The sequence below is a fragment of the Clarias gariepinus genome, chromosome 13 (genome assembly GCF_024256425.1).
Source record: "Clarias gariepinus isolate MV-2021 ecotype Netherlands chromosome 13, CGAR_prim_01v2, whole genome shotgun sequence".
Taxonomy (NCBI): Eukaryota; Metazoa; Chordata; class Actinopteri; order Siluriformes; family Clariidae; genus Clarias; species Clarias gariepinus.
This window is the reverse complement of record NC_071112.1, coordinates 3,844,857-3,989,035: the sequence shown is the minus strand read 5'-3', so window position 1 is coordinate 3,989,035 and position 144,179 is coordinate 3,844,857. Positions and strand designations below refer to the sequence as shown.

Genomic DNA, 144,179 nt, shown 5'->3' with positions numbered 1-144,179 from the left:
CAGGAACGTTTTGTCAAATGCGAGCCAACTAGGACTTTGACAGCGAAAATAAATGTTGTTACATTTCGCAAGGGTTTCTAGACCTGCTACATATGCCAGTTCAAAGATTAGGGAAAAACAAACATATTTATCCTGTATATAAGCGCTTCATCTTAGTCAGGGTCTTGATGGAGCTGGAGTCTATCCCAAAAAAACTTGGCACAAGGTAGGAATACACCCTGAACACCGGTCAAGTTCAAGTTCGTGATGCTTTATTGTTAAAACAGAGATGTTGCCAGCGCTTGTGTGAGTGAGCTAATGAAAATATAGCTGATGGGAAACCGTTATGTTTCTATTAATAATAAGCAAAATCAAGATTAAGGGGTGCAAGAATATTTTGAGAAGAAGAAACAGATTGCCATATTGGTTTGTTGATGGTGTGTACGAGTGAATGGTCACTCTGATGCAGGCAGATAAGGACACGAACACTCTGCCGTCAGTCCCTAGCGATTTTTGTTTAGTTGCAGGCGTTAGACAAACTCCAAGTTTAATTAACCTTTTTTTTTTCCTCCTCGAAACGGAGAAAAACCTTTTTCTAATAAATGAAGAGGCATTCTGAGAATCAGCAAGTGTGAAATATATTAAATCATCCACTGTTTCGAGCTGATAACTTCCTGCATATATGAAGTGTTGTCTAATGAAGGCATTTAAAACATCCACAATTTAATATCGTTGACTAGCTTCGTAGCCAGCCTCTCTCTATATCTCTTTCTCTCTCTTTGTCTGAAGTCATTTAAAACCTTTCTCTTGGGCTGCAAACTCCTCCCATCCCGGTCATTCCTGCTTTAAAAGTCGTAAGCGCTCCGTCCAGTTCAGTCCATTACCGTTACGCCTCACTTTACTAACCTGTAGCGTCTCGCTTAAAAGCTGTGGATGGAGCTTAATAGAAAATCAATGACGGTGTCGAGTCTCTAAGCCCTTGCTTTAGTTCCTAATCACGTTTTGATTAGGAGACACTAATTCAAAGGAAGTAAGTAAACAGCCCTGAATGCGGTTTTTGTGGATAACCTTCAGCCTGGTTTTAGACAGATAAAGTCATTTCCTCCAGGGCTGCACTCATGGGAACCAGAGATTTGTTTATTTTTTTTTTCCTGGTCGTGTGCGTCTCACAGTATCTAAACATAGCGTTATGCAAATGTAAAGAGAAAAAAAGTCCTGACTGTGTCGCTTAGATGTGCCCTCAGGAGGTGATCTCCGTGAATCTCTTAAACTTTTATAACAATGACAAGATTTGACATTCTACCCAGGAATAGTTTAATAAAAAAAAAAAAAAAAAAAGATTATATAGGCGTAGGTTCTTTTGGTTTCTTGTTACTGTAAACAATTTTGAAGCACAGATTTGTTACGGCTTATCAGATATGTGTAGTTCCCCAGTTTTGAATATGCAGGATTCCTGTTTTCTACATCACTATCTTTTACATCTTTGCTCATGATTCAACCCCTGCTACAAGAAGTAGTCTGGGTTGTATGCAGAATTATTATTATTATTATTATTATTATTATTATGAATTAATTTTTTTTTTGTACAAGTAGTCCTCGACTTACTAATGTGCTCCCGGAAGGAAAATCGTTTGTAAGTTTGATTTGTTCTTAAGTCTGACTAAGTGAGTCTCACGAATATACATTGTGTAAAGCATACCAGTCCACTTAACTATATCTCTGTCCCCTTTTCCCACACTGCCTTTATGTGGCCAAAAACCGTAACTGCGCGTGAGAAAATGAATCTCACGCGTGTCAAATGTAACAGTGTTATCTCTGTGCCTTTAAATCATGAGAGGAATCCTGGTCGCTATTTGTCTTAGAGCTGTTTTCCACAGTATTGGACTGTGAACGTTGAGAATTTTCCAAGGTTAGTTAGGGGAATTCACCTATCTGGCAATACTTTGGCTTTAGCCTGAATAAAAGAGGACAGCTACGGGATACTTCTGAAATGGTGTGTAGGATTTGCAGTAAAGTTGTCCGCGCAAAAAATGCGCAGATGACAAATTTACATGTCCATTTGCGTGTCCACCATCCCGCGGAATACAGCTCATTGCCAGTGTCATCACGCACAACTGAACCTCGCAGGAACCAACCAACAGTATCTAAGGTTTTCGCTAAAATTACTAAGTGCACGCGTGAAAGCGAAAGGTGTTTTTGATATTTAGATCTGTAAAAGTCAAGAATAAAAGTATGTATGCATCAGGTGTAACATTTTAGGAGGTTTTTGTATATTAGAGACTGGAATCACCAGGTACAATGTCATCAGTGCTGATTTGATTCACATTGCGATTCTATAAATATTACTATTTTTTATAAAGATCCCAATTCCATATAATAATTTATTTTCTCAGATTTCAGTGCAATTCTATTTAAACTTCACAAATGATTCTCTCCTACCACACAGGATGCTGTGCTGCCTGACAATGCGTGAATAGTTTAGCGCACACCACCTGTAGGATTATACAGGAACTACAACGCAATGAGAATAATGTTGAGTAAGAAAAGTTATCAGCTATGAAAAGGCATCAGAAAAATCTTGTAAGTCGACCCACACTCACTCACCTACCTACAGCAGAAGCGCTCAAAAAAGCTTGAATATGGTGCATATTTCACCTTCCAGTAAGTAAGAGTTCATTAATAATATCATTATTTCTAAAATGTTCTCGATAAATAAAATTAGATTAAAATACTTAAAGGTTCCTCTAAATAAAACTAGGCTAAAATGCCCAGAATTTTTTTTTTATTCGACTAAACTTGACTAAACAAAAATAGGATAAGATTGACTAAATATGATTAAAAACTGACAGGGACATTTATCCCGGGACTAAGACTAAAATTTTAAATGGCTGACAAAATTAACACCACAATAAATAGGTTTGAAATTATTGATACCTTCTTAGATTATGCTTATTTTTATTTTTATTACCTGTATAAATTGTAAATAAACAATACTATGCAATAAACAGAACACTTTTTATTTATTTATTTATTTATTTTTATCAACCCGGTTCTGATTTCAGTCATCACCCTGATCATCGTATGCTTATCCATAATTATGAATCTCTACAGTATATTTAGGAAAGGCTGTTAACTATTCAAAGAAGAGTTCAAGGATAAGCACCACTGACCTTTCATCTATATACGTATAATAAAACTGTCTGGACAGATATTTGTGGAAAAATAATTTGGGGGAAGTAAGATTTTTTGTTTGTTTGTTTGTTTTTTGGGGGGGAAATTTTTGTCTGTCTGTCTGTCTGTGCATGCATCACGTACAAAACTACAGAAAAATGTTTTAATGGGGTTTTGCGCAGGTGTTTTTGGTCAAGCTTTAGGTAAGATATAGGCAGTCAATAACACGGGAAGACAAAATGTGCTACTACTTAGAAATTTTATATCTATTAATTTAAATCTATAAAAAATTTAATTTTTAATTTTAGTAAAGTGCTCGCCCTATCATCCGGAGATCGTTAGTTCGATTCCCGGACGAAGCTCCAACCTCTCTCAGCGGGGAGGGATGGGAGGGACTCGCGGCTAACGCGAGCAGAAGGAGCGGATAGCGTCGTACGAGTGTGTTACGCCGCCCACAGCGGTGCAGTCGGCTGGCGTCATGTGGTTCGGAGGAAACACGTGATCGTCTTCGGCCCTCCCTTCCTCCCTCCCTGACTGGTAGTAGTAGTCTTGATGTAGGAGCCTCTTAGTAACGGGTAAGAATTAGATACGGGTAGTTCTTCTTAAAACTCAACAGATGGCGCTGTATTATTATAATTTTTTTAATACTAGTAGTATCCTGCAGAATAAACTTATCTGACAATAACTAAATGTCCTGGTGCTCTCGTAATCCTGAGATGTTTACATAGATGATGTAATTATATATCTTTGCGTTTGTGGAGAGTTTTTAATGCGACACTAATACTGACAGGTTAGTGACACCAAGACCAGGCATACAGTATAACGTGTGTGTGTATATAGTGCATTAGCTGGCAGGTACGTGATGCTGCTCAAGCTGAACAGTACAGGGCTGCCCTGAGGGGAAATATGTAAATGTGTGTTTGTGTATGTGTGTAGGTGCGGAACCTGACGTACATGGTGACCCGTCGGGAGAAGATCAAACGATCTGTGTGTCGAGTGCAGGAGCAGATATTTCATCACCACGTGCGGCTGCTGGAGCAGGGACGACTCTCTGGTGAGCCCCCTACTGCACCGGAGATCATATCACAGCTAGTGTTGTAGCTGTCCATCCCGTTTTTAAAATATAATAATAATAATAATTTTAAAGAAAAGACATGCTAGCGAGATTTCATCTAACCAAATTTGCAGAAGGCTGATGGGATTTTGGCGCAGGGTCGCCTGTCGCTCAGCTTAACTTTATTCAATTAATAATTCAGTCGAGAACAGATGGTTTAAAATCACTCTGCTGTAACCTGTAACCCAGAGACTGGTCTGTCATACTGTCTAAATTAAAAAAAAAAAATTATAAAATTTGCGAACTCTCACCTCTTTTTTTTTTTCTTTTCTTTTTTTTTTTTCTTCCTTCACATATGTGCATTTAAGGCGCATCTTCCACCAGGCAATTAGAGGAAGCCATGTTCTACTTCCGGGTCGTGCCCTCGGCATCCACGTTCCCCCAGCCCCTGAGAGGTCACATGGCTCAGAACAGCGCCACCGAGCTCTCGCAGAGGAAGAGCGGCCCGCGTCACGGCGCCTCCAGACGAGGCCAGAACGAAGCGGACGAGTCCTCCAAGATGGACGCCTCCCTACTGAGCAAACTGTCCGGCACAAATCCCGTCTGCGGCGGGAACGATTCATCAGCGAACGAGACCGAGCAGCCCGTAGGGGGGGAGCGCAGGAAAAGGAGGAGGAGCAGGCTTTGGGAGCAGCTACCGGAGAGGAACACCCCAGGGTCGAAGGTCATGGGCGGGACCGTGCAGAACAGTATAGTAACGGATCAGAACATGATAGCGATGCCCGAGAGCAAAGCGGCGGAAATGAAAACCTCCGTCGCGGTGCAGAACGTGTACAACGGTTCTCTCAGGAGGATGAATACGAGTCAGCATCAGGGAAAGACGATGTCGGAGAAGGTGTCCCACGTCAAGAACTGGGGCAGTTTCCGCATCCCGAAGCGGAGCGATAGCAAAGGAGCGGAAGGAGAGCAGGAAGTGGAGGGGAGGGACTTTACCCATTCTCATCCCATCCAATCTTTAGACGCGAGCCACACCCCCACCTCCCCTCCAATCAGAACTCGCCTAAGGACGGGCACGGAGATCCGCGACCTCGCGTCCGAGGCTGATCACAGCCAATCGGAGCAGAAGAAGAGATGCCACACCCAGCGGCTCCGGAGTCATGACCCGGTGGCACAGCGGTACGGCTCGGAGGTTTTGCGGCGCGGAGTGCTCGCGTCATGAAAACGACACCGTGAAAACTTTGTGAAGTTATGTGTCAAAAACTTTTTTTTTTTGTTTGTTTTTTGTGTAATCCAAATACAAAGCAGCACTTAGAGGAGCCGCATGTAAGATTTTTTTCTTCGCGTCCGGATTTTCACGCATCGGTTGCAGACTTCAAACGTAGTGTTATTTACATACAAACGGTGAAGTTTTTTTTTTTTTGTTGTTGTTCTTTAAACATCATTCCAGTTCTGAAATATAACAGAAATCAGACCGGCTTTTAACACAGACACATTTACACTTTAGATCGCTTGTTACTAGGTTAATCTATTGCGGATAGGAAGACCTTATTTCACAGTAGTAATCTTACATGTAGCTCCTTTTAAGCTTCTGTTACCGGACAGGTATTTATTTTTCTATTTCATATCCTTCTCGATGCTGCTTCTTTTTTCTTTTCTTTTTTTCCCTTTTGTACTTCAATTTAGCTGGCTTTTCTTTTATTTTCCTCTCGTCCGCCTGCTACAATGCGTAGTGCATATGACAAGGTCTCAGAGGCTGAATGCTAAGCTTTGTAATCAAAGACAATGAAATTAGTTTAGCTAATTAGCTCGTTTTCTGTTGGCTACCTGTCAGAAACGAAAAACCAACATGATTTCCAAATCATGTCTTTTTTTTTTTCTTTTTTTTTTCTTCCTTGATATAAATTGCTTACAGCAGTAGTGTTGAACACTGGTCTGAATCAAGTGATGAAACTCGCTGATGTGTACAATCGTGAATAGCACTTAGTTCAGTAGGTTCCAGTTTAAGCCCTAGGGACTTTCCGCACTGCACAGATTTGTGTTTTTCTCACTCCGACATGCCTGTTTAAGCTCTTTAGCTGGTCGAGTCATGTGCGTAAAAGTAGGAAAATATGATGTGCTGAGGCTCCTGGGATTGTGAGAACCACTGACTTGGTAACGTATATATGCATACACTTCGTAGTGGTATTATGTCAAATGATAAGGGGAAAAAAAGTAATTTGTCCTGCATTCCACTTGTTTTCAACATGCCCTTGTTGACTTCCTTCCTGACTCGGGGAAAAGACGCGCGTGTGTGTATGTATGTGTTTATGTATGTGTGTATGTATGTATGTATGTATGTATGTGTATATATACACATAGATATCTCTCTAAATATACTTATCTTAGCAAGCACAATGTACTTAAAGTGAGTCCCTTAGCAATTCTACTGTCTATTTGCTGTAAGCTATGCACATATTAGCCTTCTATCGGCATTCCGACCAGCTAACAGATTAAAAACCCAATTTGATCGAAACAAATCAAATTATATATATTTTGAGATATAAAGAATTTTATTGCACCTCTCTGTTTTTAAACTTCCTCACCCATCATGTAATTATAATTTTTTTTCAATATTAAATCAGATTGCGGTACCTTCTGTACCCTCCCATCACTCGATTATCCTATTCATCATGTGTTACATCATAAAGTATTAGAACAAACATATTTCATAAAGGGGAAAAAAAAGCCAAGGTGAAGTCGACCAGGGCGTGTGGGGAAAAACATTGGAATGTAGCGTCGGCCTTCCAGATTAGGCTCAAATGAATTATAAACCAATGTAAGATTTTTTTAAAAACCAAGAATATTCTCTGCATTTTTGTTGTTGTTTTTTGGTTCCCCAGGGTAGTTAGATTAATTCCAGGATCTACCCAGAAAACTGTATTTATGAATTTATTTATTTTGTTTAAATGTTTTTTTTTTCTTTTTGTTTTTCTTTCTTTTTTCTTTTCATATGTAAAGAAACTGTGGCGCTTTATTTTGTCGTCATGGCATCTTTCTCTCCTCAGGTAATTCTTTATTTTGTGCACTTCCGTTACCCCCATCCCCCACCCAACGCCCCCCCCCCCCCCCCCCCCCCAAAAAAAAACAAAAAACGAGCGAACCTGTTTCTTGATTACTGAAAAACCAACCGGCCAACTTTTTCCAAGGAAACTGGCACAAAAGTGTTTTCTTCGGGGGGGGAAAAGCCAAAATACTTTCATAACAGCCAAATATTTGTTCAATATTTGTGTACACTCCTAATAATAATAATAACAATAATAATTAGGGTTGGGACCACCTGGTGTGACGATATCACGATACCCAGATGCCGATTCGATATGTATTGCATATGTATTTCATAATCAACCTGATTCTATATTAATCTTTTTTCTCTCAACCCCCCCCCAGATTTTGTTATAATTCTTATCAAATATTTCGCTCCTATCGCGCAGGATGCTGTCCTGCCTGCCAATGTGTGAATAGTGTGAAACGCCACTTGTCAGATTAATGAGGAACGGGAATGTTTCACAATATACACACAAAAAAAATTCTTTTTGGGAAAAAAAAAATCATGAATTGCCACACAAAAGAATTGCGATACATAACTGGATTGATTTTCCCATCGCTAATAATAATAGTAATAATAATTAATAATGTAATTGATCCCAGCATCACTAAGTATCATTATGGGGGGCATTTAAAAAGAAAAAAAATATATAAAAATTTGTAAAAAGCACTGAAACTTTAAAAAATTATGTTTAAAAACATGCTCTTCTCTTTAAAAACCTTTCCCCTGATCTCGTGCGATCGATTCTTCAATCATCAATCGTGTCTCTGTTGTCCTTATAATAAACCTAGCAAATAGTATTTAATCCAATCTTTCATTTAATCCGCCCTCAGACATACAGTGACTTCATAAAATCAGGCTCAAACTGTATTTTGATAAAAACAAAAAGTGTCCTCCACTTAACATGGCTCCATTTTGCACTAGAGTTGTGTAAAGAGTGATTTGAGAGAAACTTCAAATTTGTGCCACAAATGACTAAAAATCATGACAATGAATTTTCTAAATCTTAAGCTTCACTACTCGTCAGCGTTGCCTTTGGTCAGTACAAAATTAGATTTGCACTTGGATGTTTTCCTTATGGTTTGTTTGTTTGTTTGTTTGTTTGTTTGTTGTTTATGCTAATTGCGAGCAGACTTCTGAGAGGTCTGTGTTGATCTCGTGCCTGTGTGGCTTTGGTTAACATGTTGCACTAGAATAGAGCAATGCAGCGCAGCTTGACTATGTTCTCTAAAAAGTTATTTTTCACATACAAAGAGACCTTTTATATGAACATGTGCTGCTGTATTTTTTTGTTATGCATCTATTTTGTGAATAAACCCCTTTGAAATTAAACTGGCAAATATTTTCTTGATAAGTGTTTTATTATAATTGTTGTTGGTGTTTTGCTATCCACTAGGGGGTGCTGTTGCTCTAAGCCAGTATTTTAAATAAGCGTCAGAATGGTACACCAGCTTGGGCATCCTACGGTAAGTGTCTGGTAAGGTGGGATACAGTCCTTGTCACAGTTCTTTGATGTGTCCCTGTAAAGAAAACCTTAAAGGTTCTATGTAGAACTTTAAAATAGTACAAATAGGTTTACAAGTAGAACTCCTTTTAGGACGCCAATTTTCTTGATCATGTTCCTGATAATCTGAAGTGTGCAACTCCTCTTTATTGAAAACTTCCACATTAAGGAAAACTAACTACAGGGAACTGCTTTATCTCTGACTCGCACAAATGCTGCTGACATCAAAGCTTATCTTTACATTCCTGATAAACTATTAGAATAACCACATTAATAATAATAAATCTTTCATTTGTACTTCAGCAGGAACATCTGTCGGATCTGATGATGTAGAAAAATGAATCCACACATTTTGACCAGTCGAGAATTCCACAAGTTGACCTTTCGACTCTCGTTGAGCGTGAGGACAGAGAATTCAACAAATCGGTTTTGTTGTTTTTCAGTTTTCCAGCAACATGAAAATCTTTATTCGCAAAAGCTCATGCATGTGTGAATGTGCAAAATTCTATAGGAAACCAAAATTTACATTTTTTTATTATTATTCCACTATGCAATGGATCCATAATGTGCACCATACACAATTTTGCCATTTCTTAGTATTGAGAAAAGAACAAGACATTACCATGTGAAAGACAAGTACAAATGCTGTGAACGGGGCATCAGTAAATGTGTAGAGCGCTTTAGTGGATTCTTCAGTCAAATCTGTCTAATTTTAATGAGCTGTTGCTTCCGTTCCTTCATGCTTGCACAAATTACTATTTTCTAGGAAAATGTATGTAAGTTTCTTTTTCTTTTTTTAAACGGTGTTTCTATGGTGTCAGACAATTAGACAAAACTTTATAAGAACAGCTTTGGTGAGACCTTTTCTATTAATAATAGTTTCAACATGTTGTAAGTTTGAAATAATGATAAACGTGGGGAACGAAAGCACGGAACACAACGGCTCATGACTGTGGTGAAACAGAGGGATGTTTCCTGTGTTGTTTTTGTAATTAATTTCCTAAAAGGCACATCTGCAATCTTGTTACAGCAAATATTTCACATTTTCCTTCATTAATGAACATTTTAAACTTTTTAAATATTTACAATTACATTTCATTTGTGGAACATCCAGAAAACAGGTTCGATTTACCTCCTAAGTGGAAAGTCGGTGAAATATATATATTTTTTATAAGTTACAAAGTTGGACAAACATACAGTAGATGCCTCAATGTTCATCTTTTTAGCGATAATATATCTGGATAATTTCAGTAGTCTTTGGACTGCTGGAGAAAACCCACCAAGCAGGGGGAGAACATGCAAACTCCCTGTACACAGACCTGAGGCAGGATTCGAACCCAGAACCTGGAGGTGCACGGCAATTACGAGTTCCTGTTGAACACAACATATTTACCCGTAATCACATCATAACGGTAAACGGGTCGTTCTCTCGCTGTCTATCGAAGTTAATAAGATGAAAAAATGTCCCGTTACCCAAAGCACAAAGTCCTTCATCCTGAAAACTGGCAGAACTTTTAAATGTAAAAGTGCTTTCACTGATGACTTGTTTTAAATGTTAAATAAATTATACATTTAAATAACAACACACGTTTAATACGTGATTGGGCTGCTGCTATAGAAATAATAACACCTGTTTTAAGACTAAAAGAGTTTTCTGCTGTTCTTTATTTTAAACAACATCATTACTGTTGGTGCTAATTGGCACTAGTTACAATTACGTTCCACTTAGACTTAAAGGAAACTGATTATGTGATATCACACGTTATTATTTACTCAGTCATGACATTTTGCGACGTCCCCGTGATAAAAAGTGGATTTTGAAGTTTCATTTTTCCAGGGATCACAAAGTGGGGTTTTAAGGTGAAATGACCACTGGTCCTTCAAACATGTTAACAGAACACTGAAATGGTTTTCTCAGAGCCGTAATGAACCCTAAACGTCCCCGGTGGTCCATACTGTATGTCCATGCTCGGCTCTGAGAGTTCCCTCTGGTCCATTTAACCACCGTCTGACGTCTTTTTTTTTTTTCTTTGTACAAAATGTCCACTGACAACTTCTGGCTGGTGGAGGTGCTCATGTTTGTCTTAATAGTTCAGTGTTGGGTCTTCCTTTTTTCCATATCCTGTGGTCAGTTTGTTCATTCCAAGGGGTGGGGGGTGTTCTCATCAAACATCACAATGGAGCCCATGTAAGACACTTTTGAAATTTATTATTGTTTATATATATATATTTTTTACGTGTTCTCCATTGATGGTGTGCTGTGTATCGTGGCCACAGTGGAGCCACTGTTGGTGCTGGCCTGCTCGGCGATGCTGGACACCTCGGCTCGTGGCAAACGGAACCCGTTTTGAAAGTTGCTGTTGAAGTGTGCCAAGCCTCCCGAGTGAGAACTGCCTCGAATGTTCTGCATCTGCAATGTCGTCGTTGAGGTGGTGGTTTTCCTCGTGTTGCTGGCAGTCCCATTGAGTAATCTACTTGTATGCATCTTCCTGTAGCACAAACACACAATGTTCTTAAGTTAGTTACTTACCATATACTACTACTACTACTACTCAGGAGGTCTCTGGTTCAATCCCTGACCCTGTCCCTGTAGGTAACTGCCATTAAACCGATCTGTAGGTCTGTTGGCCGATATGTCGTAGACAGACCCACCTTTCATCTTTCTACTAGTCATAATAATAATATTAATAATGATTTTGTTTGATACATACACTATATTGCCAAAAGTATTCGCTCGCCTGCCTTCATATGTATTTGAACTTAGGTAACATCCAATTCTTAATCCATAGGGTCTAATATGATGTTGGCCCCACCCCCTTTGCAGCCATAACAGCTTCAAATCTTCTGGGAAAAATTTCCACAAGGTTTAGGAGTGTGTTTATGGGAATTTTTAATTATTCTTCCAGAAGAGCATTTGTGAGTTCAGACACTGATGTTGGATGAAAGGCCTGGCTCGCGGTCTCCGCTCTAATTCATCCCAAAGGTGTTGAGGTCAGGATACTGTGCAGGCCCACACCAAACTCGCTCATCCATGTCTTGAAGGACCTCGCTTTGTGCACTGGTGTGTAGTCATGTTGAAACTGGTGTGTAGTTGTTTTTTAGAAGTTGGGCTCGGCCCCTTACTTCCAGTGAAAGGAACTCTTAATAGTCTCAGCATACCAAGACATTTTGTAAAATTCCACGCTTCCAACTTTGTGGGAACAGTTCGGGGACGTCCGCTTCCTGTTCCAACTTCCAACATGACTGCACACCAGTGCACAAAGCGAGGTCCATAAAGACATGGATGAGCGAGTTTGGTGTGGAAGAACTTGACTGGCCTGCACAGAGTCCTGACCTCAACCCAAGAAAACACCTTTGGGATGAATTAGAGCGGAGACTGCGAGCCAGGCCTTCTTGTCCATCATCATTGCGCTTCTAAAAGAATGGTCAAAATTCCCATAAACACACTCCTAAAGCTTGTGGAATGCCTTTTGATTACCCCCTTAATTTACACTGAGAGTTCCCATGAACAGCTACCAGCTTGACTGTTTATCATTCTTTTATAATTGTATAATTGTATTTTTTACCATGGAAACCCACTGGCCTATAATAAAACATTTAGCCCACAATATTCAACCCTGTCACCGTGTGTTATATGGAATGTGGATTTACTTGTTATATGTCTTCAGTATGATGAGTAGTAGGCTGAGGATGATTATGATGCCGATGACGATAACCGCAATCATGGCGCCCGAACCTGGAGAGGGAAAAAAGTAGGTTACGGATTATTGTTTACTACTTAGTTTAGAATTTTATAAATACTGGTTATTGTGTGTTTAAATAGATTTTCATTTAGGTGCATAAACCAAAGGAGAAAATCATTAAAATGTCATAGTACTATAAAAAAAAAAACAATTACATAGAGACCAACAAAATAATGAATTCCTCATCTAATATCATAAACTACACAGTGAGATATTGCAAGACCAAACTATCATATAACACAATTACAGCTCCAACAACAAAAGCAACTACATGTAATTCGTGTTAAGGTGAATGCATTTCTTTTTAAACCATGATCAAACAATACTGCATATTGTGCATCTAATTGTCACACTAATGCACTGCTTTTACCCCACGTGAACATGAGCCAGAACATAGAATGCAATGCAGACAAACTGCATTACTGAGGTTTTGGTTCTTTTTGTTTAGTTTTGTTATGTTTTGTTTTTTTTAGTGGTGTGCAATTGTGTAAAGTGCTTTGGTTCTAAAAATAGGCCCTTCATTTACATTCTACAAATGCAAAATTATTATGTCAAGGCAAAGACCTGCTTATCTAGACTAATCCCACAGAAAATAATAATAATAAATAATTTGAATTTTAATTAATCCCAGAGGGAAATTGCTTCTTCGCATATCCCAGAGTAACTGGGGTCAGAGTGCAAGGTCAGCCATGATACAGTGCCCCTGGAGCAGTTAGGGTTAAGAACCTTGCTCAAGGGCCCAACAGTGGCAACCTGGTGGAGCTGGGGATCGAACCGCTGATCTTCTGAGCAGTAACTCAGTGCCTTAACCCTTTGAGCTACCGCTGCCCGTTATTTTCGCATATCCCAATTAGGAAACTGGGGTCAGAGCGCAGGATCAGCCAGCTTACAGCGCCCCTGGAGCAGATAGGGTTAAGGGCCTTGCTCAAGGGCTCAACAGTGGCAGCTTGGTTATGCTGGGGCTCGAACCCCCGACCTTCTGATCAGTAACCCAGTAACCCACAGCCTTAACCGACTGAGCCACTGCCCTCCAGTGCAACACATCTCACTGAAAAAAAAGGCAATGCTGGCCACAAAAGAAAGGCACCAGAACATCCAGTGCCCCACAGCCCACCATGCCCAGGGCCCAAAGAGCCCAAGACCCACCGACCCAGCTTCCAAACTCCTCAGATCTCAGTCTGATAAAACAACAATGGGATTCACGGGACAAAGAAGTCAGATCTATGGAGGCAACCAAACAACACCAAAAGGATCCACTGCCAACGTCCCAGACACTACAGGTATCCCTCCGGATGTGTTATGGCACCTGCCCGGCATTGTAAGGGGAGCCAACACCATACTGCATACCGCATAATGTTTTGCAGTTTAATATTACTGCTTGTTCTTGCTCAGAAAGCTTGTTTATCTACACATACTGCATGTAGGATACACTGGTCACAATTGTGTAAGGCACACACCTGTCTGTATAAGGTCTCACATTAGATGATGGATGTCAGAGTGAAAACAAAGCCATGGGGTCAAGAGAATTATCTGTAGACCTGCCAGACAGGATTGTCTCACAACACACATCTGGGAAAGCAAAGAAGAACATTTCTTCAGCATTGAAAATGCCCAAGAGCATGGTAGCCTACATCATTCTCAAATGGAAGAGGTTTGGACTTATCCGGGATAAACAGCCTTGGTCAGATAGGTAACCAAGAACCCAAGAGTCACTATAAATGAGATCCTGAGTTTCTTTGTGGAGATCAACGAGCCTTGCTGAAGGACAACCATCACTGTAGTCTTCTATGAATGAACAGCCAGACAGAAGGCATTCCCCACTAAAAGGCATTCCCCACTGAAGGAATCTCAGACCATGAGAAAAGGAACACCTTGATCTGATGACACAAATTGTCTGATGACATTTGTAATCGAGAAATCAGGCACTGTACTTCACCTTATTCAAACCATCCCCACACGAGTGGTGGCAGCATCATGCTGTGGGGATGTTTTTTTGCAACTGGGAGACAAATCAGATTAGAAAAAGAAATTGATGCAGAAAAATAAGGAGCTATTCCTTGTCTGAAGTGCTCAGGATCTCAGGTTGGCCCAGCCAGAACCTAGCCCTGAACCCAGTAGATAATCTCTGGAGAGACCTGGAAATGGCCGTGCACTGGTGTTGCCCTTCCGAACCGATTGAGCAGGAATGATTCTGCCAAGAAGAATGGAGTAAACGTCCAAAAGTAAGGTGTACCAAGCTTGTAACATCATTCACAAGCTGATGCTGTCATTGCTACCAAAGTTGCTTTAACAAAGTGAAGCGTAAATAAATTGGATTTTTTAGTCTTTGTGTTTAAATTTTTTTTTCATAAATGATCAAAACAAAAATTTTGAATACAAGTTTAATTTCTCATTGTAATATAACTTAAGAAAACAGCACATGCATTATACATATCCAGTGCATTAAGTATTCATACCCCTTTTGACCTGTTACAACCACAAACATAAATGTATTTTATTAGGATTTTATGTGATAGACCAACGCAAAGTGGCACAAAGTTGTGAAGTGGAAGGAACATTATAAATGTTTTATGCATTTGTATTCAGCCCTCCTAAGTCAATACTTTGTAGAATTACCTTTCGCTGCAATTACAGCTACAAGTGTTTTGGGGTGTGTCTCTACCAAAGCTTTGCACATCTAGAGAGTGAATTTTTTGCTTGTTCTTCTTTGCAAAATAGCTCAAGCTCAGTCCGATTGGATGGCGAGCGTCTGTGAACAGCAATTGTCTAGTCCTGCCACAGATTCTCAATTGGATTTAGGTCTGGACTTTGACTCTGCCATTCTAACACATGAGTATGCTTTGATCTAAACCATTCCATTGTAGCTCTGGCTGTATGTTTAGGGTCGTTCTCCTGCTGGAAGATAAACCACCGCCCCAGTCTCAAGTCTTTTGCAGACTCTAACAGGTTTTCTAAGATTGCCCTGTGTTTGGCTCCATCCATGTCCCCATTAACTCTGACCAACTTTCCTGTCACTGCTGAAGAAAAGCAACACGATGCTGCCACCACCATACACAGTGTTAGCTTTCAACCACGCATTGCGTTTTGCATTTAGGCCAAAAAGTAAAATTTTGTTCTCATCTGACTAGAGCTCCTTTTCCCACATGTTTGCTGTGTCCCTCCTCATGGCTTGTGGGACTTCTTATGGCTTTCTTTCAACAATGACTGTTTTTCTTGACATTCTTACAGATAGATTCTCCCACCTGAGCTCTGCAGCTCCTCCAGAGTTACCATCGGCCTCTCGGCTGTTCCTCTGATTAATGCTGTCCTTGCCTGGCCTGTCAGTTTAGATGGACGGCCATGTCTCTTTCCATTTTCAGGTGATACAGTAGATTGAGCGGTGCTCAGTGAGATATTCGAAACTTGGGATATTTTTTTATAACCTGCTTTAAACCTTCTATACTGTAGCACTGTATGAGGTCAAATTTTAAATGAATTGAATGCGTGTATGATGGACAGCTTTAGGTACAGAACAGTGTGTAACAAAAGCAAACATTTTATTCAAATATTTAACGTCCAAAGTGCTGGCACTTGAGAAAGTTTTTAGCGAGCTAATGGCACTCAGATCTGAGTGACCGCAAACTGGTCTGAAGTGAGGGTGTGGTGTGATGAGCAATCCAAATTAAACAAACATGGTTATATTCAAGTGCGACCACAGTTAAAATAAATACTGCACAAAGCCTTTATTTGGTCATAAAGCCAAAGCTGCATAGTAACCAGGGCTAAATAACTAAACACAGTGACAACATTAATGACTAGTCTTACTTGCTAACAGAAAACAAATATACTGTATAACTTGTTTTACAGTCGTAACATTATCAATATATTATTTTTATTTTGTATTTTAAGAAATAAATAGAATATATTCTGTGCATATAATAAATGTCTTGATTGAATAAATGTCATCTCATGTATACAATCTTAAAATGGTCTTTGGTATTTTTTTTTATTTATATTTTTTTATATAAATGAAATGCAAATTCAAAATAACCTTGTAAATTACGTACATTACTGCGCAAAAGTCTTATTATAAAAATTCATAATAAATTAAATTAAATGATGTTGATTAAAGTAGAGAAATGGAAAAAAAAATGTTTTACTACAACATTCCGCAAATCCAATTTAAAGCTTGGTTGTTTACATACTGTAACAACCTCAGCAGCGACCTCATTTCCCCTCTCGTCTGGTTCAACCACTCATCATTCAGCATCAGCAGTAAACTAACCATTGACCTGATTATCTGTCATCATTATCATTTTTTTTAAGCTTAAATGATTCATAGGTCACTGTGTAACTTAACTAACAAAAGCATTCCTCTGAAACTACTCAGGTACAGGGATGGGCATGAAAATGAAAGACAAAAGAGAGGCAAAGCCTGGAGAACTATTCCTCAAGACTATGTTAAAAATACAGGACAGTCTGGAGATTTGGGAGCAAAATATGAAAAAAATGAGAGGTGACTTTTGCACAGAACTGTACATACATGTTTTTTTGTTCTATTTAAATGTTTTTTTTTTGCCTGTCCTGACTATTAACCTTCTTTCTTTCAACTTGCTAAGAAGATTAAAGCCTTAGGGTCCAAACACAGACTTACTCTGGATGAGGATTTGCTGTCTTGACTTGGTTACAGCCGTGGTGGAGTTGGTCACAGGAGAATCTGTGGCGGCTTGCATCTTCACCAGTGTGCTAAAAAAAAACAAAAAAAACAGAATGTCTTAAAACATGAATTTCTTACTAAAACCAATTCAAGACCATAAGTGACTCAATATTAATTTCATTTAAAGCTTATAGCTATATAAATAAAAGAAAGGTTTTGTCAGTACATTGAGCAGAACTCGTTTGCTTCAATTATATTTTTATGTTTTATACATTGGAGGACCAGAAACCCTTAGTCTTAGAAAAATGTCTGTCTGTCTGTCTGTGTGCACCGTAGACAAAAAAACTGGCTGGACGGAATTTTATAAAACTTTTGCAGTACTTAGATATCTTCCTGAAGTTTAACCTGCACCATAAATGAAATCACAATGTTGAGTAAAAGCGATTTTATGATCAGTTAAGTGGTGGATTTAATAATCTACTTTAAAATAAGCTACTAATAACCTACATGCTCAATGTAAACAAACACCTGCACCAATAAATATTAATATTTCTACACATGCTAAAGTGGTATAAGTGAATTTTAACGCACTGGAGTCGTTAAAGACAAAACTTCATCTTTCTCCGATCTACTTTTTCGATTTCTTATCTGTGATCCACTCTCCGATTACCGAACAGGGAGTGTATTTTCCCTGAGTGACGACAAAAGAATTACAACTTAGCGTAAACAAGATACTCTACCTTAAAAATGTTTATTTCTTTGTATTAATTTGTTAGAGAGTTCTGCCGTACAGAAAGACAGACAGACATGTACGTGGGCTTCAACCCAAAATAATAATATTAGTGATTACATTAAAGCTTATTAGCTTTTTTTTTTTTTTTGCTTTAAACTTTTAACTATTTCTTCAATCTTTTTTTCCATCAATGACACATAATAACTCTAGTTTATAATATAGTAGCATTTTATTAATCATTGTTTTCTTTGCTTGGCTGTCTAGTTTATCCTGGGATGGTTTTAATGTAATAGGTTAACCATCACAAGAATGCAAAGTAAGTATAGCCAAACCTTGCTTGTTAAGGCGGTGTTACCCACATACAGTAGCTATTGTATTTCTCACAGTTGCATGCATTATAGTATAATAATAATAATAATAATAATAACATTCAATTATTTGTCACATGTACCTTACAGCACAGTAAAATAATTTTTCCGCATATACAGTATCAGTTAGGAAGGATAGCCAGGATACAGCGAGCAGATAGGGTTAAGGGCCGTGCTCAGGGGCTCAACAGTGCAACTTGATAGTGCTGGGGCTTGAACCCCCGACCTTCAGATCAGTAACCCACTACAGTTAACAGTGGCTGATAAATGAACTGATTTCCTGTCTTTTTTTTTTTTTTTTTTTTTGAAGAACTCTTCAAGATATGCTTTTCAGTATTTTACACTTCATGTCTGGTTCACTGATTGAACAAGTCGGTCCATTCTCCCTGAACCTCTCTCATTAACAGTGAGATTTTTTAAAAACGCTTAATCCAGCAATTCTCTCTGGCATTAACAATCAAACTGTGGTCAAAGTCACTGAGATCACATGTCCCCAAATCTCATATATGATCTTAGAATTGATGTATTCTCTTCGCCAACATTAATCTGTTCACTGCTGACTCATGATACCCTGATTAGATATTTGCATAATTGAACCATTTAAACAAACAGACTCATGGTAGAGATATTCCTAATAAACTGGCCAATGTGTTTTAATGTTAGTTTGGTGACTGTGAGCCCTTGCATACAAGCAATCTCAGCTGTCAAGCCTCATAGGAGATTACTTCGGAACATCATACTGATGATAAATAGAAGTTCATGTGTTCTACCCTGGTTCTTTAATAAAATTCGTTTTTTTTTTTTAATTGTGCTGTTTCAACTAAATCGACAGGTACAGATTAATTTGAAATAAATTCCTATAAAATATTGTGGGTTTAAAATGCAGCAATGCAGAGGAAGTAACAAAATGCAAATCCAAGTCTTTAATCTCAAAGAACGGAGTGAACCGAGAGAGGTCTCGCTAACAACAGGAACATCGCTCTGACGCTAATGTCAGCTAAACCAACCTGTCTGGGTGTGTTTTAATGCACTTTATGTTTCGAGTTTGAGGTAGCTGATCCAGTGTCTTTTCATCCCGCATTCTTTACACATTGTAATCCTCCTGTAAAACTCTCTGTAGCTGAAAGCTGCTACGTCACGAGATTAATATAGTATGAGACATGATGTAATTTGATTGAAGCTTTTTCGTTTAAAGAAAACATACAGTACAGAAAACGTGTTCACTTAGAACTTTGCAAAGTTTGCAAAGTACCATCAACTTCTGTGCTGCGGTTGGAATTCGGTTGTTTTGCAACATTCGTGTCTATAACAGTGCGTGTGCATGTTTCCCTGTGTGTAATGCAATTGTTTTTAGGCTAATGTTTACTTTTTTTTTTTTTTTTTTTATGCTTTCACAATTAGAATCTGACAGATTCAATTGTATGTGAACAATAGTTTATAAATACGATTCATAGCACCTGGTAACTAAAGCGATTAAAGCAAACATGCAAACAAACAACGTAAGAGTAAATCTTTTGCATTCGTAGTTTAGTACATGTCAACAACATTGCTGCTTATTTGAAAGGTTTATTTTTCCACTGTTGTAAATTGGAGCTTTTAAAAAAGCCGATAGTGATCGTTTGTTTAGAGTTAACCAAAAATTGTTTTACGATAACTTTCATGCACCAAATATATTCAGGAAATCGTGGAAAGAAAGTCCGTTTCAAATCAGGAGTCATGTAGGACAAGTTACAAAATAACACTGTTATTCTTTTAGCTGCTTCCTTAGAGGGGTCGCCAATGAACAAACAACAACTTGGCACAGGACGTACGACAGATGCCATTCCTGACGCAACCCATTTTGTTTGGATTTGGGACAGGCACTGCATCCAGTGGCTGGGGTTCGGGTATTGGACGGGAATCGAACCAAGAAACGCCTTTTGCATGGAAAGTGAGAAAGCCACCAGTGCTCAAGTTGCAAATCAACGCTGTAGTCCATTTTTGTGCAACTTAAGTATAACACAGACTTGAGTCACAAACATCCCTGCTGTAAAAGCAGGATAATACTTTTTACCCCTCTTACCAATGATGTAGTGATTAAATACAATTTTCTGACACAGCATAAAGATCGAACCAGCATGCTCTTCCCACTTCCTTTAATAACGTGTGTTGACCATGAAGTTATTGTGAAATAATGACTCACTAGAATGGCACAATAGAAATCGATAATTATGCAAACTTTCAAGTGAATACACTCAAAAGCTGTGGAAGAATGTGTCAATCATGTATTGGATGAGTAATTCTGTGAACAAAACAGAAAACATATAGCTGAAATCGCATAGTAACTTAAATCTGCCTTTTTTCTGATGGTCAGGGCCCCATACAGGAGTGCCGTAAAGTGGGTCAATAAAATAAGTTGGCTTCATCAAGGTTTTCATTGGGATTAAAGTCAGAGTCTCTAGTGGCTCTAGAGTGTGTAACACATTTGGTTAGGAATAGAGTGCTTGGGGTCATGTGATCAGAAGTTTGACATTGAAACTATTATAGTAATTAAGTTATGATCCCCATCCTTGCTGTAAATTTAATGTTAATCTGAATGAATATATGTGATTGTTTAATTAATTCAATTTCAAATTAATCAAAAAGTGTTTAGATGTGGAAGAGACACACAAAGGCTGACAAGCTGGCAGATTAATTGTGTCTACTAGACCAAGCCGAGGATTTTCATTTGTTTTCATTTTTCATTTGTGTATTATGATCTGCCACGTCTATTTCGATCAAAGGATGCAGGCTGATTGTTAGTACCTCGTATTATACAACTGCAGCAGGGGGCAGCGCTTTTTTATTACTGTGCCCCAAAGTTATAGAATAGTCTTTCAATTAATGTTCAGGACTCAGACTCTGTCTCAATGTTTAAGTCAAAGCTGAAAACCTATTTATTTCGCCAAGCGTTGTTGTAAATATATTTGTCTTAGGTAACGGAGCAGATCTGGGGGACTCATGGACGTAGAGTATTATGATTACTTGGTATATTTGGATGCTGTATCCCTCACTCTCATTGATCACTCAGGTTTGTTGACGGTGAAGTGCCTGGTTGCCTTCCTTCACAAAGAGCCTGGTAATGTCTGTGTTTCCTTCTGGCTCTCACGTTTGATTACACTATTACTGCAGAAAAGACCCTGCTGCCTAATATCACCCAGACGAAGATGGGTTCCTTGCTAAGTCTGGTTCCTCTTAAGAAACTTACTATTGCCATCTCTGGGAGTTTTTCCATGCCACAATCACCCTCAGCTTGCTCATCAGTCACAATATGATCATATACATATTTACTCACACTTTTTAAACTTATATATATACATTACCGTTCAAAAGTTTTAGAACACATGATGGTTCCTGATTTTTATTTCTTTCTACATTGTAAAGGAATGCGGAAGGCGTCCAAAAATGCATTAATCTCCTTTGAACAGTTGATATTGAGATGTTTCTGCGACTTCTGCTCTGTAAAGACTTCATAACGCCTCTAATCTGAGGGGCTGTTAATTGGTCATTGTTCAGGCTGATAACTCTAAATGAACTTCTCGTCTGCGGCAGAGGTAGGTTTTGGTCTCGTCCTTCTGGGACGGCCTTCATGAGAGACAGTTTCATTATGGTGCTGGACGGATTTTGCAAATGCACTTGACAATACTGTTCTTGCAAGAACTATTACAGAAAGGCTGACCTCTGTGTCTCAAAATAACAACTAACTGTTGTTTTTGTTGTTGTTACATAATTACCTCATCCCATATGTGTTATTTTAGAGTTTTGAAATCCCCAGTATTGTTGTAGAATGTAGAAAATAAATGACTAAAATAAAACAAAGAAATTTGCAAGTGACCCCGAACTTTAGAACGGTAGTGTTTAAATATATATATATATATATATATATATATGTGTGTGTGTGTGTGTGTGTATGTAAATATAAAAATATAATATATTTATGTGTACATGTATATTGTTTGGATGCATTTATATATATATATATATATATATATTCTGCAAAGCTGCTTTGCGACCGTCGTTAAAAGCACTATACAAATAATAAAACTGAATTGAATTGAACATTGTTAAATGAAGCACTTCTCCAACATTTATGGTTTTGTCGACAGCAAGCTACTGATAAGGTTGAATTAATAGATTGACAACAACCTAGAAAACAGAATCAAGGCCAAGTGGTGATGTCAACCGCAGTCACTTTATAAGCAATTAATTAATTACTTTAACATGTTTTTTTTGAAATGGTCATTACTTGGTACTTTTTTTTTTTTTTTTTAAAGCAACACATTTTGTTTCTTTGTTAAATCAATATTTTTGTATAATCTATTTTACTGTATTTTAACAAAAACAGAATGAGCATCCTAATTTCTCAGGCACCATGCTATATTTTCTGCATATACCCAGGTTGGTTTACAAATTAGAATCATTAAATAAAGTATTATGGTTTTGTATGATATAATACATAAAAAATGAGGATACACCTATTTCTTTAAGAGACGACACAGTGTTGGGGATTTTACTCATCCCTGATTCATTAAGGTCTTGTTAGTTCACATGGAAGGAAGAGCTCGGTTCGACTACGCCCACACATACACTAAACACTCATGCGCATGTCTTTTGTTCACCTCCTATACATAGGAATAATACAGTGGTCAGAGCAACAGATTAAATTTAAATATTTATAAAACAAACTACAGTATATAAAATGTCCTGATAACACTTTAATAGATTTAAATTGTCCTGTAATAAATAACAGATAAGGGCGAGATAGGATCACTGGCATCCTCGGGGCACCTGAGATGACTTTGTGGTCAAAAAGTGAAAAATGTGCTCTCGACAATGCCACTATGGTAGATACTAAATATAATAAAGTGCCCCCCGGGGTGCTCTTCCAGTATGAAAAATGGCCATGTATACACACTCACACACACACACAACCCTACCACATATGCAGATGCCTTTATCTTTTTATGAGCAGATGAGCATTAAGGGCACAGCAGTGGCAACTTTGTGTGGCTGGGATTTGAACCTTAAACCACTGAGCTACCCCTGGCGCATCACTTTTATTTTTTTGTACCTGCCTTATACTGTTTGGTACTAAATGATGAAAATAAAAATGAAGTTTAACAAAAACATTTGACTGGCTTCTCTCTTTTTATCACAAAATAGTGTGAAAAAAGTTATGATAAATAAAATCAGTGACATATCTGATGGTGAAAAACACAGATTGCCATCAGCACAGATTGTAATCTATAAAACTATGTACTGTACGTATGCACAGAATGTGCAATAAATATCAGATGCAGCGTGGGCTGTAGGAGGAGGAGCCACAGAGAGTGAACATATCACACACACCCGATCATCAGATCACCTGTGAATTACGCACACAAACATCATAAATTACACACCTAAACATCACATATAGTTCCAGTGAGAAGTTTGCATACACTCCTTCTGAACATGAACGTCATGTCAATATTGGACTTTTGGGTTTTTGGTTATTTGTTTTTTTTCCAATAACACAAGATCAAAATAAAGATCATATACGCTCACTTATTATTAAATCAGCAACACTTGATGAAGGACTATAGCTCGTATCTTCTCTGTGCCGACATAAAAATGATTTGACATCACTTATTGGATTGACCAGCACACAATACAATAGCAACGTCCAAGGAGCTCAGTCCAGATCTGAGAAAGAGGATAGTAGATTTCCACCTGTCTCCTTAAGCTATTACTAAACACCTGCAAATTCAAAGATTTAAGTTTAAACAGTTTGACATAAGTACAAGTTATAGCCGGTGGAGCCACTTTGCCAAGTCTGGAGAGAGACCCAAGCTGTCACCTTCAGCTGAGAGGACATTGGTTCAGTTGGTCAGGAACAACAGGAGGCATAGGCCTCACATGGATAGAACTAGGGAATTCTGTACATGGTCCTCAATCCAGGCATGAACCGATCGAGTGATGACTGAGTACTGCAGACATCTTTTTTTGACTCTATGCACAGTCAGATCCAGCAGGTTTTAAAGAATAGAGGACTTCATCCTAAATATTGATTGTTTTATATAAATTTTATTGCAAAAAATAACAAATAATTATGAATATTATGGCAAGCAACGATGATTGTGCCCAAGCACCTGCGGCATCATATCCCGGGAGGACCAGACAGATTGTTGCACGCAGTGGGCACATGAATTTAAAGGGGAAATGCAAAAAGGACAAAAGTGACAAGTTGGGTAATGGGTCAGACCATAACAATGTCCGCTAATTCAGTTCAAAAGGAACTCTGCCGCCAAACTCTAATCTCTATGATGTATACTGTATATTCGCCTTAAGGCATCACCATGGCAAAAAAATTGAGCATGTCGTTAAAACATCACAAAAATTTCACTTTTGTCTTAATACTTCTGACCACCACCGTATGTCCAGTACACACATGGTGATCACACACCTTATCACCTCTTCATATATCCAAAACATATCTGATTATCTGTCCACTACACACTTGATCATTTTATTACTACACGGCTGAACGCCAAATCTTAGACTCTTATATTCTGACTGCTGCATTAGTGAGTTGAAAAAAAAGAAATGATATATTCCAAGAATTTCACATATACACAACATGTTTGTAATTTAATTATAAGCATTGTCTGGGATTTCCAGAAAAACTGTAGTGAGAAAATGCAATTTTTTCTAAAATTCTGTATACTTATTATTTTTAAATAATTAAATGATTAAATGATTAAATAATACAAAATATATTTTCAAGGTTAAATGTTAGTAAATTCATTTTGATGATATTTGAACAGTGCTGTGTCTGTGTGGATTATATCAATTATATAAAAAAAATAAGCATTGATACTAATGAAATAAAAAAAATCCAGTCTTAGAGATCACATATACAATGTAATCACTAAATTTGAAAACAAAGCGCAAAGAATAATCATCAAAGAGTACTATCTTAGTATTAGCCTAATAAGGTAATTCCCCCCTCTTACTGTGTGCTTGGTTTCAAGGTCTACATTCATCTTTACAGCGCTCCTAATCTGTTCTGTTTGTTTTGGGATTAGCAACAAGCAGCGGAACAGAGGCAGAACATCAAACAGTCATAAAAGACAACTTGGATGTCCTGTGAAAGTAAGTCATACTGTACTGTAGATCCAGCCTTCACTCTCTCTCTCTCTCTCCGAGTCTGATGAGGCCATAAACCTTTATGGCTTTAGTTATCAGCAGAGCTGACAGACAGCATCACAAACACACCTTATGCCTGAATATTTAATCCTGTACTGTTGCTGTAGCGTTGGTGAAAATAACAATGCTTTAGGGTTAAGGTTAGTTCTCTCTCTGTTCTCTCCATTTGATTGGATAACTGCATAAAGGTTACTAATGAGCCATTCATGCGAAGGCATTCCGGACTCTAACTTTGACCGTGGCGAATGCCTAATAATGTAAATGTAAATAAGATACCTGCACAATACTGTACATCGAATATAATGCATTTATTCACTTGCGTAAAATGAATACAATTTTTTGCATTCATTCATTTTAGATGACTAACATTTTGTGACAATGTTTTTTTCATCGTTATTATTACATAAGAAAAATAATCCTAACAGCTGTATTATGGTCATATTGACACGTTTCTTCTATCACATCATAATCACAGTGATGTTAATACTAGCTTTTAGAATGATAATCAAACAAATAATGATATATGCATATACACAAAAAAAATGCATAGTTAAGCCATTACTATAAAACAGATTAGACGAATGTGTGTAATATTTTAAAGCATTATGGATGATATAGTAAATTAATTTAATTTAAGCCCTTTTGGTTGTACATGAACATACAGTACCTACAGAACATGTAATGTAGAGTATTGATACAAAGTACATTATTTAATAGATGCATCATAATTCTAAGGAATCATTTCCACTTGTATGCAGTATTTAGTGTGTAAATGAGTAAGAACAGAATATTTCCACCTTAATTCATTATTAGATAGTTTATTTTAGCAGTCAGGTGATTTCCGTTGTGCTGCCATAGCAACTCATATTGTGTCTTTTTTGTTTTGTGTTACATCCAATATAATTAACATAAGCGCTGTGCGTAAAGGAAACAGACCTGAACAAATGAGTCACCTAAGATAAAGATTAATTATATTTTAATGGGTGCATTTGAACACACCCACTTGGAATTCGGAGGGAGGAAGGCAATACGCAAGCGCTGATCATGAAAAGATCTGGCAACTGCAACTTCAGTATTGTGTCATGCAATAAAGTTAGCCTCTCTCTCTCCCTTTCATACACTCACACACACACTCAAACACACACACACACACATGCATCTTTTCCATCTCTGCACCAGGGTAGAACCTCTGAACGTTTTGACCTCGTGAGTCTGGTTCCTTAATGTTAAGCCACAATTTAGCTAATTACCTCTTAGACAGGGTCACCCTAAAACATAAGCCTCTTGTACATAATATAGTGTATCATGTGGATGTAGTGAACTACATTTCCCATCAGCCACTGCCAGTCAACTGTACATGATCATTTTCACCTATGAATCTGTTTAAGTTCCTGTTTTGAGTGCATGTGTGTTTTGTGCTCTATGCATGTGTTGTTTATTGTTCTTGCATTGTTGCCACAATTTTTTTATTCCTATTCCTTGCTTTTTTCTTTCTTCTTTTTTTTTTTGTTCTATTTTATGCTAGGGGTCACCACATTGTATTATTTGATTTGCACTGGTTTTACATGCACCAGATGCCCTCCCTGTCACTACCCTTATTTGGGCTTGGGACCCAGCTTGGGTTGTCTGGTGCATAGGGTTATGGGTCTTGCCAGAAGACCCGGCAGAGACGACCCGGCAGTGGTGAGGCTCAAACTCCTGACCCTCTGATCAGCGAGCCAGAGTCTCAATCGCCTGAGCCACCCCTGCCCCACCTGTTCCTTGTTTCTCCTGTATTGTTTGTCTGCTCTGTCCCTACTAAAGACATTCTGCATTTGCATCTGCGTCCGCTTTATAGTCATAACAACAGTGACAAAAGGGTAGAACTTTTGAACGTCTTGACCTTATGAGGAATTCGTCTGGTTCCTGAATGTTAAGGCACAAATCAAGCTAAGTACCTCTTCGACAGGGTCACCATTAAGGGTAAGACTCATGAACATAACAATATATATTGTACCTTTAGAAATGTAATGTTCAAAGGTAATCCACATGAACTACTGTTATATATTTGGGGGTACATTTGCGTTATCAGTACCCTGGTAATAGGCAAATATACAATATCCTGTCTATACTTGATAAATAAGGACTTTGAATTTAAGTTAAACTATTCGATTGCACTCATTTTATACCCTAAACACATGCTCACTGGGTTGGGGGTTCATTTCATCTCCAATCTTCCTATCTCTGCTATCTAATCTGATCTTGCTAGTCTGAGGGTTATTCCTTACAGTTCATTTAGACAAAATAATCTCCCTGTAAGCGTATAAATTATTCTGAGATTATTATCATTCTGCGTGTGGGAAACTGCCTGGTAAATATATAGTCTATAAACTTGATGTCAGATTTCACAACCATGTGTGTATTTATCCATCTGACTTTTACTCCTTCTCTTGCGCAAACAGAAGTTGAGTTCCTTTTTGTAATACACACACACACACACACACACACACATACAATGTGAATAAAGTTCCCACCGGTCAATATTTAACTAGTAAGTCTCAAGCTGGGAAATTCATCACAGAACAGGTGCGCTGAGTGTTTTCAGCCACTGCGTTGTCATCACATTGAATTAGGTTTCAGTAGCAACCGTTAATCCGTCTCTCGACCTTCAGTCACCCACCATGAGACAATGGTCCGATTCATTAGACACGTCCAGCATGTGGCATCTCTTTCAGACTCCAGTTCCAAAGAGGCTAAGTTGGCAGAGCTTTTCATCAGGTGGGATTTCATCTGTTAACAAACCATCTCAAAACGCTAAAAGATGATTACTTAAACCCCATGCTAACATTTTGTAGCATGTCTAATAATTTATTATTATTATTATTATTATTATTATTATTACATAATAATTTAATAATAGAAAGCGAATCCTAACGGCTGTATTATGGGCATATTGACACATTTCCCCTATCACATTATAATTACAGTATGAGTGGTGCTAATATTAGCATTAAGAATGATAATCAAGCAATTAATATTTCATGCATATTGTGCCATGCTGCATTAAGGGATTAAACCTTGAATCAAAATACCATGAAACAATAAAGATTAGATGGGTGTTTACAAGAAGCCGAGTCTTCGCTCATGTTATCGCTGCGCTGCCGTGATCACCTCATCTAAAGGATTTGATGAGGCGAAAGACATTTCAACATTTCTTTTAGCCGACTTAAGCCAAACTGTGATTACCGCGAATGCTTTACAAATATCAACTTATTTTTATTATTTCAGACTTTTTGTTATGAAAAATTAAGAATTTTATGAAAAATGCCAAAAATAAATAAATAAATAAATAAATAAATAAATTCTTATTAGAATCATCTCAAGGCACAAACTGTAGATGTGTGTGATGTAAATGTGCTTCCATAAAAAAGTAAAACTGTAAACTATCCTGTAAATTGCTGGCTAGTCTGTCGATAAAAGGGCGCTTGTCGTGATGTGCACTGATTAGCTACAGCAGAAAAATGACAAGAATGTGGCCAATAGTAATCAGTGATGACAGGACGGTTTTTAAGTCACGCCTGTCAGTAGGTAATGGAAAAAAAAAAAAATCACAGAGCGGAGGAAGCAAAAGAAAGCATTCAAAAAATGTGTAAAATCTGTCATATTTAAATGTATATTTGTTGGAAATTACAGCATTATGAAAAATAATTTTTATTTCGTTAAAATAAATTGAATGGAAATGAACTGCAGCAAATGCAGACGTATGCCTTGTAGCTTTACCAGTAATGTATTAATAGGCGTAGGTTCTGTTCTGATCACTAAGCAACAAGTAGAAAGCTTAGCTGTTCATTTCAAAATAGTAGATTCCAAGCATTAACAACCACTTGGATGCTGTTGCTGCGGCAATTCAACGCTTTTTATTCTAAACTAATATAAGCAGAAGTTGAGTTCACAAGTATAGAAATCTTTCGATGTAGAAAAGTTTTAAATCTACTTATAGTATAAACATAAAATCAGAAGAAACAGTCAAAAAGAAAAAGAAGTCCAGCTCAAGTCAAACAACCAGTCAGTTACTGATGGTAATTTAATGCCTCGTTCACATTAACTAAGCACATTTTTCTTCTTCTTAATAATCTCTCAATCTGTTAATTACCATGATAATAACTCTGATGACACCAACTATCCAAATGCAAATAGCTATCTGTCACATCACAAACTGTCTTGGCGAATACAAAGTGTACATAGCAAAAGGTAGATTATAATGATGGATTTCATTCTTGCTGTCACTTTTGGTGAAGATGAGATTCGTTAGGGATCTCGATCAACTCATTAAAGCTGTCTGATGATAAAGCACTTGCACTTGCATAAACGCAGTGTTTGAGCATGAAGGGAAGAAAAAGCAGCCTTTAATCTATGGATCTACAGATTTAGATGAATCCCTAATGATTAAGCTACTGTATAGTGATGGGGAAAAAAGGAAAAAAAAAAATCCTGAGACCAGATTTGGGGAGAAACCTTGAACTCTAGTACAAACAGTTAATCTAGCACAATGATAAAAGCATACTGAGCTACTAATACACCTGAGCGCACCTTTTCTTTTCTTTTTAACTTTAAATTGACATTCAATATGCAGCAACTTCTGTTCAGGAATCCGTTTCTCATGTTACGGATGCAGATCCGATTATCACCCCAGAGCAGAAATACTGTATCTACCAACTTCCGTTCAGAATTTCAGTACATTCTCATGCTTGTTAAAACCAGATTTTCTACATTTGACTGGGCACAGACTTCAGTGATCTCCTTATCGAATTGATGAGGAAGTCAGCTGATCTTTCTCCTCTGTGATAGACTGGCGTCCCATCCAGGGTGTATTCCTGCTTCATACCCAGTGTTAGGATACTGTAGGTCCAGATCCACTGCCAGTCTGTAGGTCCAGATCCACTGCCAGTCTGGTGACCAAGATTATATACGTACTGAAGTTGAGGGTTTGATTTCACTATTTGATTCCAATAAATAGACAATATATGAAAAAGGTGATTTTTTTTACTTAAAATTAAATCCTAGCACATCTAAAGACAATGAAAATAATAATGCATCATTTTTTGAGACCAGTGGTGTCTATAAGGCCGAACATGTATAAAAAAAATAAAAAAAACACGGGAGGGGGACGTAATTACGTAAAGCTGGAAAGTCTCACCTCATGGACAATACAGTGACTGGCTAGTCAAGTTATGGTTCTGTCAAAAGACAAGAATGTCTCGTCAATACACTATGTCTCACCAAATAATTCAAAATAAATAAATAATTTTTTATACAGTGACTGCTAAGTAAATCAGACAGCACAGTTCACAGTCAGAGCCCATACCAATCAGGTTCTTATTCTGACAGAATAGGGCTTTTGATTTATGATATATTTACAGTACTGTAGATTTCCTGTATGGACAGTGAATTGAATGATTGAAACCCTAGATAGAGGGACATACAAATGTTTTTGAGAGAAAACTACCAGGTCAGATGAAAGAACTATAGTTTATAAGTGTATGTATAATATTCATTTATTATAGTTTATTCAATTATAGATTATAATATAGCATAAAAAGTCGAAATAATGTTACTGCCCTGCATTGACCACAACAACCCAACATGCAGACAGAAAAATTTTATGAATTGATATGGAACAATTCCAAGTAAAGCTTTTATTAATCATACATCCTCTATTTGGCTGTTAACTTTTGGCTGAGAGCACAAAGAATGAAAAAGAACAGAAGAGAGAGAAAGAGAGAGGAAGCAAGAGAGATCCTGGCTTAACCACCGTTAGACTTAAATAACAAAAAAAATGTAATTAATAATAATAATAATAATAATAATAATAATGATAACTGTTTATATTATTGTTATTATTATTATTATTAGTTAACAGTATAATTTGTGCAATATTTCTTTATTTCTGACAATCCTGTTTGCACTCCACTCTTTGCACGTCCCGCTGCACATATATTTTATGGTATATACAGTATTGTAATATTTATTTATATTTTAGTGCAATAATCTGTAAATATAAATAAATATTAAAATAATAATTTGTTTATTCTTTTGTTTATCCTTACATTTTCCCTAAAGCTGCTGGTCTCTAAGAGCTACCAAACTAAATCTGTTGCATCACTACAATGAGAATAAACTATTTTTAGGTCCGTCCATTGTACTTTGATATACTCGCAGATATCGGGTTGGATGCAGTCAAGCACACACAAGGAGTGTCAGAAAGTACATCTGTTGCATCAGTGAACAACGTTAACTAACACGTTCCCGAGAGAACAAAGTGAGAGTAAAATGCATGAATATCCATCCAGACACAGGCTACAGGAAGTATTGCCATATAAGGACTGAGGAAGCACTTGAAAGCATTTGTCACCGTCTACAAGACGGAGAAAGAAAAGCCTGGGAAATTTTACAGTCTAGGATGAATGTTAGAAAAACCCTAAAAAACACAGTTGTATTTGTTGTGTTTTTCGTTTTTGCTTTAACGACCATGCACTCAATCTCAAGACTTAGAGGTTTAATATATGTTATATATGTTACATGTTTAATAACATAATCATTTTTACTTATTTTACACACATAGGTCCAGTACTGAGTACCACTAACTGACTCAGTGATGGTCCACAGTACTGGAAAGAGGAGAGAGCATCTGCCTGCCAAAAGTCACATTCAAAACAGTGATGGAAGCACTTTCAGCAAAAAAAATACATCTGATAAACTTACTGTATGTCATCTTAAACACCAAAGTATTCGCTTTTAAGTTGTTCCGAATTGCCTCTGAACCGTCCGTGTTGTGTTTGATCTTTCGTTCCTGCTAGTTAACATAAACTTGAGCCTCCGCCCACCTGCTGACTGGTTCATGATTCACCTAACCACTTTGTTTATACTGTGGCTAATGCGAGCTACAAAGCTAACTAGCTTCTGAATAGGCTGAATCCCGAATCCCTTTCTAACCCCTGATCAAAGGCACTACTTCGTGTATGGAATAAGGGATTGTACATCCTACATAGTGCACTAGCTTTATATTGTACACTATTTGTAATTAAACACTGGAGTAGTTAGTTAGCTGAGACTACAGTATGATAAAAATGAAACAAGTTAGACAGGAGATTTACAGGACGATCCACTACCTCTATGATTCATTCTCCTCACCTTTTTGGCATGAATTACCAATTTGGTATAAAAACTACTTTCACACCTGCTTTCACATAATTGTCAAAAGAAAAAAACAACAGAAAATCTAGATATACAATGAGTCCCAAAAGTCTGAGACCACTTTGAAAAATGTAAAAATGTATTTAAAATTGGAATTAAACAAATGGTTTAGAATTGTGAAAAATATAAGGACTATTTATACGTGCATATTTAAATGTACGTGAGTGTATTGAGCATGTTGTACTTGAGCACGCTTTGTACTAAAGGTCAGATCTTCCTCATATCTAATCTCTTCTATTTCAGCACATGTTTAGATATACTGTATAGCATCCTAAGGTTCTGTACAAACTTGCGCAGAAAGTTCATGCGCGCTTGCATACAGCAAAACGGCATTGACATTCTAGGGGACAATCGAGAGGTCAACCATCAAGGTAGAAAGATTTCTCAGAACGCCGGACCCGTGATCGGACTGCCTGTCTGAATCACGTCAGAAACGCCGGCCTCCCAGGAACTCCTTTAACTCCCCAAACATGTAAAAATAGCTTGGAGCACGGGGTCAGGACTGTACGGGGGGGACGTGCCAATAACTTCCATCAGGGTTCCTGTAATGTGCAAGTGGTGTTGGTATTTACACCACTGGCGTAAATAATCTAGATTTTCCACCTACGTTTGTACCTTTGTTTTGGAAGTGCCAAAATGTCAGAACAGGGCATTGGTATCAGATTGTTTGGAATTGAATCCTTTTATGATACTTTTTTTTTTTTTAATGGTTCAGTGCAGGTTCAGATTCAGTTTCTACACCCAAGACTTAAAAAGTGCGTTGGTGAGTTGAGAATACAGAAGGTCCAGCATCAAACATAATCATGCCTTGAATACGCTAAAGTCATCATATAGGAATTTTAACTATTTACTTCTATCAACAAGTCTGTCTTTACACAAACACACACACACACACGCGCACACACAACACATGCGCATGCACAACACACCCACGTAAACAGCATGAAAAGCCATTCCTCAACATTACTGTTGAACTGAACAAAGAAAGCAAACTATACACTATAGAGACACAACAGAAAAGACGGGTAAGATCGAGATTAAGCATGGATGACGAGTGGGTTATTCGTACCTGTTCGATCACACCTGCTTGTGGATAAATGGTTCCCTGCAGTCCAAGCCCCTCAGTCCACAGAGCGGGGCATAGTCCAGCTGATAAGAGGAGAACTCCAAGGAAAAGAACCAGGTGAAAAACTTTGACACGGAGAAAAGCGTGTGTGTTCTCGTCTGTCGTCTGTACCTGGCTGACAGGTGTGCGTGTGTGTGTGTGTGTGTGTGTGTGTGTGTGTGGGGCGTACTGTGCTGTGGTGAATCAAGAGAAGGAGGCGGCTGGTTTTTCAGGTCTGGCCTGGCCCCCTGGGCGTGCCGCGCTATGAACACAATACTGTACACACTGATCTCATACTGATCTCACCTGCACACATCTTCTTATGGATCTCAAACAGATTTCGTCTACCTACCTGCACACACACACACACACACACACACAGTGATTACAGCGGCACACGTGTGTAAGTGTATACCGTACATACATTTATATTCAGTCTATCTGTACAGTATGTTGGTGTGTAAGGGTGAAAAACAGACAGAGAGAAGTTAGAAAGTCTGTGTGAACAAAATAAAATGAAATAAAATAAGCCCCGAGCCACAAGTATGCAAATCAGATTGTCCCGATAGTGGGTGAGAGATCAAGAGATGATATTTCTCTCTATTTCTCTCTATAACTATAATATTTCATAGTTCAGATTTACAGTGAATAGGCAGTGAGAGAGTGCATGTACATCCCAGACCAATGGCACAGCGCATAGCACAAGCACATGGATACAGATTCCCAATCTGGAGCATTAAAATATTATCTGGGATTATCTTTATTGATGAAGATGAAGACGATAAAAGGCAAATTTCCATGAGATTTTCTGAGATATGAAAAGTAAAACCAATGAATTGTGTAACACACAGCCCAAGAGCAGAGATATTATAAAAGTATCAAATAAACATCTGCATGTTACATGCAAGGATAAAGGTGTTCGGATACGCACATGACAGTTCAACTTTTGTTCAAATTGCAACCTTGGATCAAATCCATCCATCCAACCGTCCATCCATCCATCCATCCATCCATCCGTCCATCCATAAATCCATCCATCCATCCATTCATCCATTTATCTGTCCATCCGTCCATCCATCCGTCCATCCATCCGTCCATCCATCCATCCATCCATTCATCCGTCCATCCGTCCATCCGACCATCCATAAATCCATCCATCCATCCGTCCATCCATCCATCCATCCATCCGTCCATCCATAAATCCATCCATCCATCCATTCATCCATTTATCTGTCCATCCGTCCATCCATCCGTCCATCCATCCGTCCATCCATTCATCCGTCCATCCGTCCATCCGACCATCCATAAATCCATCCATCCATCCGTCCATCCATCCGTCCATCCATCCATCAATCCATCCATCCATCCGTTCATCAATTTATCTGTCCATCCGTCCATCCGTCCATCCGTCCATCCATTCATCCGTCCATCTGTCCATCTGTCCATCCATCCGTCCATCCATTACTTTTAACAACACTTTATCGTGCTCAGGCTGATGGTGAACATGGAGCTTACTGTATTTCTACAAAACTGGACACGATTCAGAAACACAGCCTGGATTAGATCGGTGCATTCATTCATCTTCAGTAATGCTTTCTCCCGGTCAGGGACAAGGTGTAAACAGGTTTTCTGTTGTTTTCTCTGCAAAGTATGTCAATATCACACACACACACACAAACACACACACTACAGACGGACAGTTATCATATTGGGAAAAAGTCTCAAGTATCCCGTTAATCCAAAACAGATTTACAGTATATGAAAGTCACCAGGCTGGACAGCACCATGGGATTGCTTTTCATTTATCATAATCTCTTTGCACTTTTTTTGTTCACAATTCCCAATTCACCGGAGGTTTTGTTTGCTTTTTTTTTTTTTTTTTAATGACGTACGGATACTCTTTCTAATCCCGAGGCTAAAAAGAGGAGGAGAAAAGACAATAGAAAATAGGACATCAAGAGGAAACAGGATAAGAAGACAAACGCAGACAAAAAAAAAGGTTGTGCCAAACAAATACAAACATTGGCGTGTTCAGTAAGGGATACTTTATGATTTGAGAGAAGTGTTTTTTTTTGTCCGAACATAATGAACATACATATCAGGGGTTGATTAAACATGACAAAGATCAGTGAATATTTAAGACGAACAATAAGCGCACCGTATAGTGGAGTATATTCAATTTTAATTCAATTAAATTCTATTCTATTTGTATAGCGCTTTTCAACAATTTTAATTGTCGCAAAGCACCTTTACACAATCAGAAGAATTATCTAAGTTTGTATGCAATGTAAATGTGTATGAATCAAAATGAAAGATGTGTTTAAGTTGAAATTTAAACCAGTTCGTTACTGGAGGCTCAGGTAGACTGTAGGAAACACCAGTCCTGAACTATCGAGCAACCAGAAGCCGGACACCAAGACGAATCTGGCAGCTCCAGAGGGCAGAGGGGGTCTGGATCACTGGCAGCTCAGGAGAGACATGTATAGTGGGACAGAGAGACAGGTAAAGGGGGAAAAATAGAGAGGGAGAGAGAGAAGAGCGAGAAGAGGAGAGAGTTAGGTATGGTCACAGTCACATAATGTATATAATGTGAATGAATATTTACATCAAGACTAACTATGACATCATAACTAAAAGGAAGGAGCCAGAAGGACACACAGACATGAGGGCTCCCTTAGATGTAAAGCAACCTCACCGTCAACAAACCTGAGTGATCAATGAGAGTGAGGAAGACAGCATCCAAACATACCAGTTCACCATAATACTCTACGTCCATGAGTCCCCCAGATCTGCTCCTTTACCTAAAGCTAATCTATTTATAAAAATGCTTGGCTAAATAAATAGGTTTTTAGCCTGGACTTAAACACTGAGACTGTGTCTGAGTCCCGAACACTATTTGGAAGACTATTCCATAATTTTGGGGCTTTGTAAGAAAAAGCTCATCCCTCTGGTATAGTTTTTTATAATACGCGGTACTGACAAGCACCCTGCATCCTTTGATCGAAGTAGGCGTGGCGGATCGTAAGACACTAGCAGTTCGCTCGGATACTGCGGCGCGAGACATTTAATGCTTTATATGTCAAGTGTAGTATTTTGAAATCAATGTGAAATTTCACAGGGAGCCAATGGAGTGAAGATAAGGTAGGGGTGATGTGCTGCATTCTGGACTAAATGAAGCTTGTTTTTTACACCTAGTTGAACAACCAGATTACCATGACACACTTTCATTAAGACAAGAAGGTGATCTGAGATAGCTTCAGACTGTGGAACTGTGGTTATATGTCTTATACGTAATCTAAAGGATGATATTAAATCTAAAGGGTGGGCCATTATGAGTGGGTCCTACTATACACTGATTTACACCTACTAAGTCCAATATGGTCATAAATGTTGTTTTGAGAGGGTCCTCTGGATTCTCTAAATGAATATTAAAGTCTCCAGCAATTATCACTTTGTCTACAGAGATGACAAGGTTTTAGTGGAAATCTGCAAATTGAAATCTGCATATGACTTCATATTTGTATCTACAAATATATTAAAGTTTATTTGTCCTTATGTGAAAAAAAAAAAAAAAAATTATATAAAAAAAAAATTTAGACCCAAGAGGGCTTCAAAACTAACAATAAAAGATGAAACAGAAGCAGAATAGTCTATGGGAATTGGTCCAGAATAATCATTGCACTAAAAGAAATAAATTATCTCGGTATGTAACATCATTAAATTTATTTATATAGCACTTACTCAACAAGTGCTATATAAATTGCAAAGCAGCTTTACATAATCAAGAAGAAAATTCGGGAAATTAATATGAAATGTGTGAGAATATATGCATAAAATCAAAATGATCAGACTGTCCATCGCTCTTGTTTTCAGTATACACATATCAAATTCGTGAAAGCATTATAAAACATATTACTGACCTGGAAATTCAAAACTCATCCACTATACACAGGGAAATTCCCTGTACAGCAACACATTCACCAACCAAACCCTCACCCTTTGTGTTCATACACCTTATGATTTCTAGTACAGTCATTGTAATTGTACTTTTATATTTAATAAAAGAGTTTTAAATGACTTTTACATTTACACGCATTAGTTTATGCTTTTTGCTTTTTTTTAATTTTTTATAAGCATTTGTGGTAATTTAGACTTCCAAATACATTTTTGTCTACTGATCCAGACATTTTGTAATGTTGTATTGTTTTCCTCTGTTACACCTTAGGAAGTATTTTATATTAAATAGCTGCGATACAAAAAAAAGAGATGTTTGTCAAGTTTAAAATGAATAAATAGAAGAATTATTGCTTGATGTTGCCTCCTGGCTACTGGCCCGGGAACTATCAAACACCAACCCACAGCACACACACACAGCACACACACACACAGCACGCGTGATGATGAACAGTAAATAGAGCATATTTATGCCTTTGGCCAGGTGCCGTTTGTCACGAACGTCCCTTACATCAAAAGACAGGGGGAGGAAGAGAAAAGAGGAAGAGAGGACATGAGGAAGAAACAGTTTGCACAATCAAAGGAATATGTCAGAAAATATTAGAATTTTCTTTATTTGAATATTCCTTTGATTGTGCACACTTTCTCTTCCTCATGTTATGAGGAAATCCTCAAAATGTTATGTAACAACAGTGTCATGTTCCCAAATCATCATTATGTCCCCTTTTACCTTCAATCAAATTCATGAAAGCATAATAAAATATATTACTGACCACAACTCATTCACTATATACACTATACACTATACACTATACACTAACCAAACCATCAGCCTTTGTATTAATACACCTTATGATTGTAATAATTGTACTTTTAAATTGAATAAAAATAGTTTTAATGACGTTTACATTTATGTACGTTTATTGTATTAGCTTATGTTTTTTTTCTTGATGAAAAAAGCTTTAAAGAGAGGATTTATTTCAATTCAAAGTATCTGTACTTTACAGTATATGAGTAAAGAGTGTGTCCATATCCACACGTCCCTAACTCTTTGTCTCTCCACTGACCCTATTTAAACACTTCTTTCCTTACAACTATAATCTTCTGAGACTGGATACAAAAGTAAAGAGCGATGACGTTGTTAATAATGGTGTCTGCTGTCACATAATCCTGGTTTCTCTTGATCCTCAGGCTCAGATTTCAGGCGAGATGGTGTGGTGCCGACGAATGAGGCTCAATCGTCTTTCCTTCCACTTTGAACAAATCCTGTGAGTAATAAAAGATAGGAATTGATGTCTGATCTGAATGATTAATTTACTGTCAATCAGGGTTATATAATAGCTTTAGAAGAGTAACACAATGTTAAATATTGCCTCTGTAATATAATTTTTTTCAAACTTGGATTAATTTAAACAGGATTTAAAATGAAAATTAGAAAGGTCTACTTGCGTACTCTATTAAATTTATATAATAGCTATAATAGATATTTTATATACATTTTGCAAGAAAACTAATTGTATCAAGGAAGAAAATTCTCTCTCTCTCTCTCTTCTTTCATGAATTGATTAATATAGAGTGACCTTTGCTCATGTACACATCTACAGTATTAATAGATCAATAGATTAGAACTGTTTGCAGAGTCACAATGGTCTATTATTAGCCCTTTATTGCAGAAAAGGGTATTACGGGGGTGACTACAGATACAGATCACACTGTATCACAAACAAAAATCCACAGAAAAGTGAACACGTTTGTACTATTTGTCTATTTAGTCACCTGAGCGCTTTCACTGTGGCTGAGTCTAACCGAAAGTAGAGAGCTGTATTCTTACAAACCAAAAAAAAATGATATGTTGTTCATGTGATCATTTAAATTATATAATTATCACTGGTGAACAGCTTTTCAAGAACAGAAACTGAAACTGTACGTGAATAATATGTAACAAATAAACATACATACACTATCCTCCATGTGAAAGGGTAACAGGTTTTAGTTTAAAATTAAATGAGAAAATATTTCAAGTTCAAGTCAAACAGGGACTGAAATTTCTGGCGAATGAATTCAGCTGGGAGTTATTGCTACGTCCCCTGTACAGAACTGGCCTCACTCCAAGCCATTTCCACCTATTTGGGCTATTAATGGAGTTCCTGGGAGGCCAGCGACTTAGACGAGATCATGGCTCCGGCGTACTGAGAAAACTTTGATGGTACCCAAGCACTGGTGAAACACTGGGAAAAGTGCATTAGTGTAGCAGCGGATTATATAGAGAAATAAAGGGAGTTTTTTTACTTTTAGAACTGTATTCTGTTGTTCTCCACAATCAAAAAGCATAAAATGATGCTTGCAATGCATTATGGGAATACACACTCTGTTGGTAACTAGATAATTAGCAGTTGGTGCAAAACGGTGCTTCACCCGAGTCTAGCATGTTGAACACAGTTGTCTTGCAATCCATTATGAGAAGGCCAACACAGAGACTCTTAACGCTTGAATTCTATGCTTTCGGACATTTAACATTTAAAAAAAGTATTGTTAGGACATTTAGGTAGATGTAAAATTCAATGAGTCTACGGAAAAATATACACACACACACACACACACACACACACACACATATATATATATATATATACACACAGATCCAGGTGAGCAGTATAGAAAGACATGCTTTTGAGGAAACGAGAGAAGAGAATCCGTCTCTCTTTCATGTGTGGAGGTGGAGAGATTATAAATAGCCTTGAACAGGAAGACAATGATCAAAGGGTCACTGATACATGAAGTCCACGCTGTACATTACCCTTTCACATAATTCTCTGCCTGTGTGGGAGGTTTTCTGCCCAAACTGCACAATCGCTCTGCGGAATCATGTCATTTAAATACATGGACTTTACACGCTCTTACTCTACTTGGCATAAACTTTGATTTAAAATATAAGGCAACGCATTTAAATACAGTTTCTAACGTGTTGGGGAAGGGAAGAAAATAGATAAAAACCAGAATGTCTACGTGTCTGACAAAAAGATAAGGTAGGTCACTGTCTCAAATCTAGACGACAGTGACAATGGAGAAAGAAAACTGACACAGACAGAGACAGAGAGGGAGACAAAAAAGAGACACTGTAGAGCTTACTGCAGAAACTTCATATACTTCAAAAGCTTAATGTAATTCACAATGGATGCTGAGATGACAAAACAGTACACAAATAGTACCATGAGTTTATAATACACATGATTAACATTCAATTATATATATATATATGTTAATATATATATATAAATTATAAACAAACCTAGCCCAACGTTAAAAAAATAACCCCGCCCCCCCCAAAAAAAATACTGCCAGACCTGTTAAATCAAGAAATCACTTAAATAGAACCTGTTTGATAAAGTGAAGCAACACGATCTAAAGAAACAGATAAAAAACTAAGTAATTGACAGTCAGTCTGGAAAGGGAATCAGTAAACCTGGGTGAGAGCAATTATCCACAAAAGGAGAAAACGTTATGTTTAAACAGGAATTCAAAAAAAAGAAAAAAAGGTTTGTGCAACTTTTTTCCCCATAATAAATAATTTTACAACTGCATTTTTATTTTATACACACATACAGTATTATGTAAATGTTTGGGCACTCCTCGATAAATAACAGATTTTGGTGATTTTTTTATTTGAAAAGATGTTAACCCAGTCTCTCAGGAAAATGGAAAAAATGCACAATATTTAGAAAACATTGATGCATAGTTATCTCTTTTGCCATAAATTGAAAAAAAAAACAAAAAAAAAAACTAAGAGTTCCAGTGTCTCAGATTTTTTTTTTTACAAGGCTTCAGACCTTAATCAGCTCATTAAATCTGATGCATGGCAACAGCTGTCATTAGTAAATGCCAATTTCAAAGCTTTACAAATACTTCAAACCTGGTGCACACGCAAGCTGAAGGTTTTGGAACGGCCATCACAGACCCCTGATTTAAACATCATTAAACATTTGTGTGTAGATCTTAAAAGAGCTGTGCATGCAAGACGACCAAAGAATATTACAGAACTTAAAGCCTTTTGCAAGGAAGAATGGGAGAAAATCCCAAGTACAAGAACTGAAAGACTTTTAACGGGTTATAAAAAGCGTTTGCAAGCTGTGATATCTGCCAGAGGAGGTGTTACTAAGTACTGAGTATGTAGGGTGCCCAAACTTTCGCACAGTGCCACAATAATGTTTTTATTTTTTTATCTTTGTTTATTTTATGACATAAAGAGTAATATTGTGCATTTGTTCCATTTCCAAGAGAGACTGTGTTAACATCTTTTCAGTAAAAAAAACCCCTACTAAAATCTGTTATTTATCAAGTGCCTAAACTTTTGCATAGGACTTTACATCCAATCACACCAAATATACACTATGGGCGATTTGGAAACATTATGAGCCTAAAATACAGTACATGTCTTTGGACGGTGGAAGAAAACGGAGCACAAAGAATAAACCCACCAAGCATGGAGAGAACATGCAAACTCCACACCCACATACTGAAGGTGAGATTTAAACCTTTGACCTTGGATGTGTAAGGCAAAGGCTTATTATTATTATTATTATTATTATTATTATTGACCGATCGTTATCAGTATGTACTGTAGACTTAAATGGTGATTATTCAGCATGTTCTCTTGTGGAATTTGGTGTTCCACAAGGTTCAGTTTTAGGCCCACTGCTTTTTTCCCTTTACATGCTACCCTTTGGGCAACATAATCCGTAAACATGGTATTAGTTTTCATTGTTATGCTGGCGACACACAGTTATATGTCTCAGCAAAACCAGATGAGATAAACCAGCTTACTAAAGTTGAGCAATGTGTGCAGGATATATAAGATTGGATGCTAATTAACGTCCTTCTGCTTAATCCTGATAAGACAAAAGTTCTAGTCATAGGACCGCATTCAGCTAGAAGATAAAGATTTTAGATCACACTGTAACTTTAGATGGCCTTTCTGTTCCATCAAGTGCAACAGTAAAAGACCTCGGTGTGATTATAGATTCCAGCCTTTCATTTGAAGCTCATGTAGATAATATTACCAGGATAGCATTCTTTCACCTCAGAAATATTGCCAAGATAAGAAATATACTGTCGCTAAACGATGCAGAAAAACTAGTTCATGCTTTTATTACCTCTAGGTTGGACTATTGTAATGCCTTACTGTCTGGTTGTTCAACTAGGTGCATAAACAATCTTCAGCTAGTCCAAATGCAGCAGCCAGAGTCCTTACTAGAACCAGAAGATACGACCACATCACACCTATCTTGGCTCCCCGTAAAATTTCGCATTGATTTTAAAATACTACTCTTGACATATAAAGCATTAAATGGTCTCGCACCGCAGTATCTGAGTGAACTCCATTTTAGATATGCTGTTTTTGGATAGTCCTACCAGAGTCTCTGCTTGCATTCTACACTAAATATTCATTCATATTATACATTATGTGACCGCGACCATACCTAAATGTTATCTCTCCTCTCCTGCTCACCCCTCTTCCCCTCTCTCTCCCCCTCTCTCTCTTGAGCTACACATGTCGCTCCTGAGCTGCCAGTGATCCAGACCGCCTCTGCCCTCCAGACCTGTCTGACCCATCCTGGTGTCCCGCTTCTGGTTGGAGATCTTGTTGCATGGATGCCCCGTGTGTCTCTTCGGGATGCGTCTGGTGTCTTGAGACGGTTTCACTCTACCATGAAGACATTACTGGCTTCGACTGGTGTTGACAGCTGTTTCTCTGAGGACTTGACTTGGCTGCAGTTGCTCGATAGTTCAAGACTGGAATTTCCTACAAGTCTACCTGAGTTTTGAATAACTACCTAGACTCCATATTAACATCAATTAACATCAACTGTTATAGCTGAACTGCATGTGACCTAACACACAGTATTAATGCAGATCAATTCCTGCTCTCTGTTTTACCCAGATGAGGATGGGTTCCCTGTTGAGTCTGGTTCCTCTCAAGGTTTCTTCCTATTACCAATTCGGGGAGTTTTTCCTTGCCACTGTCGCCCTCGGCTTGCTCACCAGGGACAATCTGATCATTCTGATTCATACACATTCACATTGCATACTAACTTAAATATAATATACTTTTGATTGTAGTATGAGGCGCTATACAAATAAAATTGAATTGAATTGAATTTTTATAATTCAAGTAGGAAATGAAATGCAACTCTTAAACAATATTAAAGACCTAAAGTCCCTAACACTAGTCAGTATGAGCACAGATGAAAAGGTATCCTTTAACACCAACAAATGGCTGATTGTTTCCTGAAAACAGAGCCCTGACTTTGCTCCTTGTGAGCTTGCTCCCTCTGGTATGAGGACGAATCAGATAAACCTGTACAATGAGAGCAATGCCAGAGTAGTGCCTTACACACTCACTCTTACACACACACACACACACACACACCTGAAATAACCTAGCTACTATATTCAGGCCAGAAGCTTCTCATTTCTATATTCTATTAAGCTTCTTAAGTTATCTTCCTCAATGTGTCCATGCCATCTTTGTGTGCTGTATTATTTTTCTTTTTCCTTTGAAGCTGATGATTCACAGGGTGTTGCAGGAGTTCTAAGGAACAAATAACCTGCTTGGTGAACAACCTGATCTGTAAGGTAACTTTTAAACACCCCCTAAATGCAACCTCATGCACTGTTTTTCAGGTATGCAAGAAACATGGTAATGTTTAATAGTTCACCCACCTACACAGGAACTTTCTACAGTATTTATTTTATAGCGGACATATTTCTTGACAATAGTGTATTGTGGCGTGGCAATCCAAACAAAGTCAGCTGTGTCATCATAAAGCTGGTAATTATGTAATTATGCACATCCTGGTCCAATCTTATGTGAAAACTGACAGCTCGTAGAAATGCAAATACACACACAGTATGTCAATAGCTTACAGAGAGACATTTCGTCACAAAATGTCAAAATACTATATATACTTACTCAAGCCAAAAAAGTTAACACATGTCTGTTTACATAGTGCGACCTTTAAAAGCATGGACATGTGCGTCAGTTACATGACCATTGTATACTGTATACACTGGATACCCCTCGCCCCCCCCAACACACACACACACACACCAACCCCAAAAACACACAACATGGTGTCCAGTGTGAGAATTATTCCTCGTGCTCCCAGAACCGCTCTTTCACACTCTGACCCCTCCATAGATGTGATAATATGGTAATTTCGTACATTCAGGTGGTCAGCTGACTTCATTTTATTGCCACATAACATTACTGAGTCTCGACCTGAGCGACTGAAGCAACCCAAGATCATAACACTGTCTCTAAGGGCTTGTACACTGGACACTATGCGTTTTCCTTATTACCCTGACACGCCCTTCACTCTGGAATAGCCTCGATCTGGACTCATCAGGTCACATGACCTTGTTTTTTTGTTAATGTAGTGGTTGTTTTCAGTTGTTTAGTCCCAATCCGGTAACTTCCCATCACACACTGTGTGTGTGTGTGTGTGTGTGTGGAAATGCTTTTACTTTCATTATTAAACATTGCTTGCATTTCTACTGTTGATTTATTTTATGATGCAACTTCCTCAAGCATTTAAGTGCTTTTTTTTTTAGCCCACAAAAGTTTAGCACTATTCTTCAAGTTTTAATAATGTCTTAGCTTAATCAGTTCTTTCAAATCTCTTTAGTTGTTTTCTTTGCTTGATGCAGGTTATTATTTTCACCCTTGTAAAACAGTAACCTTTTTTGGACAGGGAGTGTTCATTCATTCATTCGTTCATTCATTTATTCATTCGTTCATGTCTTTGTGCTAGTCAGGGTTGCTTTAGAACTGGAGGTCATCTCAGGAACACCGGGAACAGGGTGTAAACATGCATTGGATGTTATACAAGTCTACAGTATATAAGGGCACTATATACAGTTAACACACACACAAACACGATTTCACAAAATAAAAACAGTTTGCTGTATGTTTTTTTTCTGTGCTTTTCTAAGACAGGGTGGTGGAGTGTTGCTAAGTGTGAGATGTAACATCCTGTTTGGTAGGATGGAATTATTTGCTTAGTTTGTTTAGAATTCTAAGAAGATCTGGAAAAAAAAACTAATATCAAATTGAGATTTATGAACTCAAAACAGTACATCTGCATTTGAATTTAATCCATTCCACATTCATTTCGCATGCATTCTGCAAGTTTTTAAGGTGCAATAATGTATTGCGAAACGCATTTTCCCATAGGAAATACTGTAAATGCAGATAATCCGTTCCAGCCGCTTAAAAATGATACAAATATTGCCAATTTATGGCAATTTTTATGTTATTAACACTATAATCATATTTTTGCATGTAAAAACAATAAAAATATTTAGAAAAAGATATTGTAAATGAAGTAAAATTTAAAATAAATAGACATTAAACCTCACTTAACCATAATTTATGATTCCTCTTGGCACCGGCTGCTTTTAAAACCAAACTAAAAGTGCACCTGTTTTCTTCTTGAAACTATCCTTGTTCTTGCACAAATTGCAAAAAACAAACAGAAATCGTAAATTGCCTTCAATTGGCTTTCTATGGATGCAACCAGCCCTAAACAGCTCCCAGATGTCCACGCAACTTATGTGCATGTGCAACTTTGGCGCAAGTCACGGCTCGGTTGCTTTAACACCTTAATACTGCTTTAATATTATAACAGCTATAAAGTGTTGCTTCTTCATCAGTACTTCCTTGACGATAATAATTTGAAAAAACAAAGAAATAATAGACTGCAAAATCTTCAGACTATAATTCGCCGATGCTGAAACTCCTTTCATAAATGTTAAAGAAATGTCATCATAAAAAAAAAAAACTTGTATGTAAAACGTTTGCCCTTCAAGTACTGTGAATGTTACTGCTACGGAAAGTATAATACAATATACAGATAAGCGTATTAATATACATTTATACTGTAGATATATTCATATAAACATACACTTTAATGCTGCTTTTTTAGAAAAATGATCTACACAATGTGAGAATTCTACAGCGCTCTGGTTAAACTATTGTTACAATAGTATGTGGTTGTTGTTTTTCAATTTTTTTATAGGGTTATGAACAAAATATTAAAGACATAAAAAGAGAACAAAACAACAAGACGTTTAAGGAATTATTGTTTATATAGATATATAGATTATATATATCTGTGTGAAACAATCGACAATAATACCTACACAAACATAAGCAATTAGACAGTCAGGGGTACAGTTCATCAAAGAAACACCTAAAGGAGAAGAGACGCAGATAAACAACGGGGAAGTTATTGCTTCAATGCTACGTTTGTTTTCTTTTTTTTTAGGTACTAGCTACGGTACAAGACAATATTAATATTTCCAACAGTGACAGAATTGACGTTTTTTTTTTTGTGCAATTCCAGAAAATAAAATCATTAGAATGCGGAGTTTCTCACATTACAAAGTCCTACATGGATCGTTTTCAAATGACAGAAAGGTAAAGCTGTACAAGAAAAGAAAACAAACAAACATAAACAAAAAACAAAAAAACAAAATCATTGTCATCAGCACTGTCACCTTCAGAGCATCGAATACTTTAGGAAAAGTCAGACGCTCTGTTACTTTAGTTCTTCTAGTGACTCCTCCTCTCGTTTTTTTTCTTGTTAAGGTGAACTTTCACACTTACGCATTGTTCCTCATGCTCAAAGTCCTCATACTGCCTAGACAAACACACGCAGGTGAAACAGCGAGACAGAGTGTGTGATTCACTCGGATCAGTGTTCTGCTGGTGACGAGGCTACTCAAAAAAAAATAAAAAAATCAAGAAGAAACAAAATGAAAATGATGTACAGCTCGAAGCTGGCAGCTCAAAAGATACGACTTTAGCAATAATAAAGTGCTTTCATGACACGAGACCTCAGAAGTAGACGATTTATTTAAACATGCATTTTTCTTTTTTTTTTTGTTTAAATTTTGGCTTCTCAGAAAAGGCCCGTTTTCATTGGTTCGACACGGAGGGAAAAAAACGACAACATGAAGCGTTCAGCCCAAGCACAGACGTCTGATTCAGGTGACGAATTGCAGGTTTTCTGCCGACGTGCATGCGATGAGATTTTGTTCGATTTCTCGTAAAAGTTTAACAGACATGCGAAAAAAAAATAATAATAAATAATCCTTTTTACATTAGAAGATATTTGAAATTGCATGTGGCCATGAGCTTCCCACAGATCATGTGGTTACCATAATGATGCAATTTTGTTGTAATTATTTTAAGGTCGTCCTTCACAAACAAAACAATTCATGCACGGACTCGTCATCTATTTTAAGGAAAATGTCTGAGGTCTGATTCGTACCAAAACCATGTTGCCCGCACTGTACAATAGCCACTGGGCAAGTGGATGCTCTGGTGTGCTTGCCCTTTCACTCGCATGTTTTTTTTTTTTACTTTTTTAAAAAGGCCCTAACAATTAACACTTAAGTCATTTTAAATATCCAGATGGGTCTCCTCCAGTGAACATGTACAAAAAATAAAAACTCATCCATGCTTTTTTGTCTTTTTTCCATGTTTGTATTGGCTTAGGCTTCAACAACCCAATTAGACTTTTGTGACATCATAAAAGATGACACTCCTCCACTGTCTTGTTTCTCAGTTCTCTGGTGGGACTTGGCTCAGGAGTAGCTTATTTACATAGACACTGAAACAGAGCATTTGCAGGAGGAATAAAAAAAAAGGGGAGTTTGAGGTGTGAACAAAATAATTATATAGCTATATTTCAGCTGGAGCATAAAGACATGCAATGCTTTGAGATCTCGTTAACTTGTTTAAGAAATACTACTACTACTACTAATAATAATAATGGAAACATTAATGATTTTTTTTCTTCCTCTGGCAACCACAAAAGCAAATTGCTCCTCATTGTCATATTGATGTTTTATAATCCCTGTTGGTTTGATGTGCCCTTTCACCTTTTAATTAATCCATTAATTCTTGCATTTTAAATACAGCTTATACCGTTTAAGGATTTAGGAGGCCTGAAGTCAATGTCAGGGAACTCAGGGTACAATGAATGCACAAGCATGGGCAATTTAAAAACACCAATCAACCTACAGTCTTTGGCCTGTGGGAGGAAACCAGAGTACCTGGAGGAAACCCACCAAGTACTTTACAGACACAGAGCAGAGGCAGGATTCGAACCCCCTGACCCTAGAGATCGAGACGTCAAAGCTAACCAACAAGCCATCTTTATTTAAGTCTTTGTTATTTTTTTATCCTCTAGTCCGCTTTGCAGACCACATCATAAAGGAAGGTATAACCAGTAGACATAAATCAGTCGTCTGGACAAAGTTAAATCAGTGCATTCATTTCCCTCATCCATAAAAAACTACCCTGAAACGACACATCGAAAATACTTTGATGGGTTTATAGGGACATCAGTGAGAATCCATCACAGCAGTCAGGCCGAGGCGTTTATACTCGCTTGTAAATCTGACAGCAGATGAGACGACAGAAAGAACGGCACAAGCAGAGAATAGTGCAAATAGGCATGGTGTCATTCGAAAATGACAGCAAGAGCGACGCAGTAAATGACGAGGCAAAGGACACAATAGATGACGAGGAAAATGACAGGCGTGACAGGAGGAATTATATAAAACGACCAACGCTTTCCAAACGTCAACAAATGACAGCACTGGAAGTACAACGCCATCAACATATTTCTGCCAGGAATCAAACCTCAAATCATTTAAAGAATATATACTACTGTGCAAAAGTCTTAGGCACGTAACTTAACTTTAGAGTAAGGATGTCTTCAAAATGGTTTCTGCAATAAAAAAAAATGTATAAAGCAATTAAAAGTAATTAATGAAACAAAGTTAATAATTGATTTGCCACCATTCGGCTTAAAATATAGTCATGGGTACAATTTGTGCTCTATATATATATATGGGTGGGTGAAGGTAACTAGGCATTAAAAATTGCTAATAAAAGGCCATATATCTAATACAAATTTTTTAATACAAATTGAACTTGAACTTTATTAAACAGGAAAATGAAAGCAAATCTTTAAATTTCAACGTCGGCACCGGTGGCGTCAACCAGTTTCCTCAAACAGCCGGGAATGAACAGTCTTCTTAAAGGACGACGTTTGGGATATAGCTAAGAACCTCCTGAATCCGTGCCTCCGAGTCCTCCAGTGTGCGAGGTTTTGTCCTGTACGCTTCCACCAATAGGAAAAAAAAAAAACAGGAGATCTGGACTTGTTGGAGGCCATTCGTGGGGTCCCAGTCATCCCAGTGAGCGTCCAGGAAGATGCCGGTCTAAACACGCATGCACGGTAAGAGCAAACTGGGGTGGTGCACCATGGGGTGGCGCTCCAGTGATACTACAAGTTACATACTACAGCCATTAAATATCGCCTAGTTACCTTTTACCCACCCTGTATGAATATATATACAGGATAAAACTTTAATCCTGGGACACTAATATTTGGAAATCAGGTGCCTAAGATTTTTGCGCTGTACCTTGTTCTGTACTCAGATTCTCACTTTGTTTCTGATGTGGTTGAATTGAAGTTATAATTCCTTGGCTCAGTCCTCGACAGCCGAACCAGCAGAATGTAAGTCATCTTAAACCTTATTGTTACTGTATGTTGAGAGTAGAAACTATTAGGAAGTAGGATTTTAGCGTACGCTTACGACTACTAGGCTTTTTTTTTTTCCCTGTGGGATCGGACCAGATAGACTGACCTTCACTCCTAACAGGCGTACATAAGCTTTGGGTATCCATCATGGTGTCAGCAGTTTGTGGGTATATGATCGATAATCAGTGTTATTCAATCGATTATTGAATCAATGTTATGGCTGATCCATGTCCCCTCACTGTGATCAGTGTCAGGTGCAGCCCGGATCTTATCCCCGGGGACTCGAGGCACGAGGCGCGGTACACCCTCGACGGGGTTCAGATCCATCGCATGGAGCACAATCACACAGCCTGTGGGGTATTTGGAAACGGCAAATCTACATAAAACCAAAGGAAACCCACCAAGCACGGGGAGAACATGCAAAAATCATGCACGGAGACCCGAGACTGGAGAGAAAATCGAACCCTCTACCTTCAAGGTGTGACAACCGCTATGCCATCGTGCCACCATTAATTAACAGGTTTAAGAGCTATTCAACCTTAATTCTGTTAACGCTGAATTGTGCATCTTCATTAAGACCTAACGCAAGGTTTATTTATTTATCTTTATTTACAAGTACTGTACATTTAACCTGGAATTACATCCTGCTGGTGCGACTGGGTGGAAAGTGTAAAATGTACTGTATGTGCCTCAAGAACACGATCAGTGGACATACGGAACCCCTTTGTAGAACTATTTTACAGGATTTATACAGTATAAGCCACCGTGTCCTACACACCTGTCAGTCAGAAAGACATTTCCTATTCCAAACTGATTCTCTGTCTCTGATTTCCCTCCATCACATAGTGTCCATCACCCCTTATTTAACACCTTTTCAGGAATTTCCTGTGCCGACTTTCACGTCTTAGAATCTTAGAGTTTATGTCTATGTTTTATTTGTTGTTGTTGTTTTTAAATAAATGAAAATTCCAAACAAATATCAAAACGTCTGAAAACACCAAGCAAGCACGATGCCGAGAAAAGACTGAAACGAAAATCAAAGCGTGTACGTGTTTCCTCCTCTGGATTTCACATGAAGACGCTGTTAGCGCTTTAAAACCAAAAAAAAAATATATATATATATAATAAAGAAGATATATACAGATCATCATTCCGATCGTGACTTTCGATCGCCCCTTTCCAGCCGTCTAGTCTCCAGAGCCGCAGCGGCTACGGGATACGTATCGAAGGCTAACTTCAGGATCGTTCGCTCGGTATAAAACACTCCGTGCTTAGCTACAGCAGCTAACATGCAAAGAACGCTTGTGGTATCAAATACATGGTAAGAACAATATTAATCACGACATCACACGTATAGTTAAGTAAACAAACATTTCAGAGTTTATAATAAGTAAAAAACAAACAAACAAACAAATGAAAATCCATCTCTTTCAAAAGACAGCAACCGCATGTGGAGTGTGTACAAGTTCTGACTTCCTCTTTTCCGCATCATTAACACACACACACACACACACACACACACACACACACTTCCAGATCACGTGAACTCACTATAACCCCAACACATCTCCCGATACGCTCTGTGTTGCTCCTCCGTGATCAGTTACCGTGTGCTAGAAATCAGGTCTGATATGAAACTTCAGCTTCTACAACTACATTTAAATACATTGAGGGTTTTTTTCTACCGATCCGCTGATGCTACACTATTTGGAGACTACACGAGTGAGTGAGTGAGTGAGTGAATGAGTGAATGACTGAGTGAGTGAGCGCTCGGATTGCAGGGGGTCTCGTGACCCCCACCTTTCCCATGCTACCTTTGCTTTTCTGTGAGACAGTGACGTATCTGTGTGTCAGTTCTTCCAGTCAAAGACTAACTCGGTCTGTCCTTTCCCATCGCGAGCGAGAAGCGCTCTTTCCTCTAAATTTCTTTTCGATTTTATAAGTTTTTTCTTTTTTTTTTTTTTAATTTAATTAGAGCTGAAATGAAGGGTGTCTTTGCCTCCATATGAGATAGAGAGACAGATTTAGACAGAGGACGCGTGCAGAGAGGCGGGTTTAGTTGTAGACTTTCGGGGGACTGTCGGGACGTCGCGTCTGGACGATTTTCATTTTGGGCCGGGCCTCGTCCTCCTCCTCCGTCTCGCTCTCGCACACGTGCACGACCACGCTGGGAGTCGATTCGGTACCTGCGTGCAGCTCGTATTTCTCACCTGGAGAGGGAAAGAGAGAGAGAGAGAGATACAAAGTGAATGAGTGAGACAGTGCCGGACAGAGGGAGAGAGATAGCGAGAGAGAGAGAGAGAGAGACAAAAATACAAAATGAGAGAGAGCGGTAGGGAGAAACAGGCACAGGTGCAGTGAAACAGAGAGAAAGAGAAAAAGAGAGATGGGGCTGATTAAGAGAGACAGGAAAAGAGAGAGAGAGAGACAGATGGCAAAGAGACAGAAAAAGAGAAGAAGAGTGTCATGGAAAGAGGAATAGAAGTGAGGTAAACTGAGAAAAAGAGAGGGAGTGAGAGAGAGAAAGGATGTGAAAGAGTCAGACACAGAGAGAAAGAGAGGACAGAGAGGGAGAGAACAAAAAGAGAAACACAAAGAAAGCAAGCAAGCAAAAAAGAAAGAAAGAAAGAAAGAAAGAAATGCAACAATAGACAGAGAGTGAGGGATAGACAAACAAAATCAAGAGTGAGACATGGACAAAGACACAGAGAGAAACAGAGACAGGAGAAGAAAAAGAGAGATGTGGACGGAGGAATATAGGAGAAATAAAGTAAGAAAAAGACAGAGTGGGTGAGAGAGAGACAAAGACAGACCAGGAAAGAGTGATAGAGACACAGTGACAGACAAGCAGAAAGAAAGAAAGAAAGTAATAGAAATAGGGACAGCGGCGGGAGAGGCAGACAGAGAGAGAGAAAAAGGTAAGAAAGATAGAAAGAAAAAAAGGAAGAAAGAAAAGCATGAAAGAGTCAGATGCACAGAGAGAAAGAGAGAGAGAAAGAACAAAAAAACACATACAAAGAAAACAAGCGAGCAAAAAAGAAAGAAAAAGAAAGAAAAATGCAATAATTAACAGAGTGAGAAATAGACAAACAAAATCAAAAGTGAGAGATGGAAAGAGAGAGAGACAGAGAGAGAAACAACCGCAAAAAAGGTGATACAAAAAAACAAAACGAAAAGAAAGTGCTGCATTAAGAAGTCTACTCAGAGTAAATTCGTCTCCCCTTAACATTTTTCTTTTGCGGAAATTTGACCAAAATTATATTTTATGATGTTATTACACGTCATTGCACGTTAACTTGTAACACCATTATATAATAACTTACTAATAATTATATATTACACAATAATAATAATTTACCCTGGAAGACGCCGCACCTTAACTTCTAACTTCAGTGTCCAGTGTTACTAAGCGACTACGTCTTCATTATTCTGGGTTTGGAATGGAAGTGAATATTACAACACACACACACACACACACACCCGCGTTTATTAAATCGCAGTAATCTTTAGTCTTTAGTGTGAAAACTGGGTTCGAGGCTGGCACTGTTAGTAGATCTGCACCAGTAGGGGAGCTGATTATAAAGAATTGAACTAGAGGTCGGATTATTAAGTCTAAAATGAATGTGTATGGATACGGGAGCGCTGCGGAACGGTAATACACACCGGCTCTGCTCTCTCAGCATGATGAGTCAGTACACCACACCCTTGTCTTTCCTTCTGATTGATTGAGAGCTCGCTGATGACTGTGCTGTTTTTACTGTAAGGACATATATAATGTATATAATAACCGGATACAGCCTCAAATGTAAAGCTCTGGAATTTAATATCCGGAAAACCTTTTTTTTTTTGCTATCGGATACTTATCAGATAAAAAATATATATATATATATATATTAATGCTACCTTTGTTCCATAGCAGAGATTCAGACGAGTGTAATAACTGGTAGCCCGAATTAAGTAAAGCATTAGATAGGCCATGGTGCTATCTACTATATTTTAACGTGCTGTGTTACTGTCAAATTAAAGGCGTCGGCTCTGGGAGAGGGAGAGAAAAAAAATGCAGACATACAGACAATGATCTACTAGATGAAGGTTGCCAGAGAGACCAGACAGGGGAACTGAATGCTGATGAGATCTGTGCACACAGTTATCATGCATGTTCACCTCTGGCCACCAGAGGGAGCTGTGTGCACTAATATAGGTCTCGTACAGTAAGTTGTGTTTAGATCATGGTTTCGATGCTGCCACTGATTATGAAAATTTATTCCTTGTTTTTACAGAAAACTGCACATTACCTCAATACAAAAATGCTCGCAAATTCCCCAATTTACTCGTCTCAAATACACACAGATGCTTCCACATTCACACACACATTTACACACACACATCCAACTGCTGTTGTTTGTTCTTGTGTTTTTTTTTCTGTCTATGTGTGTGTATACAAAGTCAGCCAAAAAATGTATAACACTTCAGGAAAAGAAAAATAGTATGATGTATATTATATTATTATATGAATGTAAACTTAATAATATTATCATTTTATTATCATAATATTATCAGATCAATCATTCAATCAATCAATTTATATATATATACACACACACACACACACACAGCTGAAAGGTATATAACGCATGTGATTAATCTAGACATTTTAACACACTACTATCTTTGGTAATGCAAATTAAACATATGACATAAGTTTGACCCTAATATCTTCCCGTAATCGCAGCGCGGTATCACAGTACGTTTACCGCAGATAATAAGACGACCGAGGAAACATCACCAGGTGCTGAATGTCAAGTTTCATTATAAAAAGCTTCTAGATGAGGTTTTTTTTTTATAAAACCAGAGTTGTGTGCTTGAGCTCTCTTAAAGGGGAACGATTTTTATTAAGAAAACATTAAATGTAAGAAGTGGGAGCGGTGGCTCAGGCGGCTCAGGCTCTAGATCTGGCGATCGGGGTTCGAGCTCCACCCACCCCCTATGCTACCCAGGACCAGTCCCACTCGAAGGATTTTAATTTAACATCGGCTAACTGTTAATGTTTGAAATATTATAAAACTCACACATTTCTTTATTCCAACGTTGCATGTTTATAATATGAGTGAATCTGAGTAGTTTAAAATTGTGATTATTCGCGATTAACTAGATTACAACTGACAGCACCGTGGTGCGAGTGTGTGTTCGGTGCGAGTGTGTACCTGGGCCGAGTTTGGCCACGGCACACAGGAGGTCATAATTGATGACGGGGGTGGAATCTTCGCTTTGGCTCCACCCCACAGGTGGGGAAGAGGGCGGAGAGATGAGGAACTGCTTCACAGGTTGGGGCGGGGCCAGATACGCCTTGTCCACATCCTCACCCGAGTTCTGCACCTGAACAACAGCAGGAAAAAAAAAACACAAGTTTCCATCTACCGTTCTGTCTTTAACCTGCTCGTCAGTTTTAACTGTAGGGTTGATGTTGAGCTTTTACTTTTATTATTAAAAACTATAAAATCCAATAAAACAGACAGATATGGAAAAATAAAATGATAGGATGCGTAGTTGAAAATTCAATAAGCACCTGAGCGAAATAGAGTTTGAGTTTGGAGCCGTTGAATTCGGACTCGTGAAGCTCGATGCGAGCGCGTGCAGCGGCCTCCGGCGTACTGAAGCTGATCCGCACTCTCCGGAAACTCTTGAACATCTGGAAGGATGTTTGCTCGTCGTAGATCCGAAACAGTGACTCGAATCGCTCCTGTGTGAGACAAGAAATAGTGCTTCATGAAGGTAACTAATGGTAACTTTTCTATATCATATGAAACACTATGATAACGATAACAATATGATTAATGGGTGTATGAGCTATGCAGCAAAATCTCTTCTGAGGGCCACCGTGCCACGCCCGGAACCAAAACTCTCAGGCATCCTAATAGCAGCAGATTCAAACCTGTCTGCTGATTTTTATGACAGTACAAAAACAAACAGATTAGGTTAATTGGCGTTCCCAAAGTGCCCGTAGTGTGTGAATCGGTATGTATGATTGTGTGCTCTGCAATGGATTGGCATCCTATTCAGGACGTACCCCACCTTGGGGCCCCGCCGTGACCCTGTATACAAGAATACGCAGTATATATGCTCCATGCACACAGAGGTGGAAATAGAAACCTTCCCAGGAATCGAACCATATATACCGGACCCATATATATATATAAACTATACTATGTACAGTACTATTAAATCAAGTAAGGTATTTGAGATGTACACCTATACTATACTTTATATTACATTGTATAAAATAAGGAAAATTCGAAGTGTGACAGATGAACTAGAGTAGTAACGATAATGTAAAAATATTAGTGTTATTTTCCCGGCCTATTTTTAAACTAGACCCGAATTAGCAATACTCACAACAGAAGATATGTCGAGTGAAGCGGGCCAAAAACATCAGCTTAGGTTTGCATACGAAGTGATAACAAGAGTCAAGGTTAAAGCTGTGAGTCAAGAAATCCTAGAATGGTTAAACTTAAAAAGATATTAACTAGCAACACAGAGACAGAGCAATATAAGGTGTGTAGCACGATCACACGCGAGCTGCAAGGCTTCACGGTGCGTGTCTCAGAGTCTCGGGTGTTTACACAATTCCTGATAGCGGTGATAATGAGGTGAAGACGATACAGTAGTACGCAGGAGAGGTAGAGTGTTGAGCGCGGCGTGCCAGGGACAGAGCCGTCAAACAACAACAACAACAACAACAACAACGCATGCTTGTTTAGTCTAAGTTTAATGTGTTTCCGAATTGAGTCTAGGATTCCTCAAGGCGTCTTTGTAAAGCTTTCTAAATATGTTGGAATACTTTCGGACAGGGTTAGATTACCCACACAAAGCAAAGAAAACAACTAAGTAGATTACTGAAATGACATGGAAAATGAGCAAACCTCCACCTTACCAAGTTACTGAACACCTAACTGTAACTGTTCAGCTTACTAAAAGCTGATGGTTTTTTATTAACATGAAGCTGTTCTGCTTCAGAGGTTTATGGTCAACTGGAAAATGGAAAGTTTAACTATAAAAATCCGAGTTATGCCACATTTCCATGTTTCCACTGCTTGGATGTTGTAACTTCTTTCCAAGTCAAACATCATCATTGTTTTGGCTACACTTTCTTATTTTTGGTTTCTATCTATCTATCTATCTATCTATCTATCTATCTACAGAATATATATATAAAAAAAACTTATTTTTTTTTGCTATACATTATATATCTACATATCTATATATATACACTATATATATTTACATCATACTATTTTTCTTTTCCTGAAGTGTGTATACATTTTTTGCCTGACTCTGTATGTACAATGAGAGTATGAATCATTCCCTTAACTGCAATACTTCCTCATAAACGATGAAAAGCATGTTATTTAACGATATTAAAAACTGAAAAAACAAAGGACAGTCATATTGGTTAGTGTGCAAATAAAAATTCCACAAACCTTGTTAAACTGCTGATCTTTGTTAATAAAGCCTAAATAAAAGAATCCCTCTCCTTCTTCTTCCTCTCCCAGCTGCCCTTGTTTTTTTGCTCCTTCTGACAACCTTGTCCTCTTCTCTGATGTCTTGCCCCTTTCTGTCTCAATACCATCTGGCTACCTTGGGAGGACTATAGCTGTGGAATAAATTGGTTCACATGCTCTCGACGGCATGCTTCTTCTCTAGTTTTGGGCCTACTGCAGGGATGCACGCAGCTTTTTTATACATGAAATAAGAAGGAACTATAATTATCACCACTACAGGGACTGCAGTAATATCCGGATCGATCATGTGGAGCTTCAATTCCTTTTGAAATCTGCAATACTCCCCAAGACAGTCAGCTGATTGTGAAATACTGTATTGTTATAACAATGTGCTCATGCATTGTGCACAGGGGTATTGTCATGGGGGAGGGCAGGTTTGGGCCTCTTAGTTCCGGTGAAGGGAAGCTGCAATGCACAATGCTACAGCATGCAAACACGCTCTATACAATTGTGCGCTTTCAACAGTTTATAGAAGGTCACATATATGGATGTGATGGTCAGGTGTCCGAAAACCTTTGGTTAAATAGAGTAATTTGATGGTTTAATACTAGTTGATGACCCTGATCTAGAATCCAAGGGGCGTTCAAGTCAAACCGGGACTTGTGATGAACTTTCCCACTTGCAAATGTTTTAAAGAAGGCTTACCGTACACCCGTGAATCATTATCCCCCAGCCGGGGTGGCTCAGAGCCCACTGTAGTCACTCCCATGAAAATTCAGTAATTGTTCGAGACGATCAGGATACCGTACAGTAACTCCCCAACTTATGAACAAGTTCCATTCCAGGAGCACGTTCATAAGTCGGATTTGTTCTTAAGTCCGACAAAGTGAGTCTTATACACCTTTGAGACCTTATACACCTTTCTGAGCAGTGCATCTGTCCCCTTTCCCCACACTGCCATTATGTGGCCAAAAAACATGTGAAATGTTACAGTGCTGTCTTTTGGTTCTGCATTACAAGAAACTATGCCTTTAAAACGTGAGAGGAATCCCAGCCATTTTGTGTCAGAGCTGTTTCGAGATTGTAAACTAGGATTAGGATTATTTACCATCAGGACAGCTTTCCAAAACAGCCATTTTCTATCATTGTGTACCAGGACTAATTCATTGAAACCGCTGAGGCTGACCCATTTCTCTCGCACCCCCACACACGTGCACACATACAATATACTGGACATTTTATACATTTACTTAAACACTGAAAATATTTTATATAATTATAAATATTGGTATGGTGCACTGTAGTGTCTATTTCTTTGTACAATACACGTGAGCTACTTCCACAATTTTTTCGCATCTACGAATGTTCGTATAACCGCGGTCCGTTCGTATCTGCGGGAAAATCCGTAACTGGAATGTTCGTAAATCGGTGACTTGCTGTATAAAGAAATAAAGTTCCTTTTTTTTCCCCCTCTCTTATTTTGGACAATCAAAGGTCCTAGTTTGACTTGAACATCCCTTATACAGTTAGTACTTATTGTTGGTGTTGCTTATTCTTTATCACATTTACATTCACGGCACTTAGCAAATCCCCTAAAAAATAAAAAAAACTGCTCTGGATCTCATTACACCTATGAGCAGGTGAGGATTAAGGGCCTTGGCTCAAGGGCTCAACTGGTGCTGGGGCTTGAAGCTGGGACCCACTGATCAGTCATAATTTCCAAAACACTTCAGATAATTCAATTATCTAATTTTTTTTTAAACCTGTTAGACATCAAACTGCTATCGGTTTCTAATCCTCATCTATTCTAAAAAGCCAAAAGAACAAGTTCCAAGTGTTTATCGTCTCATCAGAGGTGGAGGACATGTCATTACCAGCTACCCTAGCACACTTCACTTATCTAAATTATCCCATCATCATCAAAGAGAGAAAGAGAGAGAGAGAGAGACAGAGAGAGAGAGAGGGGCAGAGAGAGAGAGAGACAGAGAGACAAAGACAGAGAGAGGACTGAAGAAAAGTGCCAGACAAAGGATAGGAAGAAAACATTATGAGTAATACAGGTAATACATTTACAGAAAAAAGAGATACATGTATATATACAGAGAGCATACAGTGTGAGAAATGGCAGAATACCGAAATGATTGCTGATGGGTTTGTAACCTGGAGTGGTAACTAGAGAGGACGCGGCGATCACTAATTCATGGTGGTGCATTCTGAGTGCACTTCCTGACTCCGGTATACTCTTACAGACTCCACTCCACCACCACTCCGGCCAGCACACGCATGCCGTGTTGCATTTTAGAGAAGATAACAGATACTGTGTCGCTGTAAGCTACATGCATACGTGTATTTTTATTTCCAGAGACACAGTGCACACAACTTCACAATTTAAAGAGAGAGAGAGAAACAAAAAAAAGAAGGAGTAAACGAATAAGTAAAAGTTTAATATAATAGTTTGGAGAGTGTGTAATTATAAATGCACACAGATGAAAACACAAACTAATGAGTTTAATGATTTGAGCAGGGAAGTGCAGTAAAAAGTAAACCACGTCATATACAGAATTATTATTTACACTCAAACTCATTTCCTTTCCTGCGCTGGGAATCAAACTGCCTCAGATAACAATGATTTGTTGACGAGTTCAGCTCCAGATGTCCACCATCATGTTTACTCGAGCGAGCAAACTTCACTTGAACTGTTAGAATTATAAACGTCGACAAGCATGTGTAAAGACCAGGACTGAAACAGGGAAAGTGATGTTTAGAGCCTTGTAGAGCTGGTGCTGAATCTCCTGGTGTCAGTACGGATTCTACTGGAGTTACTGTACCGTGGACTTTTGTTCTTTTGTTCGAGTGGATTCTTTTGGGGTCATCACTAAATCTTGTTCCTTTAGCATTAACACATTTGGGCCCAACCCCTATACAGTGGTGGTACAGATATACACACTCATGCCCCAATCCCTACTAAAGTAGTAGTTACATTTCTTCAGCCTAGAATCCCAACCTTACTATACAGTAGTAGAATTGATATAATGACTTATTACAGTGAGGCACATATATATATGAAGGGTTGGGCTTTCAACTACCTGGTGACACCATGGGCTACCAACAGAGAGGAGTGAAAGAGCAATCGGTGTAGTTGAGCTGACAAGTTATTGTCTGCCTGGGCAAAAAAAGTCGTCGTTTCAGTAGGGTCAAATTATTGGGTTGTATCAAACAAAGACAACAACTAAGGAGAATTTAAATAACTGGAAACTGGTTGAAAACCCTTCAACACATCATCAAACCGGTGGAGGATAACGCTGAACTGTAAACTTTGGAGATTTTGGGGAAGTTGCATGGTAAAGAAAATAAACAGTAAAAACCGGAGCTACTGTATGATTAGTAGTGAAAATAAGAGCATTTTCATTGTGTGTGCATGTCATGAATGTACTGAATGACCAGGTTATCACACCTATGAAGTTTTTCTTCCCTAATGGTACGGCCATTAGGATTAAATAAAATCTTAGAGTGTACTAGTGATGGGAAGAATCATTTTAGTGACTTGGTTCTTTGAATCTCGTTCATGAAAATGAACACTTTTTTTTAGAGTCATTTAGTTCATTTCATTCTTTCGATTAAAACTAAAATAAAATGTTACTTTGTCAATAAACAGACCCCCAATACGTCTACATACACATATTATGGCTATAGTTCCAGTAATGAAAATATTACACTGCAGCTAAGGACATATTATAATAAACAGAATGAGTAGCTCACCTCTCGTATCTTCCGGTCCGAATCGTTTGTTCTTTTGAATCTATTGCACTGCAAAGCGTCCATGGGGGTCACATAAAAAAACAACGAACGATTCGTACCTAAAAGAATCAAAGATAACTACACGTTTACGGAGGTTTTTGCGATGTTTTGCGTATGCGTGTGTCCAGTAAAAAATGAACGAATCACTCTCCGAGACTACTCGTTCTTCTGAGTCACATTACTGATTCGTTCAAAAAGAAAGAATCTTTCATAAACGACCCATCACTAGAGTGCACAAAATTTTTTTTGTCCAGGTTTAATGTTTAAATTACTTTAATTAGTTTAATGCTGCTTAAATTTTGGAGAAATATTTTACATTCTATTATATTCAAGTCATTATATACAAGAGACTAGTAAATAAATTAACATTTTCAAGGTTTTGGCCACATGTTTCTGTAAGTCGCAGATCTAGCCACATGATGTTTCATTGAAAAAATTAAAGGAAATTCGTTAGCTGACGCCAACTGCCAAAAGTGATTCGTCTGGAGTTAGCATGAAATCTTGTGGATTACGCATGTTGAGTTAGCATGGAAGTTTACAGAGGGGGCATGTAGCCTTGTGTAGAGGTACTGTAGCGCTTAACCTTGTGCGTGTGTAGGTTACTGTGTATGGAGCAAAACTGTGCGAGCGTTAATATGGAACTTCATCGTCCGGTATTAACCTTCAAACTGTTTGTTATTGTGGAACTTTGTGAAATTAGCATTTTTTCCCTCTAAATCCAAATAAAACTGTCCTGCTTCTGGCTTGCTAATGGAAAAAAAAAAAGCTGAGCTAAAAATATGAAGGTCAACCTACTGCATTCTTTCACACAGTGGAACTCTTTAAAATAAATAGCACGCTCATGATCCCCCAACACTGAGCACTGCATGAGAAGCATCACATCGCAAGCTTCCGAAAATCACATTATATAACGTACAGTTTAAACGGGTTACTGTAATGATTCAGGGATCTCAACCTAATTAGAAATATCGCTAACGTCCGGGGTTTAACATGACCTTTGTGATGTGGTGGGAAAGTGTGCTAGTTTGGTGCGCTGTAATCCCTATAGGCGATGCATTTCTTGCAATCTCTACAAAGAGAGCACAATGTGATCTTTCAGGAGAAAAGGACAGACTTTATAGAGGCGAATCTGGAACCGTGGTCAGGGTTAACCGTAGGCTTTGTAACAGCTGAAGCTTCAATCAGGCATTGATGTCTGTGATGTTCGGCTTCGGGAACAGGTGCTAGTCTGAGAGACACAATGTATGTCTGAATAACACGCCGTTCCAGCACACAGCAGGATTCACAATACAACGACGGACATTCTTTCCAATACCAAACCTACTCTACAGCTGCCACGGACAGAAGGTTTGATGGCTGACTGGGAGCTTTGGCGAAGTCACGAGTCCTTTTGTGCCTCCCATGATTCTATTACTGTCTCTAAATTCATAATACTCAAATTCCTGTGATAGAATATTCGCGCAAAAGTGGTCTCTTCAGTTTTTGAGCAAGTCATCTTGGCTAATCTCGGCTCTAATCTGGAGCTATTAGCAGAAGAACTACAGCCATGTCGGAGCTTAAAATAGCACCGGTTATTCAACGGTGTTAAAAGTACAAACAATAGCAAAGGCAATAATCATCATCAACCTCGATATAACGTAAATGATAGTGTGAGGCTTATTGTAATGAACCGATTATTATATTTGACCGAGAGCGATGAAGCACAAAAAAGTAGGCAGTGTCTTTTTCTTCTGCACTTCATGCAGTGCGTGAAATGATATATCAGTTTTAAAAGCTAGACAAAAAGGGATGGGGGAAAAAAGTTAAATAAATCGATTCGGTTACATCTTGCGGTTCTTTTAAGTGGTAAGTTATGTATAAATTTTTTTTATTGGTTTTACTATTCATTTTTAATTTATATACAGTACATAAATTTGCATTTGAGTAATGGTAAAATGTTGCAGTTTCTCTATTATCCAACAGGTGGTGCTCTTAACTATTTGCAGGCAACACAGCAAATTATGTATTATATCAAATATATAAATAAATGTAATATCAAATCTGGATATTCATAAAAGTGTGATACTTATAGAACCACGAACAAATCAAATCAGCACCTGGATATTGTGATTAGATTGTATCGTCTGGTCTATTGTGATTTCCATGCCTACTAGGAAACATTATAGGCCTCTAATCTCTTTAAAGGGGACCTATTAAACTTTTAGTCATGTTTACACTCATTCAGATGAAAGAAAAAAAATCCTGTTTGTCTCTTTTTTATTTTTGTATTGGCCAGAGAAGAGCTTAAACAATGCAATTAGATTTTTTTTCCCCACCAATGTGACCTCATGTAAGGAGAAACACCCTGACTTGTTTCTCAGATATGCTCTTTTCTGCTCGGGCGTGGCTCAGCAGCAGCTCATTTGCACAAACAATGAAACAGCAAATGTATCGTTGTCTCATCATCTATACTGCTTTATCCTGTATACAGGGTCATGGGGGGCCTGGAGCCTATCCAGGGGTACACCCTGGACGGAGTGCCAATCCATCACCAGGCACAAACACATACTTACACACTACGGGCAGATTGTGGGAGGAAACCAAAGTACCCAGAGGAAAACCCACCAACCACAAGGAGAACATGCAAACTCCATGCACACAGACCCAAGGCTGGAATCGAACCCGGACCCTGGAGTTTTAAAGTGACAGTGCTGAGACCCAAGAAAATTGTGATATAAGGGACTTTATTTCAAAATGTGTTTCTAGACTTATAATAATCAGCTAAGATCATAATGGGAATTTTCATTAATGGCATATAGTGGCTCTCACTAATCTCTTCAGTTTAGTCTTCTGGTCTTTTCAGTTCTGTCATTTTTCTGGCCTGGAAACAAGTTCCATCACTGCTGAGTGACTTCAATTCTGCATCTTTTCTTCAAAAGTCACTCTAATAAGTTTGAAAAAGAAAAGAAGAAGCGGGGTCAGATGTGGAAGAATTGTGGCTCGTCGATATTTTAATTGCAATTTAAACTGGACGTCTTTAAAATAACCCACCGCTCCTTTAAACGGTCATGGCTAAATCACTATATGTTGCGATTATTTCATGCAACGGCTTTCTATCAATTCTGATCTTTTGGGCCTTCTGTGAAATATTCAGACATTGTTTAGAATTGAAGGAAAAAAAAGATAGTATGTACTGTAGTTTCCATACTGTATATGGAACAAAATGCAAGAAAGACAGCTTTATAATGAAAACACAGACATTTACATTCATCGTCATTATATTTACATTGATAATCGTGTACACATTGACTGGTGTGCAAATACATCAATTTGATTTTACTCTAACAACACTTAAAAATCTATTTGTGCCTAATTCCCAAAGCGCTTTTAATAAATTCTGTCTAAAAAAAAATCAAACAAATTTAGGGCGTGCTGTCTACTGGGATGCTGTAATGATTTTGGACTAAAAACAGAGTTGTTTTTAATTAAGAAAATGAACATGTTAAGCAGACAAGATGCTTAATTAACCTGGCAAAGCTTTACGGCTTCTGGCAAAGCTTAGTGACACAGCGGCATCGAGACGCAACGCAAAGAGCAACGTGATAACTCTATTCCAATAAACCCTTATCAAATACTGTGCACAAACAGCAATGTGCAAAGCAGGAACATGGGACTGCTGAAGAGAAAGCTGCTCAAAGAACGAGCAGATGAATGCAGGAGTTAAGTTATTAGCAAACTCCTGATGACTTCCCGCTCGCGCCATCAAACAAATCATCTTCATCTCCTGTAATCTTGACCGATCTGAGAGCCTCTGTGCGATTCCAATGAAAAGGTCAGGCAGGACTGAGATGAAGACAACACTTAAAGCCACTCAGGATTATGAAAGCTTTTAAAGATTCGTGGCGTATTTTGTAGTACGGTAAAATATGGATTTATATTTCACTTAGTCTATGAAGATTTGAGTAAAGAGCACATCTTTCACAAAGCAATAAAAACACATTCATGTGGAGAAGCAATCAATCGTTAGAACTCAGTAAAGTCGGTGGATTATTGGAGATGTTATTCTGTCTTAATTGCTCTAGAATCATTTTGAAAGACTGGGATTTCACAAAAGAAGGCTGTATAAAAAAAGAAATTCTCATGGATGGTTCGGGAAGCTGTCGCAAAGGTCCAGGTGGACTTTTAACATCAACATTTTGCATCACACACAAAACTGTTCAATTATTAAAAAGCTTTAAAAAAAGTAATGACAAATTCATTGTCTTAATTGTGATGGCTGGAATTATTATTATTATTATTATTATTATTATTATTAGATAAATACTGTATATTAGTGCCGACTGAGTATTTAGATTGTACATTCCACAAGTGGTGATAATACAGCATAACAGCACTGCGACGTTTAACTACACATATCACTCCACGTCCCAGGTGTCCATACGATCCGCAGTACTGGAAGGAGGGAAGAGCAATTGACTAGCAAAACCGCGTACAGTAAGAGTAGGCAGGAGTAACTCACTGATTAAGGTGCTGGACTACTTATCAGCAGGTTCCAGGTTCAAGTCCTCGACATTTGATCAAGACCCTTAATTCCTGAGATGTATAACAAGATAAATGTAAGTCGCTCGGGATAAGGGTGTCCGCCAAATTCTGTTAATCTAAACCCAGTCACAGAAGCACTTTCAGCAAGAAAACATATCTGATAATGTTATGCCACATTAACAACACTTTATCTCCTTAATAATTGCTTCTAATTTGTTCAGTATTGCAGCTTAACCTCTTAACTCTTGTTCCGTATTTCCTCTGTGTTGTTTTGCTCACGGCTAACGAACTTTCTTTCTTCTTCTTTTGGCTGCTTCCGTTAGGGGTCACCACAGCGGACCACCATTTGTCTCCATCTAACTCTGTCTCCCACATCTTCCCTTGTCAGTCCAACCTCCTGTAGGTCCTCCCTCACCACATCTACAGTATAAACCTCCACTTGGGGCTTCCTTTTCTTTTCCTCCTGCCTGGCAGCTCCATCCCTAACGTTCTCCTCCAGATATACCCCTCATCCCTCCTCTGTACATGTCCAAACTATCTTAATCTGGCCTCTCTAACTTGAAGAACCTCTCTGAACTTGAGAGAAGTGTAACTCTAATATACTTGTTCCTAATCCTGTCCATTCTTGTCTCTCCCAAAGCAAACCACAGCATCATCAGCTCTGCTTACTGTCATTTTGTTAACCGTAAGCTAACTAACTTCTAGGGCTGAATCCAAAATCTCTTTCCAACCCCTGGCCAAGGACACTACTTTGTGTGTGGAACAAGGTGTGTACACCCCAGCCTACTGACATTACATTTAATGCTGTAAGAACCTGAAAGACAGCTGAAATTCTAAAGTGGAATAAGTGGAAATATAAAGTAAATCTCGTAAGTTTCTCAGGACTGTCCACCACCTCCATGGTTTATTCTTCTCAGCTTTTGGCTAATTAGTACCGGTAAGAATTAGAAACTACTTTCGCTCCTGTCGATGGCTCGCCACAGTGAACCATCCCATCTGCACACAACTTGGCACAGGTTTTACACGGGATGCCCTTCCTGATGCCACCTTCCCATTTCACCTGAGCTTGGGACCGGCACTGCATCCAGTGGCTGGGGTTTGGGGCATTGGGTGGAAATTGAACCATGGTCTTCCACATGGCAAGCGAGAAACCTTCTACCGAGCCACCGACGGCCGGGATTCCCTTTTGCGTGATATTGCTTAATTGATTTAATTTCTTCCATGTATAGAGACTTTGAGGCCAACCTGCAGACCCATAAGAGAACCATAAGAGAACTGATTCATGTTTTTCTTCTTCTTTTCCAACCTTACTTGGGCTCCGCTGAAGTAGTACAGAATTGGGTTCTACTGTTTTACAAATGTTCCACAGCAGCTGAGCTCTTGAATAGAGATTGAAGCAGATCCATCAATGTAGAACTCTGGAGATTGTAGAATTTTGTTCATTTTAAAACACAAAGTGATAGATATGTATGTTCGGGATTAGGGTCCAGATTGTTCAGACTGCTTAGAAGCATGAAACAATACATCCGATATGAACCAAACGTGTACTGTAAGTGGATTTTCTCTCCCGTTTCGCAGAATTGTTTCGACTGTTCTATGGTCTACGTACAAAGCCTTATAACAGAACCATAAAATCAGATGTGATCTGCCTGGATGTTTGTTTTCCTACCCCAGCAATAAATCAAACCTAAATAGTAGGGCTCTGAAATTCTACATTTGTAATACAGTATGTTGGGTGACATTAGAGACAAGTGAGATAGATGGCCTATTATTGTAATGCAGGAACCATAAAACCAGACACGATATAAATACTGCTGTAAAACATCATGGACTAGTGGACTACAGCCGAGTGTGATGCTTCACTACGAATTGTTCAAGAAGCCTGGAAAACTGCATGACGTGACGTGACATGACCGTAAGAGTTTCCTAAAAATTTATAGACACTTGTTGGTTATGAAACATTCCCCAGAGGACTTTAACTCAAGGCTTGTCAAATAGTATTGATTAAGTCAAGCACAAAAACCAAGAAACCCAATTTATTTCGATTGTTCTGTGAGCTGTTGTATGGGACAGTGTTTGGCTGCGAAGGTTGATACGAACCATGTTGGATTTATTGGCTGTAAAGTGAACAAATGTGCTGCTGTTGGGACCGTGAAAAGGGTGTAGGGTTACAGGGTTAATCTACAGAAGGTGTGCGCTGGTTTTTGTCTGACTTTTAAGATCATCATGAAAAAGAAATGTCAGATCAGTTACAAGACAAATAACATGACTGATACTATGGTTTTAAACCCCTAAACCTTAAGAGAGCTGACTCTTAAGTAATCCATCCAGCCATCCCTCTAGGAACCTCTATAGTTCCACTAGGGACAGTGTACCCCAGTGGTGACCACTGTGCTTATTCCCATTTTGTACGACCGTGGGAGGACCTACGGTCAACACTCGCGCAATACAGGCAATTTGGGAACGCCAATTAGCCCAACCTCCCCGGAGGAAACCCATCAAGCATGGGGAGAACATGCAAACTCCATGCAAACAGACTCGATGTGGGAATCGAACGGATTCAACAGTGCTAACCACTAAGCCGCCATGCCGCCAAGTAATCCATTCATCAATCAATAAGGTGTTTTCCTTATGAAATTCAACACTTGCTACCTATTCACAATTTAAAATGGTTCAATTCGTTGGAATATGGCCAGGGTGAGCGTTTGTCTTTCCATCTAAATAAAATTTTATTAAAAAAGTAAAACCATGTCACTTAAACGTTCGTTTAAACGTACACATTTTACCAAAGATCATGCTCTGGAAGCAAACTAAGAAGTGCATTTGAGGTCAGTATTTTGCGACTCAGGGGCCCTTTTTTTCTCTTGAATTTCCTCTCTGCACTCAGACACACACCAGATACACAGTTCTCTCACCTGTGACATTCTGATATGATTCAAGTTTTGTTGTGAAACTCGTGCAATGACTTCCTGCTATTAGTCCCTGCTCTTATTATGGCCAAGAAACCCCCCCACCCACCAACCCCTCCACCTCCACCCACCCCCCATTCTGCTCGAACATAAACAGCTAAAGGTCGCCGTGCGATCCATTAAATCAGCAAGCAAACACACTTGCGAAAAAAAGAAGAAGAAAGAAATGTTTAAAGCAGGCATGTGTGCTTGCATAGACGTGCATAGGCTCTGTGTCCAGACTAAAGAGAGTGTTTTTCAGATTACCATCTGTTTTTCATGTACTAAAATAACTCACCCAACCGGAGAGATCAAATCTATTAAAATATCAGCAACTGACGAGGCAAATTACTTAAACAACGTTCAGCTGGGTGTTACGTAATGTCCTTCACTTCATTAACCTTTCAACCATCTCACGTTACAAATCCTGCCTGACTGAAAAACAAACACCCGTCAGACACAGAACAACACCACCCAACCGAGGGGGGTTAGAGGGACGAATGGCAGGTTCTTCACCCGAGCGTGGTATAGAAATGTGGCCTGATTGCTAATCTACACCCAGAGCCGCAGGATCTCCACCCTGGTCAGGTGACTGGACTTAAAATGCAGGATATTTTCTGCTCTTTTGTACTTTACAGATGCTAGTGTTAACAATAAGCACCTAGTAAACCTGGTTTCAGACCTAGACGTCTGATACAATTAATACAGTCCACATGCAATGCTAAAACAATACAATATCAATCACAACAAGGTATTTTGACGCAATGGAAACAAATACATATTTTACTTACGGCTATTACTGATGTGAAACAAAACCCTTTCCGCTCTAATGCAACCCTATTCCAAACAGGGTAACTAATCTAGCTAGCTAAGATCTTAGATGTATAACAAGATAAATGTAATTCGCTCTGGATAAGGGTGTCCGCCCTGGACATGTGTGTGCAGCTCATGGTTATTTTGTACACCAGGCAAACAAATATTATCTTTTTATCATAAATTGATAATTGATTAAGTAGTATTAAACAAGTAACTTTAATTTTTATTATTTTTTTTTACTTAGCAATAGCAGTAGAGGTTCTGGGTCAATTTCATTGTCATCTATACCGCTTTATCCTGTACTCAGGGTTGCTGGGGGCCTGGAGCCTATCCCATAAAACTTAGGGCACAAGGCAGGATGCCGATTCACAGTTAGCCTAATCTGCATGTCTTTGGATTGTGGGAGGAAACCTGAGTACCCGGAAGAAACCCACCAAGCACGAAGGAGGGGGGGTATACAAACCCCATGCACACAGGCCCGAGGCGAGTGTCGAACCCGGATCCTGGAGCCGCAAGGCAACATTGCTAACCACTAAGCCACCGTGCCACCCGGCCAATTTCACTCCACAAAATGAAAAAAAAAAAAATTCTTATTATCTTGTCATTATTTGAAAAAATTTCAAATGTCATCAAAACATTGAATCTCACTTTTGTCTCCATACTTTTGGCGACCACTGCACTCTACCTATATAACTAAATAAACTGATTTAATAAAACCATTAATTTTCTCATTACCTTTACTTGTGTTTGTTTTAACCCATGCGTTTTTTTTTTCACTTTGTTTAAACTCAAGTTCAGGCAAATACATTTTAAATCAATCACAAAGTTAAATCAAGCTACAGCAGAGACAAACCTCCATATGACCTTGACCTGAAGGACAAATGAAAAAAACCTGATATATTACAATGTTTACCTCTGATCCTCAGTCTAAAAAATGTATGTTTTAACAAAATTATTTTTTTATCAAAAATTTACCTTTAGATTAATTGAACTAATTAGCTACCAAAAATGTTCCTTTTTATTTAAAATGTATCAAAATATAGGACTCTGCTTCTACAAGCTTTAAGCAACATTTAAAAAAAAAGTCAATTTGTGCAACCGCTTCTAGTACATGTAAACAATTTAAATAGTTCCCATTAGACTGTCATTCTATATCATGTTCCTCAGCCAAAAAAAAAAAAAAAGAACAGGTTTTTCTGCACTGTCAGATTGTATATAATAAACACACGTGTCTCTGGCTCCAGTGCTTCATCTGCCTGAACGTCCAGTACAGCAGGAAATCCTAAATCCATGTTAAAACAGTCTGCTTGTCGTGGAATGGGATCCAGAACATACAACGAGACCAATAAAAATATATGGTGTTTTTGTGCTGGTGTTTTTAATCAAGGGTCACTTTTGGAAGTATTATGCTTGCAGCGAAGTTGTCCTTGTGGTGAATAAAATGTTAAACCGTTTGCCGAAAAAAGAAAATTACCCTTTGTTACATCATGCACTAGCCATCTACACTCGGTTAATATACGAAGGGGGTTTGAGTCAAACTGGGGGTGAAATCTGTCCTGAACGAAGGCGTAAAAGCGGTGGACATTTTCAGAAGGCTTCAAGTAGAGTATGATGATGAGACTCCTAAACATTTGATCAGTGTAAACGTTTTAAAGAAGGCCATATGCCCGTGAACGACGATCCCAAACGAGGTGGTTCCGAGCCCACGGCGAGAACATTAAGCGAGTGGAACGCCTGATCCTAGAACGACGCATCTGCCTGTGTGAACTGTACACGCAATCATTCATTAACACCACTTGTACATAACAGGAACTCGGCTGGGAGTTATTGCCACATCGCCTGTACAGTCCTGACCTCACTCCAAGCCAGTTCCACATGTTTGGGCCATTACAGGAGTTCCTGGGAGGCCGGGCAGTCCGATCATGTACTGAGAAAAGGCTTTGCCTTGATGATGGTGTCCAAGCACTAGTGAAACACTGGGATAAGTGCATTAGTGTAGCAGGAGAATATATAGAGAAATAAAGGGAGTTAAAAAAAAAAAAAAGTCTTTTATAACTGTGTTCTGTTATTCTGCACAATGAAAAGTCCCTCTTTTACTTGAAGATAAATTGAATACATCATCCACTTTAACAGGATCCATGCGGCAGCAGCACGATGCATGACATTCTGCATACTGTACATGTGAGGACTTTCATGTTTATACCAAACAGCAGGATGGGGGAAAATGTGTACTGTATATCTCAGTGACTCTGTGGTATAATTGTTGTTGTCGCCAGTATTGAGTATTTCTGCTGATGTCTTGGGATTTTCATGCACAGCGGTCTCATTTTGCGCAAAGTGATGCAAAACAACATCCAGTCAGCGGCTCTGTGGGTGGAAACACCTGGTTAAAGAGACGTTCTCAGATGAGAGCGACCAGACTATTCCAGGCTTGACAGGAAGACTACGGTTAATCAGATAATCACTCTGTACAAGCGTGTTGAACAGAAAAGCATCTCAGATCGCCCAGATTTGGTTGGATGTGAGCAGAACAGCACATCGGGTTTTACTGTAATTCCGTCAGCCAAGAGCAGAAATCTGAAGCTGTGACCGGCAGTTAATGATTACACAGTTGATGATCGGAAAAATGTCACCTGGCCCAGTGATCATCTGAGTCGAATTACAACTTATGATAATCTATAGTACGGTTTGGACTAATTATATCCAGGTATACGTCGCAGTTCAGTACTCTTGGTACCCTGAGGGGAAAAAAAAAAAACCATCATGTTTGTGGTACGGGTCACCTGGCAATGTAATCAAGGACAAAACGTGGGATCGAAGATTTCTTTCTACAGCAAAATGTCTGGTGTAAAAAATGTCAAGAGACTGAGAGCGAGAAAGAGCGAGCGAGAGAGAGAGAGAGAGAGAGAGAGAGAATGAATATGCAATAAAGCATGCTCAGGGAGCAAAACAAAAATGAAAAGGGATGACAAAAGAAGCGGATGTTTTCTTCAGTATAACGAGCACCAGTCGCCCATGTGCAGCTTATTAATCTCCTTAAACCAGAGCTAATACAGTGATTATTCAGACCCAAAGCAATCTCCAGCCTCCTTCCTTTCTTCTTCTTGTTTCCACCTCTTTCAGTCTGCATTATCTTTTATAACCAGTGCAATGAATAACTAGATAAAAATAGCTCGGAACACATGGCGTGCCGTGCACTCGGAGATGCTTTTCTGCCCTTTTTCATGCTTATCGTTCCGTGTTAATCTTGACCAGTTCCTGACCAGCAACACAAAATAATGACCTGACGAGACAAATAAGGCTTAACAGCACACGGGAGAGATGCTGTGTGTGTGTGTGTGTGCGTGATTAGAGATAAGCACGCCAGGGGAAGAGAGGCTTGATGGGAGGTGTAGTCAGTCATGGTGAGTAACATATAAACAATGACTCATCTCAAGACCAAAAAGACAGATGCATGCTTCGTTTAATTGGGACACAAACAGTTGATTCAATTCAGGTAATTTGACTGTGTGTGTGTGTGTGTGTGTGAGTGTTGCTGGAGATTCACACTGTGTCTGATACTGCAGTGCTACAGTTTCTGTGGTGCAGTCAGAACTGAATGACGAACACTGACCTCAATAAGAGTGTGTATCTGTGCGTAAGACGAAGAAAAAAAAACAAAAGTGTCTTTGTTTTTGCCGGAACAAACCGAATAACAATGGAATAATAAACTACAATTAGGACCATAACCATAAGTTTAAGCTTCATTGTTTGTCTAAATCGACATCTTAAAGATTCTTTTTAAGCGTGATGCAGTAAAAAGTAGTACTGTAGCTCATCCATTCATAAAACCCTCATTCACAATCCCACAAATGTGAAATTCCACCGAATTCTCACATTTGTATTTAAAAAAAAAAAAAAAAAAAAGCTCTATAAGGGTTATAAGTAGTTCTGTTGGTTTGGTCATCTTGCCACTGTTACACAATCAAGCTTCCATACTTAGAATAACTGCCCCACTTACCTTCCAGAAGGTTATTATGGTGTCTAACTGTTAAAAATGGAACGGCAACAAGCACTAATAGCAGCCCCTTTGGGGCAGGATTCATGCTGCCTCATGTTCACTGAAGAAGCAGAAGATAGGACAGTTAATTCCCAGATTGATCTAGTTTAAAACATTAAGATGATTGAATTCTCAGGGTTTAGAGAAGGGATGGTGGTGGATCGTATGCACATAAAATTATGACAATTAATTTTTTTATTGGCCAAATTGTTTTGGGGTTCAGGTCTTTTGTATGGTTTGAGGTGGGAATAGAGCGGAAACCTGGCAACCCTGGTTGTAGACTACGTAATAATTGGTTAATCTAAAACTAAAAATCACTACATAGCAGCCTATAGCAGAAATCGAGTGTAATAACTTCTCAAATTATGTTTTTTAGAAGATCTACAGTAGGGATGGGAATAAGCATGGACAACTCGATATGATATCATTGCAATACCCAAGTGCCAATTCAATTTGTATTGCGATTTTATAAGTATCACATACTGCAGAATTAATAACTGCATAAATTAAATGTAAACCACAGTAAGGACCTGTGCAATTGTTTAATTGCAATGAATTTATTTGAGGTAATATACATATAGTCATTTTATTTTTTTTATTATTACATAATTTGGAGTTGATACATAAATATTGGCAAATATCTCTTAATGAGACCATTTGCCCAATTATTTACAGATAGACAAAATAAATATTTAAATATCACACTATGTGTCAAGACAATTGTAATGTGATTTTTAACTTTTTGTATCAAATCATGCAGGCCTAATATCACGGTTTTAGAAATGTTCCAGATTCTATATTGGATTTTTTTTCTGGATATTGGTATGAATCATAGAGTGCACCAATTGTAGGATTTTAAAAGAACTGCAACAAAAACCTCAAATGCAAACATACATTAAAATAAATAAATAAAAATACATCAACTTGCCACAAAAACGAATCACGATATGTAACAAATTAAAACCCAACTCTCCTTTACAGGGAGGTCCAAACATTTATATACATAACTATTTGATCATTAGCTTTTTTATTCACCGCTTATTTTATTTAGCTTTTTAATTTGGACCAAAGAAGGCTTTGAAACTAACAATAGAAGATCAAACAGGACCAGAACCAACACCACTTGATTTTTTTTTTTTTTCTTAGAGGGTCATTTGAACTCAGTGGTCTATGAAAATAGGCCCAGAACAATTTTTGCACTGGAGGAGGAAATCATCTCTGCATGAAAACATCAGCTCTGCTACATTAAGAAACATTCAAAGTTCTTGTATACAGAGTATGCCCAAGTGCTGCAAAGTCAGAGGCTGTCAATTTGAGCATTGATGGATTTATTTACTATTATTTTAACTTTTAAATATATCTTATGCCTATGGATCCAGACTTCTGGCAAAGCCTGCTCATTATTAAACTCATGAACTGCTATTGCAAATGAACCAGTTTATCTTTAAAGAATGACATTTAACAAATTTGACTTGTTTTCTGACATAGAGAAACATTATGAATTGCATTACATCACCTTTGTTATAATCTTTGCTGAAAAACACACACACACACATGCAAAAAACAGCTTGCTGTTATAATATTCTGTTTTATGCAATAAGATGCACAAATTAATATAATAACATTTATGACCACAGTAAGGCTTTGAGAAGCTATGCAATAGAAATTAGGCATCCCATGCACCTCTGCATACCTGATCTCTCTCCTCACACACACACACACACACACACACACACACACTTGCAGTGTGAAGGTAGGTTAGGTGAGATGGTTTGTGCACATGTGCATGAGTGCAGGGTTCGCGCCAATGCGTCTAAACTAAGGTTTCCTCCGGTCAAACCCCCCCCCCACCTCCTATATTACCGAGTCTATAAAATTCCTCGCTGCGCTCCACGCGCGCGTCACTCGCTTTAGCGCAGCACCGGTGACGTCACCGGCGCGTGCACCGGAATGTTAATTCAGAGCTGCAGTTCATTCACAAAAAAATACCCAAGCCAGTCAGTATGTGTGTCCCAGACAATATCCTGTTCCCCCCCTACAGACAACACCCTGTATTCTCTTTTTCATCAGGGTTCATTCACACCCAATATATAATGCACATTTTGATTTTATTTAAAAAATATATTACAAAAATAATAATATATTAATATTATTATTCACTATTCTTTCAAACTCATACAAAACTTGACTTCTTTTGGTTAGTTTTTTTTGGATGACTCCATTTAAAACCGGAATTCAGTGGAATTATCATATAATTTTTTTTATATGCAACACTTCAAAAGCTCTCGCACAGCGCTGTTGTCAGGGGGCGTGGCTACGTCTGGGCGACCATAGCAACCGTCGTTCGCCGCATAGATCAAATAAAACACCAGCGCACAGCGATGAAGAAGAGACTTTTGACATTGAACACAAAGTATTTATTGCTTACGGTGATCAAATGGCTGCGTCGTAGCTTTTATGTTTTATGATTTAAAAAATAATATAATGCACATAAATATTTTAAATACTGAGAGAGAGAGAGAGAGAGAGAGAGAGAGAGAGAGAAATGTTAGAAGTGTGAGTGTGACCCCTGGGAGAACACAGGGAGCACTTAGGATGATTGGCATTGAGCATGCACTGAGAGATCCGAATGATCATTACCTGCATTTTGTCACACGTGAACACCTCTGCGTCCACGTCACACGCGATGAGCGTCACCAGTTCCAGTTTCATATCGATCGATGGCATTCCCTCTTACAGCAATCAACAATGGGAATTTTTTTCTTTCTTCTTCTTTTTTTTTAAAAAGCTGATCTGATTTTATTCCTCTCGTTCTGCCCGTGCTTTCAGAGTGTCACTGAATACCTGTCCCGTGCGTGCGCGCGCGCGTGTGTGTGTGTGTGTGTGAGAGAGAGAGAGAGAGAGAGAGAGAGAGAGAGATGCGCTACAGTAGAGACCTGAGCACGCTGAGGCTGACTCAACTCCTGCCCGTCTGACCCTCGCGGTCTTGAACGCAAGGGGCGGAGCTTAGCCGCTCCGCGAGCACCAATCGGCGCGCGCCCCGGCACTGACGTCAGCGGCTCCGCATCCACTGCTGTGTGAGCGATCATTAAAAAAATGTTTTTCATCAGTTAGATACGCACATGAGAGAGAGAGAGGGAGATAGAGAGAGAGAGAGAATTCAGAAAGCATGACATGTATTCAAGTCAAGCATGTCTGCAGGAAAATGCACAGTTTTAATCATTTTAGTGACTCGGTTCTTTGAATCTCGTTTATCAAAATGAACGGATCTGTTTTTGAGTCACTTAGTTAATTTCCTTTTGATCAGAAATAAAATAAAATGTTTGATTTTCAATAAAAAACCCCAACACGTGTACATACACAAATTTTGGCTATAGTTCCATTGATGAAAATATTACAATGCAGGTAAGGACATATGATAAACAGAATGAGTAGCTCACCTCTTATATCTTTTGGTCCGAGTCATTCGTTGTTTACGTCTATGAGGGCTACGTAAAAAAAAAACAAAAAAAAAACCTAATGATTCAGACAAGAAGACTCATGAGAAGAACCACTCAATTCTGTTTTCTGTGTAATGCACTGCATGGCATATACAGTATGGGAGTCATGTGACAAAGGAACGAATTGTTCAGACTAAAAAACTCATAAGATAAGTTTCCTGCAGAGGTTTTGCGATGCTGTGCGCATGCGTGCCCAGTAGAAAATGATAGAATCACTTTCTGAGACTATTTCTTTTGAGTCACGTTAAAAACTCATTAAAAAAAAAAAATCTTTCATGAACAATCCATCACTAGACTGCACGCCCAAGTCACAGGGAACACTGACCTTTATAAGTTAGCGTGCCAAAAGACATTGTCCTGTGTACACCAGGAACTGTGCAACTGGTGCTCTCTTTCCACTGACCCCGTGGATTACCACGTCTATCGTTTCATAATGGACAGCAAGTAAGAACAAAGAGCGAACGTGAAATTCTGTGCAAAACTGGGCAAATCTTTCACAGAGACGTTGGCATTCACAGCATTTTTCTGTAGAACAATGCTGTAACTTGGGTATCAAATGGCTTTTTACCACTATATCATTGCAAATCATCACAATCACTGCTTTCTGTTTAGCTACAACAAAGTTTTCCCTTTGTTAAAGTGTTAACTCCTGCATAGTTGATATTTTACTTTATCTTTATTATATACATAATAAAAGAGTCATGCTGCAATGATGTGTTTTGTTGGGCACACACGCTTCATGAGCGGAAAAACATCACAGGAAGACAATGAGAGACGATCAGGAAGACCTTCAACGAGCTTGATGTCGAAAATGTCGAAACCATTCAGCAACTTGTGCATGAAGATCGAGGAGAACAATCCACGACATTGCTGCCGTTGTTGGTATGTGATATGAAACAGTCCAGGCAATCCTCATGTGTGATTTGAACATGCACCATGTTGGTGATGATTTTGTCCCCAGGCTGCTGACCCAGGATCGGAAGGAACATCGCGTTGTCTAAACAAGTCTCTCAAGAACTCTGTCAGTGTACTGTCCATGACCTGTTCTTCATGTCGAGGATCATTAACGGTGACAAAACATTGTGTGTATAGGTACGACCTTGAGATGAAGCAACAGTGGAAGAGTGGAACAGTTCTTCACAGTGGAAGAGTCCATCATCTCCATGACCAGAAAAGGCAATGCAGGTCTGCAGCTCGGCAAGTTGTACGCTCATCGTCTTTTTTAACGAGGATTCGTCCCCAGGTGACCGGACCGTCAATAGCGAACTCTACTGCTAGGTTTTTAGGCATCTATGGCAAAAGCAACCGGATCTGTGGCGTGCAAATCTCGAACATTTTTGATAAAAGTGATACCGAAGGTCTTTTCTTCCTGCTGCTTATAGACTGTACAATCAGAGCTGCTCCCAGTGAACCATAATGTCACCAGAATGCACACTGATATTACTGGCTCCTCGAGCACCGTCATGTTTGTTTACTTTATGCAGCTGAATTCTCTACTGTGCCCCCTACTGGAATCCTTAGGGTACATGTCGTATATAAACAAGTACGTGAACAAATGCTTACAACGTTTCTGCTCGACTGCGTGAAAGCATGGCTTAATGACAAGTATATTATATATATATATATATATATATATATATATATATATATATGATTTTTCGCTACTGATTGCAACAAAGTCACAAATCGTGATGAGTCATAAGTAGTAATACAGTAAGACTGTGGCTTCTTTGGTGTGTGTTGGTGACCTGTATTGATTTGCAGCTGTGGCATTGGCTACGAATATTTTCAAAAGATTTATGGCAGAGCTACGGCTTTTTATGACCCCTGGGTCCATGGGAGGTCCACCGTATGTTTCCGTGGTTCTATTTGTGGGCAGCTGTACTCGCACTGTCACGTGAAGGTGAGGAGTTTTAAGTGGCAGGATGACATGACTGCTAAGCAAGCTTTAGGCTGCTGAGGCGGCACGGGAGCTTAGTGTTGACGGGTTTGATTCCCACCACAGATCTGTGTGTGTGGAGTTTGCATGTTTGCTCCCCGTACTCCGGTTTCCTCCCATCGTGTGAGAAATGGAGATTAGTGATGAGTAAGTGATTGGAATTAGTTCTGTATGTTAATAATTACCACTGCAAGTATCATTCAAAAAGTAATGAACAGTGAAATGAATAATTGTAATCAGAGCATTTCATGTAATTTATAATACAATATGCAGCAAAACAAACTGTACTGAAACAAAAAGACGAACAATATTAACAATATAGACTCACAAGCATGTTGATTTACCACGGTAGGCGTCATTTCTTTTATATGTAGGTTATAACAAAAACATACTTTACATCACTGAATTTTTTCAATAATATAGAATATATACAGTGGTGTGAAAAACTATTTGCCCCCTTCCTGATTTCTTATTCTTTTGCATGTTTGTCACACTTAAATGTTTTTGCTCATCAAAAACCGTTACTATTAGTCAAAGATAACATAATTGAACACAAAATGCAGTTTTTAAATGAAGGTTTACGTTATTAAGGGAGAAAAAAAACTCCAAATCTACATGGCCCTGTGTGAAAAAGTGATTGCCCCCCTTGTTAAAAAATAACTTAACTGTGGTTTATCACACCTGAGTTCAATTTCTGTAGTAACCCCCAGGCCTGATTACTGCCACACCTGTTTCAATCAAGAAATCACTTAAATAGGAGCTACCTGACACAGAGAAGTAGACCAAAAGCACATCAAAAGCTAGACATCATGCCAAGATCCAAAGAAATTCAGGAACAAATGAGAACAAAAGTAATTGAGATCTATCAGTGTGGTAAAGGTTATAAAGCCATTTCTAAAGCTTTGGGACTCCAGCGAACCACAGTGAGAGCCATTATCCACAAATGGCAAAAACATGGAACAGTGGTGAACCTTCCCAGGAGTGGCCGGCCGACCAAAATTACCCCAAGAGCGCAGAGACAACTCATCCGAGAGGCCACAAAAGACCCCAGGACAACATCTAAAGAACTGCAGGCCTCACTTGCCTCAATTAAGGTCAGTGTTCATGACTTCACCATAAGAAAGAGACTGGGCAAAAACGGCCTGCATGGCAGATTTCCAAGGCGCAAACCACTTTTAAGCAAAAAGAACATTAAGGCTCGTCTCAATTTTGCTAAAAAACATCTCAATGATTGCCAAGACTTTTGGGAAAATACCTTGTGGTAGACAAAGACAAATGACAAAGACGAGACAAAAGTTGAACTTTTTGGAAGGTGCGTGTCTGTTACATCTGGCGTAAAAGTAACACAGCATTTCAGAAAAAGAACATCATACCAACAGTAAAATATTGTGTGGGTACTGTAGTGTGATGGTCTGGGGTTGTTTTGCTGCTTCAGGACCTGGAAGGCTTGCTGTGATAGATGGAACCATGAATTCTACTGTCTACCAAAAAATCCTGAAGGAGAATGTCCGGCCATCTGTTCGTCAACTCAAGCTGAAGCGATCTTGGGTGCTGCAGCGGAACAATGACCCAAAACACACCAGCAAATCCACCTCTGAATGGCTGAAGAAAAACAAAATGAAGATTTTGGAGTGGCCTAGTCAAAGTCCTGACCTGAATCCTATTGAGACGTGTGGCATGACCTTAAAAAGGCGGTTCATGCTAGAAAACTCTCAAATAAAGCTGAATTACAACAATTCTGCAAAGATGAGTGGGCCAAAATTCCTCCAGAGCGCTGTAAAAGACTCGTTGCAAGTTATCGCAAACGCTTGATTGCAGTTATTGCTGCTAAGGGTGGCCCAACCAGTTATTAGGTTCAGGGGGCAATTACTTTTTCACACAGGGCCATGTAGGTTTGGATTTTTTTTCTCCCTAAATAATAAAAACCATCATTTAAAAACATTTTGTGTTTACTTGTGTTATCTTTGACTAATAGTTAAATGTGTTTGATGATCAGAAACATTTTGTGTGACAAACATGCAAAAGAATAAGAAATCAGGAAGGGGGCAAATAGTTTTTTACACCACTGTATATACACACACAATATCTTTTATATCAACTTTTTAATTAATGATTAAAATTAGTTAAAAAATGAATTAAAAAACTGAAAATGTCAACAAGGCCACAAACAACATTGGATATGGTTAAATATTCCATGGACACGCATAATGAACTTTTCAGTTACAACTGTCTGAACCAGTCAAAAATGTACAACATAACAGACTCCATCAAGTGACTTTTTACAACTATAAAATCGAGGCCAAAATCCTGTATGATAAAAACGTTTCTATTATACTATTATACTACTAGTGGTGCAATGTGAAATCCCGAGGCCTCCCAGAAGAGTGTGGTTAATGCTGAAAAATATCATTCGCATGTACGTTACGTGCATTTTTTTAATAATTCATAAATGTTTCCTTGATTTGCTGTCCAGCTGCATGATACTTTCATTTCAGTGTCACCGGTAACCATGATACTACCATAGTTGTACTATTGAACTTCATGATATCTATATTGCATGTATAAACTAATATAAATTATTTATTTAGTTAGAAAATTACATCAAGTTAGGTTGTTTTGGAAATTGTTTCGCAATGTTCTTGCCCATATTTTCCAATATCAATCACTGCTTTCTGTTTAGCTATAACCAAGTTTCCTCTTCGTTAAAGTGTTAACTCCTGCAGGGTTGATATTTTACTTTTACTCTTTAATATAAACCAACATGTTCATGATAAGGGTTCCTTATCAGGTTCAATATAGTGCTTCTGATAGTGGACACTGTCTGAAAGCAGCTCTACAGAAATTCTGATGTACAGTGCTGTATAAATGTCTTCAGCTAAGTTCTTGAGTGCAATTAAACTGGAGAAATGGGAACAAATGTTTTACCGCAACATGCAGTAAAGTGCCTAAAGATACAATTCAAAAACTGGTTGTTTATGTACTGTCGCAACCTCAGCAGCAGCCTCATTTCCCCTCTCGTTCCAACCACTCGGCATTCAGCATCAGCAGTATGCTAATCACCTGCCTGATCATTTGTCGTCACCTGCACCTGTTTCTCACTGGTTTAAGCCCTAAATTAGTTGGGGTCATAGGTCACTGTGTGGCTTAACAAACAAAAAACATTCATTTGAAACTGCTCAGGTACATGGCAGGGAGCCTGGAGAACTATTTTTCAAGATGACATTAAAAATACAAGAAAGTCTGGAGCATTGGAAGCAAAACACTGTATGAAGGTTTGGATTTAATCCTAATGAGTGGAAAGGGTAAAACTCCCTGAGATGACATGAGGAAGAAACCTTGAGAATTACTAGAGTACGGTTAATCTGTAGTGATCTTAACTGGAGTATAATAATATAAAGACCTGGCACAGATATGAAATCAAAGCAGATATGTTGCTTATGGCACGATACTGACTGTATAACATTTCCTCCTGTTGGAGTCGGAGGACAAAGGCAAACTAGTGATGTGGATGTCGGTGAGTTCCATTTTGTTGCACAGGTTGAGGAGGAAATGGTTGGTGTGTGAGCTTACGTTTTGGGAAACACACACTCAATTACCGGGTTAATATCTACTGTACACTGCATGGGCAATAAAAGTCACCATTTCAGAAGGGTCAAATTGTTGGGCTTCACCAAGCAAAGAAAACAACTAAGGAGATTTGAAATAGCTGGTATTGGGTTAATACTGGGGAGGAATGTGGTAAAAAAAAAATCATTAATGGAGATGACTTAAACAACACACAATATTTTGTTATATGCATCACCCTGCCAGGGGTAGCTTAGTGGTTAAGGCATTGGACTACGGTTCAAAGGTCCCAGGTTCAAACCCCACAACCACCAAGTTGCCACTGTTGGGCCCTTAAGCAAGGCCCTTAACCCTCAACTGCTCAGATGTATAATGAGATAAAAAAATAAAAAAAACCCTAAGTTGCTCTGGATAAGAGCGTCTGCCAAATGCCTAAATGTAAATGATGAGAACTCACAGGATTGGGACTAAACAGCTTTGTGTCTACCACTTGTTGGTTACGAGAAAGAAAAAAAATACTTTGATTTGCTAGAGAGCATAAAGATTGTAGTTTTGGAGCGATGGAAAAAGAGCCATCTGATGAGTCCAGATTGAGCCTGTTCCAGAGTGATGGGCGTGTCAGGGTAGAAAGGGAACACCTGAAGCGATGCTCCCATCATGCATAGTGTCCACTGTACAAGCCTCTGGAGACAGGGTTATGATCTGGGGTTGATCGGTTGCTCAGGTCTAGACTCAGCAACGTTATGTGATGATAAAATGAAGTCAGCTGAATGACCAGGTTATCACATCTATGGAGGTTTTCTTCTTTCCTAATGGAACACGCCATATTCCAGAGTGTAAAAGAGTAAAAGAGCATTATCATACATGAACTGGACACCACTGTGTGTGCAATCAAAGCGACTGAATGAAATCTTAGAGTGCGTCACTTTTTTTGGTCTCATGCTCTCATGCCAGTCTCAGAAACCTGACTTGATCAGGGTGGCATAAGCATTGGAGTTGATGGACGAAGAACCCACCAAAAGCAGCTTCTTGCTCGTCCCTGCGTGTTCTAACTGCGGCTCCGACAAACAGGTTGTGTGCTCGTTTCGTTCCGCGTCCACCGAGTTCGGTTTGTTAATAATTACAATTTTGACTTCATTCTAAAACAGATGTGTCGTTCTTGAACAACGTGTTCTGTCTGGGAAACAAGTTAGTTCCTGTTATCATTCACTTTATACAGCTGGAAACAGTTTTACCCTCCCTCTTCTCTCTCTCTCTCTCTCTTTCGAGAACTACCTAATGGAATAAAACCTTTGACAAAAGAGCAGGCCATAAGACTCATGGCGATGGTCAAAATAGGTCTGTTGCTGGGCTTTACAGAGCTGGAAAACTTCAGAGTTAAGATTTTTTTTATTTATTGTTCGGTCATTAGAACATTTTGTTTTGTTTGCATGACGAACATAAAAAAATAATAAAACAGCAGGGCAGTAGAACAGTCAGGTATGTTGTTTAATCATGTTATAATGAAACTCCCCCGATAGTTTTTTTTTTATAGAACTTTGAATCACTGTAGCGATTAACTGCTCAGACTTAAATTTTTTTTTTTAAATAGAAGAATGGGGATATAAATAGAACACAATATGAATCACACACCCTATATACAGCAACAGCACTGTGCGTGCGTGTGTGTGTGTGTGCGAGAGAGAGAGAGAGTGCGACAGACATCATGCTGTGTGTGCGTCTGAGGGAGAATGAGTAACTCGAGTGGAGTGTATGAGACGTTGCGTGTATTGGTCTATCAGTCTTGGGTCTGACAGGGTCAAGCTGAGGAACTGGAACCAATTTCTTGGAAACAAGTGACGGGTTTGTTGTAATTTGTGTGCAGCGGGAATGCTTTGCTTATATCGCAAATGGATATATTTGTCTTGTGTGTGTGTGTGGGTGTGTGTGTGCATGCGTAGACTGGTTTGCTATCTTACCCTACTCTACCAGCCTCTGGCTTCACTGCAGCTGCAGCAAACTAGGGCAAGATATTTATAGAACACACAGAGAGACAGGAGGGGGGATCGAGAGAGAGAGAGAGAGAGAGAGAGAGAGAGAGAGAGCGACAGGGAGGGTCCAGGTGCAGAGGAATGCAGGGTGATGCAGCAGAAATAGACAGAGAGAGAGAGAGAAAGAGAGAGAGAGAGAGAGAGCAGAGACAGAGCACAGACATGAAAAAAAAAAACAGTTCCACATTTCCTATAAACAGTCTGAATTGAATAATGAAGAGGAGACGAATCTGAATGAGTGACTCAGACACCCTGCATTATCTCCAGCTTCATGCCCGATTCGTATATTAAATACCCGTCTGATCCATACAGTACAGCCGCGGTGGCTATTTTCATCCCAGCCCTCCTCACTCTTTTGTCTGCACAGCAGAACACAAACAAGTCCATTTATGTCCAAAACTTCAAGAAATAACAAGTACAGCTTTTCATATTGTTCTTTATGGAGTCTGTAGTTACTATAATGAACCTGTAATTGATCTAACCAACTTAGAGTTAGGATAAGTTGTTAGCTCTGTCCAGGGCTGGGGGCTGGGATCTCACCTCCGATCTGTGTGTGTGTGTGTGTGTGTTATTCTTGGAGGGTTTCATCTGGCCACAGTTTTTCCTACCACAGTCCAAAGACATGCATCATGCATGTGTGTGTGTGTGTGTGTGTGTGCACTTTCAGGGTACACCCTGCCTTGTGACCCCGAGTTCCTGGAGATTCCTTGAGTCTCCATGTCCCCGGAAAACTCCACACAGTATGAGCTGTTTTAGAAAATAGCAGGATGGATGGAAAATCTATACGCCGCCAAATACAGGTGGCTTCGACATGCACGGACGAGCATGAAGGTGATGTGCAGTAGTGCTATGTAAAAGGAAACACAAGGATTTGGTACGGGAAGGGTATAAAGCGAAGATGGGGGGCGGGGGGGCACAAAAAATATTCAGTTATGAATCGTGATTCTTTTGTGTGGCGAATTGTAAATCCAAAATCGATTTGTTTCGTAAAAACTCCTTTTTACATTTATAATAGAGATGAACCGGTCGATCGGCCAGTGACCAGAATCGGCTGGTTTTCAGTTTGACTGTCCGTGACCGGTGGTTGGCCGCTCAGATATAAACCGTTCTGTACCGAGTGCAGAAGCTTCCGAGTGGCGCAACAGAAACACGTTTTTATAGCGTTATCAAAAATCATGTGTTAAAACCCTCTGGTCTGCCTTTTTCTCCAAACACTGTGAGCAAATTAGTCTCAAACTCACTCATTACACACACTTACACCAGCCGCAAAACACCGTAAGCACTAATTTGTCAAAAAAAACAAAACGCTAGCACTATTAGCCCCGCATGTCGATGCTAGAAAGCTCGGAGGCTCGCATGCCAATCATCCCGCGCGCTCACGGCCAAGTTGAGTTTTGAGTCTTTGGAGACATTTGAGGCGGTAAAACGTCGCCGTTTCTTTATAATCCTACAGGTGGCGCATGCTGAACTATTTACACGTTTTCATCCCATGTGGTAGGAGGGAATTATTTGCTTGTAAGTTTGTTTAGAAATAATTAGTAATGATGTAGGACAGAGACATGTGCCCCTCAGTTAAATGTTAAACTCATGTATTTGAAGTTATTTCGTATTGTTTAAATGCTGCACTTGTTTTTTTAAGTGAGAAAACTATATATAAGGAATGAGCTACATTTAATTACTCATTAAACTTTTTTAAAGGTTTAAAATTGTAACAAAATTGGGAAAAATGACATTGAATCTGGATATTTATAAAATCTTGATACTGATAGAATCACCACTTTAAATCGATTTGGCACAGAGGTATCGTGATGATATCGTATCGGGAGGTGACCAGTTGTAAGCATATTTTAGTAAAATATACTTGTGTATGCAGCAGTGTAACAATATGATACTATTAATCAACATAATATTAATCTTAGTGAAAAAATCTTAGACCAAAAGACACACAATCAGTTTTAAGAATACTGAGTTTAATAAGAAGTGAGCCAGAACAACACCCACAGAAAGATCAGTGAGGGGGACAAAAGCAGAATTGGTGCAGGTGCTGGAGGAAAATCCATTTGGGTCCAACAGTTGCACTCTCGTTAGTTTGAATAAACTTTAAAATCGTTCTGAGTGACAACACTTACATGACAAACAGGGCTTAGAACAGCTCCAGGAGCTGGAGTGCCTGACTCTGGCCGTACAGGCCTAAAGGCATGAGGAGAAGGCCTGTTTACCTCCAGACGAAGTCTCTTAGAAGGACCAGGATTGGAGTCATCCTTCCTGAAACATGTAAGCCATCTCTCCTGTAGAAATTGCATAAATGACACAGATGGCTGACACTCAGCCTGGATGAGGCCCACAGAGGCCCGTTCAAGGGCAGGTTCAGTAGGGTTATAATCTGTACTGTCCACGCTATCCGAGCTGTCCAGAGGAATCCAATGAGCACTTGGGCAAGTACAATCAGCTATAAGATTAAAATAAAATATGTAAGTACAACAAATTGGGAAAACTAGACAAGAACTTGAAATAGTGCGAAAGAGATGCTCTGTCTCTTGAGAACTGTAGAATAAACCAGGAAAAACCAGCAAATGTATAGTAAAATTATGCACCACCCTAATATTTTTTTTATAAATGAAACAAGAGAAGTGTAAAGATATTGGAAAGCAATTTGCACGAACAATGAATGGGGAGAAAATATACTGTAATCACGGGGTACAGATGACATAGGGAGTCAGATGACGAGGTATATGACGTATACCTCCTGAGTCCTGAGTCGGCCTTTGGTCCTTTTTGACTAGAGATACTGCGTTTGTTTAATATTTTTAATTAAGGCAACATTAACAAGGGGAAGATAAAAATCTCCCACACAGTGATTCCCGTCTCTATTATAAAAGGGACAAGTTTAGTTTGCCAGTGATTATATCCTTGCACTAAAACCTCCTATCGGTCAAATAACATGGCGTCACTACGGTGCATAGGATAGAATACGAAAGTCATGACGAGGTATATGCTTACTGAAATCTACGGTGGCAAGTTGCAGATCCCCACAATTCGCACAGAGACACTCTGGTAAGCCAGAATCCTACTGTATGACTATCCAGGACTCATGAACTTGTGCCCATCGGGAGCAAATTTCGGGAAAGTGAGAACTTAGCCACTTTTAGAAATCTTTGCTGTGTTCGAAGCTAACCCGAACACCTTGAGAGCAGGTACATGAGGTTTGATGATGCTAAAAGACAGTGTTGCCACCAGTCCCAGTTTTCCAAGGACTGTCTCTGTCCCAGAAAATATATCCAAGGTGTGAAAGACTGGGTCTCTGTTGTTGTTGTTGTTACTCTCGTAAGTTTAATAATAATAATAATGATAATAATAATAGGTGAGGGAGATATGCGTACACAAGCAGGTGCTATTTTTGGTCTATTGTCCAGAGATTAGGTATGATGTACTGTAGCAAGCGCAGATCACGTAAAGGCTAAAACCTACCCAGAATGTTTTTCTCCCAATGACCCACTGCAAAGTTATTTTTATCTCCATATTAAAAGAACAACTCAATCCTCCCTTCCTCTCAAAACAAACAGAAAAATACCCATTAGTGTTTTACATTATTAATATGTGGCCGCTTTGTTTATTACACGTTCATGCTTTAACACGCATGCAAGAGAGTTTCTCTTTCTTCGTCTTTTATCTTCGCTCTATAGGGTTCCTCCAGAAACCCTCATAAAAAGCCAAGCACTCTGGGAAATTAGTTAATGGGTCTTCTGAGGAATCTCTCTATCCATCGTGGTCAAATTTCAGTGCATCAAGAGAACTTCCTTTCCGTTTAGCGCTAATGTTAGAATTGAACAAGTACCTCTGTAGCTCGGGAACACAATCGGGTATTTTGACATCAACAAGCGTATATCAAGCGTGCGACCTTCCAAGACTTATTTAAAAAGAAACAAAAGAAGACATACAGATCCTGATGATGTTAGAGCTGTCCAAGGCTGGAAAGCAATGAGAGAAAAAAAAATGGCTGTGGACTCGCATTGCTCTCTTGTTTGGTCAATTACAGCGCCAGCACTTGATGTGTATTCAGGGTACCAGATTTGTTGGAGTTGGGTCCATGTTTCAACTAGGGATGCACCGAAAATTCGGCCGCCGAAAATTTTCGGCCGAAATAGCATTATCGGTTTCGGCCGAAACGTAAGAAAGCGCCCAAAATAAAAGCCGAAATTGTCGCCACGCCTCTCCCATCCTCCCGTCTCGTTCGCGCGGTCATTACGCATCAAACACGGAGTATGTCGGCGGTTCGGAAGCACTTGGAAGCAAGTTTTGTTATTGTTAAACAGCCTTATTACTGTTATTTATTATCAATAAAAGTTTGATTGCTTAATTAGTTTGTAGTTTTTTTAATACAAACAAAAAGAAAATATTTTAAACATGTTTTTTAATGAAGCCATTTTCGGTTTCGGTATCGGTTTTCGGCCAAGTGCATCCAAAAATTTCGGTTTCGTTTTCGGCCCAGAATTTTCATTTCGGTGCATCCCTAGTTTCAACCATCTAGCGTCCTCTTTGTGCAATGCACCAGTTCCGCTGACAGCAAAAAAAACTAACAAACAAAACAAAAAAACACATCATGCTACCACCACCATCCTTCCCAGCTGTTAGATTTTTCTTGAGGTTGAATGAGTCACCTTTATTCCTCCAAACATGCCTTAGTGGTCAAAACCTTCTCAGAGACCTTCTTTGTCTATGTGGTCAGCTCCAAACTTTACTCAAGTTTGAAGGTGTGGATTTTGGAGCAGAGGAATTCTTCCTTGGAGGCCAGATTTTCTGTTCATGATAGGTGACAGTTTGGGTCTTCTTCCAGACCATGGCCAAGTGGCTCCACCTCCCTATAACCTATCCTCATGATATGTATGAATTGTTTGATCTGACATTCTGGTGGAAATCTACCAACCTTTTTTCAGATCTGGAACGAGCTCCTTGGACAATCCAATCCAATGTTGGTCAATCCAATGAGTTCTGTCAAACAAACCCTATGTACTGTATGTAGGAATATACTCAGCTCTAGTCCCTCATCGCTCTCACTATCAGGAAGTCACAGGCTTGGAAAATTAAATGACATTTCAGGTCTTTTAGCTTCACTGCTAATAATCTCCAAGCGTGAATGCAAAGTTTTAACTAAACTTTACAACTCAACGTACATCTTTAATGGAAGAAATGTCTATAAATTTGTAGCAATCATTATTCCCTATAAAACAACAGTTCAAAGAAATCATAAAAAGCCCAATACTGTCATGACATTCATGCTCATGATGAGTCAGGGGCGCAGTGGGGGACCAAACATGGACAAAATGTCTCAAATTTTCAGTTTATACAATTATGCTTGAGGCATAATTATATATAGTATAGTATGTGAGTGTATGCTTTAAAACGTAAGGTCATGATAACATACTGATGTTTTATGAAGCCGTGCACAAAAGAGTCAGCTCTGGTTAACACAGGCCTAAATACATGACCAACAGTCCTCTTCATTCATAAGCCAACTCTTACTCTGTGGTTGGTTATGGAGCTGTCAATCAACCACCAAAACATTGACAAGCTTTCTCTACAATATGTTTCAAGTTTGCATTTACAGATTCTTCATATAACCATAATGTTACACAATATGTAAGGAGACAGTTCGAGATTTATTGTAATGATTTGCGTTCCAGCCAATCCACCCCTTAATCTAAGTGTACTTCAGCCTGATTTGAGGTCTCTTTCATGATCATCAGGAATAGTCTAAAATGAGGAAATTAAGGTAAACGTCGCACAAAGTTTGAAAAAAAAATATATATATCCGCTTACAAATAAAACCTGTAAATTTGTACAGTTAATTTGTGAACCTCTCAAGCACTAGACTAGGCTTCTTTTCACCTCCAGTCCAGCATGTCCTGCTCTTCTTTTGCATTTAACACTTAGAGAAATATTAAAGCTATTATGTTTACATACATAGTATAGGCTATTAAACATTATCTTCTTATTACAACAACAATAATTTATTAGACGTGTCTATCTGAATAAAAAAAAAAAACATCTGATCATATGTGATTATTTGTGATCAGTTATCAGTCTCGATAGATAGACAGACAGACAGACAGACAGACAGATAGATAGATAGATAGATAGATAGATCACTTTATTATTCCCAAATTTAATTGGGATAGTCACAACAATAGGGATATGCACATAGATAACCCAAGAGGCAGATTACATGTTTTTGATAATAGACGGTTAAAATAGAATGTTTCACAAAATAAAATCAGTGTACAAGTTGTGTTAGCACTGTCGCCTTGCACCCGCAGGGTCGAGAGACAGTCCAAAGACATGCACCTTAGACACAAATTGTGTAAATGAGTGTGTGAATGTTGACCAGAAGTTCAATTCAATTACATTTTATTAACATAACGCTTTTAACAATGATCATCGTCTCAAAGCAGCTTCACAAAATTAAATGAAGATTATGAAAATATGTAGGAGAAAGTAAAAATGTGTATAGATCATCCTGATCACCTGATTGTCCCTGATGAGCAAGCCAAGGGCAACGGCGGCAAGAAGAAAGAAAAAAAACGTCCTACAGTACCAAATCCTACCACAGTAAAAAAAAAATGGTAATAAATATAAATGGTAATCACCATTGGGCTCCATGGTCCCTAGCTGGACAACAGAGGTTCCTAGAGGGATGGAAGAAACGAGTTGTGTATCCGCAAAAAAAAATATGCTCAGGCTAATATCAGTGCGTACGCTCTACAATGTCTAGCTAGCAAATGGGATGAAGGGAAGTAAGCATGCAGTGTGTACAGTAACTGGGCCTCACTTGCTGCAAGTACCCTCAATCATAAAACTGGTTTGACATGCACTCTTCACAGAGCCGCAGATGAGGGTGCATGTCAAACCAGTTTTATGATTGGGGGTACTTGCAACGCAAATGTATGTGGACTGTATGTGCCAAATGCCTTACACTAAAGTCAATACTTGGACTGTATAAGAAGAAGAAGAAAAAATTGTGAGTGTGCAATGTAGCTGGGAAATCATTGTGGTAGTAAAGATTGTGTGCGAAAGCCAGAATCATGTTTTGGCAACCAGCGCCAGAAAGTTGGGATCTTTTTTATTCAGGAAGCAGCATATTAAAAGAAGTGCTGATGCTGCTCAGACGAACAACTGATGATGAATCACCATGCTGCATAAAGATAAAACCTTCAATTCACCATAATAACGAGCTCCTATACTGTACACGCCGTCTCAGACTCCCTCGACGTCACTCACCTTCGATCTCAGGCTTCTCAGGAATACAGCATATAAGTTAAGTTAGTTAAGCCTTTATTAATCAAATATACATTACTGGACAGTGAAATTCTTTCTTTACAAATCCACATAGCGCTAGGTCAGCCATGATACAGCCCCTGAAGCTTCTGGGCCGTTGTTCGTTTCGGCTCGGTTCGGCCACTCATATGCCGAAGCAAATTTCTTGCAAAGTTTCATTTCTTAATGTAAAAATTCGCGAGGCGGGCCGTCCGTATGCTGGGGTACCACCATATAGAGACATTTGGACCCCTCACTGTGGTTGCTGTTCACTTCTGATATGCTGTATGTTTTTTTTTTCCCAGTGACCGTTTGTACTGTAGAAAAGTAAACACACTCCCGCTAATGGGTTACTTCACAGGAACGTTCTTGCGAATGCAGCCCAGGCATCACTAAATGCAGGTTACTCTGTTCCTGCCTCCACAGCGTCCATTAGATTTGAAATGTGTGCATTAGCAGAGAATATAAAGCCATCTAGTGTGGCCCTGCCTGCTCGAGGCAATGTGTGTGCGTGCATTTGTGCGCGTATGGGAAACATTTGTTCTTTCTGCGCGGATGCCTTATTACCGCAACACCACTCCAATACACTGAAGAAAATTAGAAAATCTAAAGTAAGTAGTGTGTCTAGCTAAATTGAGAAATGTTCGTAACCTCATTGTCCTGGAAACAATATAGATGGAGAAGACTGAGATCTTGCTCGCTCTAACAGACTCTGCATACGGTCTTATCCACAGGCTTAAAGTGTTTTAACCCTTAATGTAATGCTCACATGACTGACTACAGCTTGGTAAGACCTACTACCGGATGATGCCTGTATTCGTCCCAGCAAAAATTCTAATCTGGGAAATTTTACTTAAATTTGGCACATACAGGTGCGAGCTGTCCTTCGATGCAGTGCCCCTTTCCATTAAAAGAAACACTGGTGCATTTTTCTCTAAATGCTGTGGAAGTTATTGTGGATGTGGCCTTCAAGAGAGGTTTCAAGGTCACTAAATAGCAAATATAGTACAGGTGTCAGTAGAGACGAGAATCACCAGGGACCACCTAATACGATATTATCACGATACCCAGGTGCCGATTTAATTTGTATTGTCATTCTGTTAGTATCACGATTTTATAAACATGATTCAATATTAATTTTCTTTCTTTTTTATTATCGAGGAACTGCAACATTTTACCAACTAAATTCCAAACAAACATCTAACAAGATTACAGATAAAAAATTGGGACTAAACTAAGTAGCCATGACAGTAATTACAAGGTTATCCTCTACTTACGAAGGAGTTCCATTCCGGGAGCGTGTTCAAGTCGGATTTGTTCTTAAGTCCGACAAAGTCTTATATGCCTTTAACACTAATATACAATGTAAAGCATACCAATCCACTTGACTAAATCTATGTCCCCTTTTCCCAACCTCTCATCATGTGTCCAAAAACTGTAATCGCGCCTAAGGAAATTTATCTCACACATCAAATGTAAGGCTGTTGTCTCTGAGTGGAATCCCGGACGCCATTTTGTCTCAGAACAGTTTTCCACTGATTTGGACTGTGAACTCTGTTATGTTGAGGATTTTTGTTGAGGATTTTCCCGAAATTGGAATTATTCACCATCAGGACAGCTTTACAGGACAGACATTTTCTATTATCGTAGTCCCGGACTGATTCTTTAAGGACTCATTTCCATCACACCTTCACACGCACACACACATACAATATACTGGACTTTAGAAATTTTATACATTCACTTACACACTGAAAATATTGTATGTAATTGCAAATATTTGTATCTGGTGCACTGCAGTGTCTATTTTGTGTACAATACATCTGAGCTATTTTGTTTGCATCGACAAATGTTCGTAGAACCGCGGTTCGTTCGTATCTGCCAAAATTTGTAAGTCGAATGTTCATAGGTCGGGGACTACCTGTCCTAACATACCAAGCTGTAAATTTTATACACCTTTTTCATCCATAAGTCTGTTTGTCATTTGCAATGGAAGTGAAATCAATCCTCTCGGTTCCTGGTATTTCCCATAACACACAGCAGCTTTGGCTTGCTTCGTTCAGCTAATTTAGCGCAGAATTGTGTTCTGATTTCATGCTAGGGATTTCATAGATGCAAAACGAAACCACCTCTGATCGGTGGATTCTCAGATTCCGTCCTTGCTCGATACAAATGCGATGAGTACTGGATTTGTGAAAGCCTCCCTAGTGTTTCCTTCTGATCCAGACAAAGCCTAGTCTAGTCTACTTTAGGGTAGCAGTTGTTAGTCACATGTTGATTTGTTACACCAAACCTGCAAAAACACAAGCTCACACACACACACACACACAAACACACCACTCACCCTCTGCATGTCCTCCTCAAACACGGCCTCATGCACAGAGCAGGCAAACAGCGAGGTCGGCAGGTCACTCAAGTCCATCATGTCCTCTGACTCTTCCTCATTCTCTCCATACAACATCTCCTCCTCATCCTCATCTTCTTCAGGGTCACTGCTGTAGGCCTCAGAGCCGTTACTCCAGAACTTCATCATCTTCATCGACCTGCCTGGCCAGAAAAATATACACGGACAGAAGACTGTGTAGGATGCTGAGTGAAGACGTACTTTATGTTTAAGGCTTTCCTAATCTTTAAAAGAAAAAAAAATCCTAAAAAATAGGATTAATACAGAAAACTGAATTGTGACTCGGTATAGTGAATTGTTATCATTTTTTTCTTTTTTTCGTCTTTCTTTGTAAACCACAGAGCTGTTGAATTCTAAATTCTGACTGATCAGAGGCTGTTAATTACATTTCTACGACATTATTGTAAGATACAAGGTTCATATTAATGTGCTCTTTCTATTAAAATATATTTCTATTATATAAAATTTAAATAAAATAAAAAAGAAAGAAAAAAAACTATTTTATTAAACTGACTTTTGCTTTGATTAAGGCCCATAGATTCACAGTGGGGTTAAGGTCTGGATTCGCAGTGGGGTTAAGGTCTGGACTCTGTGGTGGCCAATCCATTGTGTCTCATTTGCCCTGAACCACTTTTTCACAATCTAAGCCTGATGAATCCTGGCTTTGACACGACCATGTGATGTGTCTTCTGACATGGCTGATTAAGAAATAAGAAGCTCCTCTCTGCATCAGTTAGGGTTCAATAACTTGTTGCAGCTGAACTATATTAATCACTGCAGTATTTGCATTTGGTAGATGCCCTTATCCAGAGTGACTTACATTCTTTATGTCATTGTGCATCTGAGCAGTTAATGCAACCAGAGGGGGGAACAATCCAGTGTCTTCTTGTGCCGATCCCAAGTCTAAATAAATGCATAGGGTTGTGGCAGGAAGGGCAAAAGATGCAAGTCACTAAGAGGACTACTGGATCGGTCGTAGCCCAGGTTAGCAACGACTGCCAATGGTGCTGTTGACCTACAGGGTGCTGGTGGAAATAGGGCTACTGTTGGTCAAAAAAGAAGAGAGGAAGGCGTGTTCGTAGGCAGAAAGAGAAGAGAAACGGCAAGAGTTTAGTAGGGACTTTGAATGTTGGGACTATGACAGGGAAGGCAAGAGAGTTGGTTGACATGATACAGAAAAGAAAGGTGGATATACTGTGTGTCCAGGGGACCAGGTGGAAAGGTAGCTAGGCTAGAAGTTTAGGAGCAGGGTTCAAGTTGCTTTACCATGGTGTGGAAATGGAGTAAGAGTTGTCCTGAAAGAGGAGTTTGTAAGGAATGTTCTAGGGGTGAAAAGAGTATCAGACAGGTTAATGAGTCTAAAGCTGGAAAATTGATGGTGTGTTGTGCAATGTTGTAAGTGGTTATGCCCCTTAGGTAGGATGTAAATTAGAAAAGAAGAAGAAATTCTGGAGTGAGTTTAATGAAGTGATGCAGAGCATCCCCAGAGGTGAAAGAGTGGTGATTGGTGCAGGTTTTAATGGACATGTTGGGGAAGGGAACAGAGGTGATGAGAATGTGATGGGTAGGTTTGGTCTTCAGGACAGGAACATAGAAGGACAGATGGTGGTGGACTTTGCAAAGAGGATGGAAATGGTAGTAGTAAATACTTTCTTCTAGAAGAGGCAGGAACATAAGAGTGGAGGCAGAAGCACTCAGGTGGACTACATCTTGTGTCGACGTTGTAATATGAAGGAGATCAGTGACTGCAAAGTATTGGTAGGGGAAAGTGTAGCCGGACAACACAGGATGGTGGTGTGTAAAATGACCCTGGTGGTGAGGAAGGTGAAGAGGACAAAGGCAGAGCAGAGGACAAAGTGGTGAAGGTTAAAAAAGGAAAAATGCTGTGCAGTTTTCAGGGCGGAGTTAAGACAGGCTCTGGGTTGTCAGGAGGGGCTTCCAGTTGACTAGACAACTACAGCTAAGGTGATCAGGGAGACAGGTAGGAGGGTACTTGGTATCATCAGGAAAGGGAAAAGTGGACAAGGAGACTTGGTGGTGGAACAAGGAAATCCAGGAGTATAAACAAGGAAAGAAGCTAGCTAAGAAGAAGTGGAACACTGAGAGGACTGAAGGGAATAGACAGGAGTACAGGAAGATGCAACGTAAGGTGAAGGTAGAGGTGGCAAAGGCCAAACAAAGAGCATACTGTATGAGGCAATGCTCGAAGCAAATAGATAGAGATGGGAAGGATGTGCAGCATGTTAGAGTGATTAAAGATAGGGATGGAAATGTATTGACAGATGCCATGAGGGTGATGTGAAGATGGAAGGAACACTTTGAAGAGTTGATGAATAAGGAAAATGAAAGAGAACAAAGAGCAGAAGATGTGACTGTTGTGAAGCAGGAAGTAGCAAAAATCTGTAAGAGTGAGGTGAGGAAGGTGATAAAGAGGATGAAGAGTGGAAAGGCAGTCGGTCCTGATGACATACCTGTGGAGGTATGGAAGTGCTTAGGAGAGGATGCAGTAGTTTCTGACTAGTCTGTTTAACAAGATTTTGGAGTGTGAGAGGATTCCAGAGGAATGGAGGAGAAGTGTATTAGTGCTAATCTTCAAGAACAAGTGAGATGTGCAGAGCTGTGGCAACTACAGAGGAATAAAGTTGATAAGCCATACAATGAAGCTTTGGGAAAGAGTAGTGGAAGCAAGGTTAAGGGTAGAGGTGAGCATTTATGAGCAGCAATATGGTTTCATGCCTAGAAAGAGTACAACGGATGAAGTATTTGCTTTGAGGATGCTGATGGAGAAGTACAGCGAATGTAATAGGGAGTTGCATTGTGTCTTTGTAGATTTAGAGAAAGCGTATGGCAGGGTGCCGAGAGAGGAGCTATGGTATAGTCTGAGGAAGTCTGGAGTGGTAAAGAAGTATGTTAGAGTGGTGCAGGACATGTATAAGTGCTGTAAGACAGTGGTGAGATGCGCTGTAGGTGTGACAGAAGAGTTCCAGGTCAAGGTGAGTCTGCATCAAGGATCGGCTCTGAGCCCCTTCTTGTTTGCTATGGTGATGGACAGGATGACAGATGAGGTAAGACAGGAGTCTCCATGGACAATGATATTTGCAAATGGCATTGTGCTTTGCGGGGAACAGGTGAAGAAAAATCTAGAGAGATGAAGGTACGCTCTGGAAAGCAGGGGAATAAAAGATTAGCCGTAGCAAGAAAGAATACATGTGTGTGAATGAGAGGAACCTAAGTAAATTGGTAAGGCTACAGGGAGCAGAGGTAAAGCAGGACTTTAAGTACTTGAGGGTCAACGGTCCAGAGCAACGGAGAGTATGGAAAGGAGGTGAAGAGGCGAGTACAGGCAGGTTGGAATGGGTGGAGAAAAGTGTCAGGTGTGATATGAGACAAAAGAGTATCAGCGAGAGTGAAAGAAAATGTGTTCAGGTTGGTGGTGAGACCAGCGATGCTCTACAACTTAGAGACAGTGGCACTGAAGAAAACACAGGAGGCAGAGTTGGAGGTACCAGAGATGAAAATGTTGGGGTTCCCTTTTAGAGTGACAAGGATGGATAGGATTAAGAATGAGTTCATCAGAGGAACAGTCCATGTTAGATGTTTTGGAGATAAAGTCACAGAGGCCAGATTGAGGTGGTTTGGACATGTTCAGAGGAGAGATTGTGAATATATCAGTAGAAGAATTCTAAGGTTGGAACTGACAGGCGGGAGGAGATTTATGGTGGCAGTGAGGGAGGACATGAAGTTAGTTGGGGTGAGAGAAGAGAAAGCAGGGGATAGGGTTAGATGGAAGCAGATGATTCCCTGTGGTGATTCCTGAAAGGGTATATGTGAGTAGTTGAGGGTCAAGGGCCAACTTGATGGTGAAGGGGGGCAGGAAGTATATAGTAGCTAATTCACTTGAAATTGTGTCTGGACATCCCTTAGAATAATCAACCTAATAATAAATACATAACATTATTCAATAAAGTTAAAAGTCTAATTGCAAACATGTTCATGTTTGTGTAAGGAGAGGTTCATTTATAACTTCGGAAGGAGCCTCCAGTGTCATGGTTAGCACTGTGGCCTTGCACCTCCAGGATCCGGGTTCGATTCCCGCCTCGGGTCTCTGTGTGTGTGGAGTTTGCACGTCCTCCCCATGCTTGGTGGGTTTCTTACAGGTACTCTGGTTTCCTCCCACAGGACAAAGCCATGCAGATTAGGTTAACTGGCTTTTAATCATTATCAGATTCACTGAATCATAAGATCTTAAAAGAAGGAAAATAACTAAACAATATTTTTTTATTAAATAACTAAATTTATTAATTGTGTTTAATAAAAGTTTTAGTGCTATTATTTTCTGTTTCTTCTTATGATTAATTCTCTTTTATTTAATTACCATTGTGTATGAAATGTGATATACAAATAAACTTGCCTTGCCTAAACCTTGCACATTGTCTGAGACTAAAAAACAAAACTTTAAAGCAGATAAACCTAGATCTGATATGGAAAGTTTTTATTTTTGCCACCCAAGGACACGCATACAGGATTAACACCTGAGCAAAGATAGCATACACTCAGTGGCTGTATTATTAGATAAACCCTTTTTCCCTCACCCCAGGTAGCCTGGAGCTTCTGAGTTCATCTCCACCCTGTCTGTTAGTGGACAGAGATCACTGCCGTCCAGATTAGAGTGAGACCGCTCTCAGGACAGCATTGGCAGTGACAAGGTTAGTGTGTAGTTATAGAATACTGGCATTTTTAAACAACTTTTTAATTTGATTGATACATGGTGATGATCCACCAGCACTTAGGGACTAGAGATAAATCTTTCCATAATTAACACACTAACCATTCTCTAGCCTTCGTTACTGTTAGCTTATGATCACACAAGCTAAACATTTTTGTTTTGGGGAATGTTTCTTAACCCAGCTCAGGGACACCAACACACTGTATGTCATACAATATAACCATTTATTCAAGGGGTAGGTATACACAGTGAGTGACACCGGGGGCGGGTCAGAAATACACCCTGGGTGACACGGGGGGCGGGTCAGGAATACACCCTGGGTGACACGGGGGGCGGGTCAGGAATACACCCTGGGTGACACCGGGGGCGGGTCAGAAATACACCCTGGGTGAGACCGGGGGGCGGGTCAGGAATACACCCTGGGTGACACCGGGGGCGGGTCAGGAATACACCCTGGGAGATATTGTGCCAAGACAGGAATACACCTTGGGCAACACTGAGCACAGGTCAGGTATATACCCTGGGCAATGTTGGGTGCGAGTCGGGAAAATACCCAGCGTCACCCAGGGTGTATTCCTGATCTGCGCCCCAACATCACCCAGGGTGACGCTGGGCGTGGGTCAGGAATACACCCTGGGTGACACTGGGGGCGGGTCAGGAATACACCTTGGGTGACACCGGGGGCGGGTCAGGAATACACCCTGGGCAATGTTGGGTGCGAGTCGGGAAATACACCCTGGGTGAAGTTGGGCGTGGGTCAGAAATACACCCTGGACGACATTGTGCATGTGTCAGAAATCAACCCTAGGTGACGCCGGGTGTGAGTCAGAAATACACTCTGGGTGACACCGGGTGTGAGTCAGAAATAGACCCTGGGTGATGTTGGGTTCGGGGAAATAAACACAAGTCCATCACAGGTGACAACACATAGACACTTTTGCACCAAGAGGATTTTGTGGAGGCTGGAGGAAACCTTAAAATCCAGAACAAACCCAGAGTGACACCAACAGAAGATGTGAAACTCGGGATCGAACCCGGACCCCTGGAGACGTGAGACGACATCGCTTCCTCCATTTCAATGCTGGGCCACCAGTGAGATAGCACGTGCTCAGTGCAGCACCATGTCCCCGAATAATAAAGAAGGGCTGGTTGGAGCAACAGGTGGCTACAGGCTGATGGACTGGAGTTTACATGTACAGCAGCGCCACCTAGCGGGCACACTGCGCTAATCTTATTATAAGAATATAAATCTAACCCAAGGCAAAAAAACAAACAAAAAAAAACAACTTCAGAAGAAAGACAGAGCGGATAATAAACTCAATGTCGCTACAATAAACTGCATGAGAGGAAATAAAAACCCTCCAGAGCAGACACACAGATAACCACGGCATTTAATCCGGCACTTACCGAAGCAACTTCCAAATAAAAAATTAAATCCACAACTTGGCTTTTAGAGTCGGACTTTATCCGGTTCTGTTCGTCGCCATTTCCCGGCGCGTTGCTGTGGATTCAGTCCGCCGGCCTTTAAACCCGTTTCTCCAGACCGAAGAAGATTTAGAGGATGCTCAGCGCAGTGACTGACGCCACGACTGTCCAATCAGATTCACGCTTGTGACCCGGCCAGCCAATGGCGGTAGAGTTTTTGAAACAGGGGGCGGGGTTAACTGACATCACGCGCGGTCGCAGACACCTGTTCGCTCCTGTATTAAAGCTGCAGTGTGTAACGTGTGTGTTAGAAATGAAGCACGTGCTGTTGTAGGAAAACAACAAACAAAAAGGTGGTGTGGTGACACTAAAGGTGTCCAAACATTTAACATTATTCTACTTTTCTCTTCTATCTCTACTTGGTTTTGGCTATTAAGCACTACCTTTTTTTTCCACAGATTATACAGTTTTTATTTATTTACAGATTTTATACAGTTGTTTATTTAAGCTTTTTGCTCTAACGGACTAATTCTATTTATCATCATTTTAGCGGTTGTATTTTATTGATGTTATTTTATTTGGTATTTACACTGATGGCTTTGTTTGTTTGTTTGTTTGTTTGTTTTTACTACTATGCATGCCTTAAATTGCCCCATGGGGATAAATAAACTTTTTTTAATTGAATTGAATATTCAATTCAATTCAATTTTATTTGTATAGCGCTTTTAGCAATTTTCATTGCCGCAAAGCAGCTTTACATAGTCAAAAGAATTATTTAGGTTTGTATGAAATGTGAATTTGTATGAATCAAAATGGTCAGATTGTCCCTGGTGAGCAAGCCGAGGGCGACAGTGGCAAGGGAAAACTCCCTGGGATGGTAATAGGAAGAAACCTTGAGAGGAACCAGACTCAACAGGGAACCCATCCTCATTTGGGTGAAACAGAAAGCAGTAAATGATCTGCATTAATACTGTGTGTAGGGTGGGAGGCAGTTCAGCTATAATAGCTGATGTTAATTGATGTTAATATGGAGTCCAGGTAGTTATTGGAGACAATTGCAATCTTGAACTATTGAGCAACCGCAGCCAAGTCAAATCCTCAGAGAAACAGCTGTCAACACTAGTGGAGGTCAGAACTGTCTTTATGGGAAAGTGAAACCATCCCCAGACACCAGACGCATTCCAAAGAGACACACGGGGCATCCATGCGACGAGATCTCCAAACAGAAGCGGGGCACCAGGATGGGTCAGACAGGTCCAGAGGTTACAGAGTTCATACAAAGAGTTAAAAGGTTAAAGGAAAAAATAATCTGATGATCTTGTAATCAGTGATATTATTATTTCATGTTGAAGCCCACCTACATGTCTGTCTGTCTAACGTAAATTTACTTATACCACTTCAGCGCTGTTATTTTAGCCAAAGTTAAAATATGAACTAATCCCATTCTATCTAGTATCTATTGGTGCAGGTGTTTGTTTACATTGAGAGAGTAGCGCATTAGTAGCTTATTTTAAAGTAGATTATTAAATCCGACATAACTGTTCATAACATCACTTTTACTTAACATTGTGATTTCATTTATGGTGAAGGTTAAACTTCAGGCAGAGATCTAAGTACTGCAAAAGTGTCAGTAAACTCTGTCCAGCGGTCGATTTAAGATGCGCCCACAGTTTGATGCATGCAAATTTACTCAAGTATCAAAACTACAGGGCTTAAATTACTGCACAGTAGGCTTTTTCATACTGAACAACAAACTCATCTCTCTCTTTTTTTGCTTCCCAACTGTAATTATGCTGTTTTCGAACAATTACACATAACAGTTAGTTAAATGAGCATAGTTCTGCATAGAACATATTTCATATGTAAGTAAAGACTGGGGTAAATAGCAATATAGATCTTACTACAACACTACAACTTTTCACTCTCACTTACTCATCATCAGCGGGGCCTGGTCTATTCCAGGAGACTTAGGGTACAAGGTGGGGTAGACCCTGTACGGGGTGCCAATCCATCGCAAGGGGCACACGCTCATTTACATACTAGGGTCAATTTGGAAATGCCAATTAGCCTAATGTGCATGTCTTTAAACTGTGGAAGTATACAGAAAAACCCGGAGGGAACCACCCAGTATGGGAGGGACATGCACTCCATCCACACAGAGGCAGGAATTGAACCCAGACCCTGGAGATGCAAGGCGTCAGTGCTAAACATTACGTCACCCCTTGATAAATCACAGATTTTGGTGATTTTTTTTTACTGGAAAAGATGTTAACACAGAAAAAATGCCCAATGTTTTCAGCAAACATTGATGCATAGTTACTTTTTATGTCATAAAATAAACAAAGATTAAAAATTAAAACATTATTGTGGCACTGTGCGAAAGTTTTAATCAGTACTTAGTAACACCTCCTCATGCAGATATCACAGCTTGCAAATGCTTTTTATAGCCAGTTAAAAGTCTTCCAATTCTTTTCTCCCATTCTTCCTTACAAATAGCTTCTAGTTCTGTAATGCTCTTTGGTCGTCTTGCATGCACAGCTCTTTTAAGATCTACACACAAATGTTCAATGATGTTTAAATCAGGGATCTGTAATGGCCGTTCCAAAACCTTTAGCTTGCGTCTCTTGAGGTTTTCCATAGATAGATCTTTGCAGTAAAATGGGGGTTTTGTTTTGTCTTTCTTGAGCAGTTCTTTCTGAGAGTTTTCTTGGTCTTCCAGATCTCATCATGACCTCCACAGTTCTCTCGAACTGCCATCTCTAAATTACACTTCTCACTGGGGAAACTGCAAGCTGACAACGCTTTGCTACCTTCTTGTAGCCTTCTCCTGCATTGTGGGCATCAATAACTTACATTTTCAAAGTCTTACACAGCTGCTTAGAAGAACTCATGGTTGTTGAGTGTCCGCAAGTGTGTGCACCAGGTTTGAAGGGTCAAAGTATTTGTAAAGCTTTGAATTGGCATTTACTAATGACAGCTGTTGCCATGCCAGATGTAACGAGCTGATTAAGGTCTAAAACCTTGTAAAAAGAATCTGAGACTCTGGAACTATTGCAGAGTGCCATATTAACATATTAATGTTTTTATTTTTGTTAAATTTATGTCATAAGTATTAACTGTGCATCAGTGTTTGCTAAAAATATTGTGCATTTTTTTCCATTTCTTAGAGAGACTGTAAACATCTTTTCAACAACAAAAAAAATCACTAAAATCTGTTATCAAGGGGTGCCTAAACTTTTGCATACGACTGTATAGGATTTATTACTATTATTATTATTATCATCATAATAAAAGTGTCTTTGTACAGCTTAAACCAAAAATCTTAAGTACAACTTAAAAAAACAATTGGAAAAACAATTTTTCCATCATGAGACATACACACACACACACACACACACACACGTTACATGGAATGCAGCGTAAAGAGTTTAATAAAAAGTGGAACACTTACAGTAACATTGTAGAAACTAAGCAGAAAATTAAAAAGTACCATTTAGACCAGCAAACCTATTTTAACAACAGATCCAATCAGCATTTAGTTAATTTCATTAAAATAATTGAAAACTAAGATTAATTAGTGTTACATAGAAAAATTTAATTCTGACTCAAGTACTCCACATTTTTCCGTTTGGTCCATACATTCTTTTTTCGGGATTTCTTCGGAATTTCGAATGAAAAAAAAACAAAAAAAAACAGTGCAAGTCTTTTTAAACAAAAGCTTAGAAATAAATCAATAAATTAAATTCCCTTCACAAAAGAGAGCTACCTTTTACAGTTTACCTTAAGAAATACAGTGACTGCAATAAAGAAATAAATTATTATCGATATACATGATAAACTCTATTCTCCACAAGCTCACCTCAGAGGCACTAATATACAATAATATGACAATATAAGGCTTTAAAGCATGCTGATCGATGAGAGACCTCAGAAAAAAACATCTTGAGATCCTCAATCAATCAAACTTCAGTGTAAGGTCAGTGCTAATGAGTTTCATAAAACATTCATAACACACCAATACCTTGGTTAAGATATTTGTGAATGCTTGGGTCAGTGGTAGGAAGACTTGTTTTTTTTTTAGGGGGAGTTTTATGATGAATATATAAATAATGAGAGTTCAGACAAATCTGATAATGTAAAACAAAAACTTGAAGATTCCTGCAATGGCTTTCAATAATGGCAGAATTCGCTCCAGGATTGCTTCCATTTTCTGCAAATTTCTAAACACCTTATTTTACTTAATACTAAATCAGTAACATGGGCTAGCAACCAAGCTAGATAGCTATATAGCTAATTGTGTAGCTATTCCAATAACAACTCAAGTGTAAAACACGTCATCTTACTATATTGAATATCTTATTTTATGGCATCTTTATCTCGCTAGCTATTTTTATATACCCAATGTATTCCACTAACTAAGATTCATTAATAACTAATGCTAAATAGCTAAGTTTGGTGAACTGTTTGTCATTTCAAATCATTTAGACTTCCATGTAATCAACACAGTTAAGCACAAATTCTAAGACTAGCCTAGCGGACGGCATATTCACTATCGCTTGAACAACCTGTGTTGTATAACTAGGAACCCTCATTAAACAAACATGAATTGCAATAAGGCATGGAAATATACAAGTGTTCAAGTCAAACTGGGACTTTTGATAGCGGAGAATGATATAACACGGTTATGAGAAAACTAAATTTATTTCTCTATATAATCCCCTGCTACACAAATGCACTTATCCCAGTCTTTGCTTGGATACCATCAAGGTAGAAAGTTCACCAGTACACCAAAGCCATGATTGGACTCCCTGCTTTATGTCTGAAACACTGGCCTTCCAGGAATTCCTTTAATAGCGCAAACGGCTTCGAATGGGCATCTTTTCCACAACTTAGAGACAAGGCATCTATCCATAAAAAAAGAAGAAAAAAAAAAAAGTGTTCCACTTGCTGAATGTTCATGGAATCTTCTATCAAGGGCAATCGAGATCGTCATTCAAGAACAGACAGCCTTCTTTAAAATGTTTGTTGCCTATCTAAAACCAGGTACATGATTCTGGATGAATGACTCGTTGTGTATATACTGACAGGAGGATACTGACGCTAAGAGCGGCACAGACTGGAGTTAGAAGCTTAGCTGTTGGATATGTCATTTTTAAAAGTTGCTGAGTTTCCCCCCCTCACCCTAAAACTGCCTTAGAGGGAAAGGATAGGATGCTCTGTATAAACTTAAAAAGTCACCAAAAGATTGACTGACCCCCAAGTAGTAGATGAGAGGAAACCAGAGAACCTGGAGGAAACCCATACAGAAACGAGAAAAACATGAGAAACCTTATAGACCGTAACCCAAGAATAAAAGTGCTATATGGCAATGTTGGAAATTATTACTTTTTTTTTGTTCTAAGGCATTTTTATATTACTTACTATATTAAATATAATTATCATACATAGGTCTCCTTCATGAAATACAAGCAAATATTATTCCTAAAAAAAATAATAATAATCACATGACAAATCAAACTCTCACCACAACCGTCTTGTGTTAGTCAGTTATAAATTAAGGGATCAAGTTTTCTTTGGCTGCGATGGCGATATCTGTAAAGGACATTACAGTATGATACAGTGGTCTCGCACACAAACACCAGAGTTCTGCTTCTGTATTATTATTATTTTTTTTTTTGCTTTAGCTCACCCTGATGTCTTACAGTGGTCTTGACATAATGATGCTCTAGAATCTTTGAATATTATTATATTATTATAAAATAAAAGATTAAATTTGCAGCACAGTCTTACGGGAATTGTCCCCCACATTCTTGTTTTTGGATCAGCAGGTTATTCAATGAGTTCTATTTTCGGTTGTGTCAGGTCCGAATTAATTCCTCTTTTTTTTTTTTTGGAGTGAGAGGTACAGTATAACTAGTCTTTTTTGAGCGTGTCTTCCTGATACGTGTGACCCGAGCTGCTGGGAGGCACACTCGCACCCTGATTCACCACGGGGAGGGTTGCGGGTGCGGCGGCGCCGTCGCTGTTTACGAGTGCGCCGTAGGAGAAGGAGCCGTTGTAGTCAGGCTGAATCGGGCAGCCTTTTTCGTGGATTGTTGGAATTCCTGTGATAAAATGAAAGAAGCGTGTATAACCAGATATTCTTTTCATTAAATTGTAAAATGCATTATGAAGAATTCATGCTTTTGCCTTTAGGCCTCTAGTGTGTGTACAAAAAAGAAAACCTAAAAAAAATAAAGCATCCTTTTTAATTTTTTTATTAGGGATAGCTTAAACAAGCCAATTAGATTTTCCCCCTAATGTGACCTCATACGAGGGAAAACCCCTCCTGCACCTTTCTGCTCAGCACTGCTGTAATCTGGTAGGGTGGGGGGGTCTCATTTAGACAGACACAAAAAGCCACATTCTGATGAGAAACAGATGAAGTCTGAGGTCTGTATATTAGCTTTTTATTTTGCAGAGTCCTCGATACCAGTCTCTGTGAATTATCTGTTGCTATAGAAACCAAAAAATATTAGAATAAGCACCAACCTTTCACCATGTCCATGGTCACGTACGGCTCGAATGCTTTGCCGTTCTTCTTGTTTTTGGTGATGAGGAATACGCCGAGGAAGCATACGAAACATCTGGAAAAAAAAAAAAACACCCATCATAAATGTCTGGATAAATTCCTTACAAGCTTAATATGTTCCCAATTACACACTTCAACTAATTCTAGTCTCTGTACAAAAACCTTTCATTACTAGAATTTCTCATTTCAAGACCTTTGCTCAGGTCAGAGCATATTTTTTATCAACCAATCAGAGTTCTTAAATTGCAAATTCCCTAGCAACGGGGTTAACCACACCTTCTCACTAAGAAAAACTTTTTTTTTTTACTTTTCTTACTCAGAGAATTCTAAGAAGCTTTGTGAATACGGGCCCTGATCTCTCTCCTACATCGAGGAAGATTCTCTCCTGATGAAGAAGTGAAGACAACGGTGCATTCACGGCTCGCAGCTCCGCTTAAAACATTTTTTAATAAGGGACTACGAAAGATGGACAAAGTGTATTGAAAAAGGATGAATTTGTTTTCTTTAAGTTAATTAAAATAGATTTTACAGACAGAGTGCGGATTATTTATGACTCATTTCTGTATATAAAGAACATGCTAGAATAGTCAATTACATTAGTCAAACATTAGTCAATGCAAGCAAACATAATATATTTGTTCCAGTGTGGTTTATAATAGGAACCCTATGAAGTGTGGCTACTCCACCTGATCCATCCCCAACACCCCCCATACACACACACAACCACACCCCTCCCCCGGTAAGGTTGACCTTTGTATGGAATTGCCATATATTGGCTCTGGACTCTGGTGATGAATTAATGATGAGATGTGACAATATTTCATCTAAGTAACTCCTACAACAGTCTGACCAGAAGAATAAATAACTGAAAACCATATTGAAAAAAATGGGACGTTTAAATATAATTTTTGTAATAATATTCAAAAAAGGAAGGATATAAAGGAATTCGTAATAAAGGAAGAAAGTCACTCGGATACGAGATCTCACTCACCCTAATAAAAACAGGCAGATGTGAAGAATATCCGCTTGGTTAAATTCCAGATAAAATATGGCTCCTAGATGATAAAAAAACAAAACAAACAAAAAACAAAAACAATATGATTAGATATAATCATAAACTTAATAATTAAATGCAGAATATAGATTTCTGGATCCCAAAATGGTGTTTTGATTAAGTTTCTGTGTGTGAATGTGTGTGTGTGTGTGCGTGTGTGTGTGTGTGTGTTACCTGCGCCGACAGCAAAGACGGTTGAGATGATGTAGTTAACACAAGCGATGAGGGATGAATCATATAAATGGGACGCCTCGGCTAGAAATCTGTGGGAGGGAAAAAATAAAAAATAAATGAAAAAAACAGGATAAAAGAAAATGCATGTCCGTCACTCATATTCAAATCATAACTTTTGTCTACTTCTGACATGTGTTTGAAGAACACAATGAAAGATCAAGGAATAGTTTTTCCCCAAAACAGGCATTAAACATTAAATTTAAGGTAGCCACTTAAACACTTTAGACACTTAAAATCATGCTCATTAGCTTTTACTTGTTTTAATTTAATAAATTTATTGTCGCGAGGTAATAATTTATTTTCTATAATCACATCTGAAAAAAGGTCCAGCTTCGAGGCAAATCGCAGGTCATGATAAATTCAATAAAAACAATTTATACAAGGATTTGTAGGATACTCCATATGAACAGTTTAAAAAGATACGTAAATGGAATGTTCAGGTCAAACTGGCACTTTTGACTGTGCAGAATAACAGAACGTAGTTATAAAAGATATTTATATTTAATCCCTTGCTACACTAATGCACTTATCCCAGCTTCATGTCTGAAACGCTGGTCCCCCAGGAACTGTTCTCTCACAAGTGTCCCGGTTTGACTTGTACACTTGTTGTAACTGTTAAATTGTGAGTCTTTCTGTAAGGAGACATTTATTTAATATTTATTCAAAGGAGTCTTAATAATGTTCAGAGAAAAAGCTGTTATTTTAAGTTTTCTGACATGTAAAGGCTTCAGCTCAGAGGATTTTGGTGCTTTGCAGTTTCTTGGAAACATGCTGTTTTTTTTTTTTTAAGAAAAATAAATGAGATCATAGCTTCTACAGGAACTCGTTTCATGAATGTTTTGAAATATTAAAAATAACACTAATAAAAATCTTTCCAAGGTTTTCAAAACCTTCTTTTTTTTTAGGAAATATTTTTTTTTCTAGAGACAAACCATCGCGACCCAATTCACAAATTATTTATAAATCATGAAAAAAGTTTATATATTCATAAATTAATCTTACTGATCATTTTACTTGTCATTTAAACATCACTTTATTATTTTAAATGGTAAACCAGTTATTTCTAAAGTAAGCTACACATAATAAATCACACCTTCATATGCATGTGCTAATGAAAACATGTACACTTGATGAACGCTAACAAAGTTCACAGACTATCTGATGGTATTTATTTCCTTTACTCTCTAACTGCAAACAGAATTGAGACAGAAACAGTCACAGTGGTAGAAAACTAACTAGCTCCGCCGTCTGACTGAAAGGTGTCCTACAGACATAAATTGCGACAACGGCGACCCAAATAAAATTTCCTGTGACCAACCTGGGGGTCATGACCCAGTGTTTGGGAACCGATGCAATAAATAGATAATGAGAATGATGTTTTTTTTTTTGTTTTTTTTACTACAGAACCACTCACCATACTTTGCTGTTTTTATAGAGGAATAAAACACATGGGGAAATTCTGTTATTGGAAAAAAAATAATTTCCAGTTAACTCTGTGCTCTCAAGTGTTTATTTCCTTTCCTACTTATTGGTCTGATGTAAAACTGTAAGTTAAAGTCACAGTGTCCACCTTCATTAACAGAGATTAAGAAGAAAAAAAAAAAAAACCCACGTTGCCTGAAAGAAGATGGTGGCCACCATGCAGACAAACATGACGTAGAAAATGGGATAACTGAGCTGCAGGGAGCCCTGAATGCTGAGAACCACCATCCCTGCAACTGCCTTCACCGCGATGACCGTCACAGAGCCTGGAGGGCAAATAAAGAAATGCGAATTAAATTATACACTCTAGTTGTTATTAACAATGCTCTAGAGGTTCTGCTTAAAATGCCTTTAATGGAAGATAATGCAATGGACGAACAAATGTCATTTAAATGTACAACATCTTAAGGTTAATTGTTCTTCCTTTTACTGTTATGCGACTGTATATATATATTTTTTTAGTAAGACGGAGTGATGAGGGAAATACACCCTGAAGAGGATGGTAATCCATCACAGTGCACCATGCGCGCATACACACACACACACACACACACACACACACACACACACACACACACACACACACACACATACACAGAACTTTCTACTAGGGGCAATGTAGTGCAGCAAAATACACCTACTGGCATGTAGGAAAATCCTGGTGCTGATTATGTGATTACTGTACAGTAAGTCTCCAACTTAGGAACATCCGAGATACGAATTTCCGCAAACATGAACGGCCCGCGGATCTACGAACATTCCTAGATGCGAACAAATCGCAGAAGTATCTCATGTGTATTGTACAAATAAAAATAGACACTGCAGTGCACCAGATACTAATATTTACAATTATATACAAGATTTTCAGCATTGTATAAAAAGTCTACGGTATATTGTACGTGTGCGTGCGTGGGAGTGTGGGAGAAATGAGTCGGCCTGAACAGTTTCAATGAATCCGCGATGATAGAAAACGTCTGTCCTGTAAAGCTGTCCTGATGGTGAATAATCCTAATTCCGGAAAATCAAGAACAAGACAGAGTTCACAGTCCGAAATAGCTCTGAGACAAAATGGCGTCAGTTTGATGTATATCATTGTCCTTTAAACAGGGTCAGCTGCCCCCTCTGCCTCATTGAGATTCCTCTCGCGGTTTGGAGGTGCAAACCTTTTTGTTTGGGTTTTTATTTTAGGCTTTACATTATATATAAGCGTCGAAGGTGTACAAAACTCACTTTGTCAGATTTACAAACAAATCTGACTTACAAACGTGCTCCTGGAACGGTATTAGTTCGTAAGTAGGGGACTTGCTGTTTTAAATTTTTGGTGTTAAATTATTTACATGGTTCTTATAGCCCAGTGACAGACAATGTCTTCTCATATTGTCAAAAATATAAAGCCATGCTTAACATTCAATAAGGAAACATAGGTATCCCCCCCCCAAAAAAAGCAAAGTATTCATATATTTATAAATACAATTAATAACATTCCTACATACTAAAAAATGCAAACCTTGCTAGTAAGACACGAGCTGCTAAGCATCATGCAAGCCATCTGCTTTTTATTTGCAAAATGTGTGTCCCGATTAATAGTAGCTTGTTTAAATTTTTTACAGAATTCCCTCACCCAGCAGCGCCACTAACAGCAGGATGAGCATGAGGTAGTTCGCGTTGCGGTGTTTGTAAAAATACAGCACCAGACAGAATGTGATGATCTCCAGGAGCTGGGAAACAGAAAAAAAAGGTGTCATATTTATTAACGAAATGAAAAAGAATATGAAAATTTTATCCGATTTAATCTCACCAGGTACAGGAGGACAGGCCAGCCAATCAGGTGCTTTACGATGTTATCGGCTGTCAGTTGCTCGTGGGAGTTTGGGCCGAACGTGATGAAGAGGTATGTGCCCACTACTGTCAAGGCACAGCCGAGGAACGATAAAATATAGCGCTCTGAAAAACAAGTGCAGTGGATTGTGGGTAGATGACTCTTGTACGATAAACATACAGTATGCACTGTGTAAGTATGGACAGCTTAACGAAAATTTTCTTCATGTCTTTTTTTTTAAATAACTCAAATAATTAAGGCCGTGCTCCTCCTGGGTTAAGCGCTCCATTCCCGCCTCGATTCTTTGTGCATGAATTTTGCATTTTCTACTCATGCTTGGTGGGTTTCCTCCGGGGACTCTTGTTTCCTCCCACAGTCCAAAGACATGCAGGTTAGGCTATGTAGCGGTCCCAAATTGTCCCTGTAGTGTGTGTGTGTGTGTGTGTGTGTGTGTGTGTGTGTGTGTGTGTGTGTGTGGGAGAAGACAACTGGCAACCCGACCCCTTAGGGTTCTACTATAAAAACGACATATATATCTCCAGGGTAGAGTAGCTGTAGCCCGATGTGCCAGATGTAGCAAAAAACCAAAATAGCAAAAAATTAGCCTATTAGAGCTAGGGGAATCAGATTATACCTAAGAAACCCTTTCCGTGCTTTAAACTTATTTACATGTGCTGTTTGTATTGTCCAAAACAACAAATAAGATAAGATATACTTTATTCGTCCCACGGGAAACTTCTTAAAAATTTGGCAGACGCCTTTATCCAGGGCAACTTCTTTTATACTTTTTACTTTTTAGTAGGACACACACATGGAACATAGCACATTTTGCACACTGGGAACCTGAACTGCAATTTTGCACATTATCGTGCCAACAACTGGACTCGGTTCTACACTGCACTACATCATATTCCTATCATATTTCATTTTACTATATATATTTTTCTATTTTTAATATATATTCTTTAACTTCTTTATATTTCTATCTCATTCCACTATTTTATTTTATTATTCCTACTGCTGTATATTGTGTAAATTTAATAGTTTTTTTTAACTCTCTTATTTTTTTGTAATATTGAGGTCAACAGAAGTCGTATAAGCATTTCACTTCATATCATACTGTGTATGACTGTGTATGTGATGAATAAAATTTTAATTTGGTGGTGGGGTTTGAACCTGAGACCTTTCAGATCATAGCCCAATGCCTTAACCACTGAGCTACTCCAGGCGTTAGTAGCACCACACTCTAACCAGCTAAGCAAACCGGCCAAGACAGCTATAAATAAATTAACACACATATATAAATAAATATATATATATATATATATATATATATATATATATATATATATATATAAATAATCGCCTTAAACTTTAAGCTCATTAAGTTTATGGTCTTTCCTGATTTTTATTTCTTTCTATGCTAAAGACGTCCAAAATACACAATTATCTCCTTTGAACAGTTGATATTGAGGTGTATCTGCTACTTCTGCTCTGTAAATCCTTCATAACGGCTTTAATCTGAGGTGCTGGTTGTTGATTGGCTGGTTGTTGGAACTTCTCCTCTGCGGCAGAGGTATGTTTTGGTCTTGCTTTCCTGGGAAGGTTTTCATGAGAACCAGAAATGATTGATAGAAACATAATGAGGCCTGTAGCAGAGCCTCCTGAGGTGTTATTCTATCCATATAGATAGATCCAATAGAGTGCCAAAGTTGGCTGAAATGGAATGCGCTTTAATCCCAAAAGTTGTGCAGATCTGGAGTTCAAGCAATTCCATCATCAGTGTAATCAATCAAATATTATGACTACTATAAATACAAATTATTTCCTTGATGCACACAGGCATGGCACATTTCTTTGGTGTCAACATTACACGATGCTGTATTTGACTAAAGTCATAATTTCCAACCTCCGACTAGGTGGGGAAAAAAAGACATCACTCTGTCTTCAAGGATTTCAGCAAATGGTCCCAGTAAACAAAAAAACTATCACATGTTTATTTTTATAAATGACTTGCTCTGTTGTTTGTGTCATATGATCTAACTCTGACTTTTCATGTTACACCAAGTCTAAATCAGCACTATTGTATTTACACTACATGCTCAGAATGAAGATGGTTCTTATACAATTTTAACTGATATCTTGTCGTGCGAAGATGAAGCACTTACTCAAAAATTCCTTTGGCTTCCATTTTTCTCTCAGATACAGAAATCCTAAAATACAGCTTGCTATGGAGGGAATATAAACACAAAAACCTTGTCAGTACAGTTTAATAATGTATTTTTATAACTATATAAGAATTCAGACATTAATTGTTATGGTTTATTCATTGGTGTAAAGAGTTACTGAGAGACAGATGTTTGAACGATACTTGCCTATGAGAGACACGGCACTGAGGGGGGCTATGAGGGCGAGTGGAGCGAAGGCGTAGGACGCGAACAGGGATCCTTCTCCGATTAGCAGCAGTATGAGACCACACCACCACGTCTTTGTGCAGTAGTACTGCCTCGGATCTTTGGTGCTTGCTAAGACCACGTGGCTTTGTTTCTGCACGTTTGTGTTCATGTAAAAGTCAGAGAAATTCAGAGAGAGAGAGAGAGAGAGAGAGAGAGTTATGGATGTTGTTAAAAAGTAGAACTTTTAACTGTAGAATGTAGAGAATTTATTATTATTATTATTATTATTACTTCCTGTTCCTGAATTGAGACAAAACTCATGTCACTTATTTTACTTTTTTTAAACAAATAAATTAAAGCCTTATCTCCACAACTTAACACAATGATCCTGTTATATATCCATCTGTCATTTTCACATGAACGTCAAAGCATTAATAATAATAATAATAATAATAATAATAAAATTTGCTCGTCTGTAAGAAAATTAAATCACACCAACTGTATTTATTACGGTAAATAAATAACCGTAACGGTATTGTTCTTGTTAAAGAATTGTACATAACAAACAATCAGTATTTTTTTTACTAAAAACAGATTATAAAACCTTATAAACATTTTGCAATAAACATACAATACCTTTATAAAAAAATTTATTAAAACATAATCCCAAGCTGTAGTATATGGTTTAGAAGTAATAAACGAAAGTATAAAAGTATATGCAACACTAGAGGGTACCTTGGTTGCATGTTGTTGAACCAACCTTGTTTGCTCTGCAGATCTCCTCACAACCTATAAGTCTCACTAAGTGTGTGCATATATTTATTTAGGTGTGTACTTATCCTAGCTTTTGCTTAGCTTCATATATCTCATAGTTCTACAGACTGGTAAATGCTATACAGTATACTCATAGTAGTATACTATCTTTAAACAAGTTGCGTTCAGGTCAAACTGTGACTTTTGATTGTACAGAATAATAAAATTACAAAAATGAAAAATTATTATTATTTCTTTATATAATCCCCTACTACACTAATGCACTTATTCCAGCGTTTCACTAGTGCATGGATACCATCAAGTTAAAAACGTTTTCTGAGTACGAACATGCTATGATCGGACTGCCTGTCTGATTCTCGTCTGAAACGCCGGCCTCCCAGGAACTCGGAACAGGAATATTCGCCCAAACATGTGGAAATGTCTTGGAGCAAGGTCAGGACTGCACGGTGGATGTGACAATAACTCCCAGATGATTTTCTGTAACGTGTGAGTGGTGTTGGTAAATTATTGTGTGTAAAGTTCACACAGACAGATGAGTCTCTTCTGCAATTTTGTGATGAGTTATCAGTCACGTTTCTTTAAAACATTTGCACCGTTCTAATTTATGTTTTACAAGTCTTATCACCGTACTGTGCTGAAATGTCATCAAAGGTCCCAGCAACTTAAACGACCCATGCAGTATAATATTGTAGTATTACGAATAAACATGTCTGCAGGGTGATTATTGTTTATTTAGCATTTTATTACTAGTTCTCTCTCTTCTTTATCCATAGATATGAGAAAATGTTGCATGGTTTCCGTCTCGTTCCTAGACATTTTCTATAGAATTTGCTTTTCTGCCAATTCTTCCAGCCATCTCTAATCTAATATACGACATCTACTAACCATAAAGATAGTATAGATACTGTATATCTCTTTCACATACTCACAGATTCCCTGTCTAGCCTCACCATGACTGAAATAAATAGATCACCCCTTCTTTTTTATTAATAATTTGTTTTGATGGGTACAAATCTCCTGATGGTCTTTTTTTTTAAATATTAGAAAATTAATTGTGTATTATGAACTTTTAGAATTGTGATATGATGTTTTGACCAGACTGCAAGACTGTGTATAAATGTGTCTGTCAAATGATTAAATGTAATGGGACAATAAAAGCACTAGCAATAATAGGGCTGCAACAATGAATCGATTAAGTCGACAAAAATTGTTTACTAAAACTTAGTTGTGTTGCGCAACGCAGAGCCATTTGATTATTTAAAAAAAAACTTTAGTTGAGCGCGGAGCGGAGTGAACACACTCGGTCTCGCCGCACTGGTCCTAGCAGAGTTCGGCGCCTCATAGACGCGGCGGAGCAAAAATACATTTTAAAAAAACGAGCAGAAGGTAGAGGAAAGATACATGGCAGAGAAACCCATGCGACCCAAGTCATACAAGGTGTGGGAGCATTTCATACTAAATAAATAGAAAAAGTGTGTTAACTGCAAAATATGCAAAAGCGACATGGCATGGCACGGGAGCACCACGGCAATGATCCAGCACCTAAAAGTTTGTGAGTGTGTGCTTCTGCGAGTGTGTGCGTCTGCAAGTGTGTGGTAGTGATGGGTCGTTCATGAACGATTTTTTTCTTTTTGAACTAATCTTTAACCTGACTCAGAAGAACGAGTAGTCTCTAAGAGTGATTCATTCATTTTCTACTGGGCCCGAATGCACAAATCACCACAAAATCTCCCTAAGTTATGTACAGGAAACAGAATTGAGCGATTCTTTCTCTATGACTCTTCTACTCCGAGTCGTTCGCTCTTTTGTAACGTGACTCGGATAGATGCGGTGCCACAGATTCAAAAGAACTCAAGACTGGAAGATATAAGAGGTGAGCTACTCATTCTGTTTATTATAATATGTCCTTAGCTGCATTGTAATATTTTAATTACTGGAACTATAGACAAAATTTGTGTATGTGGACGTATTGGAGGTCTGTTTATTGAAAACACAACATTTTATTTTATTTCTGATCAAAAGAACGAAATGAACTAAATGACTCTAAAAAAAGATTCGTTCATTTTGATGAACAAGATTTAAAGAACCAAGTCACTAAAATGATTTAAAATTTCACTAGTGTGTGCATCTGCAGTGTAGTGTAGAGAACAAGTTCTGACATTCAAACAAATCCTGTTAAATTTTCTAATTTGTAATGTTTTTTATTTATTTTTTTATAAATTATTTATTGTTATGGCAGCTCAGGTGGCACTTTATTTAAAAAAAAAAAGGCTATATATTTGGCAGATACATGTCTATGCTTTGTGTGTTAGTCCATTTTTATTTGAACAGCTCAAGGAGCAACGTGTTTGTGCACTTTCTAAAGATTTTGGTTCTGTTTTTAAATAAAGGGTTGGAAATTAATGCTTTTCTTGTTGTGGGGGCTTTATCCGATTCACCAATTAATCGAAGAAGAAGAAAAATAATTAACAGATTAATCGATTATTAAAATAATCGTTAGTTAAGCCCTAAGCAATAGCATTTAAAAGAATGCCAAAGCGCAAAAAAAAAAAACCCTTCCTTACATTACTTCCATCTTCTTATCTACATTCTCTTTTACTGCATAAAACATGTATTGACAGGAACTCTGTGAAATAATACTCTAGTATAAAAGATCTTGTCTAATAATTGAACACACCTGTACCAGAACATACTGCATAATAGGGAATCATGTAATTTATCGCGAGAACTTGGGCGTGTCGTCACATTCCTGTTAGGAGTACCGCCTGGAAGATAATGCAGGTTATTTTTGTGCCATTATCTGGTCACACCTACCTGTATGTTCACTGAGATGCTGATGAGCAAATTTCCGATGATCGCCAGCAAGGTGCCGATGAGGTTGTCCTGTGTGTGAAATAAAAACAACATCATTTAAGGCATATAAATAAAGAAATTAATGCTGTCAATGAATTAAAAATTTAACCTTGTTAATCATAGACTGTGATTAATCATGATTAATTAAATTTTTTTAATTCTCAGATTTGCTTGTATTATAAATGTGCAGTGTTGGGATAAAGAAATGTCTGACAAGCTGGTTTGAGGAAATAGATTATTCAGTTTATTAAGCTTCCATCAAAGCTTTTTATAATGAAACTTGCTGTTCAGCAATTATTAGTGTTGTTGTATTATTATTGCATCATCCGCGTTAAACGTGACATGATCACACACAGCTGGGTGACCGTGCTGCGATTATGGGAACCCATTAGGGGCTAACTTAATATGAGTAACAGGCTAAAATTCCTAGTTTATTCAAATGCATTAACATGTTAATATAAACAGCCCTAAAATAAATACAACAGCCAGGTCTCTGTTTTCTAGGGATGGGGGCGGGGAGTGGATTTAGTTATGAATTGCGATTATTTTGTGTGGCATATTGACTTGTATATTGAAATAGTTTTTTCTCTAAACTCTGTGAGCGAATTAGTGTCAAACCCACTCATTACACACACACACACACACACACACACCAGTCTCAAAACACCACAAGCAGTAATTAGTAAAAAAATCTCGCTTGTTAAAATCCCCGCAGCCACTAAAAATTCTTGTAAGTTTTTTTTTTTTAAATAATAATAATAATGTTGGATGACAGACAGTCATCAGTTGCTCAGTTCAATCTTAAACTCTTGTATTTGAAGTTAGTTTGTATTGTTCAAATGCTTAAATGAGAAAAAAAAACAGTTTTATAACTTAAAATATATATAAAATATATATATTATAATATGTAATATCGAAAATCGTGATACTTACAGAATCGCAATTTTAATCGAATCGTCACCGAGGTATCGCGATAATACCGTATCGGGAGGGGCCGGTGATTCCCATCCCTACTGTTTACACAGCATTCAACGACTGTAATAAACTTATAATAAACCTCCAACTAGTTTAATTGTTTATCGTTAAGAAAAAAATACACTATTTAAAGAAAATACGAAGTTGTGTAGATTTGGATTAAAAGGATCACTTAGTGTTGTATGTCCGAGTTGCAAATATTAAGTTACATGACACATTACTGTAACAAAAGCCATCACGACACAAAAGAAAAAAAAACATACACGTTTAACCAAAATGTAAATTTTAACCAAACGTGTCTATATGAAGATAAACAACAACAGATAAAAGCCATAAAGAGTGTTTACAGTGTAGGAGAGAGCTCCCGCCGCCGCGAACACACTTCCGGTTTTAACCGACATTCTTCTTCTTTTGTTTTCTTTCTTCTTCTTATAATTATTATTATTCCTGGTCCGGTCACTTTATCATCCTTTTCCAGTTTTTCAGCTCTCAGAAGTTTAATTTCCTACTCATTATTTCAGATACTCCCGTTCTCCGTCTAACTACATCGCCATCTTCGTGTATAATCACTTCCGCTTCCGGTTACACCTGGCTCCAGATTACTGGATTTCCGGTTTAGCACAAGTCAATCTAGCATATTTAGCATAATTCAGGTTTTCACGTACATTAAGCTACTTACAGTGTTGTGCTTTTTTAATTTCAGTATTATCTTTCTTTTATTTCACAGCTCGGTTAGATACAAGTTTAAACCTAAAACCGTGGTATAAGATGTTGTCCATTATAAACAGTTATAAATATCAACATAAAGTGAATCATCACTATAAGAGCTGGATAATTTAAAAAAAATAGTAATATAAAAAAACTCTTGCTAAAAAAAAACATGTATTTTTTTCCAAACACATACAGTAGAGGGCAGCAAAAGACCTCAAGAGTTTCCATTATTTTAACTCACCACTAGAGAGAACAATAATTTTCCTTTCAATCCAAAAACCAAGTGATACTCACTTACTCACTCACTCACTCACTCACTTACTTACTTATTATCTATTCCACTTTATTCTGTATACAGGGTTGCGGAGGGGCCTGGAGCCTATCCCAGGACACTCAGGGCATGAGGCGAGGTACACCCTGGTCCCAATTACACATTCACACACTCACAGTACACTGTAAACCTGAATAAGTTGTCAAAACTCAAAACATTTAAGGTAATCAGTTACATCAAATGTTTAAAATAATGATGTTTCCAGTTTTAAGTAAATGGAACTATGAGTTTTTAAGTTTGTTGTACTCATTCATATTAATCATTGCATTATTGAGTAGCCTAACTCATACTATTTAATAGCAATTATATATATATATATATATATATATATAATAGTTGTTGCAAATCAAAATAATTGCCATTGGTCTTTCGACTGCTCCCGGCAATGGGTCGCTACAGCAGACAATCCAGTCCGCACACAAGCTTGGCACAGGTTTTACACCAGATGCCCTTCCTGACGCAACCCTTCCTCATCCAGTTGTTGGGAATCGAACCCAGGCCTTTCGCATGGCAGGTGAAACACCTACCACTGAGCCACCTGAAAGATGAGAAAGTTGGTGGAACTTTAAGGTGACTGTTACTTAAATACTTACAGATACTTAAAATATCAAATTTCTTCAGCTGACTTGAAAAGTGACATTTCTACAAACTCATAAATAACAAAAAGTTCTAAATACTCATAAAGGTCTATTAATTTGAACTAATTGTAATTATTTAAGTTAACAATACTTATATGTTTAATTACTTTAAGCATTAGGGTTTACTGTGTATTTAAGCACTTTCAGTTACACCCCTCATGTTGCCAATTATATGTTTTGTGTCTCTGTACCAGTCTTGAACTCTGTTATGTTCACCAGGTTCTGATCCTCTGTCTGGTTTTCTCACCATGCCCAATTTCTGCCTGACGCTTGTCTGTTTCCTAACTGTATGTCTCCATTTTCAGGGTGCCAATTCATTGCAGGGCGCACACACACACTTTTTTACACACTATGGGCAATTTGGAACGCCATCAAGCCTAATCTGTATGTCTTTGGACTGTGGAAAAAAACCCACCAAGCACGGGGAGAACATGCAAACTCCATGCACACAGAGACGGGAATCAAATCTGGCCAGGAATTGAACTTGGTTCCTGGAGGTGCAAGGCGACAGCGCTAACCACTACACCACCGTGCCACATGTTATGGAATACTATGTATAGTAATACAGTATTAGAACGAGCATGTTAAGGGAAACCCGCAGAAGATTATTTTCTTGCCACACATTTAGGGTTCTTTAGTACCTGAGTATTGTTGCTGATCATGTCCAATTCTTTACGACCACAGGATAACGTGCCATGTCACAAAGCTAAAATCATTTCAAACTGGTTTCTTGGACATGACAATGAGCTCCCTGTGCTGGCATGACCTCCACAGTCACCAGACATTAATCCAATAGAGCACCTTAGGGATGCGATGGTACGGCAGATTTGCATCATGGATGTGCAGCCGACAAATCTGCAGCACCTGCATGATGCTCTCATGTCAACATGGACCAACACCTTAAAGAAATGTTGCCAGTATACAGTATATTGTTGAATCTCTGCTGTGAAGAATCAAGGCAGTTCTGAAGGCAAAAGATCTAACCTAGATCCTAACCTAGGTGTACCTAATCAGGTGGCCGGTGAGTGTATGCATAGGATGTAAAACATGGCTGCAAAACACTACAACTCACTATCACTATAACTTTCTTATGTTCATATTTATTTATTTGGGCACACCCAGTTCCAATTACACATTCACACACTCACAGTATTTCAGCACTTTCAGTTACACCCCTCATGTTGCCAACTATATGCTTTGGGTTTCTGTACCAGTCTTACTACGGCTCGAACTCTGTTATGTTTACCAGGTTCTGATCCTCTATCTGGTTTCTCACCATGCCCAATTTCAACCTGACGCTTGTTTATTTTCTTACTGTATGTCTCGATTTTCTGTATTGTCTGGCAAAATTTTTAAAGATCTGTTGACTTGCATTTATGTCCTGTGTTCTATTGTGTTTAGATTCCACGTCACTAGTCATGACTTGAATTCCTTGTGCGTCACAACCACGTAGGCTCATGCGCAGGGTAATGGCATGGGTGTGTGTGTGTGTGTGTGTGTGTGCACCTGTTCACGTATTACATAAATAGATACTAACATACCACTACAGTGTGTTTCCAATAATGGATCATACATAATTTGCAAAGACTCTGGGCTTGAACCAGCAGGTGACTCACTGTTCTATCACAGCTGTTTACTGAAAGCTTTATTAAAGAATGTACATGATTAATTGTTTATTTAGTACATCGCATTCTTTTATGCTCTCAGCCCAACACTGGGTGAAGCCTCATAGAATGAGAATAAACAATGCTAATATTTTATCCATAACACCTACCAGTTATGCAACATCTTAAATTGAAGAGGAAGTAGTTTTTTAAAAAAGGGAAGATGTGGAATTTTGGAAGGGTATAATCAAATGGGATTATATATAATTATGTAAGAAAGTACTCGAGACAGCAGACTGTTATCTGAAAATAATCATAAAATAATGTGGTAGTGTGATGTGGACTGATTTGAAGCTCTCTCTGTCTGTACAAAATGCTTATTTTATAAAAAACAGTATATATTGCAATACTGTATGTTTGCAGTATGTGCCACCTCAACTAACTTCATGTCCTCTCTCACTCCATCCATAAATCTCCTCTTTGGTCTTCCTCCAGACCTCCTGCCTGGCAGTTCCAAGTTCAGCATCCTTCTACCAGTATATTCGCAATCTCTCCTCTGAACATGTCCAAACCACCTCAATCTGGCCTCTCTGACTTCATCTCCAAAACATCTAACATGGGTTGTCCCTCTGATGAATTTATTCTTGATCCTATCCATCCTTGTCATCTAAAAGAAAACCTCAACATCTTCAGTTCTGGTACCTCCAACTCTTCCTTCTGTCTTTTCTTCAGCGCCACTGTCTCTAAGCCGTAGAGCTTCGCTGGTCTCACCACTGTCTTGAACACCGTTCCTTTTACTCTCGCTGATGCTCTTTTGTCTCATATCACACCTGACACTTTTCTCCACCCGTTCCAACCTGCCTGTACTTTACCTCTGCTCCCTGTAGCCTCACTGTCCCACTTAGGTTTCTCTCATTCACACACATATTTTCTGTCTTGCTATGGCTAACCTTCATTCCTCTGCTTTCCAGAGCGTACCTCCATCTCTCTAGATTTTCCTCCACCTGTTCCCCGCTCTTGCTACAAAGCACAATGTCATCTGCAAACATCATAGTCCATGGAGACTCCTGTCTACCCTCATTTGTCATCCTGTCCATCACCAGAGCAAACAAAAAGGAGCTTAGAGCCGAGCCTTGATGCAGACCACCTCCACCTTGAGCTCTTCTGTCACACCTACAGCACTCCTCACATCTCACCACTGTCTTACAGCTCTCATACATGTCCTGCACCACTCTAACATATGTTAAATCAACATTTCCTATATATATAATAGAAAGTTTAAATTTATTAACAATGTACAGCACACTGCAAAAGTCTTATGCACCCAATGTTTTTTATGTAAAACTTTGTTATACATGTTTATTTTGTGACTTTATTGTTTATTGTGAGTACAATAAAAAAAGTTTTCCAAACATCTATATTTTAGCAAAAAAAAAAAAAAAAAAAAAAAAAAAAAAAATATATATATATATATATATATATATATATAGGCCAGAAAGTAAGCAGTATGTTATGTAAAAGATCACTTTGCATGACAAAAGTAGCAGGTGTGACAAAGTGCTCAAAAGGACTGCAGTAGAATCTTCAGGATGTTCAGTAAAACTAAGCAGCTCAATTCCTTATACAAAACTGCATTTTTTTTGCATTTTAAGCAAAATGTTGGCACACCAATTATTGACTTTGTTTCGTTAATTGTTGTTAACTGCTTTTAATATATATATATATATATATTTTTATGCTTTACAGCAGTTAAATAACTTTACAGCATGTGCCTGAGACTTTTGTAAAGTACTGTACATTTTTATTTGCCAAATAACACCATGTTTCAAATTCTTTTTATCATTAAATTATTGATCTACTGTACAATCCGAGTCTCCGTGTGAGCTGACAAAATATTAAAAACGAGCTCATTAATCCTGTATAATCCTGAAGCTGTTCTCCTGTTAGATCTCATGCACAGATATTCAGGAAAACATGTCTTAAAGGATTTTGTTTATCCTCTGCAGATTGTATCGTGTTTACATCATCCGCTCACAATCACAGAACGTAGACTTCGTTCAGTAATCTCCAGTGATGCTTATCTTTATTCTGTTTGTCATGCAGCGTCCCTACTGTTTCCTGGTCCTGTTCTCAGAACAAAGAAAACAATAGTTTAATCAGTGTTGTGAAATTTTTTATTTAGTTTCAAATAAATGAGCTGTTTTTTGTATTTAATAAAATTTAATTTAATTTTTTTTTAATTTAATTTAATTTTTGGCTCATGGCTGAAAATGTCATGAGATTTGATATAAATCATTATTTTATGTTTATTTGGCTGTTATGGTGGTTATGTCATTATTAGTAGTTGCTACTTTTTGATTAGTTAATTTCTTAATTTCTTGAGCACGCTCAGTCCTGTTTAAGCTCATGTGTCACTTTATGGGTGAGATTATGGTTTTATGTGTCGAGTGATAGTATGTGACAGGTTATACTTGCAACTAATAAAACTTTCATTTATTCACATGCCACATCCAATAACAGTAAAATGTTTAATTACACACACACACACACACACACACACTAAAAATCATGTGCTTTGGTTCAGTAACACACACCAAAAATCATGTGCTTTGGTTCAGTAAATCTGAATATAACCTTTTGTTTTTTAGATGTAATCTGATGAATTATGAAATGTATAATTGCACTCACTCGTAGTTATGAATCTGATTATTGATACATAATTTATTGCTTTTAACACAATGTTGTGCAAGCTTGACTTGTGTGACTTTAAGATTACTGGTTCTGCATACTCAGAGATCTGACTAATTTGCAAACCTTTAAAAAATAAAATAAAAAAAGCAAAAAAAGAGCAACCCGTCCGATCAGCATCTGAAATATGTTTCAAAGTAATTTTCCACATAAAAACATGATACTAAGTTAATTTAATTAGTTAAAACATTTACCTTTTGCTTTCTAATGTTTAAGTAACATTTTGATTTGCACCACCCCAACATACTTTCTTCCTAACTTTAAGTAACTGAAATGACATTTTGACGCATAACTTTACATTAGTAGGATTTCTCAGTATGCTAACAACCTCTCTAAAATACAACGTGTTACAAAATCACTCTTATGCAATTTGACGTTAGCTAATTTGATTTGCGACAGGAAATATTGGTGAAAGTGAACATTTTGAAGGTCCCTGTTTCTCTGCCACAGAGGTTTAGTTGAGGTTCATCTCATGTTTACCTGTTTGCTCATCAACACTTAATGGAGTGATGGATAACAAACCAGTGACTCATTAACACTTGCGGTCTGACAAAATTGCACTCCTGAAAATATTTTCTTAATGACAAATAATAATAGTCATTAAGATCTCTCTCTCTCTCTCTCTCTCTCTCTCTCTCTGTGTTTCTTTAAGGAAGAACATTTCTTGCCTTAGGACATTCTTGGGAGGAGCACAAGGTTAAGGAACACACACCTCCACTACACAACATAGTCTGAAAATTTGTTAATTACTTTACATATAAATCTAGACAAATGATGAACAGATGAGGTTATGGTGATTTATTTCGGTTGTAGCTTTTCTTATGGAATCCAACAAATTCATGTATTCCCTCCAAGACGTTTATTGCGAAGCCATATAAAGACAGCTCAAAAACATCTTGGGAAGAAGTCAGTGTATGGCAGAAAGTTTGATATTTAACTCATAAGGTCCCAGAACCGTTTCTTTCAAAAAAAAAAAACATTTAAAAGAATGACACATGAAGAATGTTATTTTTCCTGACACTTTTAAGGTTAAAAGCCCAACAGTATCTCTAAAACATCTAACATGGGTTGTCCCTCTGATGAACTCCTTCTTGACACATCTTCATCTCTGCTACCTCCAACTCTGCCACCGTCTGGAACACCTTTTCTTTCACTCTCGCTGATACTCTTTTTAACACGCACAACACACCTGACACTTTTCTCCACCCGTTCCAACCTGTCTGTACCCGCCTCTTCACCTCCTTTCCACACTCTCCGTTGCTCTGGACCGTTGACCATAAGTACTTCAAGTCCTGCACCTTCTTTACACCGGTAGCCTCACCATTCCACTTGGCTGATTCATCAAATCGAACAATCATCATGATTTAATAACATTTCACATTATATATTTAACCTGTTCTGACTACATTTCTTGAACAAATTGGTATAGAACATGTTTCACAGCGAAATTTTCTAAACTAGGTTTATACCAATTTTTTCAAAAACTTTAAGGAGACCAAGTTAAATATACAAGTTAAATGTTATTAAATCATAATAATTGTTCGATTTGATGAATCTTACTTTCGGGATAACAAACAACCAATCAACCAACCAACCAAAAAAAAAAAAACTTTGTAAAAATCAGTTTATTCTGTCACATGTCCTACCAGGGCACACCAATATTTTGGAAATGATGTCATGGGTACACAAAGTCACAGATTGTCACATGACTACACCAGAACATTCATTAAACGTCACTTTGGGATTTCACAAGTTGAAGTCAGGGACAGAGCTGAAAAAGGAACTTTCCAAAACATTCAAAAGACATGGGTGGTGTTAATTGAAAAAAAAAAAAAAAACTTTTTAATGCAAATATTATCCAAATTCTTACTTCTAATAAAAGACTGTACACTTTTACTTAAAGGTATTTGCAGCCTTTATATGGACAAAAAGAAGTACCTTAGATTTATTATTACAATTATTATAACAATAATAACAACAACAACAACAACAACAACAACAATAATAATAATAATAATAATAATACAGTACGACTACTACTACTAATAACAAATAATTTGGAATAGCAAAATCTCAGTTAAACTTTAAGGTGGTCTTTGCAAAGATTAAATTAATACAGTTCCAAATAAAAAAAACACTAAGATTATCCAAAGACAAATATTATCCAGACAAAAACAAAATTGCAAAGTCTCAGTTAAACTATGCAAAGATTGTATCATTACAGTTACAAATATAAAAAAGAACTTTTTAAATACAGATATTATCCAAAATTCTTACTTCTGACAGAAGTCTGTACACTTGTAGTCTGAGCAACTTTTACAATTTCTTACTTTCAGATCCAGATCCATATATGACAACATATTATGTGTTACAGAAAAATATTTAATTTCAAAATTACTCAGTTGTATACTTTACACATAAAACATGTAGTTTAATGAACTCTATTATGTATAATGGTTAAATACAAAAGATTTTTTTTCTACTGGAACATACTGTAAATTCATCTCTTATTCATCACTTTCTTTCTTTCAACCCTGTTGGTTCCCTGTGAATTTACCTTAACATGGATTTGCAGGTTGTACAGCCAGCATGACTTTATCTCGCTTGCTGACTGATCTTTGTTTCATATTTTTGTAAAGACAAGACAACTACTGCAGGATTAGATTTTCAGTGTAATGGGGCATAAATTCTGCACTTTATTACAAAATCCACTATATCTGTGCTTTCAGTATTGGAGACATTTGTATCTCTGTCCCTTACATCTGAAAAAAAATGAAAAGACTCAGGGCATTTGTGTAACTGGATGAAGCAATAACTGGCCGATAGATTTTCTGTGCGTGTGTGTAATTACCACGGCATGTTTCCAGTTCATAAGTGTTTTGACTCACTTCAGGAAGAGTTTAATAATTACCGCTGTCCTGAAGAGGTGTGGATATGAAGCACTGGAAATCATGAAGGAAGTGTTTGTTATGAAATACTAAAAGAAGTTCTTTTGAAAGCAAGTGTGTGTCAAAGGCCATCTGTGTAATAAAGTACTAGTTAACCATAAATAACTGTAATATAATTATCATTAGCTAATAACAGATATCGCACAGAAAGTTAAAAGTCTCAAAAGTCTCAATTATTCGATTCTCAACAGATATAATAACGATATCAATATATTTTACAGTAGACAGGGATGTCCCATTTACATCAGCCTTTTTAAAAAGAAAATAAAAGAAAATAGTCAGCTGTTTCTTTAATAAAATGTTAAATGAAGTTTAGAGTTTAAGCACTAGGTGTCACTCTCATGTAAAACTAAAGCTTCAAATAGTTCTCCAACTGTTACTGAGATTAAGTCTAATCATCCTGCATCTCCCCTGCATAAATAATGTAAAGTATAGTACAATAACAATAACTTTTTTTTACATTAATCCATTATTTCAGAGTTTAAATGAATGTGTGTTTGCTTATAATGAAAAAACACAGCAATGCTAACTAGTGAGGGATGTTTGTGAAGTGTGAATTTTACACTGTGATACTTAAGGACGAAAAAATAGCTTACAATTAATTTCAGAGAAATTATAATTTTTATAATTATAATTTTTATAATAAAAAATCAGAGAAATTACATATCATTCAATATTATTATTGTTATCATCTATATTATTGCTACACTACATTGTAAATTACACTACATTGTAAATATACACTACTAAATAATATAAATAATATAAATTAAAAAAATAAAATAATAGTAATAATAAAAAAAATAAGGTGAGTTTTAAGTTCTCCTAGTACTAGGTGGTTATCCCAGTAAACTTAACCCCCCCCCCCCCCCCCCATCACCAAAAATAATAAATAAATGAATAAATAAATAAATAAATAAAAACTAAATGATACTGATGATACTTCTAGTTAGTAACTTAGTGACCTAGTGTAAGGATAAATCTAATGACGGAAACATCAAAGCACTTATGTAAGTCACCCTGGATATAAATTTAAATGTAAATGTAAATGTAAATGTATTATTATTATTATTATTATTATTATTATAAGTAGTAATAATATTTAGCAAGATCTTTACTCTGGTCAGGGTCATGGTGGATTTGAACACTGATCATGATGGAGCAATACACCCTGAATAATACTCACACATACACATACTCATTTTTGGCGCAGAGAGTCTATCTTCAAACATGTTTTCATGAAGAACCCCAAAAACCCAGAAGAAATTCAATGCATAGTAATATACATACTGTGCATGCATGTATGTGTGTGTGCTTACCAGTCCTTTATTATATTAAATTACCCTAGTGAATAATATAATAATAGCTGACAAAATGACAATGATTTCATTTTTCAGACTTTGCTTACAATAAGCGCAGCAAGCAAATCAAAACTCAGTAAGTGGAGCTAAAAGAAATGGCATAAGGAGAGAGAAATGCAGTTGTACCTGACTGCATGGTGTTAGGGTTCATTCCCTCAAGCCTGGAAAATTACAGTTTCAATAAAGTGTCTCACACACACACACACGCACACAAACGTGCACAAGCAAACACACACACACGCACGCGAACACACACACGCACACACACACCATTTATGTATCATGTCCATTTGTGAGTTATGATTAATATTTAAGGATGTTTCCTCATTGGATTCTCTGTTTCTCCAGAATTTAGAACTGAATGTACTAGTGTTTAAAAGCTCACGTAAAGATGATTTAATCTAATCAGTTACACAATCCAGGGAAACAGTAGTCAGTTTTTTTTTCTATTTGAAATTCAGAATTCCCAGATGATATTTAAATCTGGGATATTTTTCATATATTGTTTTGAAAATGTAAATATTTACAGCAAATAAAACAAATCTTAAGTATTTTTTAGTAATTGTACCATTCAGGATTTCTGCACTCGATTTCTGCTTCTGCATGCAAGCAAGCAAATGTACAATGTTGATCATTTTATTACTTTGTACCACTTATTTATTTTCTTTTTTCAGATTTTTTTTTCCTCCTGTCAATTTTATTTTACTGAAGCAGGTGTTCAAGCAAACTCTAAAATGGATCATAGGGTTCTACACAAACCTTTGCAGATCATGTCAGCTCAAGTACACCCTGGGCAAGAATAAAAATAAACCAAATACAGTAAAAAAACAAAAAAAAAAAAACTAAAAACCTAAAACTCATATAAATATAAAAAGTGTTCAAGTCAAACCCAGGATTTTGATTGTGCAGAATAATATAACAGTTCTGAGAGTAAAAACTCCCTTTATTTCTCTATATAATCCCCTGCTACACTAATGCACTTATCCCAGTGTTTCACTAGTGCTTGGACACCATTAAGGTAGAAAGTTTTTTCAGTACACCAGGAACTCCTTTATACTGGTTTCCAAGAATCAGGTGTTCCCCTCGCTGAATATTCATGGGAACAATTCACATGCAAGTCATATATATATATATAGGTCAAAAAGTGAACTGTTTAAAAGGAAAAAAAAATAAATAAATAAAATAAATAAAATAAATAAAATAAATAAATAAATAAATAAAACAGTTTTCAGGTCTGTAAATTTCGATATAAGAAATGAAAAAGTGCAGAATTATGTAATGCAGTCTATACTGTCTCTACTATAGGAGTTCCAAAAATGAATTCAGTGTTTCAGTGTAATTTTCCAATGAATATAAAAGATGATGTTTACTAGAAGTCGCTCATATTATTATAATTAGGGAATGTTCACTTGTTCCAAGCTGTAAAACTATTCGTTATTTTGATCTCCACGACTCTAAATAAAATATGAGCGGAAATTTATTACTTATGAAGCAGACAGCAAATGTAATAGAACCAAGACAAATAACAGATATGTATGTAATATGAGCTTATGAGTGCATGCAGGGTTATGTGTGTGTGTGTGTGTGTGTGTGTGTGTGTGTGTGTGTGTGTGTGTGTGTGTGTATGTGCGTGTGTGTGTGTATGTGTGTATGTGTGTGTGTGTGTGTGTGTGTGTGTGTGTGTGTGTGTGTGTGTGCATGTGTGAGGTCTCTCCTAAAGGGTCACTTATGTATCTAGTTGACGGACCTGTTTTCTCCTTCGAGGCATCCTTGTTACATCTCATCTGCTCTGTGATTTCCAGACAAAGCCTTTAGGCGGTATGGAGCCTAGCTCGGGGGTTCAAGTCTTTCACTTATGTTCATTTGAGGACACAGGTGTGACTCGCACACAGGAAAAAGAGTCCAAAGGCATATATATATATATTAGTTATCCATGTTTTTCTTTTTTGTTTTTTTTACAAAATATTAGGTCATGTAAGTATTAGGTCAGGGGAAGAAGTTATGTGCATTTAATTTGCAATTATTTCACATATTCATTACACAAATTCAGTCTATTCTTACTTAATGAATTGATTGATCTTATTTATTTGTTTTTATTTACATACATAATTAACCTATTTATATAATTTCTAAACAATTATTTTAATAACAGACTGAAATCATTAATATAATTAATTCATTACACTGTCACAGAATGTTATTGTAATTATTGAGTAATTATACTGTGTTTGTTTTGCTGGTACTATTTGCAAATAAATGCAAATATAAAATTTACATTTAATACAGTCATACCAACAGTATTTCTGTTGTAATAAATGGATATTTAGCTGCCAGTCACCAGGGTTGCTATGGTTGTGTTTTTTATGCCATTAGGATGCTTTTAAAACAAGGTTTTGCAGGGAAAAAAAAAAAAAGTCGCCGTGTGATGTTTTTCAGTTTAAAAATATTATAATTTCAATATTGATATAATATATTATATAATATTATAATAATTATAGTATTATTGCATTGTTATAATAGTTAACTATATGGTGCTGAGACGTCGCAATCCTGTCTGAGATCCAACTCAACCGAATTCCAAGTGTTGTTTTGTTGTTTATCAGATACTTTATATACTTAATAAATACATGCACATGGGCAGAAAATATTTTTTATTTGATTAGACTGCATTTGGGATTTAAAAATCTTTTCTCAAAACTTGGACATTTGGCCTGAATGGCATGTAAGAGATAAATGGGATGTAAGAGCATGTAAGCATAAACTGATGTATAAAGGTTATTAGAATTTGAACAGGTAGCATACGGTTCAACCATCTTGATTTACGACTTCTAAGAAGGTGTTGTTTTAATCGTGACTGGTAGATTTTTTTTTTTTCATCACTCCAGTGCCCTTTGACTCAAAATTCCAAAGCATGAAGGTTGGATAAGGCACCACTCCTATCTGTATACACATCGCTGAAAAAAGACAAAGAGAAGAACTGCACTCACGTACAACTTAAATGCCTCATGACTGCCTTACTTCAGTATTTCAAAACAAAAGTACACAGTAAAATCACAGTGTTGCATTAACACCTTAAGCTGGTTTCATTTAACATTGAGTGTTTGGACTGGTACGTCTTTTCTGTTTATCCAGCAATTTTCTCGTGTTCTTTTCACATCAGACAACAATTTAATAAGAATGACATGAATCATACGAATAACAGCGATTCACTTTCAGCAGAAATGTGAACAGTTACATGAAATAAACCGTACTGGTAATCCCGTTCAATTTTTTATATATATTTTTTGGTGGTGAAAGTTTACACGTAACGGTCAGTATGATAACTTTATTTATTTATTTTTTTGAATGATGCAAAAATGATCTAATAAAGCAATGTTGTGACACAGTCTGACATGAAAAAGGGTCATGGTTGGGCCATGGTGGTTTAGCGGTTACCCCCACAGTCAACGCGCAAGAAATGCATTGTACTTCGTTTGGCATTCCCAAATTACCTGTAACGTTTGATTGGGTGTGTGCTTGTGTCTTGCGTCCCATCCAAGGTGTCCCCTCCCTGCTTTGCGCCCTGAGGTCATAGGTTAGGCTCCAGGTCCTCGTCGACTCTACACAGGATGGAAAGCAGTATGGAAAATAAAAGGATGACCATCCTGATGTGTTTTATTCCATTTATACCTCAACAATTACCATACCAACCAATTCTTGTTTTTATTTTAATCAATCAAAAGCGTCGATCTTATTCTCAGTCTATGGGTGCATTCGATGTTGTTGGACAGTCATAAACAGTCATAAACATTGTCTTCTGCTGTGCTAGCCCCTCAAGGTTTGACATGCCTGAAATGTTTTTTTTCTGTTCACCATGGTTGTAAAAAGTGATTATTTAAGTCACCATAACCTTCCTGTCAATTTGAACCCGTCTGGTCATTCTCCTTTTGACCCCTCTCAACAGCAAGGCATTTCTGCCTAAGAATTTACTACAACCATCACAGGATGTTTTTTGGTTTTCACACCATTCTGTGTAAACTCTAGCAGGTTTAACGTGAACCAAAGCTCTTGAACTTTATTTGTACGGTTTAATGAATTGCACGGCTGCTGCTGCTACTGCTACAAGTTCAACAAATTGGATAATTGCATGAAATGCAGGTGTATAGGTGTTCCTATTAAAGGTGAAAGTAAACTATGTGACCTTATTCTCTTTTAACAGAAAAACGTACAGGTATAAGGCCAAAATATGGTATTGGTCCTAAAAAGTGTCTCACATATGTGAAAAAGTGAAATTTCAGGTTCACATTATATATATATATATATATATAATACTGGGGATTTCAAAACTATAAAATAACACATATGGAATTAGGTAATTATGTAACAACAACAAAAACAACAGTTATTTAGTAACTGTTATTTGAAGACACAGAGGTCAGCCTTTCTGTAATAGTTCTTGCAAGAACAGTATTGTCAAGTGCATTTGCAAAATCCGTCAAGCACCATAATGAAACTGGCTCTCATGAAGGCCGTCCCAGGAGGACGAGGCCAAAACCTACCTCTGGCGCAGACGAGAAGTTCATTTAGAGTTATCAGCCTGAACAATGACCAATTAACAGCCCCTCAGATTAGAGGCGTTATGAAGTCTTTACAGAGCAGAAGTAGCAGAAACATCTCACCATTAACTGTTCAAAAGAGATTAATGCATTTTTTGGACGCCTTCAGCATTCCTTTACAATGTAGAAAGAAATAAAAATCAGGAACCATCATGGAGTTAGAAAGTGACCCCAAACTTTTGAAAAGTTATATATATATATATATATATACGGTATATATGGTGCTTCTTATCTCCCGAGCCATGCTTAATTTCTTTGTAAATATACATACACATTTCTATATTTATCAAATAAAAAGCAACACATTTGCTAAATACAGTTTCATGTCCTTTGATGTAGTGTCCATAACTTTTTTAAATTCAAATCTTTCAATGATCTTAACTGTCATTCAGATTTAAATTTCACATGAAAAGACATAAACCTGCATAAGTGCAAAATTTTTAAGATATTGCAATATGAATTTGACCTGGTTACAGACACTACAGATTTTGTGCTTTTACCAAAAAAAACTATTTACTGTAAGCAACAATTTTTACAGGTCATATGCTTCTAGAACCTTACAACAATTTTAGCATCAAAGAAATATGAACACTTTGCATTTGAAATGATTAGTATTTAAAGCGAGACAGTATAATGCTGAAAAATTACCATTTCTGGGACACGTATAAAATCATCTCTCCAAAATGGCTAGAGATAGCGACTTATCATTTTTAGGGAAGCAAGATTGGTCACTTCCATGTTGCATAAACTTCAGGAGTAGCTCCTTTGGCTCAGATATTTTCTGTATTATATGTATAATGTAAAAAAAAAAAATATATATATATATATATATATATATATATATATATATATATATATATTATATATATATATATATAAAATAATCAGAGATACCGTGTTTGGGTGGTAGTGAGCATATTGTTTTAACATTTATTTATTTTTTTTGTACATGTGTACGTGTGTTGCATGCTTGAGTAAATGACAATAATAATGGGTGAAACTGTGGCAGATAATCAGAGAAGCTATCATGGTCGGCGTTATGCCTTAAGTCTCTTATCTGTCAGAAGTCATATTTCCTCTTTGTGTGTGTGTGTGTGTGTGTGTGGAAGTCAGGGTTTTAAACCCCTCTCTAAAGGAATGTTGGAGCTTTAGCGGAGAAGAAAGCATGAAATCTGTCAAACGGGTTTTTTTTTTTTAAAGCAAACACTATAATGAAAGAATGTGTGAACGTTACGAGCTTTGCCGTGGCTGCCACTCCATCGCCTTTCGTCCCTCTTAGTGTATTTTCCGGAAGTTAAGATACTGGAGATAGTTGGTATTTCAGTGTGGTATGTGCATTCGTTATGGGGCTGTGGCTCGGTATGCTTTTCCAGGTTCCTCCACAAGCCCGGACCTGTCCTGTTACGAGCTTACAATTATTCATGCGTATCCAAAAGCGACAGTGACACTGACAATGACAATGTAGAATTACATTAATGTGAATAGTCGTGAGAGGTATGGTAATAGCGATTGGCTGACTCAGTCAGCTACAATGGTAGTTATTACATGCCAACAGGGTGTGAGCATTCCTTTAAAAAGTGCTAATTAAAGTCTTTGCATGTTGGAAAGGTCTTCATGAATTTTTGCAGGCAACAAATAATAATACAGATGAAGCCGAGCTCAGCAGCCACCCACATTCCTCCTGCCTGATTCCTCAGGTGCTCTGCAAGTGTGTATACTTTTCAACTTCTCAACATCTTAACATCTTAACGGAGAAGCCCAAGTATTAAAGTAAAAAAAAAAAAATGATCAGAGAGGCGTTTAAATGAAACCATTTTAGTGTGCTTGCATCCTGTGCTTGTACTGTATACTATTTTACAATACTGTTCACTTGACTAGCATAATTTTTTTTTTTATGTTTTTTTTTATGTTTACCTTAACATTAATTACTTGATGTAATGTATAACAATAATGCTTTATAGACTAATGTCGCTCAGGCCGAAGCTGAAACTTAGTCTATAGAAAATATAATATATACAGTATACATATTCAAATATCCTTTTATTATTATTATTATTATTATTATTATTATTATTATTATTATTTTGTAATGACTTATCACACAATATATAACATTTAACCGTTGATTTGTATAAAATCCCCAACTATCTACTAATACGTACTCAATTTATCCCTATATACATTGCACAAAACTACAGTGCTGCTCTTTTCCTGTATCATTTTGTGTCTTTTGTGTATTCAATGTAAATTTACATCGTATATGTACATAACTCTACTTACTTAATCTACACCTTATAAGATAAGATAAGATAAGATAGGTCGTTATTAATCCCCAAGGAAATTGTTTCTCCAGTGGCTGCATATTTAAAAAGATACAAATACAATAGGAAATAAAGAGAATAATAAAATACAATATAAACAGATATAAATAGAATTAAAAAAATATATATAAAAAAACTACAGACAATATTATAAATTGCACAATGCCAATATTGCACTGATGTACAGTATATACACAACTATTTGCACTTCTATTAGAAGCTAAACTGCATTTCGTTGCTGAGTCCCTGTATTATGCAATTACATAAGATTGTACCTTTTGTTCCTTCTGCCTCTGCTCTGAATTTAAACAGCAGATCATTAAGAGCTTAATTTTCCTCCGGTTGACTATTTGACTCATCAATTAACCCAACTGTAATTTGCATCGTTAATCATCAATCGTATTTATGTTAAAGTGCATAGTTTGTTCCTGTTAAATAATATATTAATGTAATTTAATGTAAAGTTAATGCACGGTTTTGCCAATGTTTTAAACATTAAACCTTTATTATCTCCATTTGTCTTTAAAGCCTCGCCTTCAGGGCCATTCCATCACTTTATCACTTCAAGAGAACTTTGCTAGATGACATCTCCAAGAGTTGGGAGATGAAGTAAACATAATTGTTGATATCAGAAGCAGAACTTGCCCAGAAGGCACTGTGGTCTGATGAAACTTTGTTTTCAACATGGATCAAAGTGTAAACAAAGGTGACAGTCTAAAATATATATTTGTAAGTTAGTTTTTTTTTTTTTTAATGACTTTGCAACTTTGATATAGTCATTTCTCCCAATGACTGTGTCATCAAATCAGGTAAAGAATAGCATGGGTGATCCTTGGGTGCCCATAATCCTGTCACCCATGTACGGGTATATCATTGACAATGGATGTTATACAGTTAACCCTGTGGTGGTGTTAGGGTTAGACCTGATCTGTGTTTTATATTTTATTTGTCCCCTTGCCCTGTAGCATTACAACTTTCCTTCCACTAAAACTAAGAGGTTCAAACCTGTTCCACACAGCCAGCGCTCCAAAATCTATTGAAAACCCTTCTCCAAAACAAGTGGAGGTTATTATAATAGTGGAGGAGAAGTAATTCTGGAATGGTATCTTCATCAATAAGAACATATGGATGTGATGGTCAGGTGTCCCCACATTTATAGCCAGAGTTTAATTTTACTGTTTCAGTTGCTAATAAAGCTACTTACTTAGCCTTAGCAACAATCCGGACACAATGAAATCCAATCACTTTTGATTCAAGACAGCTCAGTCTCATGTTTTTGGCACGTTTTTAGACGACTGCAGTCGGTTTCGAATATAAAATGCTGCTTACAGACATCTCGCTCAGCTGCTGCTGAAAATCTTGAAATGATCCCCTTCACCCTGGGAAACAGCACCAGCACATCAGTGGGAAATGACTGTAAGCTCTAGTATTGAATTGTTTGTTATTAAGGGATGCTGCAGTGATTGAGATCTCACATGTGATCTAATAAGGGGCCAGTGATTAGATTAGCCTGTCTCTGATTCAATCTGATCATATGCATGGTCCGGGTTTGATTCCCGCCTCGGGTCTGTGTGCGTCGAGAGTGCATGTTCCCCCCGTGCTTGGTGGGTTTCCTCCCAAAGTTCATGCAGACATGCAGATTAGGCTAATTGGCGTTCCCAAATTGCCCGTAGTGTGTGAATGTTGACCTCAGGTCCTACCAAGGTTGTGAAATGGGAATAAATACGATGGTAAGATGGATGGCAGGATCTAGTACCTACAAGGTCACTGTTCAGTGACTTCATTACATAACCAGCATCTATAATATAGTTATGGTAACGCTCTAAATGCGGATTTTACTAACTCTGGAATATTTTGCTTTTAACAAAACTTTTGGCGCCCCTAGAGAAACCTCATGTAAACGTTACACATGCATACGTAACTTTTGACTGGTAACACAGATACAATTCAGATATTAAATTATGGGTTTACTAAGTTTTTTAGTTCGCATACACAGATTTTATCACAAGATCACATGTAATCTTCCTATAAGAGACACACACTGTAATGAGAAAGAGTATACTGTACTTTCATAGACGTATATCACTGTTAGAGTCAGAGATAACATATAAAAAAAAGAGGGAAAAAAAGACAGTGAAAAAGATATATCATAGGATAGTGTATAAAAGTAAAGAAAAACATGGAATTGTCCCAGGTGCAGACACAAAACGTGACAAAGACGAATGTGTGATTGCGAATGAGAGAATGGCATTTTCAATGAGGAGAGCTTGCCACCGACTGAGGTTGCGACAGCAGATAAAGAAATTTTACGTAGAAATACTTGCATGATATAACCAATTTTCAGTTATTATATAGATATACGGCAAAGATGTGTGTATACACAAACAAACAAATAGTAGACAAATGATGACAGGACGTTTATCAATTTGTTGTTGTTTTTAAACAGACAGGTGTAAAGCTATAACTTGAAAACAGCTTTCCAAGTAAAGAAAGCTATGCAGTTTCTCAGTAAACAAAGACGTTGACGAGGACATAAACGTTTACAGTTACCACAGGATGTGAAATATCAGGAACTAACGTTACTGTTGTTGGTGGTGGTGCTCTATATTAAATTTATTTAAAATCTAATTATAATTACTGTACATAAACGTATGATGTGTTGTCATTTCATTGATGCATTTTTTGTGCAAAGAAGTTGCCTAATTGCTGTGATAAAACAGAGATGATATACTGTTATTGGAAAAATAGTAATCTTAAAAAATGATTAAAATAAATCAATTTATCACACCACCATGTCATTGATTATTTTCACATGACAGCATGCTCCTAAGGGTTTACATAGGGTTTTATTTCATACTCAAAATTTTGTTCCTTTTCATTATTTTATGCTGGAAAAGGTATGAGGTGTCTCAATATTTTGATATTTAAATGACTTAATCATTTAATTTATAAAAACATGTATGTCATGTAATATGGCACAGGTCTGTGTATAGTGTATAACTGACTAATTATGGTGACATTAATAAAACCTGGCAATACAGTGATTAGAAAATGATGATGTGCTGCGTGGCAACTACAAGAAAACTAATTATAATCAAACATGCAGGTACTTTTTTTTGTAATTTCATTCTATTATATTTTATATCATTTTTTTCGTGATTTTTTTATATTGCTTATTAAATTTTGAGTTTTTTTTTTACTTTTACACAAACTTCTGAAATACCTTTGAGGTGTAATTTTAAGTATTCAGTATTCTGCATGTCTTATTTTTCAGAAGATTACAGACTTCAGTCCTTTAGACTGAACTGAAAGGTGATCTGCTGTAAGTGTGTAAAGATTATAACTGTAGCAGTACATTGGGTAAACCCTCTGCTGCATCCTATAGCTGTGTGTAGCACATAATCTCCTGAAATGCTTTGTGTTATGTCTGAGTGAGCTAATGGTGATCTGTGTGTCTGGACCGAATGCCTTCCTGACCATGTCATCTATTGTTATTCACATTGTGGCTTTGCGCTGGGACGTGTAATTTACATGCCATTTAGTTACACCTTAGGATGCTTTAAAGTGAGTTATGGCACTTCACACTTGTAGCTTACAACCGTAGTGTAATGTTTACTTTTAAAGGGATTGTAATTATATAAGAATCTAAATCTATGTACAGTACAATAGTATAATGCCCATAGTATAGTTATTAAACTTAAGATAAATGTAGCAGTTATGCTTCATAATATACACACTTACAGTCTACATGTTTAAATGCTTTATAACACTGCAAAATTTCCAACAAAACATCTCCAGTTGTAGGGTTTGAAAGGCAGGAGTCCAGATAGTGAGCGGGCGGGGTAGAACGAAAACAATCTTTTTTTAAGTTTCATTTTGTAAATTCTATGTTCGGTTGGTAGGTAATGTTGCTAAACTTTAAAATTCATTTCTGAAATGAGGCAAAATTTACAATAAAACAAGAAATGTATGCTTCTAAAAATGGAATATTATATTATATTATATTATATTATATTATATTATATTATATTATATTATATTATATCGTATCATATCGTATCGTATCGTATCGTATCATATCATATTATATTATATTATATTATATTATGTTATATTGTATTGTATTTTATTGTATAATATAATGTATTGTTTTATATTATATTATATTATATTATATTATATTATATTATATTATATTATATTATATTGTATTGTATTATATTATATTATATTATATTATATTATATTTTATTATATTATATTGTATTCTATTGTATTGTATAATATATTATATTATATTATATTACATTACATTATATTATATTATATTATATTTTATTTTATTTTATTTTATTTTATTATATTATATTATATTATATTATATTATATTATATTTGTATATATTATATTATATTTGTTTATATGCACTGTTAATGTGTAAACCTAATGTGTTGAGGTACAAACACTTTGTTATTGTACTTAAGGAGAATATTTCTTGCATTTGGACTTTATTCATTATATTATATTCCTGATAAACTTTCACTATTACTCTACAACATTTCTTAAATAAAATGTCTACTTTTACTTCTACTTTCTTACATTTTTCTTAAGTATCATTATTACCGGTTGCTGCACCAGGTCAAGTTTGTGATGTAATGCCTGTCTTTTGCCAACCGCCAGCTTGGAATGTCCAGAGAAAGCTCAGGGACCTTAAAGGGTGTGACTCAGGAACCACTTTAGTGCCAAACAGACTAAAACACATCCCTGGAGGTTTTTGTGAGCCACCTCATGAGCTTAAACTTGAGCAAATATCGCCATTCTAAATCTTTCACCTAACCTGAAGCCACAACGTCAGTCTTATTTAACATTAACATATTTGGTTAGTTGTTATTATAGACCTGTTCAGATATCTGGCTAACCTGATGACAAGGCTAACGTGTGCTAGGTAATATCGACACTGAATAACCAACATGCAGATTTTTAACTACACCCCTGATTTTTCCCCTGGAATTAATTTTAAAAAAGGGATTTTCAACAAGGCGTGTGTTTCTTTTTAACAAGAAAAGGAAGGCAGTGGTGGCACAGTGGCGTAGTGGGTAAAAAGTGTTCCCAAACTGCCCATAGTGTGTGTGCCCTCGCCGAATTGACGCCCCGCCCTGTTTTTTAATTATCTACAAAGTGCATTTAAAGAATTACAGTTTCACAATCAGGTTTACGGTTAGGAATAAATGAACTTAGGGGTAACGTCACTTTGGTTCATTAGGATGTCTGTGAATTCCATTTAGCATGACTGTGTATCAGTATCTGCTTCATAATGGTGATTCAGCAAGGTGAAGATTGGCATAATCGTCCTAAGGCATCTGTTACTTGGAGGCCATAGGGGAGTTTGTACAGTTGGAGCCTGCATGAGTGATTAAGTTTTGTTCCTAAACGCATACGTACCACATACTGCTAAAAAGAGCAATTATTGGATTGTTATAGGAAATTAAATAACAATGTGTCTTTCAATTGTTGTTTTTATTTATTTAAACTTTAATTAAACTTTCATTTTAATTATGACTCTGATTTTTAGTAATCTAAAGTAAAAAAAAAAAAAAGTTACTTTTTAAGACTGATTAACCATGGCAACACTTTTGTGTTGCAACGAGGTGATGATGTCATGGCTCTAAAACTGAACTCCACTCAACAGACCACATGAACTGGTTTATGTGTAAATAGCAGCTGTGTGTTTACCCTTTGGGTGTTCATAAAAATGTGGGCACATGGTGCGTGTGTGTGTGTGTGTGTGTGTGTGTGTGTGTGTGTGTGCGTGTGCGTGCGTGTGCGAAAAAATAAAATAACAATATGTTCCTAATCGGGATCCATGTGAACATAATTTTACAAGCCGTTCAAAGTCAAAGTGGGACTTTTAACTGTACAAAATAACAGAACACAGGTTTGATATTAAAAGCTTATCTCTCTATATATAATCCCCTGCTACACTAATACACTTATTCCAGCATTTCACTAGTGCCTGGATACCATCAAGGCAGAAAGTTTTCTCAGTATGAGCATGATCTAAAAAACTGCCTGTCTGAAACGCTGGCCTCCCAGGAACTCCTGGCTCAAACATGTGGAAATGACTGTACGTGGGACGGGGCAACAACTTCCAGCCAAGTTCCTGTAACGTGCAAATGGTCACCTGAACCAGAATTGTCACTCACAGATGTATAGCTTTTTTTTATTTTTTTTATGTTTGCATGAATTCAATGTCTTACTGCAGCTCAAGTTTCTCATCTCGGTACTGCGCTTTAAATTTTATGCCTTCACCAAGTCCTGGTTTGACTCGTAGTTTGTACAGTATATTCGCTAATACAGGTCCTTATTATTTAGCATATTGTTTATTATTAAACACATAAATTAATACTGAGGATGGTTTGTTCAGGTTAAGTACCACGAGATCTAATGTAATGCATATCGTATTTATTGTGCATGTAAAACAACTGAATGATTTATACACAGAAAAAGCAGTTTTATAGAAACCGAACAACCTTCTAAAGTGAAACTCTAAAACCCTAAAACAAAAAAAAGGTTGATGTCATTTGACTTGCAGTATATACAGAACGTCTGGTCTGACGAAATGATTGACAAAGAGAGCTTAAAAGGATAGACAGATTAATTGCCATGCCACAAATAGACACATTTAATGAGGTTTTTACACTTGCTCGGAAGCTCCTTCATATTTCCAGCAGCCTGTAATCATGGTTTGTTAGATTTACAATCAGGTTAAACCTGTCGCGTTACTGCAGCACCCCCTCCCTCACTCAACACCTCCTCCTCTTACTCGTGTCTCTTCATCTGTTCCTCGCCTTCCCTCGCCTCCCTCCTCCTCTGACTCCTGTCTCTTCATCCGCTCCTTTCAATCCCTCACTCCACACCTCCTCCAGTGTCTGTCTCCTCTCTGTCTTTTCTCTTGCGAATTTGTTTTACAGGTCACTAAATCTGTAATGACAAAGAGTCTCTGTGGCAATCATCCGTTCCTCCCTCTCTCTTTCTCTCTTTCTCTCTCTCTATCCCTGCAGCACGCAACAGGTGTTTTTTTTCCTCTTAAACAGGGAACAGGTGCATTCCTTCACAGGCTCTTGCCTCAGTGTTTCCGCAGCTTAAGTTGTGCACTGTGCAGGTTTACAAAAAATGATATGAATAATTATATGCTGAGACGATGATATGCTGAGCAAGTTTTTCAACACAAGTGACTCATTTTTTAAAACATATATGCATATATTAAGCGCTTTGTTCGTAAGTCGAACTTGTTTGTAAGTCCAGCAGACATTGTCAAGGTTGTAGGATACTAACACAATTGTCTATACACTGTATAAAACTAACATGGGCCAGGGCTAGCTCAGTGGTTAGGGCATTGGACTACGGTTCAGAAGACCCCAGGTTCAAACCCCACAACCACCAAGTTGCCACTGTTGGGCCCTTGAGCAAGGCCCTTAACCCTCAATTGCTCAGATGTATAATGAGATAAAACTGTAAGTAGCTCTGGATAAGAGCGTCTGCCAAATGCCTAAATGTAACATGGCACCTGATCTTGTTCTTTGGAATTGTGCCGAAACTTGATCGACTCATGTTAAAAGAATGAGTAATGTCTGCCACTTTTCCACCCTCGCTCCGTTCTCTGGATTATTTTTACTTTTGTAGCCAGTCTTATTCCTTACCAGCTTCATCGCCACTGCACGCTTCACACATGTGATGATGTACGCCAGATATGTGATCTAACTTTTCGTGATTAAACATGCACGAACGATTGTTTGTATCTTCAAAAGTTCATAACTTGATTGTACGTATGTAGGGGACTTATGTTGTGGAAT

The 144,179-nt window shown here is 37.9% G+C and overlaps 4 protein-coding genes across 7 annotated transcripts in view; 1 reads left to right on the top strand and 3 right to left on the bottom strand.

The window, feature by feature from the left end:
* Positions 1–7,311, top strand: part of jade1 (jade family PHD finger 1) — a 24,300-nt gene extending 16,989 nt beyond the window's left edge. Inside the window, exons 10-11 of the mRNA XM_053510130.1 lie at positions 4,087–4,204; positions 4,573–7,311. Of these exons, the coding sequence (XP_053366105.1) occupies positions 4,087–4,204; positions 4,573–5,423 (969 nt within the window). The 3' untranslated portion in view covers positions 5,424–7,311. The remainder of the gene's footprint in view (positions 1–4,086; positions 4,205–4,572) is intronic.
* A 3,107-nt stretch (positions 7,312–10,418) lies between these two features.
* On the bottom strand, positions 10,419–33,991 carry ncmap (non-compact myelin associated protein). The gene is made up of 4 exons (XM_053510290.1): positions 33,782–33,991; positions 17,170–17,261; positions 12,445–12,529; positions 10,419–11,282 (listed from the first exon to the last, which is right to left on the bottom strand). The coding sequence occupies exons 2-4, from the start codon at positions 17,246–17,248 to the stop codon at positions 11,027–11,029; spliced, it is 420 nt and encodes a 139-aa protein (XP_053366265.1). The 5' UTR covers positions 17,249–17,261; positions 33,782–33,991; the 3' UTR covers positions 10,419–11,026.
* Positions 33,992–51,748: 17,757 nt separating this feature from the next.
* rcan3 (regulator of calcineurin 3) lies at positions 51,749–100,986 on the bottom strand. Of its 4 annotated transcripts, none has more exons than XM_053510211.1 (5): positions 100,894–100,986; positions 94,701–94,903; positions 55,958–56,131; positions 55,596–55,767; positions 51,749–52,601 (listed from the first exon to the last, which is right to left on the bottom strand). In XM_053510211.1, exons 2-5 carry the CDS (start codon positions 94,893–94,895, stop codon positions 52,447–52,449), a joined length of 696 nt encoding a protein of 231 aa, XP_053366186.1. In that variant the 5' UTR covers positions 94,896–94,903; positions 100,894–100,986; the 3' UTR covers positions 51,749–52,446. The 4 variants fall into 4 exon arrangements, with proteins under 4 accessions (XP_053366186.1, XP_053366187.1, XP_053366188.1 ...); XM_053510212.1 differs by having other exon boundaries at positions 94,701–94,899; positions 100,894–100,982; XM_053510213.1 differs by lacking the exons at positions 94,701–94,903; positions 100,894–100,986 and adding an exon at positions 76,653–76,967.
* A 3,337-nt stretch (positions 100,987–104,323) lies between these two features.
* On the bottom strand, positions 104,324–119,635 carry nipal3 (NIPA like domain containing 3). The gene is made up of 11 exons (XM_053510400.1): positions 119,417–119,635; positions 118,056–118,124; positions 114,443–114,618; positions 114,240–114,295; positions 112,051–112,196; positions 111,874–111,970; positions 110,383–110,518; positions 108,711–108,799; positions 108,474–108,537; positions 107,443–107,537; positions 104,324–107,015 (listed from the first exon to the last, which is right to left on the bottom strand). The coding sequence occupies exons 1-11, from the start codon at positions 119,468–119,470 to the stop codon at positions 106,825–106,827; spliced, it is 1,173 nt and encodes a 390-aa protein (XP_053366375.1). The 5' UTR covers positions 119,471–119,635; the 3' UTR covers positions 104,324–106,824.
* Between the last annotated feature and the right edge of the window lie 24,544 nt (positions 119,636–144,179).

Excerpts from the sequence above, each read along its gene's own strand:
- nipal3 (XM_053510400.1), bottom strand. The coding sequence starts at position 119,470 with ATGTCGGTTAAAACCGGAAGTGTGTTCGCGGCGGCGGGAGCTCTCTCC. Across the intron at positions 114,619-118,055 it reads GCATCTCAGTGAACATACAG|AAACAAAGCCACGTGGTCTT; the intron begins GTAGGTGTGACC and ends ACAAACGTGCAG. Across the intron at positions 107,538-108,473 it reads ATCTGCCTGTTTTTATTAGG|ATGTTTCGTATGCTTCCTCG; the intron begins GTGAGTGAGATC and ends TTTTTTTTCCAG.
- ncmap (XM_053510290.1), bottom strand. The coding sequence starts at position 17,248 with ATGCAAGCCGCCACAGATTCTCCTGTGACCAACTCCACCACGGCTGTA. Across the intron at positions 12,530-17,169 it reads ACAGCAAATCCTCATCCAGA|GTTCGGGCGCCATGATTGCG; the intron begins GTAAGTCTGTGT and ends TTCCCTCTCCAG. Across the intron at positions 11,283-12,444 it reads ATACTGAAGACATATAACAA|GAAGATGCATACAAGTAGAT; the intron begins GTAAATCCACAT and ends TTTGTGCTACAG.
- rcan3 (XM_053510211.1), bottom strand. The coding sequence starts at position 94,895 with ATGAAGATGATGAAGTTCTGGAGTAACGGCTCTGAGGCCTACAGCAGT. Across the intron at positions 55,768-55,957 it reads TCAAACTCTATTTCGCTCAG|GTGCAGAACTCGGGTGAGGA; the intron begins GTGCTTATTGAA and ends GCTGTTGTTCAG. Across the intron at positions 52,602-55,595 it reads CGTGGCCAAACTCGGCCCAG|GTGAGAAATACGAGCTGCAC; the intron begins GTACACACTCGC and ends TTCCCTCTCCAG.